Here is a 144179-nt window from a genome sequence, read left to right on the forward strand (position 1 = left end):
TATAGAGGGTCTATTTTGAAAAAAGAGGGGGGAATCTTTCCACATGGGAGTTGAATTTTTTTCCAAGCATTTGAGGCAACATGACAGCAGTCACTGAATTTCAAAGAAAACTCAAAAAAAGGGAAAAAGCAGCTTCAATGATACTGAAAAATTAATGCAAGTAAGTTATATTGACCTGTAGTACAAAATAGATTGATTAATCTGCTTCTACTAAGTGTTTTTAATTTCTGAGTTGAGGTCTGAAGAGAGAGTGTCTTTTTGGTGTTTTTTTTTCTTCTAGATCATGGAGCTACAAGAACCAAAAAAAAGCAGCAGGCACAATATAAATTAAAAAAAATAGGGTTAAAGAGACATATATACATTTTATTTTATTGTGAAATGACTAATTACCAACACTCAGGATAACAATCTCATCAGCAATGAATGAACTGCCAAGCCTGCTAATTTTACAAGCCAGTAGAGATATTTGGTGCGAAAGAGATCTGACACCCCTAGGGAAAATGGACACAGATGGAAAGGGTAGGAGTAAGATCAGGTTCTGATGATTACTGAAAACAATACTCTGAATCATTGGTGATGAGGATCTCATACTAAAAGAAGACAATGCAGTGATCAGGAAGTATCACCAGACCTTCACAGCTGGGAATACGGACCATATGAGCAATTTCTCTTAGCCATAATACCTCGGCTCACTGAGCTGCAAACTTATCACTCACAAACTTGACTGGAGACCATAGCTTATTGTTAAGTTTTCCTTCCAGTGTTGTCTCTTTCATCAAACAGGCCCCCTGATCAAGAGGAGCGGGTCGATAGTGCATTTTATAAGCAGTTGGAAGTAGCCTTAAGATCCCAGGCGCTGGTCCTTATGGGGGACTTCAATTACCCAGATATTTGCTGGGCAAGCAATACAGCCAGTCGTATGCAGTCCAGACAATTTCTGCGGTATGTGGAAGACAAATTCCTGATACAGATGGTGCATGAACCCACGAGGGGAGGGCGGGTGCTTGACCTTGTTTTTACTAACAAGGACGGACTCGTTAGGGAAGTGAAGGTCGGGGGCAGCTTGGGACAAAGCGACCATGAAATGGTCGAGTTCAAGATCCTGAGTGGAAGAGGGAAGCCAAAAAGTAGGATAGCAACCCTGAATTTTGGAAGAGCTAACTTTGATCTCCTCCGAAATCTAATAGGGGCTATCCCGTGGGCTACTCTGTTTGAAGGAATGGGAGCCTGTGAGAGCTGGGTAGCATTCAAACAGCACTTCTTCCAAGCACAGAATAGGTGCATCCCTATGAGTAAGAAATCAGGAAAGAGAGGCAGAAGACCTGCGTGGATAAGCAGGGAGCTTATGAGTAAACTCAAAGGGAAGCAGAAGACCTATAAACTGTGGAAACAGGGTTTGAGTTCCTGGGATGAATATAAGGATGTTGCCAGGGCCTGTAGGGATGCAACTAGGAGGGCTAAAGCCTGCTTAGAAATGAAGCTGGCAAGTGACATAAAGGATAATAAGAGTTTTTTCAGATATGTGAATAATAAAAGGATGACCAGGGATAATGTAGGTCCCTTGCTGAATGAGGCGGGTGTCCTGATAACAGGAGATGATGAGAAGGTGGAGATACTGAATGCCTTCTTTGCCTCAGTCTTTACTCCAAAGTCTACTCGGGACCTACAGGTCCTGGACGAAAGTAGGAGTGGTTGGGGAACGAAGGGCTTCCCTCTAGTTGAGGTAGGGGTGGTCCAGGAACGACTCAAATGGATTGGTGCACACAAATCCATGGGCCCGGATGGGTTACATCCGCACGTGCTGAGAGAGCTGGCGGAGGTGATTGCAGAGCCGCTCTCTATCATCTTCGATAGGTCCTGGACTACAGGAGAAGTGCCTGAAGATTGGAGAATAGCCAATGTAACTCCAGTCTTTAAAAAAGGCAAGAAGGAGGATCCCAGTAACTATAGGCCAGTCAGAGTCACTTCTGTCCCTGGAAAGGTGATGGAACAGCTTGTTTTGGATGCCATCTCCAAACAACTGGAAGAGAAGAAGGTCATGAGGAGTAGTCAGCATGGATTCACCAAGGGGAGATCGTGCTCGACCAATCTCATAGCCTTTGATGATCTTATCACCGGCTGGGTGGATGGAGGGAGAGCAGTGGATGTCATCTACCTTGACTTTAGCAAAGCTTTTGACACTGTCTCCCACAACATTCTGATAGAAAAACTCAGAGAACAAGGGGTAGATGAGTGGACAGTGAGGTGGGTTGAGAACTGGCTGTCGAACCGGGCTCAGAGGGTTGTGATCAGTGGAGTAGAATCTGACTGGAGGCCTGTTACTAGCGGTGTTCCCCAGGACTCGGTGTTGGGTCCAGTCCTGTTTAATATCTTCATTGGCGACCTTGATGAGGGAATAGCATCCACCCTCAGCAAGTGCCTGATGATACAAAGCAGGGAGGTGTGGCCGACACGCAGGAACACTGCGCTGCCATCCAGAGAGACCTGGACAGGCTGGAGAGCTGGGCAGGGAGAAACCTAATGAAATTCAACAAGCGCAAGTGTAAAGTCTTCCACCTGGGGAGGAATAACCCACTGTATCAGTACAGGCTCGGAGATGACCTGCTGGAGAAGAGCTCTGTGGAGAAGGACCTGGGGGTCCTGGTTGATGACAGGTTGGCCATGAGCCAGCAGTGTGCACTGGTGGCTAAGAGAGCCAATGGGATCCTGGGTTGCATTAGGAAGAGTGTGGCCAGCAGGTCAAAGGAGGTGATCCTCCCCCTCTACTCTGCCTTGGTCAGGCCGCACCTGGAGTATTGTGTCCAGTTCTGGGCTCCCTAGTATAAAAAATGACAGGGACCTTCTGGAGAGAGTCCAGAGAAGGGCTACGAAGATGATTAGGGGCCTGGAACATCTCCCCTATGAAGACAGGCTGAGTGAACTGGGACTGTTTAGTCTCGAGAAAAGAAGACTTAGAGGGGACCTAATTAGTGTTTATAAATGTCTTAGACATGGGATGCAGGGGGAATTGGCCAGCCCCTTTTCAGTGGTCTGTGGGGACAGGACTAGGGGCAATGGCTGTAAACTGGAGCACAGGAAATTCCGCACCGACATGCGGAAGAACTTTTTCACAGTGAGGGTGACAGAGCCCTGGGACAGGCTGCCCAGGGAGGTGGTGGAGTCTCCATCTCTGGAGATATTCAAGACCCATCTGGATGCCTATCTGAGTGATATGTCCTAGGGAGCTGCTTTGGCAGGGGGGCTGGACCCGATGATCTCTTGAGGTCCCTTCCAACCCCTACGATTCTGTGATTCTGTGATTCCGTGATATTTTCCCAAAATGCAAGGATTATGGCATCATTATCATCGCCTACAGATTGTTTGACAGTGCAGTTACAGACACAGAATGGGAAAAAATACAAATTCCTTTCTTCAGTAACTATCAGGGAAGATAATCTGGAGCTGGCTAGTGAAAACTTTTCATTTTTTTCTCTGCTGCCTCTATAAAAGCAGTACTCCATTTTTATATTAATGGCCAAATACTCTGTTACTGTAAATTGGCTTTGTTCCACTGAAATCACTGACACTGTACAAAACCACTGTCCGCTATATATAGATGATGCCAAAGAATCTGGCAGTGTTGTTTGGTTGTATTAGGTTGTTTGCTTTTGATGAGTGATATACATATACATCTCCCTGGCTCCCGAGGCGGTAAACAGTGAACCTACACATACCATCCAGCCCCTGAAGGCACAACCATTGAGACCAGAACTGGGAATCAGGACCTGACTACATGATTGTTTGAATCACTTGCAAAGTGGTGTTTATTGCTTGACCTGGCTTTTGAATTTCTCAGGTGCTCTTTCATCAGTCTCAATTTGAGATAATTACACTCTGAGGAGTGGTTTAAATTTATCAGATTTTATTTATATGTTTCAATAGCTTTTCTGGGGTTTTTTTTGTTGTTTGTTTCTATTTCATAAATTACATAATATAATCTGTAATGTTCATTAATTTACTTAAAAGGATTCATTTTTAGATGCTATTATATTCTGTTTGCCAGATCATTCTGTAACTTGACTAGATATAAAATTGCTAATTTAAAGTAGCAAAAATAAAATTTATCATCTGTGATAGAGTCGCAAGACATCTTCATAAAACATTAGAACCTCATGCAGGTGCTTTAAATCCCGCCAAATCTGAAGGTTGGAAGAGTTGCTATAGAAATGCAAGCATCTCAATTAAAAACTTCTGAAGCACAAACTGGAAAAACTTCAAATGAACTTCCTCTTCCTCTAGTAAGCTCCAAACTAAATACGATTTTATTAGGTGTGGTGGCTTAACCCTGGCCAGAGGCCAGATGCTCACCAAGGTCACTTTTCAGGTGTCCAAGGAGAAAATATATATTGAGAGGCTCATGAGTCAAGATAAGGACAGGGAGAGATCATTCCGCAATCAGCGTCATGGGTAGAACAGACTCAACATGGTATAAAAAACCATCCAATACAAAACACACACACACACCCCTCCACAGAGTTGGATAATGAGAAATAAATCAAATCTTAAAACATCTCCCCTCACATGTTCCTTCTTCATGGACCCAATTTTATTCATGATTTCCCGCCCTTTTTACCCCCAGGTGTCACAGGGGGAGATGGGGAGTGGGGGTTTTGATCAATTCCTCATGAGTTCTCCTCCTTAGCTGATTGGGGTAGGTGGTAGGAAAGGGGCATTCCTCTCATTCTTTCCCTGCTCCAGCGTGGGGTCCCACCCACAGAAGACAATGCTCCAGGAACTTCTCCAAAGTGAGTCCTTACCCACAGCACTTCGGCTCTTCATCAGCTGCCCCAGTGTGGGTCCCTTCTGTGCGACACAGACCTTCAGGACAAGCCTGCTCCAGCCTGGTCCCCCACAGAGTCACAAGTCCCACCAGCAAACCTGCTCTGGCGTGGACCACCTCTATCCATGGGCTGCAGGTCCTGCCAGGAGCTTGCTCCTGTGTGGGCTTCCCACCAGGTCACAGAGTCCTTCATATGTCTCTACCTCTCCAGCATGGGGTAAAGTGGAATGTTTAATCCCCATCATCTTCTATGGGCTGCAGAGGGAAAAGCTGCTTCAGCATGGGCTGCAGGGGAAATCTTTTCTTTATAGTCCCTGGAGAGCCTCTGACCTTGGTGTCTGCACAGTTCCTTACATCTTCTCACGCCCTTCTCTGGGGGCAAAAAGTGTCTTCTTGCCTTTTTTTTCTCCTAAATGTGATTCCCAGAGGTGCTGTGACCATCACTGATGGGCTCGGCCTTGGTCAGCAGTGGGTCCGGCCTAGAGCCCAGCTGGTATTTATTCTCTCAGACCTAGGGGAAGCTTCTAGCTGCTTCTTGCAGAAGCCACCCTGCATCCTCCAACCCACCCCTCTTCCTCCACCAGAACCTTGCCATGCAGACACGCAGCATTACGATATATGACTCCAATGGCATTCATGATGAAGGATGGGAGAGACTCGACCCTAACTAGTTTCAAACCAAAGATATAATAAAATGAATTAGTCAATTAGTCTTAAAGACGTTATAGAGATTCTAAACCTCCTATTAGAGCATGACTACTCCATCAACATTTTTCAAGGGAGATGTGGAAGAAAAAAAACAGCAATTAATTTACCAGGATTATAGTTATATGGAAGATTTACAGCTGTAAAATGAATCATACAGGAGAAAGTTTTAGAAAGAGAGCTTGGAAACAGACCTGTCTTCATACATTTAATGATATAATTGGATTTTTCAATAAATATCAGAAAAAGAAACTATGAAAGTAAACACTTTATTATTTACTAATACTAGAGTAACAGTAAACTGAATATTCGGAAAAAAATCTTCTGATCAAACAGATTATGAATATCTGAAATATATTCAGATATATTAAGACTATTTAGTTTGCAATAATTGAAATCATTATAAGTGTAGTTCCATAATGTTTGCTTTACTCTGCTAGCCAAATCCTATATAGCTCTATATTCAAAAATACATTTATCTCCGGAGGAAATAAAATAAAATATTGCTGAGTTAAGAGAGATTACATCATCAAAGAGTTTCAGTTTAACTCTTCCTTTCTTCATTTATTAGAATTTTTCTGTAACTTCAATAATTCATACAGCATTTTTTACTCATAGATCTTAGAGGATTAATAAAATTATCAAATATAATTAATTACATGGAAGATATGCAAATACAAATCACTGGACTTATTCTAGCAGTCTCTTTGGCCTTAAAAATCTTGGGATGTTTGTACTTAGTTTGCAAATGAAGACACAGAGGATGACAACGAGTCAGCAAAGTGAGATGCAGTAAAGCAGGGCAGAGATGACATAGCCCCTCTTTCTACATCAAACACCTCCCCAAGCCCTTGCTGAATTTTGATGGAAATCAATTTCTCCAACAAAACTTAATGGTTAGGGCCTCTGAGTGACGTAGGCAAAATCAAGAGACCTTCTTCTATTTAGTGAACTAATAACTCTGAAGCTGATAAGCAGCACTTGTTGCAGTCAATTGTGTCAAAGTCCCTTTTGACATTTGATTTGCAGATTAATAATTTAGAAGACAGTAGCCTACTCAGAAGCTACTGCAGGTAGTGGATCAGTAGAAGTGTTGTTTATGCACAGGCTATAATAGATAGGCAGGAGACCTTTTTATCTGTTGTGCTGAAGGTGATTGCATCACTGACTTATAAAGTCCTCTCAGCTGTGACGAGCTATCCGGGCAATGACAGGCAGCTGAAGCATAATTTTGCTGTTGTCCATGTATGCATGCATATTATACAGAGTAAATAGTGTTCATTTTTAAAGATAAGTCCTGGTATCATCCCATGCTCTGGACAGTCATTCACACGCAAATGGTCCCCAGTAGGGCTCTCCTTCCATTACTTTGCTGATTCTGATTGAGGAGACCATGCTGCTCTGTTGGCATCACTCAAAACTCATTCAAGATGCTTGATGACTAAAGGTGATAGTTCAGGTTTCCCAGGTGCTCCTGGTATGAAGAGTGAGTTACCAAAGTTCAGATTGTCAAATATGGTCAGGTGGTTTTATGTGTGCAGAGGACTCTCTTTTCCTCTTTGTCTTTCTGCTCTGAAAATGCACAGGAGATTTATTTAATTTAATTTTATTTAAAATTTAATTTAATTTAATTTAATTTTACTTTATTTTATTCTGTAGGTACCTAGAACAGAAACTAACAGTCTAAAATTATTGTCTTGCAGAATAATAAAAGCAACATAAATGCTGCTGGAACACTACATACTAAACCAAATTGCTTCAAGAGATCCTAAAGGGATACACAATTAAAGTAATTTCCACTTTTTATAATCCTGTAATTTGAAAATTGCTTGCTTAATAATATTGTAATTTTTTTCTTTGTTTAAGGAAAGGGTACAGAAATTTAAATATAGATTTGCCCTTTTCTAAGGTCAAAAGAAAAGATTGGTCTTCCTCAACAGTTCTTGCCCCAGTATCTGTAAAACGATGATCTCCTGAGGTACATTGAGAAGACTTTCACTGAGTTTAGATGTTAATGAAGCCTGTTAGTCAGTCTAGAAGCTAATATTTTAAGAGTAGGTCTTTTGCAGAGGATAAATAAATAACAACATCCTTTTGCATATTAATAGAAAATGAAATATCTTAAGGTACTGTCTGACCTTACTTGCATGTATGTCAATGACAGACAAGTGATCTCTTTAGACTGTCCCTAAGATTGCATAGACCAGAACTTCAATACTGAAGGAAAGAGGAAATTTGTAGCACGCACAACTAGTTGAAAAACTAATATAACTTATGCTCCTTGTAAACCCTCACCTGTTAAGCATTCAGTTCTATCCTTATTTATCTCTTAAAATGCATTCAGTGCAGAATCATCTGAAGTGATTCAGTCCAGATGTCAGAAGTATGGGGAAATGAAGGGACTCTGTAATGAGAAGAGTAGCTTACAAGAGATGCCAAGAGATATGGAAACAATTCATGCCACTTGTGGTTTGAGAAATTACCTACATCTAAGAGAATATTGTAGTGCAATCAGTCATTAATATTACCCGAAAATTATGCCTGTCAAATGTAGGACATTTTTCTGCAAACCAGTGCCATCACTATAGTCATGTTTGGCCTGTACTTCATCCCTGTTGTGCCTCCTAGTTCAGTCATGCTTAGCAAAGAGATTTTCAGCTAGCCAATTACAGCTAGTCTCTATGCTTTCTGAAGGGAGCAAAGGGTCTGTATTTCACTTGCCTGGCAGCATGACCACTGAACTTTGGTCCGTCACAGACCATTCCCAGGCAGAGATGATCCACAAGCTGCCATACAACAAACTGTATCTTTGGAGGTACTTGACTGAGAAACAAGCCATCCTGTTGATTCAGTGTAGAAGCCTGACTGTCTCAGAAGTATAATGGATAGACCATTCCTGAAGCATAGACAGAAAGGTCAGAAATGAAGCCATCCTGTCAAACCTGAGGTATAGTCAATGTCAGACTGCGATTTATGATTCTTTTATTTAAATTATCAATGGAAGCAAAACAGGAAAGGGAGGACATATACAAAATAGCCAATGAGAGAGCATTAGAATCAAGGGAAAGGGATCTTGCTGGCTAGGCAGCATCTGGAAAATAGATCCTTATCCTTTATGCAAAAGCATCTGTGTTGTCACTGTTTTTATTTGTACCTGCAAGTACCACAGCTGTTTACACAGTTACTGTTTTTATAGTTAATGTATGTATGTATGTATGTAGACACAAAAACCTAAAAAGGCAGGACTGAGGTCTCCTATACAACATATCTCAGACTTGCCTGCTGGCAAGAAGGTAAAATTGGTGGAATTTATATGCCTTTCTTTGCCTAGTAAAAGTCTTTTCCTAATACACATTCACAGCATGACTACACTTTGAACTTTAAAAGCCAATTCAAGCTGTTCAGTATTTGATCACAGAATCACGGAGTCACTAGGTTGGAAGAGACCTTTGAGATCGTTCTGTCCAGCTGTACCTGTCCTCTACTAAAACATATCCCTAAGTACCTCATCTACCTGTCTTTTAAATACCACCAGGGCTGGTGACTCTACCACCTCCCTGGGCAGACTGTTCCAATGGCTGATAACCCTTTTGTTTAAGAGTTCTTTCCTAATGTCTAAGTGAACCTGCCCTGGTGCAGCTTGAGGCCATTCCCCCTTGTCCTATCACCTGTCACTTGGGTGAAGAGATGAACACCCACCTCACTACAACCTCTGTTGCAGGCAGTGATAAGGTCTCCCCTCAGCCTCCTCTTCTCCAGGCTAAACAGCCCCAGCTCCCTCAGCTGCTCCTTGTGACATTTGTTCTCCAGCCCCTTCACCAGCCTGGTTGCCCTTCTCTGCACTTGCTCCAGGACCTCAATGTCTGTCTTGTAGTGAGTGGCCCGAAACTGAACACAATATTCAAGGTGTGGCCTCACCAATGCACAATCACTTCTCTGAACCTGCTGGCCACACTGTTTCTGATACAGACCAAGATGCCATTGGCTTTCCTGGCCACTTGGGCACACTGCTGGCTCATATTCTGTTGGCAGTCAGCCAACACCTCCAGGTCCTTCTCTGCCAGGCAGCTTTCCATCCACCATTCCCCAAGCCTGTTGCACTGCATGTGGTTGTTACGTCCCAAGTACAGGACTCTGCACTTGGCCTTGTTCAACCTCATCCCATTGGTCTCAGCCCATTGATCCAGCCTGTCCAGATCCCCCTGAAGAGCCTCCCTACCCTCAGGCAGATCAACACTTCCTCTCAGCTTAGTGTCATTTGCAAATTTACCAAGGGAACATTTGATCCCTTCATCCATGTCATTGATAAAGACATTGAACAGGACTGGACCCAGCTGGATTTTGCTCCATTTACCACAACTCCTTTTCATCCAGCTGAGGGTCCACCTGTCCAGGCCAGTGGTAGCCTGTTTCTCAATCAGAATGCTGTGAGAAATGCTGTCAAAGGCTTTACTGAAGTGCAAAAAAAAAAAAAAAAAAAGAAAAATTATGTTAAATGCCCAACATGGGGCTTCTCAGCTCTGTTAACTTATGGAGTCCACCAGATATTTTTGTTTTGTGCAGTGGATGTTGTCAAGACACTTGAGTGTTAATAGTAATCTAATTGCCAATTTTTGTTACTTATCATCTCTAGAAGAAATATTTCCATTCTCCCCCAATCCTTTCTTCTTTGCTGTGGGATTTAAGCAAGTACAGGTGAAAATTAAGGCTGTCATTTACAGCTTGTTGGTACTGTAGAAAAATAGCCTACCCCTCCCTGTGCCACAATGGGGGGAGGAGGGAGAGAAATCATGAATAAAGTTGAGTCCATGAAGAAGGGAGGGGTGGGAGAAGGTGTTTTAAGATCTGATTGTACTTCTCATCCTACTCTGGATTCATTGTGTGTGTAGTAAAGTGTAAAGTGTAAAAGCTTTTCATTTTTTTTTATTCCATGTTGAGTCTGTTTTGCCTGTGACACTGATTGTGGAATGATGTCTCCCTGTCCTTATCTCGACCCCTGAACCTCTCAGTATATATATTCTCCCCTGTCCAACAGAAAAGGGGAGTGATAGAGTGACTGTGGTGGGCATCTGTCCTCCAGCCAGGGTCAAACCACCACAAATCATAATCCAGGATTCCATTTAGCTCAGCACTTTCTCATTAAAAATATTAATTAATGAAATGTTTTCAAAACTAATTTAGATAGGGGAAATCTGATTGTTTTTATTTTATTGCAGCTATGGAAATGTTTGGAAACTTATAAGAAAATCGTCTGAGCTTGCAGGCATGTAGAGGGCAATACTATCTGAAATATAAACTGTGGAGGCTGGCTGTGGTTGTATGCTAATGAAAAGTAACAAAGAGATATGTTATTACACTCCAGAGCTCAAATCTATTCTATCAGACAAATCCTGATAGAAAATGTGTAGTTCTAGAAGCAAAGTTGGACTGGAATATTTTTCATTCCTCTGTGTTTTTCATATGTAAAGTTCTGAACAGAAACATCTACAGAGCAGACCTATGTGACAGATTCCACACAGACATGTCTTTGCCTAGAAGTCACATTCAGTATCATCTCTTCCCAGTTCCTATTACAGTCAAATCATTCATGTTTACAACACAACTCTGCGTCATGAAGTTCTAAGGCAAGGACTGGGAGAGAGATTTGAGAAGAAAGAAGAGGTACAGTCTGGTTATCCAAGCTTAAGTTAAATTTACAGCATGGGAGAACCTTAGAAGTGCTGTTCTTATCTCTTACTCAAATAGGGTTTAGGATTAGTCCCCCAAGAGATGTGACTATTCTCCCAAGACTACAAAAAGAGACTAGGAGAGGGTAATAATGGGAGTATTTAAACATCAACTGGTCCTTTAAGCAAAGGAGTTTAAATCTGCGTTACCTCTTCCTTGGGGCTACATAAAGAATTTTTGCAGATTTAAAATACTAGTTTTAAAGAGAATGGATTTCAAAATTGTACATGTATCTTTTTAAGAATTCGGTTCCTAAGTGAAAAAACAGCTGAGATTTTGTGTATTCCTGTTCCTTCTATTTGCACTTCTAGCTCATTGATTGTGTTTCCTCTGAACTGTTCTCTGGTTTGAAGTGTCGTTCAGAGAGGTACATGAACTCAAGCCTGAGCTACCTAAGCAGTCATACTAACTGCTGTGGGTCAGGCATAGGTCACCTCTGGTTGGAAACAGAAGTACTAATGTTCGCATGTGGGTCTAAGTGTTGGCTAATTTTCCTTTGCTGCTGTCTCTGCCACTGTTCTGTTACTAACATGTAATCTGTCTTGATGGCATTCTCTGCTATTCATACTGGTAATGGGACTCTTAACTACTGCAAGACTGACTTTTGGGAAGAACTGTTCTTGCATGCGACAGAATCATGTCCATATTTATAGCTAGTAAATCCTGTACCTTTTTCATTGAGTTTTCCATTCAGGTTAGAGACTACTTACACAGAAAGAATGGACAATCTCAGAAGGTCTGTACACCTTTTATGAATTAATGGTCTACTGTGTGTATCCTTACTTAGCACTCCCTAGGTGTCCAGACTATAGAAAAGCTAACATATAGTTCAGGAAAATTGAGTGCTTCAGGTTAAGAAACTGTAGAGACTATTACAGATTTCTCCTCCAAACAGACTTAAAAAATTAATAAAAAGCAGCTCATGTCAAATTTGATGAATGCAAAAGCAGCAACACTTGAAAGGGATATCTATTCTACTCTATTGGGTTATAAAAGGATTCCAATCTACTTTAACTGTCCAATACTGCACCCCAGAGGTAACAGAGCATTGCCAACTTTCTAACAAAGTAATGGTTCAGTGTAGTTTCGGCCTTCAGTGCTTACTGTAAGCATGATCTAAGACAATTATGACCTTTCATAGCCACACTGTGCTTTGCCATTGAATATCTTGGTTTTGCATTTGAGAATTAGCGTCAGTAGTGCACTCTGTCCAGGTCAAAGGACTTAGTTGCTGCAAGTGCCACTGTATTGCTAGTGAAACCATCACTAGCTGGTCCCTGATGAAGAAGTGAGAAAGAACTGAATTGAACTGAATTTGACTGAAATCTGAAAGAAGCCTGCAGCCCAGAACATAGGTCAGGTTCTTCTTTTGAGTTGCAGCAAGTTTTGCTTGTGGTGCTGGGCATAGCCTTTCAGTGACAGATGTGTTCTCCAGGCACAGCACTGCAGAGCCTTGCTTGTGCATAGTAAAGTGTGTGCAAGTTTTGTGCTAATCTGCTGAATCCTTGGAAGATGCTGAGTAGCAGATGACCCCTGTAGAAAATGACTGCGCACGTGTTGCCTCCACAAATGACTGGAACATACAGTGTGCACTTACCAACTAGTGGCTAAGCAGAACCTCCTGATGGATGTGAATTCAACTTGTCTGAAAGACATTCTTGGATCACAGAATGCAACATGTTAAACATAGCACAGCAGTATGCAAAACTCTGACTTCTCAGGGTAACTGAGAGCCCAGTAGGCACTGCTTTGAGTAGCACTGGACTCTCTCAGTGACAGGAAAATAAGACTATCAGGTGAAAACACTGCTTTTAGTTGTAAATGTTGTCTGGGGAGAAGATCAGGTGGTTGCAGTTGTGGAATTCTTTTCCTAAATGGTGTGACTTTGGTTAAAACAGATCCTGCCCTTACTTTTTTCCTAGATGTTTTCCCACCTTTGGAAAATGCTTTATTTAGACTGAAGGTAGTATCTAAAAGCAAATCATCAGCACTGCTGCAATTGTGTTGCCTTCTGAGCTCTCTTCTGATTCTCTCTGAGGGGTATACTTCCACTACACAAAGCTTGTAGCCATTTTCATTATCTGTCTGTCTTCCTTTTGATTGACAAATGATTTTCTAGAAACTCCTCTCTGTACAAAATAAGCACTTACTATATCTGATGTTTATAAAATGGTTTTTACCAGGCTTTGGGAACCCTGTAAACCCGTGAATGGAATGTGCCTTCTATCCTCATTCAAATCATACTATTCCTGTGTCTTATATTGTTCCTTTTATACTACATACTCACAAGTTTCAGTGAGGGATCCCAGCCAGATCTTTTGACTTTCTTAATTGTATTAGTATAAATGTTACCATGCTGAAACCAGAGAGTTTAATTTCTGTAATAGTTTTCATATGTGGGAAAGTAGTCAGTTCCTTTTGGAACTAAGCAGTCTCAAAATTTGAAGAACTAAGTGCAGCTTTTTTTCGTAAGGTGGTATCCCCATGATTTCAACAGAAGGAGCCTAGAACTTCCTATTGATATTGGTTTTGAGGTAAAGATCTACCTTTCCTCATTTGACCTGGATGATCTTAAATAGATGTCAAAACTGCCTAGATACTGGTTCAGCACAAAATCCTATTTTCTGGATTATGGTAATTCCGCCATTCTCAGAAGCACCCTCATACAAACACACCTCCATTTTGATCAGAAATTTAATCTGTTCCATATCAGCTTCCTTAAGTTTAAGTGAGTAGTCAGCTCTACAATCAACACAGTTTTGCATTTCTTCCTCAAGGCAGTATTTGCATGTACACAATTGGAAGAAATTGTGTATAAAATTTTCCTGCCAGCAATAGTAAAGGCATCAGTCACTGTTGTACACCAAATTAACTGGAGTTCACCCTTAGTTACAGTCAGCTGGACACCTTTTTCTGCCTGAAAATATACTAAAAGATCATAGTTGTCTTTCCTTCTAGACCCCCAGCATCCCACATCACCTCAGAGTACAAATTCAGTGAGTTGGAAGAACAGGAATCACCGCTGTTCTCTTTTTGTCATTTTCTGCAGAATGACTCCTCTCACAGGTTCTTTGGTATTTTATCTGTTGCACAATGCAGTGACCTTTCCTCCCCTGTGTAATCAGAATGATGAAAAATATGAATAAATAAGAACGTGTATTCTGAGTTTTGCAGAAGGGTTTTTAACATGCAAGGGAGTTTCACGTGGAGGCCACTGCTCCTTCCTGAAGTTCCTCGTAAAATCAACCTAATTGCATTGCCCTCTGGTGGTGTGAATCGGCAGCTTAAAATACTTTTTATGTAGCGAGGAAAGAACATTGCCCGGAGGAATTAGACTAAGCAAATTCGGTTAATGCAGCAGTGATATTACAGTCCAGTATCTATGTGAAAGTAAACAGCATTTTCTCGTCGAACACATCATCATTCCTCTGACAGAAATTAGTTTGATTGGAACAATTAAAAAAATCATTTTGAAATAAGCTGCTGTCATTTTATTGTCTTAAAAAATTCCAATATAATAATTTGCTCTAAAAGTTTTCAATATGATTATTAACAAGAGATGATTTAATTTTAAAGACCAAGATAAGCAAAGTAGTCATTCTTACTGACAGGCACAAAAAACATGCTTACAATAAAACATGAATAGAATTAATGAGGAGAGTGCTATTTGTATAAAGGGCTAGAAATTGTAATAATCTATTACAGATAGATTTCCACTGCAGAGTTCACTCTATGTTTGCATACAGAACTCACTATATAGATTATGACTACAAGGTTATTATTCTAAGTTGTTTTATTTTACCCAGAACGCTTTTTGCCCATACATACCTTTCTAGAATGCATGAAGAGAAATACATAATGAACAACCAACAATAATGTGACACATTCTTTACCAAATTATGGCCCCTTATCATGTCATGAAGCACCCCAAATACACTAAGTTCTGCACAAATGTCTAAATAACATGTATCCCTACCTTGAGCAGATTATCTGCATTAATCTGTGAGAAAACAAAGTGTAATTTTCTGCTAATTATTCAATCTGTAAAGTTTTACCTTGTAGTTGTGTTCAAATTACTTGGCATGAGTTTGCTATCATTGTCATGGGCTCTGTACCTGTTTCAGTTGGTTGCTAACTTTCTTTAAAAAAAAGGAAACAACAACAACAACAAAAAGTGTTGTGGCATAGCATGCCCACAACCCATAGCTGAATGAAACCCCTCTGCTTCTCTCTCTTTCTCCCTGCCAGCCCCCAAGAAAAAGAGATTTCATGGCATGCAGACAAAGCAGCCAGTGTAGGCCATGCTGTCTTGTCATGTGTTAGGAGAGCTAAGAGCCCCCATGAGAGCAGACCATGATTATTGTGACTCGAGTAGTTCTGGGTCTTAATGGGTACAGATACTTAGCAGTAGCAGGCCTTATTTTAAGACACGTTTCTTTTTTGCTTATGGTACTGAAGGAAAAAATTGTCACTGGCCACTGTGCAGAAATTCTCAGGAAAGACAGATGAGCCTGTCAAGCTCCTGCTCTGGATGGAGGGATGCAATTCAGTGGCTCTCACCTCTTCTCCACTTACTGTGTGGTTCTCTGCTCAGTGCTTCTCTGCTTCAGTGCCACACTGCTCTTTGTTCCCCTCCTGCTTCTGTCAGTGCTGTGAGCTGCAGACCTGTAGCCAGTACAGGGCTTCCTGCGATGAGCAGCCTCAGGGATCATAATGTCCAAAGTCAGTAGAGGTCATTGTGCCTTCTAGAGTACTTCCAGTTATGTCTTCAAAGGTCAAAAGTCTGATGTTAACAGAAATAGTCATAAAGTTGCTATATATTTTTGGAAGACAAAAAGACAAGTATGTTTACATTCCTTGTAATTGCTTCACTCTTGCAAAGCAACTTCTTTCTACATGTTTCTGCTACACTGATAGGTGTATAGCTGTCCAAAGTATAGCTGAGGTAGGCAGAGGAAACAAGCAATTTTGCATCAGATATGATGGGATAAAATATTTATCCTAGTATTTGCCACAAAGGTAATCTTTTTGGAAGACTGTTTTGAGACTGTTGGGTTCATTTGGGCCAAATCTGAAGCTTTGTTCTAGACCCTATAGCACCTTACAAGCAGGAAGCATTTAAACTCTTACTGGAAAGACCCCAGCAACTGAATTATATTATTGCACAAAAAGATCAAGTAAAGATGATTTATTTCAAGTAATAAGTTCAATAAATAGACCAAAATAAACAATTCTCCCAGTGGCAGACATTAATTTTTCTTAACATTTTCCTTCTTCTACATCTGTCTCTTTCTCCTCTGGAAGACCAGGACCACTGCTACGATTGGGTTTAAAGCCAACAGGAAATTTCCATTGTACCACAGTTCGCTTTGTTCTTCTCACCTGTCTTCTTGTCTCTCTGCTCTCCTCCCCCTGCTCTTCCTTATTTTTCGTGAGCCTTGCTTGGTCTGCTGCATGCTCAAAGCTTCACTAACTGCAGAGGAGTGGAGCCTAACCCAGGTCTACACTGAGAGTCCAAAGTTCCTAAAATGTTGCTAATGCCAGCTGACCTCCCTCTGACTCATGCAGTATGAATATATTACCCTGTGTCTTTTTTCAGCCAAAGTGTCCCAGTATTTACCACAGCATGTGGTTAGTCTTCCCTGTGTGCAGTAGAATTGTAGTTATCAGTCATAAGTGAAAGGACCCTTCAACTAGAAAGACCAATAAGGCAAGTAGATTTGCATTGCTGGTACTCCTATACCCTTGTTTTTTCTGTATGGCTCTTGCATTGGATATGGGTAAGAAAACCTTTATATACTGCTATTCACTTCAATTACCACATTTTGGCACCATGGAAGGGCATTTATTTTCATCAGCAGATGCACAAGGAAAGAACTATGTGGGCCTTTCCACAAAAGACACTGTAGATGTAGTGAGATGCAGGCACTGGGAGTGATGTTTGCCCATTTTCCTTCCTTACACCATATGAACTGTGCATGCTCAGTGCCCTGAACTTACCTCTGGAAATAAAGAGGACCCCAATCTCAGCAGACAATCCCCTGTGCAATGCAAACAGCCTTTCCTCTGTGTGGTTAAAGTTCCTGGAGTTGAGTTAGAACAGAATGACACAACAGAAGAAGGAATGACACACAACACATATGAATCCTTTTGTCTGATGAAGCACATATGCAGATTCTGTCTGGTGAGGCAGTACAAACAGTTACAGGCAAGACATTGGCTTTTTGATCATAGTGTAACTTGCACACACATTTTTTCTCTGTGCATGTTACATGGTTATTATTTATTGCTACTGGAGAGGCTAAAACTCACAGTTATGACTCTGGAATGCTTTGTGTTGAGCAACACTGTGCTCGAACATTTCACAAGTATCTCCCCATCCTCATTGGAAAACACCCTCTTCGTAGTGTTCCTCCTACTTCCATGGACTTTTCTTTGGTGCATTTTTCCTGGGAAGGATATGTGGACTTGAAAAGGAATCTGGAGAAATAGCATGTATATCAAAGTTGTTGTTTATGGTTGCTAATTAAAAAAACAGCCCCTTAGTATGATAATCTGTGTAGTTTGTATCTTCAAGATTCTCTCCCATGTGAAGCAGCTTTGCAGAATTAATCCTCCAGAGAGGTTGATGAGTTGAGACAGAATACTGCTTAAAACATTATTTGATCAAAAGAGCTGATCAAGTATCTTTCAGGGCAGAATATATACTTTAATCCCACAAAAATCAATAGATGCTGGAAATGAGCTAGACTCTGTATGAACTTGGTGTTTTCTGTTTGCAATATTCTAATCTCTTAATTAACAAGATGTACTTGTCTTCATCACTTCACTTTGTGTTGATCCCAGCTGATGGTATGTCTTCAGATTCTTTCTTTGTTTTGATAAATCACAAACCAACCAGAGTCCTTCTGATCCACTCTCTTCTACTCAGCTGATAATCCTAAAAGATAGTTTGCATGTCACCACCTGTTACAGCGCTTCTGTTCTGTGGCCTTAACTGCACTTTGCCGCAGTATTTACTTTGATGTCTCCATATAGAGGTGATTGTGTCAATTTATCATTGTCTTATATTTCCTCTTGCCCTAAAACTCCTTTTTTGGGGTTGGTTGTTTTTTTCCTCTGCACCTTGGTGGATTTTAGAGACACCAACATAGTTTTACCAGGCCTTGTGCACAATTCTGATAATAGGGTCCCCCAGCTAGAGATTTGTGGGATGCAAAACACTTGAATTCTTGGGGTGAGGCTAATTTCCAAGGATTTGGGCATTTAATTCTGAAGAGAGTAATAGGTTTCCTGTCCCTCCGAAGGCAAGAGGAAGTGTTGCTGGAACCATAGACATGCCCAGGGCTACAGGGAAGTATGCCAAAGTTATGTGTCTGCTTCCTTTGCTCATAAAACCTCCGTGCATCCTTCTGGCCCTGAATGGGCCAAGGTAGTGTCCAAGGAACTTCTTGTGGGGCCAAGGAGGGTTATATTGCAGCAACTCCCTGTCTCTGCTTCATGCTTTTGTTTTGTTGCCCCATTTGCATTTTGCTTCATACATTTACAGGGGAAGAGAACAGAATGGCTGGAATTAATCCATAATGTCCAGGAAGTATTCCAAAGATGCCAACACAGGACTGCTATTACCATTATAAAAATGCATCGTTCACCTCTGTCATACATGATATAAGCAGCAGCTGCTTGTTCTGAGGTTGCTCCTGGAAGCACTCAGGTCATCCAGGTGGCAGTGCTGAGTGGTGGCTGCCCTCTTGGGCCTGGTCCCTGAGCCATCCCTTTTTACATCTGACTCACACATTTCCATGCTGGCTGAATAATTGGTCTCCAAAATTAAAATGTCTCCAACCTATGTATGGCAGAGATTTCTTACTTCGAAGTCACATTGAATGTTGCATGCATGAGTCCTGTATAGACTGGAAAGGGAGGGGTGGGGTTGCTTTGTGGCATCCAGTTCCCACATCAGATGGTATGATATAATAAACAAGTTGGCGCCAGGAACTGGCTTTTCACAGATCAACTAGCAATGCAGCTGAACATCTTCACTGTGGGAGAACTGTGGCTGCAAACATGACTTGGGCACAATAACCTCTGACGACAGTGAGATATTTACTCGAGTGAGCTCGAAAGGCTCAGACTGAGGCAGATTTGCCGTTTCTGGCAGAAATAGATTCCCCAGGAGAATCTAGTAATTTCAAGACATCTGCCTCCAGATTCAAACAGGGGATATTCTTAGCCTAAAGAACTTTTCTCCACCTGATCTCTCCTGTTAGAAATGCCACTTCCTTCAAGCAAGAAAACAGAAGAGCTGTGAAATAAGCAAACACCCTGTTCAAATAGCTGCTTTGCTACTGCTCAAGAGGACAATAAATACTTCATTGAATATCTTAGGATCTGTGCAGAAAATTGAGCTCTCTGTGCTAGCTGAGGGAAGGATGTTGATGCATCTGGCGCAGGGGCTGTCTGGCCACATTCCTTCCCAGTTTGCTGATGTGCTTAGGCAAATGCCTAACAGTGAGCACTTGAGGAGTTCCAGTGGCCTTTGGAGACTTACAGGTAGATCCTGCAGGAACACCTATTATCCTGCATAGGTCAGAGCACAATATCCTATTGTCCAGTGAACACTTTGCAGGAGTTACTTTGTTGCTGCATCAAGATGACTTATTTCCTTTATGACGTTACCTAAATGTGAACTGAGAAGGTCCTTGATCATGTGAGGGTAATTCAGCTTAGTTCACTGCTGGCACTGACTCTGACAGAAGACAAACAAACAGAATTTGTACCTTGTTCCTTCCCATGCTGGAGAATGCATTCTCTTTCTCGCTTTCCCAACCCCATTCCCTTTCCTTCCTCTCTTTCTGCCTGATACTAAACCAGTTTTAATGAAGATGCTGCTGCCAGTAAAATGGTGGCTATATTTGTTTAATGAGCCTGTTCCAATGTGTTATTTAATTGCTCCATCATTCCACTGTCAGTGCTCTGGATAACAAAGTTATTGGTATTTGACTAATTTTTCATGCTTGAATTAAAATATATCGGTAAATACAATGTCAGCTGCAAAGAAGAACTACCAGCAAACTATGGGGATTTAGGGGCTTGGGTTTTGGGTTTTTTCCCTCTTTCCCTAAGCAGCAATTACTGAGGCAAATTAAACTTCTGAGAACTGTTATTTCAAATTGAATTTAACTTCTTGCTTCCTGGAAGGCAAGATGTCAAGCTTACTGTCTGACTGAAGCATAAACAAGAATAAATATGGAGGTACTTAGGGAAGCACTCACAGGGAAGGCTGATAGTGGGATATTTACAGTATATTTATGTCCTTCATATTTAGGCAACAAAAAATGAAGTAACTCAAGTGACTTCTACCAATATAATATTTTTGTTTGGGGCAGGGTAATCTCCTTCCCTAAGGAGACACACTCAATCAAGCATTTCATATAGTCCATATTCTTGTCTTTCCTTCCAAAGAGGGAAGGCTTTATAGGATGATCACTTGGAAATCAGAACACAAGGCTCCAAGAGAAAACATTCTGCAGTCTCTATGTTAAGTGCTCTAAGGATCCAATTGTATGACTTTGACCCCCAAAGGATACACTTCTGACCCACATCCACCATTATTTTTCCTCCTGGAAAGGAGAAGGAGAAGAGGAAAGAGAGAGAGAGTGATAAAAATAAAAGAAAGTCTGATTAAACTCCACACTGAGTTTTTCATTCCATCTGAAATGTCTGGTTGTGTAAGTTGGTAAGGCCAGAGTGTGACCCACAGTGATATCAAACCTAGCGATCATACTCAGGAAATGAGAGGATAAAAGTGCTGAAGGCTCTGTTGACTTCTTGCAAGCAGATACTGTGAAGTAGGACTACTTCTGAAATTATCTCAAGTAACAGAAATGGTTTCTACAGCCCTTTAAGCTGCAGAAGACAGAAGTTTTCCTCCTGTGCTGTGGTGCAAGCTCAGGCTTTGATTACCCCTTGAAACATCTTGTCACTGATTAGTATAGAGCATCAGAAAGCCAAAAACTTGGACAGCTACCTGGGACTGGAACACACCCTCATTACAAAACCTGTGATTGCTGCAGGACAACATCCTTTCTAGCTCATTTCACTTAAGCTGTGCAGAAGGTAGCAGAAGGTAAGATGAGAGCAAGTCACTGAAAGTTCTACTGCCAGAACAGTATAGTGGCCAGCAGAGGAGACCAGGCATGCAGATTGCAGCATTCTCTGAAACAGATAAACAGAGAAGTCCCCGATAAGAGGTAGTTAATAAGGTACAGCTGTCATGTGGGGACTGTGCCCTTGCATCAGATGTTCAGACACTTTCATCATTGTTTCTGACAGTAAGACTGGAATTCAAGCCTGTAAACTGATGCAACAGTGCTTACAGAGCTGACAGCAAAGGATTAGTTACCTCTGTAATGGAAAGATGTGAAAGAAAAAAACTTCCAAGCATAGTTTAGGCTCTGAATTAGAATACAAAGGAGGACATCCAAAATCAGTGCTGCAGGAAAAATGTGTGAGATGGATGAAATTGTATCTGCTGTCAAAATGATAAAGTAATCTTTAAAAAAGGAATACATTCTAGAAAGTGCTAGGGCTTAATCCTTATTCTTGAACATGAGCAAAGGCTTGATGGGAAAAGCCTTTGGGATCCCTTGCAGTACAGGATGGGAGATCTTGGAGCACGGCAAGGCTCAGCTTTCCAAGATAATTCTCCAAGAGGCTGTATTCTAATGATTTTGTATTACTGCCTTTACAGGCTGTATCTCCTGAACATCTCTTTTATTATCACGTATGGAATCATGGGATCAAAATACATATCTTCTTTCAGATGGACTTTGGTGAATTTGCGGGCAGGCAATGTTAAATGGCTACTCATCTACTTAAGAGAGAAAATCTCTAGATTTCAGTTTCTGCTTCAAGCTGTGTATATGAATTTGTATTAATTGACTGTTTAATATAAATATTTAAGTGTGCATTGAAGTAGAGGCCAGAACACAGCCATGTATCCGAATCACTAAACAGCAGAATGATGAAATTTCTAGCTCAGCATCTTGAGTTCTTTTACAAACAGTGGTGCAACTTTAAGCAAAGAAAGAAACTATGCTGTCCCCTTATGCCCCCATCCTGAGAGCTTTCACAGGGTCAGTTCTCACCTCTCAGGCAACTACACTGTGTAATGAAAGGTACTTTCCTTCTGCTTTATTCAAGCATCAGTGAAGGGGTAAGAAGCACCTTTTTCCTGGCAAAGTGAGTATGGGGGAGCAGCAGCCATTTACAAAACTCTGTCTCTTCCAGAGAGAGCAGGGGACTTTGTGACCAGGCACGCAGACGCTACTGGATTACACACTGATGAGTTCTTGCAGGAAGACTGGAAGTGGAAAGTTACATATTGACTAAAATTTCAATTGAATATTCTTTGAATAGTTTTGAATACTGTAAAAACAGATTTAAAAAAAAGTGCTGTTCATAAATGTAATAAGTCTATTCTTTTAGGTACTAGTTACAAAATATGGATTTATATGTGCTAATAATAATTCTTTTGAAGTGGTAATCAAAAACAGGAGGCATGAACTCTACAGAATGATTAAAGATTTTAAGCCTGTAGGATCAGGGCTTCAGATACTTGTAGGAGATGGAAAAGTTAAAATACTTCACGTGGAGGGTGTGTGCAACTATCTGACTGATACATGGCAAAACATATGTTTCACTGGCTGCCGGGCTCAGGCAGATCTCGTGTGTAGTTGCTCAGACACGTGTGTCCCTATGTGCATGTTGCACAACAACTACTCACTGTACTGGTTACCAAATTTCATTCGTGCTTGAAACAGGAATTACAGGATTGCAGGGAAGTGATGCTGCAAATTAAAATGAATAGGTTAGACTATATAATAGTTTAAGTATTAGATAACCTGGGGAAAGTTCTGGAGAGAGTGTCAAGTAATGTAAAAAGACAGATAAGACATGCTACTAAGAGAGGCTGAGAGAACGGGATTTGTTTAAACTGCAAGAAAGAAGATTGTGAAACAGCCACAGTCTATCCTTTCAGCCAGGCTATTATAAGAAGGTGATCAATAGTTTTCTGTTCTGGGTGGGAGAATAACAAGAAGAAAACATCTGTCAAAGACCATGTTGGTTACTCCTGGTCTTGCCTCTGCACAGGCACTTATGCTGTACAGATCTCTCTGAAGCCCCCATCAGTCTAGCCTGAGCTTAGTAGAGTGCAAAGATGTCAAAAAAAAAAGAAGGAAGCAAGATGTGGGGACTAAATCAAACACCATAAGATGCAATGTCGATTCGTGAAAAGCAAATCAAGCCAAAATGGACGTATTGTTTTCTTTTTAAATAAAATGAATTTTCTTGAGAAAAAAACCCTGTGTACTCTCATTTCATTGGTGTTCAACCTAGTGTTTGGTGTGATGTCTTGAAGAAAATTATTAATGGAAGAAATCTGTTTTGTGTAGAACTGTTCAGGAGTTTGAGACACTTGTTAAAAAAGAGTAGTATTATCCCTACTTGAGATAAGTCCTAATAACTCTATTAATGACTTTGATGTAAAATAAATTCAAGTACTGATTCAATTCAATGAAATTGATTTGTGCAATGTGCAAAGTCATTGTTCTTAGGGGCTAATAAAAAGATCTTTTGCTATAAAGTGGGAGATAATTAGTTGAAAATTTTTAAAGAATAACTGCATGGAGAGAGAACGAGATGATAGTAAAACAGTAAATGAGATTTTTGTAAGCATCAGTGAAATATTTGGTAGCTATTAGGAAGAATTAATGTTTTTGTGCATCCTTAATTTCATCTGAAATACAATTAGGAAATCTGATTTCTTATATGAAAGAAGGGTGAAGGCTCAAGTGTAGAAAAGGACTTCTATAGGCAAGTGGAGTCAGGGGAGCCAAGATATGTCAGAATGTGCTTGAAAAAATTTAGTCCAGCCAAAAGAAGGCTGAGAGAGAATCCTGTAACTCAACATGGCAAGTAAAAAGAACTACTTATGTGCTAGAAAGTATCTGGCATGACAACAAATGGATATAAAAAATAAGAAATTTAACGGAAATTCCTAACCATTGGATAGGTTAACAAACAGCTTCCCAGTTTTAATGATAGAGGTAAAAAGCCAAATTCTAGTTGCTTTTAAAATAGAACTTGGTAAATTCATGACAGAAGATGCATGACTTGGTATGAATGATAAGAGGGCATGTTCCTCACAAGCTCTTACTTGCTCGCCTTCCTCTTGTCCAGTAATAAATATACATGTCCTTTGCCTCCATATTCTGCTGTGTAACTGGGGACATGAGAACTGCCACACTGGATCAGACCTCCAGTTATTTTCATTTGATAACTTGTCTTTGGCAACAGCAGCAAACCAAAGCTGCAGAGAAAGTGGGAGACTGCTACAGAAGGGGTGCGATCTAGGATGCCACTCAGAGGCAGGTGGGTGTCCTGAGACATGATAATTTCTGTCCCTTTTAAAAGTTTGTGTGTGAATGTGTCTTATGTGAGTATGGATGTTCTCATTGTCTATATAAACATGGGAACTTTTCTAGATTCTGCTGAAATCTCCACCTCAATATAATCTGAAGTAACTAATTGTAATGTGCGAGTTTTCAGTGCCTCATTTCACAGATTGCCACTTTACTTCTTCATTAGAAGACAGCATAAATGGCACATCCTCTTTCCACTTAATAGACATCTTTGCCACTTAGTGTATTCTTGAGTAGCACTTGAATTAGTTCTACTCCTATGCTCCTTTCAGCTGGAAACTTTTCTATTCTATTAATCAATATGATTTCTCTTGCCTCTCTTGGAATGTCCTTTTGCTGTTGCATGGTTTTGAAATTATGTGGCCAAAGAGACACCGTGAAGCACTGCTATGCAGCCCATTGGGAAAAGAATACAACTATTTTCTGCTTTTATCCATCCTTTCTGGGCACAGAATTTTTCTGACACTGTATTTCACACCAATAGTCCTTGCGTGTCTTTGAAAATTGTAGTTGAAGGCATATTAAACCCTTAAATCAGAATAATAAAAAATTATAAGTAAAGTACATAAAAATTGTAGTTATTGAAATTAATCCAAGATTAATTTCCTCATATCACTTGTACTGACTGCTATATCTAAAGGTAACATGGTTACTCCGGACAGCCTGCGTTTTGACTTATTTTAAAACCCAGGAGGATTGTGTATCCTAGTACAGCCTTTTTTCTGGTTTGTATCAGAACTGCTCTTCCACATGCTTGTGCAAGCGGGAAAGACCCATGGCAAGAGATTCTCTTGAATGTTGATTGACAGTTCTATACTTTTGTTGATTTTTTTTTTTTTTTTGCTTCACTTGAAAGGTAAGCAGACTTCAGAAAAAAATGCTGATTTAAATAATTCTCAGGGGAAATGCTAGAAAACGCCCCAGGTCCTCCAACTGAAACAGCTCAGTCTGAGCGTGCACTGTTCAGGCAGGAAACTTGAGGAAAAAGGTGTTGAGAGCTGCTGAAAATGTTTCTGTTTAAGGCCACTAGATGTCAGGCAGAACAAATAATTCACACTGCCTGTCTGGTGTGAATTTTATCCTGGTGTACGAGATTACTGCAAGGCCTATGAATACACTTGAAGAGAGGAGGAAACAAGCTTAGAGTCCTTGGACTGGCTTTCTCTGCAGGACTGTATGCCACATCTATTGCTCCAGCTTTCTCTGAACTTCTTTGCTCTTATGAAGGTTGAAATTAGGCTTTGGAGAGACTGTGCATCTTCTGAGCAAAAGCACTCTGCTGAAAGCTCTCCAAACCTCACTGATTTACTGCAGCTTTACATTCAAAATTTCTAGTGTGTGTGAGCTAACAAATTCTGTGCTGCTTCTTGTCTCAACCCATTTCATGTCATGAGTACAGATGGCAACTACCTAGTCTTCAAGAGGGATTTCAAGGAGCCCTCTTGCTTAACAGGGAATGTAGGTAAGTTGCAAAAACTGCCAGTACTAGCTCTGAGAGCAATAGGAAGGAGGGAAAACTGGGTAAAGGAGGAGAGACACGAAAAAAAGATAAAAATTAGATGAACAGAGCTGTTATCCTTTACAGTTTGCTATAAATTTGTGCTACATTCCGTGATGTCATCTGAAAGAATGTTTAATCAGGGCAAAAATAGTTATGAATGATGGCCCCATGTTTGGGTTATAGCTGTTTACAGCTCTGAACTGTGAAGGGGAGGAAATCAGAAGTCTCTTGTTCCCTCACACTTGGTGTGCTAGTTAAAATAGAAATGTCACATTATATCTGGAGCTCCCAGGATGTTGCTACTAATGATGTTAGCATCTATCAAGAATTGTCCCAAATAGATGCACTACAGGGGTTCAGAATCAACTTGTAAGGCTGATTTTCCAAATGGTACAAACGTTTCACATGTGTTTTCTTCAGAACTGCTTTTCAACACAATGAAAGCTTGTAATACTCAGTACCTTTCAAAAGACAGAGAAAACTTAAAAACTTTATAGTATGACACTTCTAACTATTCTTATGCTGGGTTTTAAAAGTTACATGCTTTTAATAAAATGCTTTAATACATGTGCTAACCAAAGATGAAAACCCATAAAACATTTGCACAAGAACATTTAAAATAATAACTTATATTAACAAATTATTAATAATTTAATTTAATAAAACAATACTAATTTGTATCAACAAGCTTAATTAATTTTAATTAATTAAAATTAATTTTAATTGATTTGCTTTGCCTCGAAGAAATTCTAAACAGAACTCTTCAGTGATTGATAGTGACAGCAATTCATTAACAGATGGTGAATTACTGTACCAAGTTGCTGTCTGTTTTTACCCTCTCCAGTCAAAGGAGTGGGATAAATCTGGAAAATAGTCTTTTTTCCTGGAGTTTTTGTTTTGAATTCTAATAATTCACTGAGTTCTTTAAGAGAATAGTGCAAAAAGTGTCAGAAACATCAGAATAACAAAAGCAGTATTTCAGGAAAATGTATGCAGTCAGCTGAAGTCAGTCTGTGCTGCTTTGCATCAGTACATTGGTTGGAAAGCATCAGAGTGTGGCTGTACAGCTTTTTATCAATGTTTACCAGGCTGCTCTAAAAGGAGGATGGATTTGCTGAAATTGTTTAAGGAATAGAAAAAATTCACCCATCCTCTTTTCATTGGCCAAACCGCAAAATGCTACTTGCTGTAAGACCTAGGAAGCAGGTGTTGCTGCTCCAGGTCTAGTAGGGAGATCTGTGACTTGGGAAGTCAAGTCAGTTCTGTAAAAGGGAACTTTGTATCACTCTGTGAAGGAAGGTCGTACATGTGAGTACATGGAGCATTACAAGTAAGAAAGTGGAAAATAGTTCTTCCTGAACAATATTAACCATCAGCTGGCAGCTCCAAGGTGAGTGCTTTATGAGAGATGCAGAGCTGAAAGACACGAATTACTGAAGCAAAAAACCACAGAAGGAATTATGGTGCCATAGAATATTTATCATCAGACAAGAGAATGAATAGGTCATATTGTGTTGCCCAAGTGTCTACAGTTGTGGGACAGGTGGAAAAAGCAAACACACATTAGAAACGTTCCTCTTGGTCAGACCAATGTTCTGTTAAACCCTGTATTTTCTCCATTGCAGTGGAAAGCACGTGAGCTGACCACTTTGGTGGGTGACTTTCTTAACTTCCAGAGTTGTTGTAGTGAGGGTGCTGGAGGATTTGTCCTTCCTTATTCCTCTTGGTATCTGCTTTAGGCCCGTTCATGAATGCATATAAACACTTTTTGAACCTGTTGATGCTTTTGCCTCCACTGTGACGCCATCTGCCTACATGTCTTGTGACAATCATGTTCCAAATTCAACTATCTGCTTTGTAAAGCTGTTCTCTCTTTTAACTAGTTTAAAATCTCTATTTTAAAACGCTCTCCTGGTAGTGTCATCAAGTTACCCCTGTGTCTAATGGTGTTGGATATGGTGAATAGCAACTGTACATTCTCATAGGCAAGTTCAGGACATGTGTGTTGGGTGAGTGGACAGGGAGGCAGGTTGAGAACTGGCCAGATCTCAGGGCTCAGAGGCTTGTGATCAGTATCGCAGTCTAGTTTGAGGCCTGTAGCCAGTGGTGTCCCCAGGGGTCAGTGCTGGGTTTTGTCGTATTTAACATATTCATCAGTGACTGGATGAATGGACAGAGTGTACCCTCACTGAGTTTGGTGATGATACAAAACTGGGAGGAGTGGCCAACACACCAGAAGGCTGTGCTGCCATTCAGTGAGACCTGGGCAGGCTGCAGAATAGGGTAAAGAGGGACCAAATGAAATTCAGTAAGGGCAAGTGTAGGGTACAGTACAGGCTGACCTGCTGGAAAGTAGATCTGAGGACAAGGACCTGGGAGTGCTGGTGGACAACAGGTTAACCCCCAGCAATGTGTCTTCATGGCCAAGAAGACCAATGTTATCCCAGGATGCAGTAAGAAGACCATGGCCAGCAGGTGGAAGGAGGTTCTCTTACCCTTCTACTCTGCCCCAGTGAAGCAGTATCGGAATTCTGTGTTCATTTCTGGGCTCCCCAGTTCAAAACAGACAGAGAACTACTGCAGAGAGTCCAATGGAGGGCTACAAAGGTGATGAGGGGACTGTGAGCATCTCTCATACAAGGAAAGGCTGAAAATAGTCTGTTAAGTTTAGAGAAGATCGAGAGGACATGTCATTGATACAAATATCTAAAGGGCAGATGTAAAGAGGATGAGGCCAGACTCTATTCAGTAATGCCCAGTGACAGGACAAGGGGAAATAGGTACAACCCAGAACACAGGGAGTTCCAACTGAATATGGGAAAAAACTTCTTCACTGAGAGGGTGACAGAGCGTTGGGATACACTGCTCAGAGAGGCTGTGGAGTCTCCTTCTCTGGAGAGATTCAAAACCTTCCTGGATGTGACTCTGTGCAACATGCTCCAGGTGATCCTGCGTTAGCAGGGGATTGAACCAGATGAAATCCAGAGGTCACTTCAAACCTCTACCATTCCAAGATTCTGGGATTCTGTGATTTACTTTAACCATTGCCTTTTTAATTTTGTTATTCTTCACCATACAACCGCTTCAAGTAAGAGGTTCTAGCCTTTTACATCAGTTCATAAGGTACCTGTATTTCAGTGCTTATTTCTCTGTACCTCTCTTTAATTCACAAATTCATAGGGGTTGAAATGGACAATTCCTGTCCAAAGCCTTTACACAGCAGCAAATTATGTCTTAGAATTATAGAATTGTCTTGGTTGGAAGGCACCTTTCAGACTGTGGTGGTTTGACCCTGGCTACAGGCCAGACACCCACCAAAGTCACTCTATCACTCCCTTTTCAGCTGGGCAGAGGAGAAAATAAATATTGAGAGTCTTACGAGTCGATATAAGGACAGGGAGAGATCATTCCACAACCAGTGTCATGGGCAAAACAGACTCAACACAGTCTGAAAAAACCCTGAACTTCTAATTCATTACACTACACTGCACATACACAGAGAGTGAAACCAGTGTAGAATAATAAGTAATACCAAATCTTAAAATCCCTCCCCCTACCCATTCCTTCTTCACAGACTTAACTTTATTCAAGATTTCTTTCCCTTCTTGCCCCTCAGGATGGCATAGAGGAGAGATAGTAAATGGGGTTTCTGTCAGTTCCTCACGAGATGTTCTCCTTCTTACCTGGCGCAGGGGGTCATTCCTCACACCCTTCCCTTGCTCCAGTGTGGGGTCTCACCCATGGGAGACAGTCGTCCATGAACTTCTCCAACATGAATCCTTTCCCATGGGACTTCAGCTCCTCACCAACTGCACCAGTGTAGGTTACTTTTATGGGGTGCAGTGTCGTGGTTTTACCCCAGCTGAGAGCTGAGATCCATGCAGCTGCCTGCTCCTTAAAGGAAAAGAGCAGGGAAAGAGGGAAGGGAAAAGGAAGGGGCAAATAACCCCAAAACCAAGAAACCAAGAGGCCCATGGGTTGGGATAAGGATAGTTTACTAAGATAACAGAAAGATACAATATAACAATGCTAACAGGACTTTAGAGCAAAAATCTATGAAGCTGTTGATACACAATGCAGTTTCTCACCGAACCCACAACTCAGGCCGTGCCACCCAGAGCCGTCCTGGAACCCAACTGTCCCCCAAGAACCGCGCGTCCCAGAGCCGCCCCTGTTCTTCCTCCCATCAGCCCCCCCGATATCCTGGGCAGGACGTAATTGGCATGGAATACTCTCTTTGGCCAGTTTGGGTCACCTGTCCTGGCTTCTCCCCTCCTTTCTCATCAATAGAGAAATATGAAGAGCTGAGAAAGTCCTTGACTGTCTGACAGCAACTAAAACCATCAGGGTGTTATCAGCACTGCTTTCATTTTAACTCTCAAACACAGCATTCCATCCGCTGCTACAAAAGAAGTTAGCTCCATCCTGACCAAAACCAGGACAGTGCAGTCTCTCAGGCCCAGACTGCTCCCCCATGGGAGCCTGGCCCCCTGTGGGGTCACAAGTCCCACCCAGCAAGCTTGCTCTGGCATGGGCCTCTGTCTCCACAGGCTGCAGGTCCCACCCAGAGCTTGCTCCTACACAGGTCACAGTGTCTACTGTATGTCTCCACCCACTCCAGCGTGGGGAATTCCATTGACTACAGGTGGGATTTCTGCTCCCCATCATATTCCGTGGGCTGCAGGGGGACAACCTGCTCCACAATGTTCTTCTCCAGAGGTTACAGGGGAATTTTTTTCTCTGGTACCTAGAGCATATCCTTCTTCCCTTCTTCACTAACCTTGGTGCTTGCACAATTTCTTACATCTTCTCACTCCCTTCTCTGGTGGCAAAAAGCAGCTGCTTGCATTTTTTTTTCTCTTAAATAGGACTCACAGAGGTGCTATGACCATTGGTGATGGGCTTGGCCTTGGTCAGCAGTGGATCTGGCCTTGAGCCCAGATGATATTTACTCTTTTAGGCCTAGGGGAAGCTTCTAGTTGCTTCTTGCAGACATCACCCCTGCAGCCCCCACCCCCCTCCACCAGAACTCAGCCATGCAAAACTGCAACACAGATCATCAAGTCCAAACATCAGTTCACCATGTCTCTAAGCACCGCATTGGTTTAAATAACTCCAGGGATGGCAAATCCACCACCTCCCTGGGCAGCCCGTTCCAATGCCTAGCAACCCTCTCTGTGAAGACATTTCTCCTAATATCCAATGTAAACACTGGTGCAACTTGGGGCAATTTTCTCTTGTCATATTGCTTGGTGCTAGGGACAAGGGGTCATCCCCCACCTCTCCACACCCTCCCTTCAGGCAGTTGTAGAGAGCAATTAGATCTTCCCTCAGTCTCCTTCAGAATAAGCAAACCCAGTTCCCTCAGACACTCCTCCTGACATTTGTCTTCCAGTCCCCTTACCAGTCTCTTGTCTTTGTCTCAACATGCTCAAGCACCTCAATGTTCTTCTTGTAACAAAGGGCACAGACCTGATCCCAGCACTCTGCAGGAAGGCTTCATCAGTGCCTAGTTCAGAGGACAATCCCTGCCTTGGCCCTGCTGGTCGCACTATTCCTGATACAAGTCAGGATGCCATTAGCCTTCTCAGCCACCTGGGCACACTGTGGACTCATGTTCAGCCAGCTGTTGACCAGCACCCCAAGGTCCTTTTCTACCAGGCAACATTCCACTCTTCCCAAGCCTGTAATGTTGCCTGGGGTTGTTGTGACTAAAGTGTAGGACCCAACACTTGGCCTTGTTGAACCTCATACCATTGACCTCAGACCACTGATCCCATGCTCACCAAGGTTAAGAGATATCAGCCCTTACTGAAAGGGAAGGAACTGAGTCCAGCAGGCATTTGAGGTTCTATTATTCTTGTTCTGTCTTTGCTGATGACATCCAGCATCTTGCTGCCTTATTTGGCCTGTGCATTGATCCAGTGATTTCAGGAAACTGACACTGACAATCCTTAAGATACTTTTCTGGGGTCATAGCTGCTAGTTTTGAGTACAGCATCTTGCAGTCATGGTTTATATTTTTTTCAATGGGTGCACTACATTATATTTGTCTTAAGGGATGTGTACCTGGCAGCCTTTCACCCACTAATTTTTGTGAACTTCTCCTGGAATTTGGTGCCATTGGCAAGGAATTTAACTACTTGAAAGGAAAAAATGTCCTCTGCACATTTAAAAACATTTCACTGCAGACTTCCTTCTCCAGGAGATTGATAAAGGTTTTCAACAAAATAATGTATTTTAAGACTGCATAAGCAGAATTCTTCTAATTCTGACTCTAGGAGTTTGCAATACAATACTTAGTACTACAAGAATTGGTAGCACTGCTTGTTTTCATATGAAAAGCTCAGGCCCTGACCAGGTGCTACATAGCAAGGAGACAGCAGCTGCATCACTTCTCCGTGTGACCCTGGAAGATCTTACCTGCCTCATCTGAATTTTGAAGTAGTTCAGAGATTGTGAGCATCATCCCACCAGGAGGAAACATAAAGAAGAAAAGAACAATATTCATGCTTTGTATTCTGAGGGGCTCTGTAACTTCTTGTCCGGTCAGAGCAGTTAGCTGTGTAACTGGCCTGGGCCAGACTCTGTTTTATGAGAAAGGAAACTTGAAAAGTTTTGTATGTTCTTCTCATCATCAGATATATCAAATGCTCTTTGGCTGACTGCTGACAGCCCAAATTATACTTTTTCAGTTAGGTGTTAATCATTGGTTCCTGGGGAAATACTAGCGTTTGGCCTGACTCCAAAGTCTCTTCAAAACACATTATGTAAATGTACTGTTTAGGTGTGGTAAATAGGGACAAGGTGTGGCAGGTATCGATTCCAAGAGTGAAAATCTAGAATTTTGAGTGAATTTTGCTAAGAGAAAGCCCCTATAAAGAGAAGCAGTTGGCACTGGAAGAGAGATTAATAACTGTGATTCTGTGAAAATCTACCCTGTTAGCAATTAGTGTTAGCAAATTAGTCCATACTTCACAGTTTCCCCAACATCTAAAAGAATGTTTCAGGATCTATGGCACACATTTTCCCCAAAGCATCTTCATCTTGCCTGAGAGATGCTCAGGTAAAAGTACAAACAAATGAACATATGAACGAATCAACGTAAGGATGAAAGTAGTCGTAGATTAACTTCTTTAAAGGTTTGCTAAACAAAGAACTAGATGAATGAGTATATTCTTATGTGAATACATGTATTAATAACAAGAACAATATTCTTCAGCTGAAGCAAATGTTAAGTGTTGTGGTCATGTGTTCATCAGAGGATTTAACTTAATTCTTTTAATTAGAGGGAAACTATTACTTGTAAAAAACCATTTGCCACACGATGGCAGCATAATACAATGAGACAAAAGTTTTGGCTGACATTGCTGGGAAACACTTGGTAGGTTTTAGGAGGCTGATTGTTGCAGAGCCACAGTACATCTAAAAATGAAGCGTTGGCAGCATCTGAATAGCTCTTTTGCACTGTGGAGGCTAAGTGGCACAGTGGGTTAGTACCATAGTTTTTTTCTCCTGGAGACTCGGTCTTACATCCTGGCTTAGCCTGTAAATGAAAGCAAGTTGGGTGGTCTCATCCCAGTCCCCATTTGTGCATATCACAAAACCACCAGGCAATTTGGCATGGCTAGGAGTTGCTGCCTGGGAGAGGAGTGGGATTTGAATAGGAGGAGAGGAACTGCAGGTCGTGAGCATGGTGAACTGGCAGATCTGTGAAGGGGTGTGTAGCACCCACTCAGACCAAATGGCAATCACCATGTCATCAGAAATAATTTTATTCTGAATGTATTTGCACTGTAGCTTATTCCCCCTGCATGACATCCAAGTCAGATATTTATTTTATCTATCTGCCTTTTTGCTATTAATGGAAGTTTTATGAGTGAAAGGAAACAGAAAGCACCACAGAATCTGGTCTGTTTTTATGTACGGTTACAATGAACACATGCACTTAAGTTTTTAAGAGAAGGTAATATTCTTACATGCACCTTAAGTATGTGTAGCAGAGGAGACAATAGTACAAATAATGGTAATGCATTACAGATAAATGCTCAGGGTTCAGATGGTGCACAAAACATGACCCTGCTGGGGTCTGTAAGCTCCTTTGAATGGGCTCCCCACAACTTTAATTTCTCTGGAAGTACCCCTGGTGTGAGGGCAATGCTACTGCCCTGATTTTATTAGTTGGGAACCAAAACATGGAAAGGCTGAGTCATGTCTCGATTTATGAAGGAGACCATGGATACTATTGAGATGGGAGTCTGGGTTTATGAAGACCTGCTGCAGTGGAGTTCCTGGAGGACACACAGTAAAAAACGAACAAACAAACAAAAAAAAAACCCAGCAAAAAAAACCCCAGTAAAATGATGTTACAGTTCATTTTACAGCTGAGTTTATTTTAATTTAAAATAGAGTAAAAGTGAGATGAATTTCAAGAAGTGGAGAAAGAAAGATTTCATTATACCTGAAAAAAAATTTTTTTTTTAATAAAATATAAAAAACAATGTTTCATGATGCCCCGGAAGAATTATTCTCTTCAGTTTTTCAGTTCTGTCACTGAAGTGAAAAATCAATTATTTGTGCAGCCCTAGTTGTGTAATGAGGCATGTTGAAGAAAAACTTTAGTTAGAGATGCAAGTATTTCTGTACTAAAATTTGGCATTTTAGATATCTCTGTGTATCTTAGAGACACCTGAGGAGCCAGGTGGGAAAAGAGGAGAAGGGAAAGAGCTCGCCATACATGATTATGTCATCTGACTACAGCTCTCTGTTATCAGAAGGAATCTTGCTGCCTCATTGATGTTGCAAGTCTGGAGTTTCAGTTTGGCAGAGACGTACTGATATTTCTCCATCTTCCAAAACCCTTTCTCCATCTTACTCCAAGATTTCAGGGTAAGACAGTCTTTTAAAACAGATGACAGAGAAATCCAGACAGGGAGTGATCAGGTCATCTCAAATTTTTTATCTTGCTCTGGGAAATGGTTGATCACACCAGAAGCATGTTGACCACACACTCTTGATTGTACCTAGCACAACTAACACACTGTTAATCACATTAGAAGCAAGATAACACTCTTCTGTACCACTTCATTTTAACTTTACTGAACTATGTACCTGATACAGGGTTAGTTGAAAAAAAAAATGTCTTAAATTTCTTGTCATTTGTGCCTGTATAGGAACACAAATTTCATTTGTACACATTTAGTCTTTCAGAAGGAAAGGCAGAAATCCTTTTCTGTGCCAATATTTGATTTTCCACATGCATGATCACTTTGCTTTGCACTGGCCACACACTGTTAGAGAGACATAAATTCCTGCCTGAGAATGGCATGGCTGTTTTGTACCCCAACTTCCAAATGAAAACACTGCTGAAAAATTATGGAATGCCAGAGACCTTTATTCTTCATGGGGGCAGAGAAGGGTAAGCAAGGCCACTCTGACAGTAATGTCCCCAAGTGATACAATATTCTTTCTTTAGCTCTTCCACCATGATAGATTCTAGAAACATGAAGTTACTTACCTGGCTTGAGTGAATGAATGTATAGGGAACTTGAAAAAATTTGGGAAATGTTTTGCTCATTCACTTCAGAACACCATGTCTTCCCATATTTTTTTTTTTTTTTACAAAACCGGTTCTCACTCAAAATACTTCAGACAAATTAATACCGTTCACTGTCCAGTGGTTTGTTGGTCTATGTTCAGGATGGCAGGACTTCTCTTTGACTCCTCCATCTGCTCTAATCAACACAACTTTCCAGGTACAAGTGATTCAGCTCATGTCTTTCATACCTTCCCAGTCCTTCTGACACATGTAATTCCATTAGATGATACCTGAGCTGAGGTTGTTGCTGACTAACCCCAACACTATCACAAACCACTTCTGAGAGAAAACAGTAGATTTTCTAGGATGGTTGTAATGTTATTATGCTGAAATAGCCTGGCCAGTGGAAACTTTGAACCACCTAATTATACATCCAAAATGAACTGGCAGCTCTGCAGTAGCTGAAATAATGAAAATGTAAGTAACTGTTATGAATTTATATACTTGTATTTTTATAAGCATAAGTAGAATGAGCATTGGTTCCTTTAATTTTAATTGGTGTCCTGTTCCACTGTCCCCCCCCCCCGTTTGTTTTTTATTATGAAACAGTAAGCAGATATTTTAAGTGAAGAAACACTGCTATACCAAGACCCTGCTGTATAAAATGGCTTGGAATTCTTGAAATCCCATATTATGAGTTTGTCAGCACTGACTGTGTGTGAAACTTCTATTACAGAACCTTTGAAAGAAATTCTAAATCACAAGAAAGCAGTAATGTAAAACTATTTTTATTGAAAATACATCTACAAAGTAATGTTTCTCAGTCCACACTGGGTGCATACCTATGCAGAACCAATGAGGGGTGAGGAAGGTAATCTTTCTATAATACCTGATTTCTGTAAGAAACAAAGTTAGTATAAAAAAAAGATCACATTCTTTGTGACACAATTCTTTTTTCTCAGCTGATGTCATAGAAAGACAGCCATTTACATTGTCTTTGCAATGTATTTCCAAACAAAATCTTAACAAAAAAATTAAATTGTTATGCCATAATTTCTACAGTTAATGTTTTTACACACATTCTGAATACAGTATCTATATAAAAATATCTCTAATTACATATCAGAAAATGCCTGTCTGTATCCTAGATTTGCATTTTGTTAGCAAAAAAAATCCCCCATATGTGTTTTCTTTCAGAGATTATTTTAGAGCTTTGTTGGTTTGACTGCTCAACACTCTGTATGAAACCCTGCTCACTTCATTCACTGGAGAGTAGCTGCTAATATTGTTTGGGTTACTCAGCTGAAGAAGGTGGGCAGGAGTTTTCAGTCCTAGAAAAAATCTTGCTTGGGCAAAGATTTGCCTTCAACCAGCATGCTGACATATTCACTACAGTTACTTGTATACCTTATTTATGTTCTTCTAGTGGCAGAAGCAGCACACTGAGTGTTTTTTTGACTGGTAACTGGGACGTTGCAAGGTAATCCTTCATTTTCTATCAGAATTTTTGGGAGAGGAAGGGAGAAAGAAAACAACTGAACATTCTTGATAAAAATAACTCTGCAGAATTGTGCCTGTCAGTATTTTTTCATTCCCCCAATTGTAACTGTATGATAAAACTTTCCCGTTTCACCTCTATAATAATAAAAGGTAAAAAGGGGAAAAAAAAGTTGGATTTCCAGAAAAGGACTTCATCAGGAAATAATCTTGAATTGAACAGAAACAGTCACAGGATTACAAGTGCACCATGTCCCCATTTTCATACTTTCCTTATCCCCTGAAAGAAACTTGCAATATTGTGCTTTAAAATAATTTCTAATTAAATTTTTGAAATTTATTATTCTATTCACTATTTTGCAATTTATGTATGTTTCCTAAAATGCACACATTAATTTTACTTTTTAAAGGGTCTTTTTTTTCTTTTTGAGATGCTACTGATAAACCCACCAAAATTTTGATATTTCACATTGAGATAGGGAGTCTTCTTCTCCAGATGGAAAAATATAAATCCACCTAGCAGCTCTATAGTTTATCAGTAGGATGACCAAGTATTAGGGAGGTTTAAAATCAGAAAACCTCCCTTTGATCTCAGTGATTCAGATTTAGAATCCAGTCCCTTTATGATGTGAGCATCTCACCCTTCTGCACCTTCTGCAGAAGGCTGGCACTGACTTCTATTCTTATTATTGCCTATTAAGTTTATAATTGGCATGCCAAGGGCATACTATTTATTTTTTTCCTAAACAGAGATGAAGACACATTTTCTGTCCCAGTCAGTACAGCCTGGGACCTTGCACCTACAAACACACACACAGATTGTTCAACTGGGCTGTTGGAATTAAGGGGTCAAATGTGGACTGGAGGTACAAACATACATACACACATACATACGTAAATGTTTGCAATTCAGTGGAAGCTGACTAGGCTAAGTTTTTGTCAAGATCAGCTGATGCTAATGCAAAAACCTGTATCTAAATAAAATAACTTTCTCAGAAATACTTTAACTCAGCTGATAAAAGTGCTGATTTGGGATAATATTTTTTATATATATCTTCCCCCTTTTCTCCTTTCAATTAATGTCCTTTTTATTGTCCTGCTAGTATCTGCACAAAAATATAACTTGAGAAAAAATCTTACCAAAAAAAGCAAAAATCCTGTTAATTTGCTTGTTTGGGTGCAGTTATCAAGTTAGAAACATTGATTGTGTGTTTTATATATCTTAGGAATTTTGCAACAGGTGCTTAAAGAAATAAAACCATTTTCAGCCTCTGTTATCTGTTTTTACTTCCCAGTTCACAAAAAAAAAATTAAAAAAAAATAGGTTCACAGGACTGAGTAGCATGTACACTGATTTTTGTTTCTATTTAATTGAGAATCTCTCTTTTTTATCCTCAGTTAGCACACAGCTAGCAGGACCAGTGTTGTTTCCTGTTATTTTTTTAAGTGTAAAGCCAACATATACCATGATCACTGCTAATTTGGAATATATTTTCATTAATTCTTTCCAGTGCTAGCATTATGGGAGAAAACAAGGAATAAATGAACTTGGTGAATTCAAGATATAGATGTCTGGGAAATGTGTGTGCTTTCCACACTTGTAGTGTTGGCGTCATCCATTCTTTACCCTACATCTTGGTTTCGCTATCTAGCGGTTTCTCACTCTCATTTTCCTGTGAGATCAGTTGGTATGGTTTCTTCATTTCATTCTCCTCTATCACAGAATTTCCCATTTCAGCATCCCTGTTCTTCAGCTCGTGCCGTGATAAATGTTCAACAATTCCTGCTCCAATGGAGTCTCCCAAGACATTGGTAGTGGTACGGAGACGATCCCTAAGGAGAGATAGTATGTTAGTCTTGATTTCACCACTTGTTCAGGAAAGCCCAGTGGCTAACTGTTAAAATGGCCTTTAAATAAGTACTTGATGATTCAGCTATTTCACGTGTATTCATTGATCTGAACTGTTAATGCCATTATTTCTTCTACAGAAATTAATGACATATATAGGATTTGGAGTCACAGAATATGTTAGCACACTTGGCAACTTCACAGCAAGAAACACTTGTGTGATGAGGCTGACAGAGGGACCATATGGCAGATACTTCATGGAGGAGTTTCTGTACTCCGGTGGTTTCAGTTTGTCCTCTGAACCGTGTAAGTCAATAAGAACCTACCTTGTTAGGGTCATTTCCCTCTTGACTATTAACCATGATCAGTAATTTAGAGTGAAATTCTGATGAACTTATTCAAATTAAACAAGTCAGTCGTCTTAGAAAGCAATAGATGTAGGAGGCAGGTTGATGAGTGACTAGGACTGTTACTCTATAAGCATCCACCTACAAAAGGCTGTGGGTGTGTGGTTAGATAATCACATGAAGACACTGTGTTCTGATAACAACAAAGATAACTTCTGGCAGGGATGACTTGAGAAGAATGAAGGGTAGAAGCTTCTGGAAGCTATAACCAATAGGGGTTAGATGAAATAGAGCTGAGAGGAAACCTTCTGCCTCTTATTTAGTTCCTGGACCTGCATGATTTCCCTGTATACATTCAGGTATCACTCTTCTACATGGAAAAGGAATGGAAAAACTAAGGTAACATACATTGTGGTGGCTGGATGAGAGCTATGTAACCGTTTTCCATTTCTGTGTCCATGGAACAGATACATGAACCTTTCCTAGATTAGATAGTATGTAATAACAGTATGTCTGAAAGGTTTTTAGTACCCTAAGGATCCAGGCTCTTTTCTATAGCAAAATAATTACACTACTCATCATGGTATTACCAGAATGGCCCTGGGTACTGCACATTTAAATTTGGTCTAAGCCCTTACTCAGTCCATAAATATACTTACAAGAACCAGTCCACTGCAATGATAAGAGTGATATCATCTGTAGGCAAACCTACTGATGTAAGCACAATGACCATGGTGACCAGCCCAGCTTGAGGAATGCCTGCAGCCCCAATACTGGCAGCTGTAGCTGTAATGCTGTGCAAAGAGATGGCAAAAACAATTAATTTACTTCCATAATAAACTCTCCTTATCATCTGCCAAACAACAAAAAAAGAACAGATATGAAAGCATTTGTTCAGTAGTAAAAAGATGAACCCAGTCCTTTATCTGAACAGTGCATAACTGCAGGGGATTATGTATCTTAATCCAAAATGTTTACATTAAACCTTTATCCTGAAACCCTGAAACATGATTTTGTTAGGTGGTAAATCCCCTGCTGGATGCCAGACAAAACCATTACAGCTACATGTTCCCACATATTGAATAAATTCACTCCACAAGCTCAAACCTGTTAAAAGGAAAGCCGAGGGAGTAATTTTGTCCTGGCAGATCTAATGCAAGCTCTTTTATTCTCTGTCCATCTCACTATAACTTCATGCCAGGTGAAGTATCTGTCCTCCAGCAGTTGGCATTCTGCCACTAGAAAACTGAAAGCTGACAGAAACCTTGAATCATACAGTCTAGCAACTTGATAGATACATACTTGTTCAATTTGTTTTGTCACATCATTTGGCAAGGGACAGCCCTGGTACTAACGAATGTGGAACTACTGCCTTGGAGTGTGAAAGTAGAGTTGTGCCTTCTGTTGATGAATATTGAATTAAGCTGATGGGTTTTATGGAGAGAGCACTTCTGCTTGAAAATCTGCTTTCCCAGTTCACCATATCTGACCTCGGTGTTCCTAAGCGATAAATATGTGTCTGTTTCTCCTACAGTGTGCCTCTCTCCCTTGCTGACATTTCTTTCTTCTATCCATCACCCTTTTCTCTTAAACTGTTTGTGTAACATAATGAAATTAATGCAGATCAGTTATGATTGAGTACTACTTACTGATCCTTACACAGCTTACTCATATCCCGAGACCATGAGCACTAGGAAAACACTACCTCCCCTAGTATTAGCATTGTCACACTTCTACTGCTTTACACTTGGATTATAAACTGCCCGTTAGTGACTGTGGGTCTAAAGCTCCCAATATCTGCATGTGTTCTCAAGAAAGAAAATGTAAAAGTCATTAAAAACCATTTTTGTTGACTCTACTAAATGCAATGATAGGTGTATCATGTTGCAGTTAAATGGAGAATATGTGCTGGGGAACCTCTTCCATGCAGAAAATTTAAATCACCACAGCTAGTCAGCTACTGTAGCAGTTCTTGGGTTTAGATCTAGATGCTTTAGCTTAATTCCACACATAACAGTCAACACAAGATGCTTTTATTAGATATAGGTAATAATGGCTTCTGTACCTGATTGTGATAATCTGCCCAAAGTTCAGATCAAAGTTGTTAACCTGTGCAATGAAAATTGCAGCCAAAGCCTCATATAAAGCTGTTCCATCCATATTAATTGTAGCACCAACTGGGAGTACAAATCTTGTAACTCTTTTGTCTACTCCATTTATTTCTTCTAGACACTTAAATGTAACAGGTAGTGTTGCAGAACTGAAACAACAACGACAAGAAAAGGAAAACATGACATAAATTCAACAAAGAGGTAAGGAAGAGTGCCAGATGTTGTGACAACAAGAGAGATTGTCATAGCTCTCTTAATTTTTATGTGATTTACCAGAATTATTTTTTTTAATGTAAAGGCTGAATTTAAAGAATTCTAAAAGATTCTCCTAATTCTCTTGGAAAGTCTTTTTGATGGTTAATTACTGTCCCTCTCTATGTGGTCCCTAGTATAAATGTGTCTAATTTTGGTTTTTGGTAGATAGATAGATAGATAGATAGATAGATAGATAGATAGATAGATAGATAGATGGATGCATCTGTTCAAAAAATTGCTGATTCTGATTTTTTATGGCATGGAGTTAGGACTGAATCATCCCCAAACATTGTTTTCCTGAAGTCATAGAAATTGAGCCTTTCAAGCATTCAGTAAACAGCATGTTTTATTTATTGGCTGGCTCCCCTGGAAAGGGTCTTTTGATGCATCATTCCATTACCTTACCACTTGTGGATTAACAGCAGTAGGCAGCTCAGCACCACAACCACTCACTTATTTGCCATCACACCCTGAGCAGGGCAGGCAAAGAAGAAAGGGCCAGTAAAAGCAAGGAAACACAGGGATTGATATCAAAAAAAATGTTTGTTAAGGATAAGTGGAAGAAGAGAGAAAGAACACAAAGTGAAACGTGAAAAGACAAACACTCACCACCTTCCAAAGGTAGACCAATGCCCAGATCATTCCCATGTAAAAGACATCTAACCTCCCTAAACTCCCTTCTTTTCCCTTTCTATTGCTGAGCATGATGTTGTGTGGAATGTTGGTTTGTTTGGGTCATCTGCCTGGTTGTGTACCCTCCTAATCTATCCCACACCCCTCAATCTACTCACTGCGGAGGCAGAGTGATAAACAGAGAACTAAATGCAGTTCAAACGCTGTTTGTACTGAAAATAGCTAGAACTGTGTGTGACCAGTGTTGTTTTGGTCACAAATTTAAAACATGTGAGCAAGTTAACTCTATCCCAGCCAGGCCCTGTATACCACTAAAACCTCTTCCCCTGCTGCTTCATCTAAATAGGATATAAATGATAATTTTGTTTAAAGATCAGTGCAACTGAACTTTTTGCCTTCATATGCTACAGGAGTGCCCATTAGGCCCACATGATACCAAGTTCCTACTTCAGAAGGATGGATAGGGTGGCTGTTTCATAACATCTACCTTGGCTCTTTGCCCTTAAAGTTTTGTCTCTACATCTGATTACAACAAAGTAAAGAGATTTTTCAAGCCCCAACAATTAAGGTTACTCTGTCTCAGAGACCTCTTCAGTGCTAACTACTTAACAGACTTTTGTGCCTTTGAAAACTTTATCAATATTGATATAACAAAATACTGATGGAATGTAAAGAAGGGCTGTGGAAGTTTGTGCTACAAAATAGCTTTTATGACAGCCATCTTACAGTTGAATTACAGTTTTTAAATCCACTCACAATATAGTATACTCTCTGGCATCAATATAGGGTCTCACTCAGAATCTTGAGCAGTGCCAACTGGAATGTCTTGTACAGAACCTGGAACATATCCTCTTAATCCTATTACTGTTACCCACCAAAGTTGTAGTTTTTTTATTTTCTTTACAACTATGTTGACAGATATTTGTTTTATTATTTGCTATTTAAACAGTCATTATTAATCAATTTTCCTTTTAGGCATAATTCTTGAAGGATTGACATCAATATCTCAAATATGAAATTAGTAATTGTCTCTCTCTACCCATTAACATACTGTCATAATGTTAAGTCCTCAAAAGGTTTTCCAGTGATACAAAACTTCAACAGATTCTACATTAAAGGCTACAATAACTTCTCATCCATGTATTCAGAATAATCTCAAAAACTTTTAAAACATCTGTCTTTAGGAGATAATTTAAAAATCTGATTAAATTAAAGGTATTTTATGAAAGGTCACAGTGTGTAGGAATGTACAGTTGATTACAGTAATGATTCCTTTCCTCATAGACACAAATAATAAAAGTATATTTTACCTGGAAGACGTTCCCAAAGCTGTGACTAGTGCCTGGATTAAGCCTCCAATAAATACCCAGGGGTTCTTACGAGTGATCAGGAAGTAGAGAAGAGGTAGGACAATGACAGCATGAATTAGCAAACCGATGATAACTGTTACAGTGTACATGGCAAGCTGACCACCGATCACACCCATATCTTCCATCTCAACAATTTTTCCAGCAATCAAGAAGAGGATTCCGAGTGGAGCATACCTACAAAGAAGACATCAAATCAGTACTGTGCTGAATGCAGTAGACATTCACTCGCCCTTCCATACCTTTTGTGTTCATATGCATATATGAACATAGGTTTTCACTGTTAGGATGACTGCAATTATTCAGAAGCAGTTCTGGAGTTTAACTTTTAACAGATTAAACCACAGCAGCGAATGTTTCTGACATTCTGCTGGATTCAGGGTCTGATGAATATTTCAAGATGTATGGTACACTTTTCAGCCCTGTAGATACTTGAGCTCCCTTTGGAATTCAAATGTCATTTAAAAGCTACTTTATCCAACTTGGGTTTAATGCTGTCTGTCTGAATGAGGGCTTACATGACATAACTATAGGTTGTGCCAAGTGTCTGTTACCTTGTCACTGCAGTTTCCCATGCTGTTGGGGAAGGAACCCTCACAGAAGGCTGATAACTCCCAATGATTTCTAGCTGCTTCTGGCCATGTCTCATTTTATCCAGTGAAGCACTAGACAAATACTTTAGCATGTAGCCATCTGTATGGCCAAGGTTAGCTGCATGGTGGGGCATCAACAAAGCTTGTATGATCTGTTTCTTCCTATCAGTAAGCGCAGTTACAGGTGAAGAAAGAGCTAGTGCTGAGTATAAAACTCTAACATAATTCTGCCACAGCTGGACTTTTGGTATAGCTTGATTTCTATAAATGCCCATTTGTCTTCTCACACTAAGTTACCACAGAACAAAATTTATCCAGCATATGTCAATTGCACTTTAAGCCATCAAATTAATGTAGAAATTTCTCAGTAGTAACAATTCTCATCCATTTCTTTATCACCTCATATGTGCTTGTAAAGAAGGACAAAAATATGTTGCTTTCTGTACACATCTCCTGGCAGAACAGAATTCTAGTTACTGAAAAGAATATACTTATTTTTATACCTAGTACTGCAAAGTATATCTGTGTGTGCTCTTGGATAGACTTTTGTAGTTCCTTTTTTGTTTTCTGTAGTAAAGAAGGCGACAAAACCTAATTTCTTTCAATGAATATTCATTGTTGAAAAGGCTTCATACCTAATGTTTGAGTGAAAAAGCATTGGCTTTATTTACCTATTGAATACATTAAAGAAAGTAGGAAAAATTAGGCGTATGTGTAAGCACAGCAGCAACAACACGAGGACATGTGTCCGCTAGACAACTGCAGGAGCCAGTTCTGTGGGAAACTAATGATAACCAGGTCTTGCTGGAATAGGTTTGTCAGCTTCCTTTAGTGACGTCAGATTAGGATATAAGGAAATTTTGATAGCATACTGATGTGATTGCTATCTTTATAAAGACACAGAATGTCTCTGTATAAGCTTAGCGAGTTCTGCTGTAGACTCTGTTTTTTCTCATGTCAAAAGGTAAACACAATGAAAGAGTAGGTGTGTCTGGGCAAGTTGTTGACATAAAAAATTTCATTTTTGGTGTTCATTAATGAAAAAGCTACAAGGTAGTTAAGAGCTTACTGTTTGACTTCCTGCCAAACAGAGACTTGCAGTCCAGTGCTTGACTGTGATGAAAAAATATTGTTAGTAACTTAAAATGGAATTTATCAGAGGCACTTACCACATGATTAAGGCTACCAATCGCATGATAGCCTCATTAAGGCTATCAAAGAAGTCTTTTAACGCCTGACCTTGCTCCTTCATGCTTCCAATCACCAGGCCAAAGCTTATTGAGAAAACCACCAAGCCAAGAGCGTTAACTCCATTTACAGAACCTGGAACAGGAACTATTTCCTCTTTCATTCGAGTGAGGGTTTCCATTGCTTCGGACACATTGCTTATTATGGAAGCCACAGTGGATGTGTCATTGGATGGAATATCTACTTTGAACATTCTCTTTTCATAGTTAGTTTTGAACTGTTAAAACAAAAATAAAAGACATAAATTCTGTGAATTATAGGAAACAAAGGTAAAAATCACACATTAAATTATTAATTACTATTTCAGACATCTTAATTCTTTGCCTAATATTTCTTGGTAAAATGTACTGTGACGAAAACCTGGCTTCCCTGAAGCAAGTAAAAATCTGTATTAACTTCAAAGCTAAATATTTACCTTTAGCTTCCAGAACTCATTTTCTCATAAGTATATCAAAATCAAAGATGCAGATTTGTCATACTCCTGAGTTTTCTGACAAAACTATTCTTACATGGCATTTTTATAAATTGTTGTTTTTCCCAATAATATTTTTCCTAATGTTAAATAAATAGGTCTTTTTTGGCTAGTTAAAATATTTTCATGTGCTCTGATCTTTTGTTTTTAATCTTATTGAATTACAAAAAAATTATAATGACAGTAACTTAAATCCTTTGCTATGGCCATGTTAAAATTCTGCCTAAAATTCTGCCATTTTAAAATTCTACACTGTACGTCAGACACTTCTATTTTATTTTTTAAAGTGTACAGGTATGATAATTTTATTTCATGTATTTTTTTATTACTGCTTTTCAGCAGAAAACCCTTAGATAAAAATTCCTTAATGCAAGTGTGTGAGTAGTGTAATTATGCTGAATTTGGCAAATATAACAAAGTAAGCTGCTTAATGAGGACTGGAATTAAAAACTAATTTCCTACCAAATCTCCTATTAACTTTTTCCTTCCTTAACTGTCTTTGTCCTGATTATCCTCCACTACTCTCAGGTCCTTGTGCTCCTACCTACTTGATCAGGTCAAAAGCAACAAGTGACATATGTGGTTGGCTGTTTCTGTTGCACAGGCCACAAGCTAAGTCATGGGTTTTTTTAGTTGCAGCAGCAGGTAGGATTTGGCCATTGGGCTCAAAATTTATGACAGGGGACTGAGGAGTTGGGCAGCTATAGAGGAGCAAGCACAGTCATGTGAAGTTTCTTACCTTTAAAAAACAAGTTAAAAATAATTTTAGCTTGTAATGTGCTTTTGTGCTTTGATTTTGTAACTCTGTCCCAGATAAAGGATGCCTTTAATTCATATTAGTCAGTTTTTTTAGGAGTGTATTACAGATTTTAGGACCTCACTTAGCAAAATGTGTTTCCGTTTCAGCTGCTAGACTGGTACATGGATTTGTAGAGCCTGTCTGTTGACTCACACTGTTGGCCAAGCTTAAGTATTCAGTAAGTATTAAATTATACTAAGGAGAATATTCTTTCCAGAACCCCCCTTCAGGGCAGTGGAAAAATTGGTTTATTTAGAGGTTGAAAATGGGCGTCTGAGAAAGAGGATTCAGAGCAAATGTATTTGCTCTGGGACAGCCACTTGAGTTAAGGGTTACTGTGGATGTGTCTGTCTTCTTCAGCCCAAAGCTGTCTTTTGAAAGTCCTGAGTCTTGGTTCAGCAAAAACAATTAAGGAAAACCAAATGTAGAAAATGCAAACAGTGTGACAGGATGAAAGGCCACCTTTAAGATGACTGAATGGTTTTGAAATAAATCAAGTAGGGGGAGAATTGACTATTACTGCTCTGCGGAGAAACTGGTGACAAGATATCCTCTTGTGAGCTTTTATGAGATTCATACTTTCAGGCAGATCTCTGTCAGTGGAAATCAGAGTTATCAGCTGTTCAGTCCATACACCTACACTAATAATTTGTGATGAGCTGGACAACATCACTAATTTATGAGGATGCTTAGTGTATTTTATCTCCAAGAAGAGTTGGGGTTTTTTTGCCTGGTAATGTTTTACATGCAAAATGCTCATAATTTTTCCTTAAATTCATGTACAGACAACAAATTAGGAGCAAGGTAAATATTATTTAGATCTTACTAATACTAATAAGATATTCATTAACAACTTTAACTTCAAGTAAAATATGAAAAATAATGGCATTTCTGGACTTCTTACATGACACTGCATTTATGAACAACTTTAAAGTGAAGCCTATTTGTTATCTCATTATGAGATACACAACATCATTGCTTTATTACATAATACAATGAATTTGTTGTTTACACTTTTATTACCATTATCTTTCATTAATGGTACAAGATACCCATAGGCATTTGATTTGAATGTATCGCATAACTTTTTAGAAAGCATCATTATAACACAGCAGTAGCCATTCCAGTGGTTAACTTGTAGACAAAGTAACTGCATGGGCAAGTTCTGTGAGAGCTCATAATTTACTGTCAATATTCTGAGTGGGTATAATTAGCACTGTCTGTATGATGATGTAGATTTTAGTGAAGGGTAGTTTTAAAAGCAACAGGTTCACTTAAATACAAACCTAAAAATGGAAAGACATAAAACTAAGACAGTGATATTCCATCTTCCGAATTATTTTTTTCTTTTATTTCCATATGGACATTTAAGAAATCATTCTATATTGTCTGCAGAACAACTGATGACAGAGGTTAAAATATATCTTAACTAGCCAAAATTAATTTGAGGAGCAGACAGTATATATTAGTATTCATATCTCCTCTTGATGAGAATGTGTTCAGGAAAAAAAATATTTAATTAAAAACAGCAGTTATGACATGCACCTTTCCAGTTCTTTAAGCTTCAGCTGGCATCAAATTCCACCTATTTACAACAGAATGACCCTCCCCAAATTATTAGACTGGTTCTGTTTCTCTTGTTGTACCAAGTCCACTTGTGTTTCTTTTGCCTTTTGATAGACCACAGCACAAAGAACAACCAGTTAGAAGGCAGTATCTGCTTATCAAGCAGAGTGCTTATGACTGCTTAGCCCCAGGCTAGACAGCATTTTTTTTAATTTAGAAAAGAAAAAGAAATTAAGAGATAATAGGCAGAGCTGAAAGATAAATTGAAAGATTTCTGTAGATATCACAAAACCACAGAAGCCCCCAAATGATCAGTGCATAGTGAAACCACAATCTGTGGTTTCCAGTGATCCTTATTTGACACTGATGTAATTGGAAGGTATTCTGTTAGAAACAGGGTGCCTACAAGACTTTAGTCTTTCACAGGGAGGGAGTAACTCATGAGGAACAGAATGAAGTTAAACCCCAACAGAACAGTAGAAAATTTAGGAAGATTCTTCCTAAATATATCCTAAGCTTCCACTTTGCCTTTATGACTCTTCTTCTCCCAGCACCAGTCCTGTGAAGGCTTTCCAAACTCCACCTAGAAGAACTCTCCCCACCTTGGTTACCTTCTCCACACAGCCCCTTTTCATTTTGAAGGAGAGAAATTACACATCCAGAAAACTAACTTTGCTTCTCTAAAATTAATTATGCAAAAGAAAGTAAAATTTCGATGTCATTATTTGAGTTATAGTTGATCTTTTGGGTTTAAAAGATTTTGAAAATACAGTCCTGTGTGTTAGTAGACCTGCTCTGGGAAGTGCTTGATGTTGCCTATGAGTAGTGATCTGTGTTGTGTTTAGGCCAGCAAACACAGTGTTACAGAACCAGGTTAGTGGCAGGGGGATCATCCTTCTTCAGAAATCTTGTGAGAAACTTATGAAAAACTTGATGTAAACTTTTGAAAAGAAAGTTACAGAGTCAGATGTTCAAGGTCATATGGATACCTATGAGTCTTACACATAATTGTTTCTCCTGTATAATGTTTTTTAGTTTAACAAATCTGCTGCAACGAAGTAACTTATACTTAGGGCTTGGTACATGATTCAAAAGGCAATAGTATCAGGATTACATGCTCCAGTAAGTATAGTTGATGATTAAAATAAACAAACCTCAAAAACCACGAACAAAAAGTTTCCTGGTTTTTGAACCTTTTGTTGGAGGTCCCTTTAAGCTGTAAAGCTCCTCAGAAATACAGTATATGTAATGTAAACAGAATCTTTAATTCTGTTAAATCATTAGAGATATAAACAGGACATATTTAATCAGGAATGCAGATTTAGGACTGAGTCAAGTTTCCTGTTCATGTAGGATACTTTATTGAAAGAATTTTTCAAGCTGCATCTTAAAACTGATGAAGATTCTTCCAGGACCTCACCTTTTAAATAATGCCAGTTCAAAATCTTTCTAATTCTCACTTGAAATTCAGTCACAGTGATCTCCAGTTCTTCTTGTATAAACATTTGTCTTTATTTTATGTTGTTCTGCTCACTATTTGTATTTTGTATGTAAGTAGTTTTTAATTCAAGTGTCTTTTTGCTTTATATGCTGTGCTTTTTTCACAATCCCAGCAGCTCCTCTCTCCATTGTGCTCATTTTCAATGAAACTTCCTCTGAAGATAATGACCAGAGTCAGTATTCTGGATAGTCACATTGCACTGGTTTTATTTCCTCTCTTGGAGTTATGTCACTGAATTTGTCCTAGTGTTGTGGGTTTGTGTGGCAAAGTTTGGGAGGGGACTGGGGGGAGGGACAGGCAGGGAAGGGGGCTGCAGAGGCAGCTTCTGCAAGAAGCTGCTAGAAGTTTCCCCTAGATCTGACAGAGTGAACACCAATTGGACTCAAGATTGGTCCAGCTGCTGACCAAGGCCGAGCCCATCAGCAATAGTCATAGCACTTCTGTGATAACGTGTTTAAGAAGGAAAAAAAAACCTGCAAGCAGATGCTTTTTGCCACCAGAGAAGGGAGTGAGAAGATGTAAGAAACTTTGCAGGAACCACAGTCAGTGAACAAGGAGAGGGATGAGAAAATCCAGGTGCTGGAGCAGAGATTCCCCAGCAGCCCATGGAGAAGACCATGGTGAAGCAGGCTGACCCTCTGCAGCCCATGACAGATCACAGGGAGGAGAGATTCCAACTGCAGCCCATGGAGGATCCCACACAGAAGCAGGTGGAGACACATGAATGAGACTGTGACCTAGGGGGAAGCCTGCACTGGTGCAAGATCCTGGCAGGACCTGTGACTTTCTGGGGGAACATGCTGGAGCAGTCTGTTCCTGAAGGTCTGCACCCCATCGAAGCCATTCTGGAGCAGTTGGTGAAGAGCTCAAGCCCCGTGGAAAGGACTTACGCTGGAGAAGTTAATGAAGGACTGTCTCCTGTGGGTGGGACTCCACACTGGAGTAGGGGAAGAGTGTGAGGAATTCTTCCTCTGAGAAGGAAGGTTCACGATGAACTGACTGAAACCCTCATTTCCCATCTCTTGGGGTTGGGAGGAGGGAAAGAAATCATGAATAAAGTTGGGCTTGTGAACACGGGAGGGCCGGGGGGAGTTGTTTTAAGATTTGGTTTTACTTCCCACTATCCTACTCTGTTTTCATTAGATAATAAATTAGATGTGTTTTTTTCCATGGTGTGTCTGGACTTGCCTGTGACTTTAATTGCTGAATAATCTCTCCCTATTTTTATCTTGACCTGTGAATTTTTCATTCTTCTCTCCCCTGTTGTAATGAGAAGGGGGAGTGACAGGGCCGCTTTGGTGGCCACCTGACCTCCAGCCAGGGTTAGCACACCACACCTGGAGAGGAATTAGGGGCGAGTGTTAATACTGTCTTTTTTTCTTTCTGATGATGAATTCTCATCTCAAAGCAGAAATTAATGTTAATTTCTACACTTTAGTTTCACATGTGATGAAGAGCTACAAGGGGGTAACCGAACATGCCAGTTTGAAGAGCCAATTCTGTTGCTGTGACTTTATAATATTACAGTGCGCCAGGGACATACTACTTTCTTTATCATGTTATACATCTTGACACAAATTGCTCAGACTTTATTGACAAGTGTAAATTTCATTGTGTCTTTCATAGAAATATCCATTAAGGTACTCCCAATCCTTCATCAAGTTCTATTACTATCTCCACAAATTCTACTATTTTTTACCACAATCTTATCCCCTTATTCTGTACTCAACTATTTCACTTTCCTTGAATTAATTTTTTTTTTACGGAAGTGTAATTCTATGGCACAAAAAACAACCAGCCAACCAATCAACCAATAGAAAAAAGACAGTCTTGTGGAAGAGAGACAGAAGGTTATTCTGGTACAATCTATGTTTCAGAATCCTGTGTTATCATATATCTTTTTTCCTCCACATGTATTTCATTTTCATTTATTATGAAGTCTACACTCTTTCCTTCAAGCTACTTGTATCCTGAGTACACTCCAGATCAAACAAATAGGTTATTATCTGCTCAAAGCAATTCCCAAATCCATTTGAAACTGACAATGAAAGGCACAATGATTACTTTCACCAGTTATAGATTATAACTTCCCTAATTGAGAGATTTATTAAAAATATTTCCTTTTCTGTAAATTTATGCCCTCATTCTTTCACTATTTTGAGATAAAGATGATATAATTCTCTGACTTATTACATTAAATTCTTTGAATTTGCTTCTAGATTAGGTATAGACTTTAGTATTTCCATGCTGCTATTCTGCATTGCCCTGAGTTCATCATCATCCATACCAAAAGCAGAGGCATAGGATTTGTTGATTTTTGGACCTAGGTCTAGTTTATCTTTAATCATGACCAAATCTTCAATCTAGAAAATCACTGCTTTTTATTGGTCTCTGTTTATATAAATAAAGAAAATGTTACTGTTTCTTTTCAATTCTTCTGCAAGATGTAACTCAGATGGACTTTGGAAAATTTCTACTTTATCCTCTTGTTTCTTGACCTCCACAGTTCAGCTTTTTTTATTGCCATGGCAATAAATGGTAAATAATATCAGTTCAAGATTTTCTATGGGATGGATAGGAAGCAATTAGATTATGGAAAGACACACTACAGATTTCACTGAATCTATAATGTTCTTTTTAAAAATGAGTGTAAGTAGTTGCTATTATTTTCTCTGCAGAAGAGTTAAGATGAAGATCAGGCCAATGATAGAGGAATTTGGAAGCAATATAGAAAGAGCCTTCCTATGCACTCCTGCCATAGGTGACATGAAGTCTGATAGTTTGATTTGGTTACTGATACCTGGAAAATTATTACCACTGTTTCAAACCTATTCAACTTTCTTGCATGACATGTTTGAACATCTTCCAGTCTTCATACAGATGGTGCATATCTCAGTAGCTCGCAAGTTAACATAACACTGTTTTTGAAAACAAAATTCTGGATTGACTTTAATGAAGCTTGCTGTAGACTTATGAATTCGACATTTTGAAAAAAACCCCTTATTTTTCTATTTGTTGTGACAGGTTTGTTTTCTTCAGTTCTCATAACAAATACAGAGACAATATGATTGCAAACAAAGCCCAGATTTGGTTGGTTTGGGATTCTTTGGCAGCTGGCATCTTACATAAGATTTGTTTCTTCTGTAAGTACAAGTATGTGACATTTCTAAGGAAAATGCTGGTACATTTCAATTTCTTGTTTTTTTATAGTTGGAAATAACTGAACATTTTTACCTGTTTAAAACAAGCTTCCACCAGATTTGGAGGGAACATATTTCTGTGAAAAAGAAAGAAAATAACATGAGAATTAATAAAAGTCTAGTAATATCTTAAGTAGGGGTACAGCTAATACAAGAATTGATGAGCTAATTTTCAAAGGAGTCCTAAGATAAATATGTAATTATGTATACAGTGAATAGAGCTTTGCATATATCATTGGTCTGGTTAGCTTTGTAAGGATGAAATGCAGTGGGGCTGGGTGCTGGATATATCCCAGCAATTGCAGTCTCTGTATCCAATATTGTATAACAGGTTTGATTATGGAACAGAATATTAGCTAAATTACCAAATAAACAAAGCTCTGTGGGTCAGTACTATCTTTAAATTTTATATTGTATTTATACTTATTGCATTTCTACTTCTCAGACAGTTTTTGCAGTCACGTAGCCTAGCACATAATGACACATAAAATTTAATTCAGAGTCTTGTTGTGATTAAGAAAAAAATATTTCTTAAGTTTGAGTAACTATTCTTTAATAATAACACATACACATATAATTATATATATGTGTTTGTATACTTGTTACATATGGGGGTGTGTTTGTTTGCTTTCCAGAATGGTGACATTTCTGAGGGAATTAGAAGCAGCCTAACTGAATAAATCTTGAGGAATCTGAGTGCAAACCTCTTCATGGGTCTTTCTGAAGTCCCCCTTCCTGGCAGCATGACTCTTGGAGGCCTTTCTCCATGTCTCTGGCTTCTCCAAATGGGTTAGTGGAACACAAAATTTTGGTGGCTTTACCTGTGAAAAAGCTCCCGAGTTCAAAACCTCAGCTTCCCTACTCCCTGGAATACATCTGTGACATATTAGCTCTATAAAAGAGGCATTGCAGAATCTCTGAGCAAGGACAAAACAAGTTTTTATATTTGTGCCCCTCTATTTCAAGCACTGCACTTGCCTGTTGTTGGAATTTATTTCCCATCCATACAATTTAACAAGTTGAGTAGATGCACCCCGATTGGTGGCTACAGTTCAAAATTAAGATCAATAGCTAAATCAGGGACTTGAGTGAAGTGAGAAAACTGGCAGAAGTTGGAAGTAAAGGAAAGCAGAGGAATTTGGTAATAAGGCTTGGCTATGGAAGGAGGGGAAAAGACCCATGCAGATAGCAGAACAGAAGTATTTCTTTTGTGCATGAAAGAAATAATCTTTCTTTGGATATTAAAACCAATTTCTTCCCTTGCAACAGCTTGATTTGAAAATAAATCAAGGTATTTTCTGTATTGTTGTAGGGGTTAGAGATGATGGTATCACATAAGTGAAAGAAGTTTGGGTAGTTTATGCAGTCACTGTCTAAAATTCTTGACTTATGTTGTTGTGTGAATCTAAATATTATTGTTGTTGATTGGTACAGAAAACGTGAAACATCATAGCCATACCTGATTAAATCAAGAAAGGCATCTGCTGCTGTCACTTGCACAATTTTGCCTTCTCTGTGCATGTTTTCTTTAGTACCTTTCCCAGGGTGGATGATGACCACAATGATTATACCAATCAGTACAGCAATGATTGTAGTACTCATGTAGTAAACTACTGCTCGGACTCCCATCTTCCCCGATGCTTTACTATCCAGGGCAGCAATTCCTAATAAATTTAAACACAAGGACATTCACCATACACAGCTGTGAGAAAGGAATATAAACTCAGCATGATGAAAATAGTTTTGTGCAAAGAGTTTTGATGACCTGAAAGTTTAAAACCACTCAAGGTAAATTTGCCCTCTTGCAGCTCATGCTGCCCCTGTCTTCCCACTCCACCCCTATTGCTTGTTATTAAATATTTCACTGTTACAAGAGTTGCAGCTCTTTGTGCTTTGTTAACACTTTGTTAAAAGCAAAGATAATTGGTCTGATGTGGTGTGACACTCCCAGTATTCCAGTGAGCCAATTCATGGGTTTTCATTAACATTGTTACCATAGTCTCAAAAATATGACTTAAAATATGCTGAACCATATCTGCAAGAGTCAGAAAGAAAACAGAATACTCTCAGGTAATGTTGATAATGTTTTCTGCAATATGAAATTTTCTTCAATCCCCAATGGAATGACCTCAGTTTCACTCTGTCCCAGTCTGAGTGTTTAAAGCAGATTAAAAACTGTTAACCTGTTTCAGAAAATCCTTACTATTGTACAAACAAGCATTTAGAGTCTTTCATAATCTTTGCAAAACTTGCGATATTAATCCTAATTGCTCGTCTTAATGCATCTGATCTAATGAGAATACTAGGGTGCTCACTATGGCATCTCCCAAAATGTTGTTCATCAGATTGCATCAGTGGGGCTACACTGTGTTTTTTAAATGAAGGTGCAATTCTGCCAGGGAAAGAGCTCTGAACCTCTGAGAAGCAGGGTCTTGTGGGGTCTGTTAGAAAGGGAAATGTTTTTTTCCCTTTCCAAGCAGGTGCAGTTAGGGCTCTTCCCTACAAAATGCCCCTTTGTTCCTTCTCAAAATTTCAATTAGTCAATAACTTCCCCATATTTCATCTGGAGAGCTACACCATCTGTCTCAAAACAGTGCTGATTCTTCTTGTTGGAATCAAGTTTTCAAAGTGCAAAATGAAGAAAGACATCAGGAAAGGATCTCTTTGCTTTGTTATCTCCTCCTACGGACTCCTACATGACCTTGTCTAAACCTGATGCCAAATTTGAACATACAGAAGATAATGAAATGTGACTACCTTGTGCTCTGGGTACCTGTCTCAGAGGAGAAAGCATTTAAAATAAGACAACAAGACTGCATGAATACAAGTAACACAGAAACATAAAACTAGAATAATGACCTGGCAAAACTAAATGTTTTCTCAAATCATTGTTGATATATTGTACTCCTGTCTGTCTTCTAAAGGAAGAAATATGTGCTACTGGAGTTACCATGAAAGTACGCTAGTCACTGCTGTAACTGAGATCAAGGCTGTGTTCCGGGCTCTGATCAGCTCTTCAAAGTATAAACCAAATGCATGCTCCAAACTTACCCTTTTGTTTCAGCTAACATTTCCTGTCTTTTCAGCAAAAGTCATTAGAGCCAGTAATTTTTGTACCCACAGGATGAATTGCAAAGAGTTGATTCACACCCTGATTTTGATTTACATGTGCCATTGCAGTAGAAGAATGAAGTGTTATTTGAACAGTAAGAAAATGAAAATCCAACATTTGAAGCACTCGATCCTTCATTCCTTTGATTAGCTTTTCCATCCATAATGCTTGTGGTAAGTTACATTTATGATTTGAAATTCTGAGAGGAAAATGGTTAATACAACCAAGTAATAAATAGTTTTCTTATCGTTACAAGCAGGAAACAAGTCCTATAGCCCTCTTGCCAGTGGATGGAGGATTAAATTTTTTTTTAGACCCCTCAAAATAATACAAATGAACAATATTGCAAATATAATTGAGCAATGCATAAAGTCAGCATTGTTTTTTTAAATTTAAGATCTGCTACTGAATTGCACAATGTTTACATCGGCATTTGGTACAAATACTATTTTTGAAGTATTGTTATGTAGTTGAAAACTGTGATTTAAAAAAGGGAGAAAATGCATGCATACTAGTTTAGTTTCTAAAGTATCAGTAATGGGATGTGCATTTTTTCATTTTAGCTAAGATCAGTTTTAAACTTGGTTTACAGCCTAAGCATGAAAAAATTAATATACATAGTTTGGTAAGAACGTTTGGAAATGCTCAGATGTTAAATCACTCAGTTCCCAGTATTCTGCCCTTGCCACCGCATAGCTTCGTAACCAGATCTTGAGCACTGTCAGTCTAGAGGATTCTCAGGCATGCATGCTTACTGCTTTAACCAAACTTAATCTTTCTTTGTACTCAACACTTGATGCTAAGCTGAGTCTCTTAGACTCCAAAAATCTCTAGGAGTCAGTGTAGGGCATATTTTACCACTAAAGATTGTTGTGTTGAAGGATTAGAGCTTGTGATCCTATTCTTTCTTGGACCAGTTCTGAGATTGAGTGGTGAACCATGTGCAAGTGATATGTCAGGAAGCAGGAGTCATGCTCTTCTCTTTATAAGCTGCTTTTGAACTTGGTTTCCCATTATGCAGTCTGGCTGTGAATACATGGTCCCTTATTTTAGGTTGCTCAGTCTCATTCCTGCTCTTGCTTATCATATAAATGACTTCTCAGCTTGAAAGTAGGTAACAGCAATTCCTCTCTTCTTGAGCTCTAACTCCTTGTGGCATGTATAGCAGCAAGCACTCAAAGCAGAGAGATGACAGGCCTAAATATGAACAAAAGCAATATGAGGAGGAGGCAAGTTCTCACCTCAGTGAGCCCTTACTGGGGAGCTGCTGGGCAGCCTCCCCTCCTACCAAAGTTAATCGGATCTCAGGGGACTCAGAAGAGGGACACTTGGTACCATTGAGGGCTGAAACTGCAAAATCTTCCCGTGTACTACCAACAACTCTTAAAAAATATTTAAAATCTGTTTTTAAAATATGACAAAATAAAGGGGTTTTTTTTCATTACATTTTAAGTGTTGACAAGATTTCTTAGAGCTGAATGGGATTCTGGAAGGGTCCTTAATGGAGAAGCAATAAAGTTCGCTCCAAAGCTTTCATGTGTCACGGACCATTGTATCCTCAGTGTGTCCTTTCACAGCCAGCCAGCAAAACTCTCATTGTGCCGCGGGAGATGTATGTGCCCCTTTCATCCTGCTCGCTGCTCTCTCCCCTCCACACGGCTGCTGGCTCCAGCACCTCTGCCTCCTCTCTTCCTCTCCCCTCCTCTTCCCAGGGGGCCTGGGAAACTTTGCTGTGCCACCGGTCCTCACTCACAGATGCCTTGAAGTTGTCAAGGCAACCTGGAGCAGAGTCCCTGTAATTTCTCCCAGCGTGTGCGTGCACACAACGTGAATGGGAATGATGTTTTTATGTATTGATGGGGAGGGAGGGAGGGAGGGAGGGAGGGAGGGAGGAAGGGAGGGAGAGAGGAAGGGAAGAAAGAAGCGGGCAGGCATAAGTCTGTACAACTGCAAATAAACCCAAGCCCTTAGTCCCTGTCCTCTCTCTTCCCTCGCTCTCTTGAGAATTGAGGAATCCACCACGCTGTGGGTGAAATAAAGACATGACAAGGAGGTCTCCAGAGTAGCAGGGCAAAAAGCAATGCACCACGTCATTCTTTACCAAAGGTGTTAGAAATTAAATTAAAATATTTTAGGTTGTCAGAAAAGCAACAAGCAAGTAAGTAAGGAAATTGCAAGAGAAGGAGAAAGAGAGAAAGCAGGCAGGAAAAAAGAGGGAAAAGTTTAATTAGGAAAACTTGATAAATTCTGAATTCATAATCTGATAGTTCTGATTGTTTTCTTGACTTGATCATGGTTTTGCAAATTAGCATGAACAGATGGTGCAGCAATGTTCTTGAATAGCTTCTAGGCTATGACTGGTCTTGTGTCAATTATTTTTGTATTACATTTATGCAGAATTCTAGGGTTTACAAATTCAGTATTGCTTCTATTGTTTTTAATTGTCTTGACACTGAATGCACACTGTACAGTACACAATCTTGGATTGTAATAGGGTACTAGCACTAGGAACAGTACTGTACTCCTCAATACAACAAAGATAAAATGTTCTGATTGCATTCTCTTTAGGTAACTTTTAAGCCAATAAAACCCTTGGATCTGCTTGCTCAAAAAAAGAAGTCCAAGGAGTTATTTTAAAAGCCAAAACGTCCCACAACTTCAGAACAATTTTTCCCTTTAATTAGTGCAAGTGCCAACTGATTTCTTGCAGAGGAGTCCAATGCCTTGAAGTCATAAGTTACAAGCTATTTCAGTCTGAGGTTTAAGTTTAAACACATCCGTAATTTTCCTGTCACAGTACGTAAGAGTTTTGCCAGTGGCAGTTTCTTTAGAAAGAAGAATTATACATATTTACACAATTAATAATAAAATCCTAGAATATTTGGGGTTGGAAGGGTCCTTGAGGATCACCTAGTATCCCTCCACCAGACCAGTTGCCCAAAGCTCCATCCAACCAGGCCTTGAACACTGACAGGGAGGGGGCAGCCACAGCTTCTCTGGGCAGCCTGTGCCAGGGTCTCACCACCTAACAGGGAAGAATTTCTACCTAATGTGTAATTTTAATGTACCCTCCTTCAGCTTGATTATGTGGAATATGTGTATTTATCACAACAGTAGTTGATTGGCAGCTGGTATGACTGAGGCCCTATTTCTACATGCAAACCTTTGATCATCAGAGCATTTTTGGGCTTATATTTGTCTTTAAAGTTAACCACTAACATTATTTGCTGAATCAGGGACCAGAACTAGCAGTTTTGAAATGGGATCTTTTTTTTACACCCCATGGTAAGTTGTATGTCACAAAAAATACCCAGGCAAATAGCAACATTTGCTTTTTTTTTGGCTTTTCCTAAAAAAACCCCAACAAACCAACAACCCAAACAGACACTACTTAGAACTGATGCTAGTACTTTCAGTGATTTTATCATTTGTCAGAGCAAGGACACTATCACTGGGGAGAGAGCAGGTGCACATGAGCGTATGCATATATGCATGTATATAATTTCAGTTTGAAAACAGATAAAGTCCTCCACTACTGCTTTTCATGTTGAAAGTTCCCATTTCTGAAGTTCTGGGGGAAAAAAGTATGCATTTTCTTTCCTACACTAAAATTCTTGAATTTCTAACAGAAGACTCTAACATTTTGCCCACAATATTTTTATTTTGTGGTGTCTTTAAAATTATTTTTGCTGCATAATGACAAAAATTTTAGATACAGAGTGTTTCAGTTGGAGTAGACCTACACCCATCTGTGGGAATGTGACTGAATGCTTTCAAGCTAAACTCCAGCTGAGACTTCGTGATATCTTGTTGCAAATACAAAACCAGTTTCAAATAGGTGTGTACAACAAACTGTGCATTCCAGTCCTCATACATATTGACTACTGGAAATAAAGAAGAGAGGGCTTCTATGATCATTGTTAATACCTTCCCTATTCAGTGTGTTAGAACTGAATTGGTGGTACTTCCTAATGTTGATTTTTATATATGTTTTCTTTCCTATGACCAGAGCATCTTTTTACTGACAATTATTTTCCTTTTTATTTTTTAAAGTGTCTTCACTAGGCAACTACAGTTGCTTCTTAAGGACTCCTGTGGTGGAACAGCAATAATGGCAACTGTTGACTCAGGAGTGTTGCCCTAAATTTGTTTCTTTAAGGTTGTCTCTCATTCTCCTAATGAAGCAGTCTTCAATGTGCTACCCTGACCCCCTACATCCACTAAGCACTGTGTGATGGGTAAACTCTCAGTGTGAGACCATGAGAACAATCCCTTTTGTGTATATTGATGAGGATTTGTGGAAGTGGATAACACTGTGCAAGGCCATGGCAAAATATGCTGACTGAAAAATTCTAAGGAAACACAATAGTTCGGTAAAGACAGTCAAGTATTGCCTTGACAACATGATTAAACCCTAGAGCTTTATTCTAATAGCTTCTGAGCGTGTCCTGAATGGTGCTGAGCATTTCCACAAAACAAAAGTTAAATAATTTTTAAAGCTTTGACAATTAAACCCTTCACAAGGTGAAGTCCAAGTTCTAGATTAATATTTTAATAGCTGTATAGCAGTTAAATAATTTGTAAAGAATAACATTTTCAAAGAACTATAAGCATTGATAAAGTTAATTAAGTCAGTAGAGCAAATGACTTCCTGAAGCTGTAAAAAATATGGCTGAAATATAGATCTGTATACATTTTTGCATTAACTGATGAGAGAAGCTATCTCCAAATCTCAGTTTAACTTATCCTTACTTGAATATAAAAATTTAAATAATGGAATTAGATGCTTTAATAATTTTTCCAGGTCCATTAAGAACATTGGGAAAATATCTCACAGAAAAATTAGCAATTGTATTTGATACAAAATTATGTGACCTTGATTAAGCCAAGCTGACTAATGAAACCCATGGCTGAGATGTAGTAATGCAACTCAATGAGCCAACTAATTGGCTAAGAGTTGTTCCTAAAGGACTAGACCTGCCTCACATCTTTGTAGTCCTGTCTGATCCCTTGTCACCAGAAAAATACTAAATTTGGGGTTTGTAGGGTTAATTTTTCTATCAGTTTGTTATTCTGAATCATCTCAGAATTGTGTCATGTGAACAGCAGAACAAGATAAGCAGAAGAAGAGCATGTCTGGGAGCAGAAAACTAGCATTCTGGCAGCAGTTTGCTGTTACTTCAAGTTGGCTGTATTGTTAAAATTCATCCTTTGCTCTTTGGTGCCAGTGCTGCTAAAGAAAGTTAAGCATTCCTTACTTCCTCCTGCTTGTTTTTCAACTCTGTTCTCATCATGTAGCTGAGCAAACACCATCCACCATTTGATGACAAGGGTGTATGAAAGAGCACCTGGGTCACAAGAGCTCTGGAGGGCCGTGGCAACTCAAACCAGCACTACCTTCAAAAAACATCAGCATAAAAATATACCCTTATGAAGACACACACATGTACCTGTTACATATAAGAGAAGAATCTCATTGGATGAGTGAATCAGAGAAATTGCAGGTTTGAACAGAAAAATGACCCTACATAAACAGATAAAGTGATGTGTATTTCTTTGTGGATTCTCCACTACTACAGTGAGTAGAAAGGCTGTATATGATGGAAAAATACCTTTCCTAGAGGACCCTAATCTAACCCTGTCTTACATACTTATTTCTGTTATTCATAGAGTGCTTGTTTTGAAATATACCTGAACGCGTATGGATAACTCTCAGTGATTCTGTGAAAGTGATGCAAACTGAACATTGTACACTTCCTGTTGGTCCCACATTTCCCAATTGAAACAACATTAAAATATGCCAGCAATTTGGTGTAATGTATGCTATCTTCAAATATATTTCCTCCATGCCTTTCTAACGCTTGCTAAGTGAAAATATTTCACAACTGACCTTGTTATTTCATCCTTCATCCTCTTGGCTGCAAACACATGCTTTTCTAGCCACAGTTTCATCATTAGAAGGAAAAGGTTTGTGAAACCATGGTTAGAAAACATCAGACCATCACTGACTGGCACATATGGTAGAAACCCAAATAATCTCTAGTGGCTTTACAGTAATTTTTACCTTTCAGTTAATCATGAATAATGAAAGACCATTTTGTTATTCATTACTGATACTGCACTTTCAGTGGAATAACTGAACTTTATGAAACTCTGCTTGGTTTCAGTGCACCAAAGTTAGTGGTTATCTTACAAAAAAATAAGGTAATCTATACTGGAAACTATTTCCTAGGCTATCAAATATAGCATTCTGACAGCAGCAAAATATATTATACAGTCCTGTTTATAAATCTATTGAACTTGATGTTAAATACAGTTGTTACTTTCACCCTATCTATTTTCATGGTAGGGTATTCCACAGCCTGGCTCACTTATTTATTTCCTTGTTTATAGGCACAAATAACTTGATTTTTCTTCCCTTAAAATTCTGCTCTATCAGGACAGTTTCAGTCAGTGAGGGCAGGGAAGGATTCCATAAATGTCCCCAGTCTGTACTTGTTGCTAAATGATTTATAAACACTAAAGTATTACATGTCCCATAAAATGAAGTATGTAAACATGGTACACTTAGACGCTGCATTTGCTGACTGTTAGTGATACTTGCATTACTACAGGAAACTTCTGGCATAAATATTCTCTAATATTCTGAATAGTATATTTAATTTATTTTTTTGATTTGTAAGAAGACAGAATACATTTGGAGAAACAGTAGGAAAGTACGTTTCCTGAAACTCACATCTGCCTGAGAAGGACCCTGCTGTGGGGCTGTTTAGATACCCATTTAACTCTTCGCATTATTCCATCTTTTGCTCACAGTATTGGAATGTGCCAAACAATATGCTTTTTGAAGGGAAACTAGGGAGTAATTTATCTTCTTTATGTGTGCTAAGCAGAGCAGGAGGGAGAGGCAAGCAGGGATTCACAGCAAGCCATGGAGCAGTGATTAGTAACAGCTGACAGTCTCAAACCAAGAGTCTCTTTCTTTGGTTACCTCATTGTAATAACAGAGCACAAAGGACCGACTGTCTTCAAGCCAAGAATCAGAGACCCAGGAACACAGAAAATAGCAGCTCACAATTTTTTTGGTAACAAAACACTGCAGCTACCTGCACAGTGCAATTTTAAAAAGACATCCTTTTATGTCCAGACATTTGGACAAAGCTTTCCTGGAAATGAGGTTCATCTGTTGGGCATAAAGCTGCTTGTTTTCTGCATCAGGAGTGAAAAAATGAGCACATTTTCTTAAGAAAAAGCATGATGCAGAATGATAAATTATTTCAGTTTAATTAGGAAAAAAGTTCATTGTGGTAGGTGATAAGCCAAAGCACATTAAGTTAGCTTCAATCCTACAGGACATGTTGTTACCGGACTGAAATAAATCTGCTAGTAGTTGTAAAACTTCTACTGAAACCTCTATCCCCTAAGGACTGAAATACTAATTTTCACCTATTCTGAACATACTGCCAAAAATGTCTACTTTTAACATGAAACTTGCTGCATCCTGGCAAGGTACTACTGCTAAAGATACCTTTGCCTTCCAGATGGTGTTAAGCAATTTACTTAGTGCTCCATAAAAATCCGTAACACAATTTTTTAAAATACACCTGGAATGTTTTAATCTCTTAAACCACTGGTCTGAGTTTTGGCAGACTGTGCCTGGAGTCTTTCAAAGACATGTTTTTGTATGTACAGTGATTATTAAACATTCCACAAATGTACAGTGCTTCTGTTGTCTGGCTGTATATCGTGTGATGAAGCTGTAAAGTAGTTACTATGCTATGTCACGCCAGATATACTAGCTGCTACTGAAAAAACAATATGATGTGTTTGAGAATACAGATGTGATATTCCAGGTACTCATAAAGGAACAGTAGCTAGTAATGCAATTTAATTTAAAAATGCATTTGCTACATCTTCAGGATGTAACTGATATCTGAAGAGACGCTTCTGTTGAATTGATAGAAAAACAAAGTGAATATAATTCTAGTCAGAGAGGGTCAAGATTAACAGCACTGAAAATTAACGTTTCCTGTCTAAAAAAAAGATAGAGACATATGCATGTGCAAAATGACATTGGATTTGGTGTATGAGATTGTACTGACCTGTAATTTGTCACAACCCTGCAGTGGAGGCATCACCTTTTCATTTGAAATGTGATCCTGTATTGCTAGCCAGAGGGTTCTTGGTTTCCTCACTAAAACTTCCAATAAGAATCCATCACAGTGATAATGTTTTTTATTTGGATGATTGTATTCTGGGATCTGACACTAGTTAAGTTAATTTTGTAGAGTTTATCCAGCAGCAATTATTTGCAAAGAAGCTTCACCCTGTTGGATATAACTCAACTAAGATTTGAACTAATGGTAGTGTGTTACTGCTACATCTGGGAACAACCTGGCCTTTGGATTTCTACTTGGAATTTCAATTTTCTCACAATTTTTAAAACCCTGAGATCATCTTTCTTTGCTAATTCAGCAATATAAAGGCTTTTTGGAAAAGAACAGCATGACATTGCCTGTAGATATGTTTAAGAAGACTTGAATTTTTTGAGTAATCTGAAGTTAACCTAGTAACTTGCCCACACACTAAAGAATTCCGTGTATTTGTTGTTGTTGTTGCAGTAGCTACTATCTATCTTGCACCAAGTTTATGAATAATCAAATTGTTCTGTTTTGAGGTTTCTTTTAGAAATCTTTCCAGTGACACGATATTTATTGGTTACTTAAATCTTAACTTAACCGAACTAAATAGTCATATATTTTTATTTTACTTTTAAGATAGCAGGTCATTTTTCTGCTGCTGTTTTACCCATTGATCTTCCAGAAAATTTATCTGAGCTGCACACGGAGTTGTCACTTTCCTTTCTGCCTGTTACACACACGCTGCTGGTGTTTACATGTTCTTGCAATCCTTTTAGTTTATTACATTCCTTCCCTTCCTGTGTGCCAGGACTTTATTTTATTTTATTTTATAGTTTGTACTATTTTACAACAGTACATATGCTTCCATGGGCTGTTTTTGATGGATTCACACTTTGTTCATTGACCTTTCTCCTCTCATTCCTCAAGGATAATATTAATTTCCACCAAGTTGTAGTTCTATATGCAGTCATACGAAGCAACATAAATCACTTTGAAAGGAGCTCCTTTCTGCTATTGCTATCCCACTCCCCATATTGATATAAGATTATCTCGAGTATCTTTCCACAACAACAAAGTCAGGATTGATGACATAACATTTTCTCAGTCTGGGGAAGTTTGTCCTGAACAACATTAATCCCAATACTGTGGTGCACGCCATAGTATGATGTGGCCCCTGTCTCTCCAGTATTTCATTTGCAAACAAGATGCACATGTACACAGTATTATCTATCCATGTCAAAAAGACTATCTCATGTCCCTATGTCATACTTTGCATCAGAAGTTACAGAACAGTTTGCCAATACAGAGTACTTTTCAATTCTTGTTTTTCAAAGAATCTCATTAACTTGGATTTGAATAGAAAAAAAGTTTCATATAAAGTTTTATAGTTTTGCATGGCATTAAAAAATGAATCTTGTACTAATAAAAATCTATCTAGAAATCTAGAAACAACCTGAGACTTGCTTTATTAAATATAGTAATGTCTACCTAAAGAGTACGGCTTTTTTTTTTTTTTGCATAGATATTTTTAAATTTGCAAACTAACTAAATTGATGAAAACAGCCCTCATAGTCCATAAATTCGCATCTTAAAAACAAATAAGAACATCCTAACATCCTAATGCATAACACCATAAACATTTTTCCATTTTTTTCATGTACTGTGGCGGTAAATTTTAGTTTAATTATACAGTAAATCTGCCGGTGCTATCCCCCCTTGCCCTTTAAAGGGTAAGAAATTAGGTTTAAAAAACCCACAAACCTACTTTTTGTGAATTTAAGGTTCCCTCATAATATATCATAAGAACACTAAGGAGTCATTACTTTAGCTGCAATTAGTCTATTATATTTTAAATTGTCGTTATAATTTAGTGGGGTTTTTTTACAATTCAGTAACGATGTTAAGGCTGTTCTGAGAACTCATTATGAAAGTGTGGAATTGGAGCTTCATATGAAGAGGCTTTTGTTTTCCTTCTTTCCTCTTCTTTGTTTCAATGACCTCTTGAACTTTGGGTCACTGATTCAGTTACAGCCTTCCAACATCAAAGCTGTACATTTTTTGCTTTGTCTTTCTCCACCTTACAGACTTGTAGGAGGCAATGGAAAGTAGTTCAGACTTCCTCTGGAATGCCTGACAGTAGCAATCAGTGCTTTTTAATAATATTATTCAGCTCTTTTACGGGATGTTACAATGTTAAGTGTAGCCAAAAAATAGGTTTTACCTTCCACAGTTCAAGTGTTATACAGCTGCCATCTGGGCATCATTTATTTGCAGGCAGGATTTAGGACATGAATTTCTATAGCAGTTCTGAGGTACCAGAGAAAGTATCAGCTGATTTTAAACTAAACAGATGATAGAGAAGAGAATGAGGGATTTTTGGTTTATTTTCTTTTTTTTTTTTTTTAATAACTGCTGTTATTGAACTGTGATCTTCTGCAGAACAGAAAAGAAACCTATTGACTTTCTTAATGAGTTATTAAACATCCTATCTTGGGATGCTTTATGTTCTGTATGGATGTGGGCCCTTTGCACAGCTTCATTAGCTTTGAGACAGATGTTGGTAAGGCTTAGTGAGCTAATGTTCTAAAGCTTTGTTTTCAGAGTTTGAGGAGGTAAAGACATCCTGCAATTGGAAATACTGGACAAAGCTGGTTTTTAGTGCAAGAATTTGTTCCTTACTAAAACAGCCATTCATTAGGTGAACTCTTGACCAAAAACTGTTTTTTCTCTAGCTCAGAGAAGGAACTATATTCAATGGAAAATCTCTGATATTATCTAAGTATTCAGATCTAAGTTAGAAGTGGGTGGTAAAATGTCAGAACAAAGTAAGTATCTAGCTTTGCATATGAGTAGAGAGAAAATAAGAGAGCTGTTTATGGTGGAAAGAATCAGCATCAGTATGTTAATTACAGTGTAAATAGTGTAGTTCTAGTAGAGTCCTTATCTAACACCTCTAAGGAGCTGCAGTATAGTTGTCTGAGGATGAAAAGGTGTCATTATCTGAAAAGAAAATTTAATTCTGTTTAAATATATAACTATTACAAACTGAAGCCTGATCCTGAAAATGTGCTTAACCAAGGCATCTAAATAAATGTTTGTGCTAATGTACTTAGTCCAAAAGAATCTCTACAATTTGTGATGCACTTGAAGCCCTCCAAACTCGTCAGTGGAGAAGATGAATACTGCCTAAAGATTAATACCAGATCTGATAACTCTAGCTACTCAGGAATGACAAGCCAAGCTCTCCAAATACTGGAACACCCTAGAGCTCAGCATTTTTTCAAATAAGTGCTCTTTCTTTTTGTGACTCTGAAATTTTCATAATATAGTCAGGATCTACTTTTGAACTTTTCTTCACAACCAAGGGGGCAGGACTATAATTTACTTTGATACTTGTCTTCCAGAGATGATGGCTTTTCAAGAACAATGTTACAATCTGAAAGCTTCTGGTGGCATGAGAGTTGAGCACTCAACTGTTTTCTTTATTTGCGTGTTTCTTAGAATTAGAACTGAATTGCTGTTCAGTTCCCTGAAAATGTAAACAATGTTTTCTTTTCACTTCCTACGTGATATTACTCCATAAATAATGCGACTCTGTTTTTTTGGCACAGGTCTTGCTGTATCCTAATAGCTTTTACTTCTTTTTGTAGATGCATACTGGTGCATCTGGTTTTGATAAACTATTGCAGAGAAAAAGGTCCTTCCAAGATACTATCAATGGAATACATGGAACTTTTGTAACTATTGGTGCTCTTCTTGCTGTTTTTCTAGATATAATTATCTTTACAACAGCAGAAGCTGAAAGTTTGTGGGGCCCTGTTTTGCTACGTGTACAAACCTCTGAGGAGCCTATGTTTGTACTGATTGCACGTGTCCCTCTTTCAGATGGAAATGCTTTACAATCGTGAACCTTCGGTCAAGATCAGAAACACTGGATATACAACCTTTGCTGACCGGAGAAACATTGAGGTGACTGGAGGAAGGCCATTCTTGAGAACAGCTAGGGGCCTGTAGTAATTTCTTTTTGCACATTTCTGAAATTCATATGGCAATTGCTACCTTCCAGGGACACATAGGTGGGATTTTCCATAAAATGAACTAACTTTTTTGTAGTTTGTATCAGTGGCATCACTCAGTCAAACCTGAAAAGTCATAAAAGAATCAAAGGGAAAAGGCATTGTGTATATGTGGAAAAGTGTAATCGAGGCGATGCAAGTGAAATATCTGAGGCAGTGGATAGAAGTGGCAGAGTATGCCCAGACCTAGGCAAAATGGATGTGTTCTGGAATAAGCTTTCACCAAAAAATGCAGTAATTCTGGGGACTGGTTGTATGTTGCAAGAGTTTTGCATTAAACCTCAGCAATGTAGCAGCAGTCTGGACAGGTGTGAAGAAAATTATATGAGATTGTGAGGCTTGTTCACATTGAGAGAATTTCCACCCAATTTAAAAAGGTTGGCAATTCTGTAAGGATATTCTAGGTTTCAGCAAACATTTTGCTGAGTTCACAGCTGCCTTGGGCACTCATCTGGAGACAACATTGCAACAAATAAATAAGGAAAAGGTATTTTACCCTGTGCCAGCCACATCTATACAGAAGTTACCAACTACAGAAAGGAACTATGAAACAACTGGAAAGCAATTCCTGGCAACCAGGCAAGCTCATAAGTATTTGTAGTCATGTCTTTGGAGACATTCTTTGTGCCCTATGCAACAACACTATTTACATTTTGTTGCATTAATTTCTCAAGGTCTGAACTGGAAGATATAGAATATATTCAGAAAAAGCTGAAAGAGAAAATAAAGAAAAAACATGTGCCCTAATAAAGTGTCTGAATAAAAGGAATTTTAGCTAATGTTGGATCTACTTTGCGACTCTCTAATATGCAGCTCAAATTCTAGATGTTACTCTTCCTTAGTTATATCTGTAATCTCAATAAAATGTTAAGAGATTTCTGTCCCAAACATCTGTTTTCTCCTTATCCTCCATCACCAGTGAAAGCTGTGTCATACAGTCAAATGCCAGGATGAGCAACTATCTGGGCAGCCTTCCTCATCTTCCAGACAATGCAATATTTCACTGGAACTCCGACCCAGAGATTCAGTCCTGTAACTTCTGTCTTGCACAGTGATTTCCCTCATTCTCCATTGCTCCAAACTCAGGTGGGTCATCCAGTAGTATTATTGAGAGACAACTATTCAATGTCTTTACTTCCAGTAATAATGATAATGGTGGGTCTGCTTTATAGAAGTTATAATCCAAATAGATGGTTGAAGGGGAGTATGCAGCAGATCCAGCAATCAATTTTGAGAATTATATGGAAATAATATATTATAGGTCAACAACTGGTAGAAAACAAGGATAGAGGTTGTGATGACAGCATTATATTCTCCTGTTTCTGAAAGATGACTACCTTCTGTGTGTTGTTTGGTCTGTACTTGGTCCTTCTGCAGTAATCTGTGCAGCTGAAATGATGATTCAGAAGTATTTTGTTTCTGTTAGTTTTTGCAGACAGGTAGACATGGTGCTTAGACAGGTTAGAGTTGTTCTGAAAGGTCCCTTCCAACCAAGACAATTCTGTGATTCTATGATGAAAGGATGATATGTGTTACTTCTGCTGGCGTGCAAGTACTCCCAGTAATGTTCCTCATGTTCTCACAGTGCAGCCTTGGGAACATTCTTAATTAGATTCTTGTGGTCTTCATGAGCAGTTATAGGAAAGACAAAATGAGATGGAAGGAAATATGATGGAATTGTGCTACAATCACATGTAGATACAATTCCATCATATTTGAGTACATATGGGGATACAGACCACAACATTCACTCTAGAAGTGAAGGGGTGAAAGAAGTAGCAAAGTGAAGTTTGATTAGCCTAAATGAAACCCCTGCACAGCTAGCTGTCTCTAGGTAAAACTCATCTCTCCACAAGTTTTCAAGCTGTTTCTTTGTATCTGGTGTTGATTTTTCTTTATATACTTTGTATAGCTGCATTTTGATACAGCTCTTACACTGTTGCTATTTTTCAGCTTCTGAAGAGTGTAACTTCTAAGAGCTGCTGATACTGTGCATCTTCCTTGAAACATGGTTTGCCTTTCTTTTTTGCTGTTTTCAGTCATTACTGCTGGCAGAGACGAAAACACCAAAACCCACACTGCCACACACTTTCTGCTTTTGGATTCTCCGTAAGATGCTTAGGTTTTCTTTTTTAGGGCACAATATATTTTTTATACAGATTGTCATTAATGCAGGAACTTCATCTTTGTTTCTACTGAATTTAAATTTTTAGTGGGATCTGGGTTCACTTAGAATTGTTCTCTAAGACTCTTGTGAAGATTGATTGCTGTGCATTTCCCATTGCAAAATTGTTTCAGAAGCGAGTTATATTTTAATTTTGTGATCCTTTCATAGATCCTTTCTTTTAGTATTTGCATAGATTAAGATTCATAACACTTATGAGTAAGAGGTAGGACCCAAAGCTGTATTTAGTCTATGAATATGTATGACTTTTCATTATGATTTTCTAACATCCATGGCTTGCACACTGGCTTCCGACTTCCAACTGGGTATAGTTTGTTTCCTTCTGGAGCAGTTTCTTGTTTAGGAAACATATTCAGGAAAGCACAGTCAAACTGATGGCCAACACATACTGAATTTGCACAGTTATTTTTGTGTTTTGACTTGAAAATTGATGTTTCTGGGTGCTGAATAGTTTCCAGCCTATCTCTTTTATCTTATAGTTTTGTTTTGTTTTGTTTTCTTAAATGTAGCTTCCTGCTACGTAAGCACATTTTAAAAGTTTTTATCCAAAAATACTTTAAAATTACATGACATAATTTTTAAACTTATACTGCCCACATTCACTTAAAGACTGTGGAGGGGAACAATATAAGAAAAGTCCAATTTTTTAATCTTTCAGTGCCTGTCTAGTGATTATTAGTGGCTATATGCTGGATTTGATAGAGAATTTTTTTAAACAATAATATGAGTACTGAAAAACAAGTCTTTAAAGTAACTATATGCATAAAGTTTCATGTTTGTATACTTCTAGCTGCTGTTGGCTTGAATCTACCATAAAGATGCTAGCTTGAAATGAAATTGTTACACAACATGGATATTTCTTCAATTGTTTCCTTATCCCTACATAAGATCCCACTTACAAGATGACTGGATTTTTCCAAACTTAATAACTTCTGCCCACATTTTTAGCACTCCTTTGGTAGCTGAAATCCAAAGCATCATATATACATCCAAGGTAAGTTAAGAGGCATCCATACATGGAAATTTCAGGTTTCCACACTTTATCAACACTTTCTATGGTTTTTTGTAGTGGTAAATACTATGAAGATGTTGAAAAAGTCTGGGAATGAAATCTTGTGTGTCTGCCTGCCCAAAGGAAAGTCACTTGTATTTCCTGTATTTGTCAGTATTGTACCTGGTTACTGAAAGGCTGCATCAGAGGCAGGGAAGTTTCTGTATCTTCAAGAATCCATGAAAAACAATCACACTGTTATTCAAATTACAAAAACAAAAACAAAACCGAAAACATAACAAAAAACCCCAAACAACATACTACAAAACCGTACTACAGACTACGTACTAAGATGTTTTATTTCTTTGAGGTAAACCTTCCATACTCACTCTTTTGAACTATATTATTATATAGCCTTCTTTTGTGTAAGAAGGTTCACAGTCTTTTTATATAGAATCTTGCACTCAAATTCCTCGTGTGTGATTAAGATTCATTTGTATCATGCTAGCTTTACTCCCATTAGCAGTTTGGACAAGCATTATCTTCTAAGGCACAGTGAGTTGTACCAGTGTTTGTTATTGGGATCTTCACTTGATTTTTTATTATTGCTGATCTGCTGTGTAATCTTTAGCAAGCCAGTGGACATCACCATTTCATTGTTCCTACCTTCCCTTTCTCTTTCCCCAGCTTGATTTATAGCAAATAAACAATTTTCTTACTGCTTCTGCAGCAAAAAGAATAGTCTCAGATCTTGACTGGGTTTTTTATGTTTGTCTATATTTTATCAGACAAAGATATTTGAAAGAAACGCACAGAATTTAATCCTGGTTCACTTGCCTTTAAAAATGGTGGTCCATGTACAGTTAAATTCCAAGCTTCCAAAAATTTTGGGGAAGGATAAGCAGCCTGACTATTCAACAGGCTGATGACCAGAATTGAGAAAATATTTGAAAATAACCCCCATAAAACCTCACTTTAATATCTGCCACAAATGATATGTTCCAACTACACTTTCCATTAAATTTTTGTGAATGTGATTTCAGCACCTTATTCTGACACCCTTACATTCAGTCAATAACTGAAACATGTGGATAAGACTTGAAGGCCAATTTTAATGGCTGGAATTTCAATACCATTATCATCTTGCTGTAACATCTCATGCAAATCTTGCAATCCGTGCCTATGCATGACAAGTTGTATTGTCATATGTGTATACATTTATTTTATAAAACTTCTAGGGAAATGCATATTTTAAAATAATTATGTCAAGCAATTTATGTCAAATGCTTCAATTTATAAGGAAATTAAAAGTTTTAGAATATTTTGAACTTCTATAACTGCAGAAAACAGAAATGGAGCAAAATTGTCAGCCCTGTCTTTGCATAAGAATTTGGGCCAGATTTGGCCATAAAATAATGCAAATAGAAATTTCTTCTATTTCTTTGATTGTTTATGCTTCCCGTATACTGCATTTCAATTTTGCCTTTGCCTTTGTAAGACATTCAATTAGGAATGTTAACGTAGGAGTCCTCCCATTTGAAAGACTATAGAGACTAAAGACCAGTATAGAGTATTCAGCTGGGTTTGTGCCTAATCCACAAAAGATGAATACAAATATTTGTATAATCATATTTTCCCATAAACAGTAAAAGACAGTGAACACTATGCAAATAACCCCCATTTTCTCTTAACTGATGTTAGTACATGCCTGTTAACATACTCATCGGATGATAGAATCTAATGGAGAAAACTACAAACATGCTGGAGCCATGTGCAATAATGGCAAGTCATAAAGGAAACGTGAATAAAAACCTCTGAATGTGATTGTTTCTTTCATGAAAGTACCAAAAAAAGCTATAGAGAAATATGATTGTGTTGTCTTAATCTTTTATAGTTTATTTTTCCAAGACTCTGTGATTAACCATCAGACCTGTTTCCTGTATAACAGAAGTCTTCAGTTTCTGAATTTATCATTCCCTTACATAACAGCCCATAGCTCCTATGATTATTACTTTGGTTTTATTGTTCTAATTTCTTTGACATTCACAAAATTGTAATAATGTAATAATTCCCAGTTTATTTCTAATACCTCAGAGACCACATGTTCTGATATTGTCATAACCGGCTATATTGAACAGACATAAACACAAATGGAAACCCAGAACATCATATCTGGGAGACAGCCATGCCTGCAAACAGCAAAAGTATTTATTTAAATAATTTACAATAGGAAGAAGCAATTATATTATCAGCATGTAAGACCCAGGAGGAATTCTTTGAGGTTAGTTAAGAGGCATTCACTTTGTTTTGCCAAAAAAAAATACTGGAAATAACATTTGGCTCATGGATGGCTTAGTAATGACTTGAGAAGTGTAACACTTATCCAATAAATTATCCTATAATGTAAAAAAAACCCAAAAACAGCATCTATAAAATTGCACACAGTTCACCTGTAAAAATCACAGTTAATTATTATGTAGATATTCAGTAATACCTGTATATTTACTTGAGTATGAATTCTGCGGCAAGTATATAACAGCACCTTTTTTAAAAAAAACATACAAATAAAAACCCCCAATACCTAAATTATTGTTTCATTGTGGAAACCACTTCTTTCACAGTTTCTAGCAGCAAGAAAGACATTGTCCTGTTCTATATAAAGATTTCTTTAAAAGAGAATGAAATATGTAATTTATGAATTGTATTGAGTTTTCTCTGAATATTACCACCTCTACTTCAAAGGTAAATGCTAAATAAATATTGCAAGGCACTTGCATGATAATAAGCAAAACCTTATAGATAGGTAATATTACATAGAGGCTTATGTCAAAGAGTATTTATCTACAGATGTCTCCTCTATCTATAAGAATTCTCTTTGCAAAGAGTCTTTGTATAATAAAGGAAATGAGTGTTATGAAAAAGGACAAAAATGGAGGATAAAAGGCTCCAAAGAATTTAAAATAAAATAAAAAAAGGTATTGTTTGAATCTAGAGGTGCATGATTTTTTTACAGAATATATTTAATTAGAAATTCATTGTTCTGGTATTTCACAAAATCTTTACTGAGACAGCAAATGAACTTGTTTTATCACAAGTCCAACTCCCTGTGACATTTGTGTCACTCTGAGGTGTATTTGCTGATCATTACCTGAGCGAAGCGTTTCTACTTAGAATTTTGAAAGCAAATTCAAATCCTTGTACAGGATGATCTTCCTCATTTCCTGTTTCACAATGAGCTCTCTCACAGAGCCAGTACTATGGGGAGCAATTTCTCCTGCAGTAACTCATTTTACAAAATGGAGATCCAGTGACAGATTCAGCTGGCACTAAAGAAGGGTAAATGTGTCTCATTTTCTACTTGTAATGGTTCTTCTATCAGTGTTCAGACAACCTAGGGAGTTCTGCAGGTGAAAGGGACAAGAAGACGTCAAGGAAATATGGCATATAACAGAATTATACACTTGGAGAATAAAACATAGTCATTTACCCTACAGGATTTAGAAATTTCTCACTACTTTCTGTGTGCATTAAATTTTCAGTATGTATATAATATGTGTGTATAGAAACAAACTTTGCTTTCTCCTTAAAATATGTGAAGTCAAATGATTTTGTAACTGAACACCCTAGTTTTCTGCTGTGGTATTAACAACTTGTATACATACATATTATCTTTGGTATCTGTGAAGATGGGGGCCTATGCTTATTTGCATTTGTAAGAGGAGATCTTGACATTAAAATATTAGAAAAATCAATTAAATAGAGAACAACTTATAGTCCCTGCATCCTCTGACAATTAAAGTAGTGTATTAGGTGTTTAAATCCTAGGACTGCACAGTGGGAGGTTTTTATTAAGTTCTCCAAGCCATGCCATTGAATTGCTGATAGACGAAAGTCCACGCTATAAGTAAATCATATGTGCATCCTTTGGTGGAATGACAAAGCATATATTATCCTAAAAAATTAATTATTAGATCTCAGGATCAAGGAACAAGTTGAAGACTGCTTGAAGAGTTACTGGTTAGAAGACCAGAAACCAGAATGGTGGAATGAATTTTCTAATCTATCCCATCTATCACTTTTTCTTTTTTTCTTCCTTGCTCTGCAGCTAAATGATTAAGAGATATACAGATGTTTTACAGATCTGGGTTTACAGGCATAGGCTTTTTCCCATGATCAGTAGTTTAAGCTTTCTTGGGTCTTCAAACTATTTTTCTGAGATACATTATTGTTGATAAAAGTAGGACATTGTGAAGGAAATATCACTTTAAACACTATAGAACGTCAGAGAAGAAAGAGGAGTACAGAATCAGCCTCATAGCGGCTAGATGTAGTAACTTGCACAGTTAGGTTGCTCTGGAATTGGGAAAAGCATCTCTTAGATTCTTTGTATATTGATTCAAAACTTTTATTCATGTCTCTAAACAGTAATAGCAAAGGTATTGCTTTCTGCAGGTTATAACACTTCTACAACATGGAACGTTCATTTTTAACGATTTTCATTATTTTTATGATGTTGTGTGCATCTTTATCAAGTTATTTAAATGACCAGGAAAACTGTCTCTTTATTTACCTGTGACTAAACTGGATACAATTAGTGGCAGGACCAGCATTTGCAGCATCCTCATGAGTAGTTCTCCTGGAAATGAAAAGTACTTGACTTCCCGGTAGCTCATCTTGTATGATCGGAGAGAAAATCCAAGGATTACACCTGTAGAGAGGGAAAAGATACCATGACTCACTCTTCTAAAGTAATAGTAACATCTGAATGTCAATATATGTATAGTACTTGAGAGATCTGATTGTAACATTCTGGTTTAATTATGCCCCAGATTAGTTTTCTGATTTGCTCTCTCAAATGTCAGTTACGAGTATACGTGGTCCTACTGAAGCCATTATTTTTCACTGTAACAGATTGAAAAGGTGTTGATATTTTTAAAAATCTGGATTAGTGTAAAAGGTATAACTTGAGTGTAATGAAAGGGAAACAGTCCCTGCTACTGCAGCCAAGTGCTGTGACTTCTGGGATTTTGAGTGTACCCATATATGCAAAGCATGTAATATATGTATTATATATAACATAATATATAGTCAATATAATATATGTAATAATGTATGCGATGTATATAGTATACATATGTATGCATATATAAATACGTATACTAGCTACCAACATTTGGAAGCCTTGCCTGTGCTTGTTTACTCTGTGGGGCCTGACCCTGTAGATGTGCTTCAGACTGGATGAGCTACCACGACAGACCATTTGGAAGATGCCCTTGAGGTTAGGTCTTTACACAGCAAATCAGCATCGGGAGGTAAGTAGCATACCACCCAAAACACAGGCACTGGCAAAGCAGCAGCTAATTGAGGCTGGAAGGTCTTGCTGGGTAATGGGTTTCAATGCCTGAAGGAGCGGGGTAAAGGAGTCCATGGATCCATTTATCTCACTGGGAACAGACAAATGGTGCTTGAGATACATTTGCAAATGGAAACTATAGATGGGTTGCCATGTGGCAACCTCAACTGCTCAGTTGGAACTTGGCGACTTTTATCCTGTACTTGACACCAACTGCTTTATTTGCTTTTTTAGTTATCTGTATGATTGACACAGCTATTTGCAATTTACTGAATGTTAAATGTTTTGGTGCCTGTCTGATTTGGGTTTTCTATTCCCAATCAGGATTGGGAACACTCCTTAACCATACAGATAGGGAAATGCAAATATCCCTCCTTCCTATTCCTGACTTCATGCCTTTCCTTACTGTCTAGTACTGGTATTGTGACAATTCTGTTTGTATAGAAAGTTAGATCACAGGACTGACCCTGATGCAAAAGAAAAAAATTGACTGGGTTAATTTTCAGCCAGGCCAATTCCCTGAGATAATTTGTTTGCAGGGCTACATAAGTGTAGGTATTTTCAGAAGGGAATAGGTAGAAATGTGCCTTGGAGAAGAGTGGGACTGACCTTTTTTGGATGATAGGAAGTCTTAAATTTCTTAAAAGTTAGTGGAACTGCTTCCACACAGAGCACTCAAGCCCACTTAGATCAATATAAGAACTTTGGTAAGTCCTGAGAAAGCATTGAACACTTCTGGAAACTGCTACTTTGTGAGGGTTTTTGGGTTTTTGTTTGTTTGTTTGTTTGTTTTTTCATTTGAAATTGGATTTTAGATTAGTACATCCTTATAGCAGGTCATATCTTCATTCCCACTTTTACTAGCTGAAATATGCCATTATTCTTACTACACTAGCTTACTGCTCCCTGCTGATGTAAGGTAACAGCTAACTTTTGTTAGTGACCTCTGTCTGATGATGCTTTTAGGAACTTGGTTGGTTATGTTAGCGGAGTCCAGAAATGTCTTGTGTAGGACAGAAAATCTCAGTGTTACAAGGATAGAAGAAAGGTGATCAGAGTACAGCTGGAGTCAAGCATGGAGTTCATGGTAAGGAACAGAACCCTGGGACTAGGTGATCTCCAGAGGTCCTTTCCATTCTTTCTATCATTCTGTGATTCTGTGACTAGAAGCCATTTCTTTTAGTCTCATTCGTGGTAGTCAAAAGGCATTTTGCATAAATTAATTAATTTTTTTTTTAGGTAAAAGAACGTCATAAACTGCATAGTGAAAGGACCTCTGAATACTTGATTAACAGACTTGCTTTAGAGTTTCCCTTCTTTTCAATAGGGTTTAAAATTCCACTGCAGCGTTACCGAGTGTTTTCTTTTTATATGGGAAACACAGTTCTCAGATATAAAGAATCCATCTGAACCCTTTGTTTCTGTACTTAATGAGCACTACATTTTGACAACTGGATAACAAGCAAATAGAGCTAGACCAGTTTCTTACTTAGGCCACAGTCCTGCAATTAGTTCTGCATGAATTAATCTCTACACTAGTACAAAGCCTCACTGAGGTTTGTAAGGGTTTCTGAGGCTGCTATAAGAACTAGTCCTTATGCTAAGCTATAAGGGCTTGATTATCTGGTTCACTACTGTCCAGGCAGTACAAAGTGGCCCAGGAAAAAATCAGGGCCCATGGAAGATGACTGAATTAATATTTCTGCTAGTAAGGTTCTGAAGCTCCAAGCAAACCTGTTGAGCCAAAAATGACTGCATTTTTTTTGTCCTAAAGCACTCTGTGTATAATTACAGGGTTGCCCAGTACTGCAGTTTACAAAAAGAATTTCTGCGATGTGGAAAAAATGTGCCCTGGTAGTGTATTCTGGTGAACTGGGTCAACACCCAACAGTTACTAAATCTTCAACCATCATTCTTAACACTGCTATTAATTTGCATGCAGTCACACTTAAGCCATACGAATCTTTCCTTGACTCAGTTTCCCTACTTGTAAAATAGGTGTAGCAGTAGTTACTTCACAGATGTTTCTGAAAATTAGCTTTGCTCACATAGTGATCTTAGCGTTGCAAAAAGGAATTGAAGCACATGATTTCCTCATTGTAGTGTGTTGTAATAACAGCAGAACAAAGTGATTTTGCTAGTCTCTGTTGATTGTAGAATATATGGACATGCAGCTTTATTTCCATTCTGAATTTAAATACACATATCCTGGGTATTATATCCCATCTAACGAAGTTTAATTAACAAAAATTATGAACTCGAAACAGAAAAGTCAAACTTGGCAAGTTAGTTTTGACTTCTTTCAATTCACTTCTCAGAACCGCATTCACAGGTTTTATATAGTCACATAAAATCATACAGTGATAGACAAAATGAGAAAATATCAAATTTAAATTGGAAAGTCACTCCTGGTAGGAGACACTAAGCCTTTGGAAGGTGTGCTGTGTTTCAACATCCGTGTGCGTGTGGTAAGACTTGTAGTGCTTAGCACCCTAGACAGTCAAGATTGAGAAGATTAAATATCAGAGCTTTCTCAGTAAAAGTTTCAGGTTTCTGATTGATTCTGAAAATTGCAATGAAACAAAGCCTTGTGTGAAACAAGCTCCCACAACCTGTTGTGCAGGTTTCTGTCTACCCTTTGTAACAGAAGAGCTACTAATCGTTATCAGAGCCCGATTTCTCAAACAGTAAATGGCATGCCATTTCTGCACTGCAGGGAAGAGTTGATTTTCTGGAGAAAAAAAATCAGCAGTGCTTGTTTAAGAGAAGGAGATGAATTCTATACATGCTTATGGTTGTATAACAGAGTCAATTTGTTAAATAATATACGCCGTTCATAATGAAGCAGCAAATCATATTAGAGTTATATTATGACAGTCATAACAATCCTTGAAGAACAGCAGCATTTTTGTTAATTGAATGAAGTCTCAATTTTTAAAATGAGTCCTTATGAGCTTCAAATCTTTGTACTGAAGCCTCAAAAAGCTGTGATCAAAACTCAGTATTTCAGAAACATAAATTAGGACCATACTAATATTTGGAGTTTGTAAGTTTTGAATGTTCAGTCTCTCCCCTGTTTTCATGCAGAAAGTAGGAAATCTAACAATTTTACTTTTTAACTGACCAGAAATGATGCAAGCGTAGTTCAAGAGGAAATTACTAGGTGGTATATTCATGACATCGCAGGAGCTGCTTTTTCCCTATTAGTGCTTGCCAGTTCAAACAGAACACACCAGTAAGAGCTACATACAATTCTGCTTCTTACCATTAAATCTCAAAACACTGTTAAATGAGGTCTTTACCAACAACCTTTACTTCTTCTTTTCCAGCAAGAAATAGAAAACTTTGTAATAACTGGGAAAACGACAGTTTTCTTAGGTAGAGCGGTGCTCTGAAGTAACAGCTGTTAGTAGTGCTTTTCCAGAAAACCTTGTAACCAGCAAGCAAACAACACTTTGTTCTGTAACAGAAGTTGGGCTAGAGCCAGTAAGAAATTCGGGCTCCTACCAGTTTAATGGGACATTGTATGTTTTTGTTTGCTGCGCAGCCGTTTCATTCTTATGTTCCTGCAGAGCTCTGGAATTAATGTTTTTTGTTCTTTGGGTCATTTGTTTCTGCTTAATTTACCATTTTGTTCTGACACCTCTTCTTCTAACAACCAGTTTCAGATAAGGCCGTAACTGTTATTTACTTGAGGCAGGTAAATAACTCCTCTGCTGATAAGAAATACTTCAAGTTGCCGACAAAATCACAATTGTTCTTGATCTCTTTGCTTGCCACAAGAACAACTGACTCACCAATTTACTTGCATGCTTTTGATTTTCTTCATCTTTTTTTTTCCCATAATTTTACACTCAACCTTCTCCCCACCCTCACCCCCCTTGCATATTACCTGCTGCTTTCTTACTTTCTAGTTTTCCTTATCTAGGTACAAGGTATGTTCCCTCTGAAACCAGTTTGTTGAACCTAAATGCTAGGTACTTAAATAAAATATTCAGTACCTAAATACTACAGCAGATTTTTTTTTCTGATTGTTTAATTTCTTTTATTAATTTTGTCTTAAAGATTAGTTATCATATGCTAATTACTGTTTAATAACTAACTAGTTTTTTTTTTTCTTAAGTAATTTAATTTAGAACTGCAGCAGAGTTACTGATTTTAGGCATTTGAGAACTACTTCTTGTATTATACGGTCATAACAGTTGCACTATTAGACCTTTGACCTTTTTTATCCTAAAGGTGTAAGATTCTGAGATTCTTTAAAGATCCTTCACACAAGCTATATCTGATAGGTTAACCTAAAAAGTGCTTTATGAGTCTTCATTCAAATAAAGAAGAAATTACCTTCAATCAGGAGCACTTTTGCCCAAGAGCAGTGGTAGGCAAATAGCTAAGTTAACGAAGGCTAGCTGAGGGGAATAATGTTGTGGAGAGCCACAAAATGCTACAGACTAAAATTTCAACTAATCTTTTTTATAGAGTAGAATAGAATAGAATGGAAGTTTTCCATTGGAAGGGATCTAGTGCAACTGTCTTGACCACTTCAGCGCTGACCAAGGGTTAAACATTGTTAAGGGTATTGTCCAAATGCACCAAACACTGATGGTCTTGGGCCATCAACAACCTCTCTGGGAAGCCTGTTCTGATGAGTGACCCCCTCTTGGTAAAGAAATGCTTCGTCATGTCCAGTCTGAACCTCTTCTGGGTAGCTTGGAGACATTCCTTTGGGTCCTATCTGTGAATCCTAGGGAGAAGAACTCAGCACCTCCAGAAACGCTGCAGAGAGGCATGAGGTTACCTCAGTCTCCTTTTCTCCAACCTAAGCAAACCCAAAGTCTGTTATTTCAATGCACTTGTACTTGTCAGATACTGAGATAGCTCATTTTTGGGTTAAAACAAGGACGAGCCATTTTTAGTTAGTTTTTCAGCTGGTTTAGCTCCTTGGACACATTTACTGGTGTGCTAGATGAGCATGGTGCTGTTGTGATGGCAAGGGAGGAAAATGAACTGTTGTGAGTGGAAATATGCTGTAGGCACAGGGTAAAACTGGCTTAATCACAAAAACATAACCTTAAGCAACCAGATACTCTTCTTCTGGCAATCCAGAGTAAGAGCTCATAGGTAGCTTAAATGTCCTTTAATTCTCTTCTGAGTCTGAATTTAGAGCAAATATTTACCCGTTTAACTTGCTTCTCTATTTCGGCCTTGAAGAACATTAAGTACCAATTGGCTTAATGTATACTCGTTATTCCCCTACAGATCTCAAATCTCACATGTGCAAGGGTATACTTTTTTGTGTTATATATTCCTTCTCTTTTAACTGAATGATGCTACTGCAGTAGAGAGTTTAAGGACCCCGTGCTGTTACAGGTTGCTATATAAAAATGAAATATGGGTTAATTTGGTCATAAATAGCACAGCTACCTCTCTTTTTCTTGAGAGATATCATGGAGGGAATCATGGGAGAGGTACCATAGAAGAGATATATACCCTAGGTATGACTGGATTCCAGAAGATCCCCAGTAACAGGTCTACACTTTCTGGGAAAGCTAAAGTTATTGCCTGAAGGCTGCAGAGTCTGCAGTGCATGCACAATGCATTTCCCAAGACTTTCAGACACCAAGCAATTTAGTTGAAACTCCTGCCTTGGTTAAGCTGTGAAAGATCAGAAAATATCAGGTGAGAAACCTCCCAGTTCCCCAGGACAGAATTCTCAGTCTGAAAAGAGACAGCTCCAGAGATAAGCACATACATGGTGAAGTAGGAGTTACATGATGGTCACGAGTTGTTTCCTTTATCAGAAGAGAAGCCACTGTGTTACCTTAGTTCAGGGGCCACAAGCGTGCCATGGTGCTCTCAGCTATACAGCGGAGTCAGAGCCACTGTGCAACAGCCAGTAGCATCCTGAGCCTGACCCTGGAGATGTGCTTTACCCATTGACAGCTGTTGCCTTCCCAAAACAAATCACACCAGAAGAGTTTTCAATGCTGGCACTGAAGCAGGCTGTTCTTTATGGAATGGGGACTGCTTTCATCTTCAGACAAAAGACTATTGAAAGACAAACTACTCCTAGTTTATGTATTCTTATTAGTCTCTGAGCTGTAGAAAAAATACTTTTGATGAAAAAAAAACCAACCTCAAATAACTCAATCAAACTTCAGGAATTCAGTGTCACTATGCATAAGAAAAAGATCAGGCATTCACGAGATATGAAAGTTTATAATTTGTGAAATATTTTTTAGAATTATGGTACTACTCAGTGCCTTACAAAGTAACTGTAATAACTGTTCCTTTCATGCCTGCATTTACTTTGTTTCTTAACCTTCTTGACTAAAGTTAATGTTTTTATTCACATAAAGAATAGTTCCCTACAGATAATAAAGCTACTCTACTAAAGGTTACATAGTTCCTTTCTTACCTTTAAATTTCTCTCCTACCTGTTTTTCCTCAACTGGAAGCTGACATAGTCCTTAACAATAGCAAATTCTGCTTTCTTCTACTATTGCTTCAGCTGCATGTCTGCATTATTTTGGCTTTTTTACCCTGAAGAGTCACAGTCAATGGGAAGGAAATACCATAGTGCCAAGAATTTTGTGCAAACTTGCTCAGAAAACAGAGCTTTACTCTCAAGAACCTGTAGTCTAGTTTAACAAAGAGCCTGAAGTTATTACTTTATAGTTGCCTTTTATTTTATTTTATTTTATTTTATTTTATTTTATTTTATTTTATTTTATTTTATTTTATTTTATTTTATTTTATTTTTTTTTATTTTATTTTTTTATTTTATTTTATTTTTTTTATTTTATTTTATTCCACCTTTGACATACACTATAATCCAGTTCATCATACAGTTGGCTTGCTTGAGATGCAGTTCTACACCAATATTTCTGGGATATTAAAATTCATATCTATGGATCTAGCCCAAATTTAATTCCTACAAAACCATATGTTAATTTAGGTTAGTGCTGGTAGTCCAAATCTGGAAAGGAGATGTTTGCCATTGAGGATTAAGATATATCTATGCCAGAAGTATCTGGTTCATGGAACACATCTCATGTGGCAGACTGTTAAAAGCAAAGATATAACCTCTATGTAGGTTATGATACCTCTCACTGTTAGGTGTTTGTGAGAATGATAGAATTTCCCTATCTTAAAGGTCACAAAATGGCAAAGGGAAACCGGCACCTGGAACGATACTTAATTATATAGTAAGTACCCAAGTCCAAATTGTGACCTTCAAAGTTGCTCCAGATAAAAATTAAAAAAAAAAAAAAATTAGTTCTGGAAATCTATAAAGTTAATGGGCACTTCCCTGTGTGTTTTGGAAGACTCCTCAGTTCTTACTGTTCTGCTTGTGTTTTTCTCAGAATTGCCATGACCTAAATATGTGCCCAGTTCCAGGCTCAGTTCTGGGGATCTAGAAAGTGAACATGACTGAAACGTGTATGCAGAGAACACTGATTTCAGATGTCCTGTGTTTCTGTTCTTGCTCAAAGGATTACTTCACAATCTGTGTGTCTCTGGTGGAGATGAATGTTTTAGCATTAGGTTAAAACATCATGCTGTCTTTTGCTCTCTTGGCATACGTATTTGACCTCAGAAGGCTTGCATTCCTGTCTGCTTGATGAAACAACTTTGAAAGGAATGGTGGAATCACATTCTCCTATAACTTTCCTTTTGAAAGGAAAAGGGTAAGCCAGCTCCACAAGCACTGCTGATACCATTCCTAAGGTGAGGGTTCTTGTGCTTCTGCATCTTGACTGGGTGAAAATATACATGGCATGGTCCTGACTCACTCAGAAAGGAGTGAGCAGGAATGTAAACCTGTTAGTTTGTTGTGGTATTTTTTATTTCTGGCAAGTTTAGGCAGCAATATAGTTTAGCTTGTGGAATTGTGAGGTTACCCATTTATGTCTCCTAGCTCTGTCTTATGCACTAAAAAGATACCCACCTCTGAGATTCTACATACTGCTCCCTTTGCTTCAGTTTTAGGCTCCGAAGAACTATATTGTACATCCATGGTTGTTTAATGTATGTATCCACTAAGGCAGTAAAAAGGACATGACAGAACAACCACAATATATGACTAACAGTAACACTTTGCTATCCTACTGATTTTGCTGTTATCCTTTTGGTTTTCATTCCCTCTTTCCTGCTTTTAACTCTTTCCATTTTCTGTTACACACAGTTCACCAGACCTATTATTTTCCTTTTTTGCTAAAGTACAAGTGATATTAGTACAACTTCAAGCCTGATGAGCTGACATAGCAAAGAGAATAATCCAGCTCTTACTAAATTTCCTCTAGAAAAAATTTGTATTTTTCTTTCCCCATTCTCCATAGTTTCTTCCCTATTCCATATCCTCTATTTTAAAACTAAATTTTCTAATATTCATTGTAGACACCACAGCATATTCTGAAAATAATGTAGTTGGAGAAAATTTTATGGGTGGAAGAAACCTCTTAGATCTTCACCATTTTTTTAATTTATCACATGCATTGCCTTATTGCTCCAAAGCTCTAGATTGAACTGAGCTGCAATATGCTGGGAAACAAATGCCTGACAGAATATGCAAAATCCCAAGAAGTGAAGTTGTAATCTGAAACTGAACGACACAGATAAACTGAACGGAATGCACAGTAAATGAAAGGAATTGGGAGAAGGGACAGAGGATATACACAACTAACGTGACTGCATGGTCTACTTTATGTAGCTGGTTGTTCTAGAAAATCCAATTTTTTAACGAGGTGTGAAAAAAAAGTCAGTATATCTCAGCTGCTAATCTGGAAGTCAATGCTACAGTACAAATTATCACAATGCATGCAGTTATATTTAACTTTTCCAGCAGTCTTATTTTCATCTTTATTTCCTTCTTTAGTATTTCATTTCTTTACTTTATAAAAAATACTTTTTCCAGAAAATCTCTGGAAACTTCTATACACCTGCTCATGTCACGAAATTACGTGAGAAATTTAAGCCACATGAATGAAAGTTTCAGGAATTCATAAATAACTGAGCATTTCACTTCCAGCTACACCTTTGTGTTGGCAAACTCCACAGCATTCCAGTGCAGATGACAACTCATTCTAACTTTACAATACCGAGGGTGCTAGAAAGGGTCTAACAATGTTAAACATTTACACAGCATACAAATCATTGGCACCTTGCTGATGAGCTAATGCTACTTTGCAGTCACCATAGTGACAACAGTGCATGCCTGCTGAAAAGTGGAAAGGACTGGCAAGCCCTAATAGTAGTTCATTTGAAATGTCTTTTTGGCCCTCTTTGATGGTCAACACGATTCCTTTTTTTCACAGTCTGTGGGATGACCACCATTTCTGTTGTAGGATATCTTTTGATAGCATGTTGGCCATATTCTACTGGCAGTCAGGGAATTTTCTTGTAAAATCTCTGAGAAACCGCGTAAACATCCTAAATGTTGCATGTGGTTACTGTCTTGCATTCCACTATATATCCTTGAAATCTGCTTTCTAAGCAGTATTATATAAATAAATTCAAATTTAATTTCTAGAGAGAGTTTTGAAAAGCTCACATTCCTTTGCTCAAGGTGTATGCAGAGCGCAGTGAATGAACGTGTATTTCTCTGGATTGTTTCATGACCGCTCAGGCACATTAATTTTGAGCACCATTGTCCAAATCCACTGCTTTGACACTGTCTTCACCGTGCATATATGCACAGCTGCTGTCCTCAGAATGCACAATTGTGATTCACAAAGTAGCCAAGTTTATTGTTGTTACTCCGTGCCACATATGGCAGTTCCAGTTTCATTTCAGTAACACCAGCGTGTATGCTAAGAAATTAAGTTTGTCTTTCAAATAGCTGCTAAACTAGCATACTTTGCAGTCTGAGTTTCATTACAGGATACTAACAAAAGAGATTTTGGGTCTATACTTTTTTTTCTTTTTTTGAAAAGGATCACTTCATATGAATTTTTAAGTGTGACCAAATCTTACAGCATTTGTTATGTTTTTTTTTTCCCCAAAATATTAACTACTTCTTAATTTCAAAATGACTTAAGTCTTTGCTTAGTAATTTCTTCAGAATATTACTTAGGCGGGTTTTCATCACTGTGATGAAACAATTGTGCTGGGCAGATTCTTTAGGAGAGCACTGGGATAGAGGCAGCCTCTGAGTTCAGCATAAATAGAATTAATTTCTCCTTAGCTGTCTCCAAACTGACTTGATTTTCTTGTATACATCTTAACCTTTTGTCTGGTATCACATTTCTCTCCCTGTGTTTTAACATATTCTCTCACCTAGGACTCCTCTCCCACAACTGTTTCTCCTGTTATGATGGATCTTTGCTTTGTTCTCATGTAAATTTTACCAAGGCTGCCTTAGGCACTGTTATCATGTTCATTTGTCAGTGTGTAATGGGGTCAAACACCCTTCTCTGGGTATGTCAGTCTTGGTCTTCAGTGGATACAGAGGATCTGCCAGTAGCAGAAAAGACTTCACTTCAACACACTGTCCTTTCTGTGGGCATTTTCCTGGATTCTGCCTACCTGTGAATTACAGACTTGTACTCTTGTGACTCTGTTTAAACCACTGTTCAGATCAGGAGCTTTTTGAAATAGGAGAATCTACTACTCTGCACATCCTTCCACAATTCAGATAATTTAGGGGGTTTTGTGGAGTTTCCACGTCCTGGATTGTGAAGGATCTTCTGCAGGCTTTATTTAACTCGTTTTTTTTCAGGGACCTTGGCAATGCCTTTGTCTCTCCTGTCCTCTTCCTGTACTTTTAACTAGGAGTTTTAATAAGGATGCTGGAAAGCTTTGAGATCTTATACGTGGTGCATGCTGTTGTAGAACAAATGTTGCATAGCCTATTGACATTTTACATCTAACTGTGAGATTGCCCATAATTACAGAAGGCTGGGTTCAATGATGCATCCAGTTCTGTTCTCTCTTCAGTGGACATGTAGCCAGAAAACAGAACTGGATCCATCTCTGTCTGCCTTGAATGTCCCACTGGACATCCTCAGCATATAACTTCAGCAGTGTGAAGAGATTTGGAGCTATAATGGCTTCATAAAGATGCAGAAACTGTGTTTTATAGTACTTGGTCCACAGTATTCTACTTCACTGATCCCATCAATTAAAACAGCTCTGTGAACTGCTTCTCAAGATCTCTGCTCAGCAGCTTTCAGTGGCTGGATCTTTCCTTCAGCACAAATTGAGAATCTGCAGGAGGTTCTTTGGCATTCAGAAGTCTTGACAGAATAAAGTCTGAACTCCTGTTGCATTTTTGTAAAAAGGGAGGTAAGTTGCAGAGAACCAAGATGGTCTGCTGAAGGAAGAGTGTTTAAAAGGAAGGCATTTTGGGGACAGGATGATGAAGCTAAGTAGCGTGGGAGAGAGGGCACTGCCTGAGATTTTGCCAGTAATTTGGCTCACACTTCAAAGTTTTTAAGACTTCCTGCAGATTTTCTATGAGCCACCATGATTCCTAGCCTACCTTAAATTGCTCCTGGCCACTGTGACACTCTGAATGTACTAGTGGTCAGTTTCCCAAATGCTATTCACATAATTTTTCTCATCTATTGGATATTATGAAGATTCCCTGCAGAAAACTAATTTAATATTTCTAGGTGTACCAGAAGAATCTGAAAAACTGCATCATAACTTGCTTACTGACCATGCTTTTTTCAGTTTTTGAGAAGGACTCAAAAGCAGTTTAAATTTCACTAAAAATAGCAACAACAATGGTAATGACAATGTGGTAGACAGACCCTACCTATGCAGAATGTAAGTCAGAAGGACCATTTGTGACATTTTCAGGAAACGGAGAATAGTGCTAAGTAATTCTTGGCATGAATTATAACTTCTCACATCTTCATCATTAGGTTTTTAAAGATTAATCTGTTTTGGGTTGTAGCAGCTCGTGAATTTGGCTTAGAATTCTATTCAGAATCTGAGTCCCATGAGAAATTAGGGTAAATGGCTGTATTTCTCCTTATGTGAATGCCAGAAAATCTTTACACTGCAAAATATCAGTATGCTACACAAAAAAAATTTCATGATACAGCTACCCAGTTCATAACAAAATGCATGTTTCCACAGGCATGAACTCAAGTGCCTGTTATAAACTACAGTCCTGAAACTGGGCTAAACCATATGATCCTATCCACTTAACCTCTACCTCTATCAATCCTGTTCAGCAAAGACATCTGAAATGCTCTATTAAAAAGGCTTTTGCACATCAGGCCGTGGACAGAAGAGGACTGGAAAAAATGGTTTTGAGTAAATGTTGCTGTCTTTAAAGCTAAAATCTTGCTTTTCCTGAGTTTAGTCTTTATAAAAATTGCTGGACAGCCAGCCCTAAAAACTGATGTAATCTATCTGTGTAGATTACAGAGAGCATTAAGCATCTCTTTTGTAAATGATTCAACCCTGGCCTGAGCATAATTTCCACCTACACTCATATCCAAGCATCTCTGATGAGGCAGCCTGTGGCACTAATTGGTGGGTTAATTTCGCAATGTTGATTACTGTCTGCTAGGAAAGGGATCAAGCCCACCATCTGATTTTCCACAGATCACCAAACAGCTAAGAGATTATAACAATTGCCAAACTAGACAGGCAGAGTTCAACCACTGAGTGTTTACCAAACTCTTTAGCCAACTGTGCCCTAGTTATGAATATTTCCACAACAGCAAAAATCCTCAATATACCCAAATCTTACCTTTCTATGAGCTATGAAGTGAGACCATACTGCTCTAATAATATATATATTGATATATATTATTTTGCACCATAAAAAACAAATGTGAGAAAAATTTCGAATATCCCATCATGGTAACAGGAAGATACTTTCCACATACTGCACCAGATACGTCTATAGGTTCATGAGAAGAACTGGAGCAGCCGGCTTATCCTGGGCGGCATGCTTTCATCAGTTCCCCAACCTGTGTTCCAGCCTTGCTGGCACTCAGCCATTGCTGTAGGTGGTAGTGGAGCTGTGGGCACATATTTGTCACTAGTCCTCTAAAGCTAATTGGAATATGTGACAACAGTAAAAAACACTTGTCCAGCCTACATTTCTGTTCCCACATGCCCAAATTTATGGGATGACAATGGAAAAATTTCAGGAGCACATTGGTGTTGTGCAGTATAGCAGGTGATAATCTAAGAAACCTACTGAATTTTATTCTAATTTTAGATAAAATGGCTAAACTTTTTACACCTGTTATAATGGGAGCTTTGCATTCAACAAATTCATATTTAGGAAGCAAAAGCACTTTTGAACAAATGCTGATGATAAATATGAGAGGTAGATATTTCTGTTGTAGCAAGAAAATACTTTATTTTACCAATATGCAAATTAATGTAACTGTCTCCCCAAAAAAAGCTATCAAACCTGAATTTATTATAAAATAGTCCTGTAGATGTGCCAGCAAACAGCAATGATGATAAAGCCCTAACCTTTCAGTTCCCAAAAGAATAGTAGAAACACAAACAGGAGATTTATACAGTACAGCATTATCAAGGACATTAAGGCCTATATGGGTGTATGTTATATTTTGCTTTACATTAAAGTACTAACACGGGTTTCCATGAGCAGATTCAATTTTATATTTTAAACTAATGAGAAAATAAAACTAAAAGTAGTGCAGTAAAGCCATAATGTACTTGCTCACACTATGGAGAACCGTATTTCATTAAACATATGGTGTCATTTAGAAAATCTGTAGTTAAAGGAAAGTTGTCAAAAGTGATCATAATTATATAAAGGAATAGTTAAGAAAATTAGGTTTTTCTCAGAAGATTCTTTCAAATGGAAACTCAAAGTTTACAATATTTTAAATTTACATTTTGGCGCATTCCAAATCTAAATGCTTTTTGATGTTCTGGATTCCTCTCCATGCACTCTAAAAAGGCATTTAATCAGGTGCTATCTTGCAGTCCTTTGAATAAGCAAGCACTGCCATTGTTGCCCCAACTGCATCTGAAGATACATGTGCAAGATTGTGAGTGACTGAGGGGGAGTGAACATGTATTTAAGTGTGATTGTTTTGTATTTTTCTAGGAAAAACTGCAAAGATTGAGGATCTAAAATACACCTGTTCTTAGAAATGTAACTTCATTTAATTCATTAATGATATCTGTTTGTCATTGCAAGGTGCTATTTTTTTGATAGACAAAGTAAATAGAAGTTGCATCCTAAGTATTTTGCTGCAGCTGCCTTTGGTAGTAAAAGATTTCATTAAAAACATTCAACTCGGTTATTGCATCTGATTCTTTAAGAGAAGAATCCATGAAACAGCTGGGGTTTTTCACCAAAATTCTCCTAGGAAAACTATAAAAATTAAAATAGCTGTTCCCTAAACTCCAACATGCAGTTGTCAAATCCAAATCTCTTCAAGTCAGAACATTCTTACCAGTGCAGAAGAATTTGGGATCTCATTTGTAATGCAAATCACCCAGGCAAATTGTCATTGTCAAATGCATTGGGGAACAGAGTATTCCTATTGAAGAAATTACTCACCAAGAATCACAGCAACAACGGTGAAGAGCACAAAGGCATTCCTCAATAAATAACTTTTAACATCATCCTTTGTTATGCTCTGCACTTTTTTTTTTGCCAAAAGTGTACGTTTCCAGACTCCTTGTTGAATGCGTTCCATCCTACTTCCAGTTTTTGGGTCTTCTCCGTTACCTTTAGTCATTTATCTTGCGTAAAGTTTTCTTTTACAATTAACTTCTATCAGTATCCCTTCAGAAAGGTGGAAGAGTCTTGTGAAAGTACTGAAGAAACCTGCAAGTCAAGAAATATCAAATATTGTAGTAAGATTTTAGAGGAATCATTAGCCATATGTTTACATAGAAGCAATTACCTTTCATGTTTCCATAAAACTTGTTATATTATTTGCATTATCTACCTTGTTGATTGCAGTTTTTGATAAATAGCTTCAGTGACTGTTAAAGAACTCTTTGAAAGAAGGATTTCATGGACTGATTAGATATGTGTCCCTTGTCTTCAGAAGTTAATGAGAATTGCTCTGAGGCTGTAAAATGCAGGAATATCTTTTTTCTGCAGTTGCTAGAGAGATTCTAGTATCAAATTAGTATAATCTATAGAAGTGTGAGGTGCTATAACATTTAAAACTATCTGCCAGCCTTGCTTGTCATCTGTTTAGCAGGCCAATATTATCTGAAAAATATCCTGCCTTGCCTCCACCTTAACCATGGGAGAGAGAAATTCTGCTTGAACTGATACGTTTAAAGTGTTCTGCATTTCAGATGTTTCTTAATGGTTGAATGTATTGGCTGAATTCCTGCTTTTCACGTGGCAAGAAGCAGCAGGAATAGTTTATTTATCCCTCAACCGCTATTTGAAAGATATGCCTTTGACAGTTTTATGCTGATAACATTCATCTTTGAAGTGTACAAACTATTCAGAGCACATCTGTAAAATATCAGAAGTTGTATCCCACTTAGCTTGATGTTTCAGACTGTAATATAAATTCACATTGAAAAGTAATGCTTAGCTTGGCCTGAGAGCAGTTATGAGGATATATCCTGATTTTAAGAAATCATGCACTGAATCAACCTTAAAATATTTCCATATTAAAAATCCTTCATTAGGACATATTTTTTCATTTTAACATTAGGTTTTTATGACTGCCACTTGGTATTAATTTATTTAGTAATGGAGTCACGGGGAAGTATTTTCCATACTGATAATCCTATTTTCTTAAGTCTTAGTTAATATACTGGGGTGTTTTTATGAAGAATTTAGAAATAGATCGATAGACTCAGTTGCTTCCACTGAAATGACTCTCCATTTATACACACTCCAATTCTAACATCTTATTTTTAACAAATCTAGTGCCTAAATACCCCTTTTTGAGGAAGCACTGAGAAGGCAAATATACAGGGTTCCCAAACAGTATGTTTTAGAGAAAATACCATGTTGTAAAAATTTTGTTTTGATGGGATATGATACTGCTACTACCATATGTTTCAAGATTGGCACCTTAGCCCAGTATCCTTTCTGAATTTTAACAGAATGCTATATATGCTTTGCTTCTTAGAAAGTGGAAACATTCTGAGTCTGAGCCAGATATTTAAATTAGTAAGTGTTCCAGCTTGGACAAGACTACTGGGTTTTTTTTGTTTTTTTTTTCAGAACAATCAATTTTAGTCTTTTGTAAAAAAAAACCATCTACCAACCACCCAAAAACATTTAGAACAGAAAAAATTCACAGCGCCTTTCCTTTCCAAGATGATTAATGCAGTATTTTTTTCCTCTAGAATTTACATTAGCACCAAGAAAAAACACGAATACATACGAAAAGATCATTGCATTGAGTAACGTAAGAGGCAGAGAGTGAAAAAGTAAGACTTTGTCCGCAGAACCCCACCAAATGAAGCACTCGGCTCACCTTTTCAGATCTTCAGCACTCTTAAGAGTGCGATGGCGGCAGGTAAGGTAGAGGATTCCCAGCAAAAACGACAGAGCTGCCGAGCTGAGCGAGCGGGAGGCAGAGGAAACTGACAATCTGCATGTGCTCTGGCATACAGCGACTTACTATCCCGGCAACTTAAGGAAAGGGGAGGAGACTGCTCGCCCAACTCGAAAAAAAAAAAAAAACCCAAGCAAAACCCAACCCGAATCAGGAGAGAGGGGAAAGCCGAGCTTCTGGAATATTGATTAGCCCTGGCACAGTGAAAGCAGGGTCGCTTTCTTTGTTTTTCCTTTTAGAGCGTTTTCACGCTCTGTCAGTTCGCCTTCGTTAGAAATGCAAAATCAGAGCCCAGGAAGAAGCGGAGGATCGCACACACGCACGCACACACGCACGCACACGGAGAGAGGGAGGCTGGAGCACTTCTCCATCAGAAATGCCAGGCTGCAAACCCAAAAAGTCTGAACTTAATCACATATCAGTATTTCCATACCTCTAAAAATAAACGGCAAATATTTGAGCGTGGTAGTTTGCTCTAAAAAGCCATGCAGTGCGAGGCTGTCACATATTTTCTAAGTCATACAGTTATTTATGATCTACTTTTCCCAGGGCAGGGAACCAGACAAATCTTTCAGAAGCAGCCGGAGCATCATCAAGAACAGAGAAAAGCATAATCAGCTAGAATTCTTTGTATGTTTCTTGTAGATGTTCAAAACACATGATGAGACTTGCCTCTTGTTTAGGAATTTAAACTCACTGGTACTAAGCCCCATTCAGCCTGTTTCAATAGCATCGAATGAATGATGCTGGGAAAAGCATAAAACCTCCCCTTCTGAGACATAAGTGGCCTTCAGGGTTTTTTTTATCATTTAGAAGTTTGTGCTATTGAAAAGATATTTGCAATGGAGAGTCAGGGGAATTCATAATAATGTTCTTTCACTTTTCAAAGGAACACTTCCATTTTACCTGTTGGTAAAGTCAGTTTAAAATATTCTATAACTGTATTCCAGTGTATCTTTCATGAGATTTTTAAGTGCATTTTTTTATTAGATGGACAAGTACTGTATATGGATATTTATACTAAACATATAATTTAAGAAGTTTGTTTTTAATCATGTGACCTTCAGTGTTTTTTTCCTGGAAAGTTATTTTAAATACACAGAAATAATCTTATGTAGTAGACACACACTGAAAAAAAGGTACAATATAAAATCAAGAGTGGTGTCACTTCTGCAGAGTCACGGTAATGGTTTTGCTTCAAATATTCTTCAAATAATGATGTATGATGTAGAGAACAATAATTTTATGGTATAATGCAAACTTGCTTATGATTAGTGTAGGTTCGAGGTTGAATTGTGTACTGCAGAATCTTGATCTCAGATACATAACTTAAGAAAGAAAGCATCTAAATTAACTTAGTGACTTTTAAAGAGCAAGAAAATAAAACAACAGCTCGTGTCTCACAGATAGGAAAAGCATGCTGTATTTTCTCGTACCTGGCAGCTTAAATGTCTATCTCATTTATTTTTTCTGCTGCAGTTTTAAAATATTTTCACCAATTTTCTAGGAGATGGGAACCGACCTCTTAACTGACCTTTAGGCTTTAGTAATCTGCTTGTTTGATCTTTCTTTCTGGAGTACAGCATGCTTTCTGTGAAACCGCCCAGATAAGGACTTTATTCGTCCCTCTGTTCATATGAATAGTAATGTTCCAGTTGCCTTAATGGGACAGAGGTCAGGCCTAAAATGAGATGATCCAAAAGTATGTTATCATTTAATGCTTTCATTAATAATGGAGTCTATGAAAAATGAGGATAATACTGTGAGAGAATTAGCAATTCAATGAGACAAAATGAAAATAGACTATAAGCTTAGCTTAACTTCAGCAGTGATTACTTTTATTAGCTCTCAGTGAGCAGCAGACATTATAACACAGTGCTTGGAAAAACTAATATTAGCTTTTTGGCAACATGTTCACATTTTTCTTACTGTTTTCTTTTCCTCTCTCCTTCCTTTCCTGACATCTATTTCTTCTATTGATTTTAACTTTGATTGTGAAATAAGGAAACTATAATATACAAAGGGTATTATCCTTTAAATCACAATAAACATGTATTTTAGATATCCCTGGATAGCAATAAATGAGTCACAGTTCACAGTGCAGTGTCACCCTGTAATACACGAGATTACAATTTCCTTTCACATATACAATAGATGCAACAGATTTAGTACACAGTATTTAATACTAGGGCCAGGAAAAATCGAAATGTTGTGGTTTAAAGTGCTCCTGTCTGTAATTTTCAGTCATATTATTGGTTTCTAGTAAGAGCAACATAAACATAAAAGTTATTAGAAGTACTGTAGACTTTAGATTTGATCACCCAACACTAAGAATAAAAACATTGCTATGTTTTGCAGAGTAACATGGAGCATCAGTCACTGGTGTTACCACCAACTCACTGACAAAATAATTTCTAGATGCTTCAGGGCTTTGTTTTTTTTTTCATAAAAATCAATAAAGAATGACCTGTGGCATTGATTCGCCTGTCTGTGTTGTCATATTGTTGTGGTTTACCTCCAGTTGGCAGCTAAGCACCACGCAGCCGCTCGCTTAATCTCCACGTGGCAGGATGGGGAAAGAGTTACGAGAATGAAAGTTAGAGAACTCATGGGTTGGGGTTGAAACAGTTCAATAGGTAAAGTGAAAGCTGCACACACAAGCAAAGCAAGACAAGGACTCATTTCCCACTTCCCATGGGCAGGCAGGTGTTCAGCCATCCCCAGGAAGCAGGGCTCCATCACGCCTAATGGTGTCTTGGGAAGACAAATGCCATTACTCCAAACATCATGTCCATTCTTCTTTCCAGTCTATATGCTGAGCATGACAACATATGATATGGGATATTCCTTGGTTTAGTTCGGGTCAGCAGTCCAGGCTGTGTTCCTTCCCAGCTCCTCATGCATTCTCAGTCTCCTTGCTGGTGGGGTGGTGGGAGGAGCAGAAACGGCCTTGGCTCTGTGTGAGCACTGCTCAGCAGTAAGTAAAACATCTCTGAGTTATCAACACTGTGTTCAGCTCAATCACAAAACACAGCCCTGTACTAGATACTATGAAGAAAACAATGAATTCTTCCCACCCAAAAATAGAATACGTATTAGCTCAGCACTCTAATTTGTGCTTTGGGTTTCAGTTGCGGCCCTTCTTTGATAATGCACCAGATGGCTTACAAAGCAGGGGAATGCAAGTGCAGGGTAAGGACTGGCTTTAAATGAACCTCATCCTCACAGGCAGTGTGCATTCAGCCAGCTGAAATAATGTGTCATGGTAAACTGAAGCTCTTTTTGGTTGTGGCTAACAAAATCAGTCTAGTAAAAGTGCTTTGCATGTCAGCAAAGTGTGGGACTGCTTTTGTAAAATAAGTAAAGGTATTAGAGTGGAAGCTGCTGTTTAAACATATTGTTGTTTTCAGCTGACTTGAGCTATCAAACAAAAAACTAGGGATGTCAGTTGTAGCAAATGCAAGAAGTGGAAATAAAGCAACAAATTGTGCAAACCTTTCATTTTCCAGATAGCAATAAATCTCGTATGAGAGGGCACGGACCCCAGCTGAAATAAGCTTTATAACATTCCAAGTAACACAGTCATCATATTAATAAATCATCACTATAAATCAATACTGGCTGAATTGTTGAAATTTCAGAGTTTTAGGTAGAAGCTCAATGAAGTATTGTTGAAACCACAATGGCAAAACTGGAATAAAATTCTTGTGAATTAATGCATTTGTATGTTTCCAGTCTTCAATTAAATTGGACAAAATAGGATATATATGAGTCCCTTGCAAATTTGAATCCAGCTTACATTTTAAAATTCCCATTATACCCTGTTATACCAGTGAAGAAACCGAATCTCCAGGAGGTCAAATTTAATCCACACAAGTTAGAAAATAGTTGGCAGAGGTAAGAGACAGCCTTAGGCTCCTGAATATTTCCACAGGATCATGGTATTTTTTCTTCTACTGAGATACTGATTGCCTCTTGATTCTTTGAGCATGCTGAAATGAGTATGAGAAATTAGTTTGGTGTTTGTTTCTTTTGAAATCTGTTTGTCAGAGTGGGATTTGATAAATACTTCAGTTTAGCCAGGCAAATGTGAAAAATAAAATTTATTTTTAATAAGACCTGATTCAATAAAAGTTAACACATTATTGTAGACAGTGAGAAGAGATAGTGTGCTGTAATTCATGTAATTGTATGTGGTCTACGTATGAAAAAAGATATTTTATATAAGAGATTCAGAAAAAGACTGGTAGGTCTGTAGCTGGCATTGAGGACGCAGCATTTGTAGTGAACGTACTACATGAGAGCTACTTTGGATTAGTTCCAACGTTGTTTGGTGGCCCAAAGACCCATTAATGCTTGGACTGTATGATCTGGTTCTGTTTCTCATGAAGGAATCCAGTTCACACATTCTAAATCCACTCCATGACATGAATCAAAGCATGTTGCTCTTGGTCACTTTTAGTAGAAAACTTCCTGTACCAGTTATACACAAGTAGAGCTTATCTTTGATACTTTGCAGGTCATCAGTCAAGCTCTTTTGTCAATAAGTTATGTTGTAAAATGTTCTGTTGATGGTAAAGATTAAATGATTATTATAAAATAATCATTTTATTCCATCAAAAGAACATTTCAAAAGGAAAGTACTTTGAATGAGATTAGGCAGAACAATTAGTAGTAATGGCCAATCTGACTCAGATTTTCAATGATCTGTTTACACATTTCTGCATAGTGTCCCATTACAGTCCTAACCTTGCTCACTCACACCAGTTAACAAATCCTCTTGGTCATTATTTTTCCCTACATTTTGAGGTCTTGTACCATGAGAATAATTGAGGTTTTTATGCTTTCGAGCTCTGTCAGTTGTCACTCAGGAGCTGTACAAGAAAAATGCGGCACTCCTTTTCTGCTCTGTGAAAATTCCCAGGGGAGAAACACGAACCTCTACTATCTCCATTCAGCATCACAGGCTGTCTGGGCCTTAACACATACTGTATGTCTGACTGCAGCTGAATAGACAACCTTGTTTCCTTTCAACACAAGGAGTCAGATCACCCACTCACTCTTGGGAGAAGGGGGAAGGGAAATGAAGGGGATGTGGCTCATGAACTTTTCCCCTGACTGTCTTATCAAGAATGTGAATTTCTGCATGCACAATGGAGTGATTCTCACCAAAAAACAGGCAAGGTTGTCTAGGAAGGATGGGAGATAGGTTGGGATTGTGTCATTGTAAGAAATCTAATGGGATCACATTGATAGCTGATAGTGTTTCAGATTTAAACCACTGTATCTTATAGCATCACTGGTTTTCCCACAGCTAGTGGCAACCACTTAAATGGGTGCCAAGGGACAGAAGGTTTATTTGAAAAGTTAATACAGCTTTGTGGTTAGTTACAAAAGAAGGTGGCACTGGAGCCAGGAACTTGCTACACCCTTTCTCTCAGGTGTCTCTCTGTTTCTTTTTGTGATTTCTTTTTGTTTAAACCTTTTCTCTGATCAGCTGTAAACTTCAGTAGCTTGTGAATCGACTGAGTTACTGAGATTTCCCTGGGGAAGCTCTGGCTGGAAGTACACACTCACTCCACTATTCTAAATTATGACCTCCGATCCCGGCTGGTCGTGGTGGCAACTGATCAGTGATCCCACATGGGTCCTGTTTTGGGATAACAGCACCATTGGTGGGTGTCCCATTGCCTGAACTGTTCTCTGCCTTTATTTCCTACCAGACAGGTTGTTGAAGAAGCCTGTTTCCTGCATCTTGTGATGGTCTTTCTACTGGGTGTTCTTTACACAGGGTACATGTGCTAGCTTGTACAACTGACACGCATTCAGATTCCTTTTTCCTTTCTCATCACTTTGTTTTCTTGACATGATCCCTTTAAACAAAACAAGGGCAGATAGGTTAGAAACAAAACTGAGAAGTGCATTACTGATTTAGAGTCTGGTATTAGCTGTGTGAAACACATTTCATATAAATATTGCTGTTCACTTGACATCTTTGTCCATAGTTATTTTTATAATGAAGCTGGATAATGCATCCTAGTGTGGACAGCAAGTAAGATAAATACAAAGAAAGTTGCTTATCTGTATTAAGTTCATTTAAGGAAATTCATTTATTTGGAGCAGTAAGCTAACATGATTTTTTAAAATACACATTTACTACTATGGAATCATAATTACTGCAATCAAGACACATAAAAATCTTTTGTAAAAATAATTACAATTTAAAAGCACACAGCTCAAAGTTGCTGTTATAATAACGACTATAATAACAACTGTTTAGCATTTGGACATTTTTTTGGCAGGAGGGCTTTGCATTGTTTATTGTGAGAAAGAAACAGGCTCTGAGAAAACATGCAAATTTTCAGCAAGAGAAAAGGCAGCATCAGGTTTAGAAAACAGAATGGCAAAAAGTCTTCTTCGCTTCTATCTTTTTCAGTTAAAGTAGGCTGAGATGATTTAAAGTCGTTATGTTCTTCTGAATCATCTCTGCTTAACATACCGTGGAAAATCTCAAAATATATCTGTTTCATAGTATCCCTGGCATTCAGACACTCAGGCTGTGTCATAGTCAGCATTTATTTTCTTGCTGTGTTTTTCTTTCTGACATTCTGTTCTCTGTTGGTATCCAGGGCCCACTGAATTAATTGGTGATCTGTGATTTACTTAAAAGACAATAGGAACAATCCTTTAATATTTATTACTCATTGTTCCTCTTCAAATGTGATCAAATGCCCATCATCACATCTATAGAAAAATTAAGCATTAGATAGCAGGGTGAACAAGTATGTTTCAAAGGAAAGATGACATATTACTTGTGTGATCTATTAGCGCAACTCTTTCTGTCCAGAAAGACTAGGTTCTTCACTTAGTGTCCATGAGGACATGAGTATTACTGTTGTACAAAAGAAATTCAGAAAATTATGACTAAAAATTTAGAAGAAACAAAATACAAAGTATTTTGAGCCCACATTTGAAAACTGTCTTTTCTGTAACAACACAAAGGATTGACACTCTATATAATGTTTTTATTTGGATTTATTTGGTATGCAATGAAACCTCTCTTGACATATGTTATAAATGCATCTATAGAAAGAAGGGTAATAGTAATCGTTAACAGCTATAGTATAGTATCCTATCCTTCATTTACAAATTCACTATAGCATACATATTGTGTTTGATTTTTCATGCAGTTAGTTAGTCCATCCCTTCTGCTACCTTCTGAATGTCTCCCAGGAGAGCGCTACCTTCCCCACCTTGTCCTCTTCCTTGGTAGGACAACTACTCTCATGTTTTTGCAGGTTCATTGATCTCATTCTCCCTTTACTTCCATTAAGTCTATCTCCCTTTTTACTCCTCAGCTCACCACTGTTTTTCTTAAGTCAGAGAAAAATGATATAAGGACAAGTTTTAGTTTAATCTATATAAATGAATACAGGTTTTAAGGGGAGCTTTGATCTTGATTCTATTTGGTTCTTAGAAACCTATTCCAAACCATCCCCTATTTTATGTGCCTTCTGTGTCTAGTCTTTAACTCCTTTTCTCTTTGTTCTGTCATGTTCTCTTTTCCCTGTAGGCATTCTTGTCCTGCTATTTTGTTCTTTTTCTTCACTTCACTATCCCCTTTTTCTCCTTTAGCTTTTCCGTGTGTTCTGCTTATGCTGACTCTCAGTTGGGTTGGGAGATGGAATTGCAGGTCTTACTCATACTGATGTTTTCACAGACAAGTTTGTATCACAAATGTGTAGCGAGGAGTGTCTCTATAGGTCAGTGGGTTTGTACTTACATGGCAGCATGCTGAGAACTGTTAGTTAGTAGTCTCTTCCTCCACCAACTAAACGACAGAGGGTATTGACAGTGGAACAGATTTCTGTTTCCAACTGCAAGGATGTCACCTCTTCCCCTCCAAACACGGATGTCTCTTCCGCCTACAGACTGCGTGCAAAAAGGAAATTATTTTAATTAATTTGTTAAACCAAAGGGCATGTCAGAACAAACAGCCAGTTACCTTTCAAAACAAAAATGTTTAGTCCAAAATAGGGGGAAATAAGAGACAATACATTTGAAGTGCTGCTTTATACAAGCCTTTCACATTGCTCCAAAAATGTCTGTATTTCTTCCAGTTATGTCTACCACCTAGTGTTAACTTCAAAATGGTGATGCATTGGGTGCTTTACTTAGCTACTCTGTGAATGGCTCCCATTCACCACAAGTCCCTGCTCACTCCATATGCAGGCAAAACTCCCAGCAAAGACAATGGGAGTCCAGGTCTTCTGACTCACATTTTGCTCAGGCAAAACCCCCTTTGTCCAGTGATTGCTTTGCTCAATGAGCAGTGATTCAGAAGTGCTGAATAGGAACCCAGTCAGCTGTGCTTTGATATTAATTTCCTGATGATTCATTAATTTTGTAAAATCACTATAAAATTCTTTGTAAAATTAGCCAGGAATTTTGATTTAGCTTAAACATTAAAAACACATTACCTTTGCGAATGTATCATCTTGGGTAAAGTATCCCTAAAGCAGTATTTTCGCTGAGATCTGAATACTTCTTGAAAATTATTTGCTATTCTTGACTTCCTCTAAGCAAAAGAATACAAAAGCATTTAATTCTTTGGTTGGGGTTCCTGATAAGTTATTGAAGAGAGAATTTCAGTAACTCATGGACTCAAAATTGGAGAATAATATGAGATGAATGAAAAGAGCTGATCAAATTCAGCCGCTTTTGTCATGGTGTATTCTAACAGTTTAAAGTAAGTTATGTGAACTTTGTATAATCATAAGATTATATGATAAGGCTCAAATAGTGCAACAACAAACGAAACTCAGAATTCCTGTTTGCAAACAAAATGTCATTAGAACAGTTGAAATCTTGTTTGAACTGTAGGAAAAATATTTTACATTGATGGACCTACCTGAATACCATGAAAATCAACTGTGCTTTGCCTCATATTAAATTTTTTTTGTTAGTATTTCCCCCATTTTATTAGTGAAATGTGAGCAGATTCGTTCTTTTTTTTCCTCCAATATCTACATGTTCTCTAAATGTAGTGCAAAAGAAGTGTAAGACGCTACTGATTTCATTTCCCACTAATTCCACTGGTGTGAATGCTTGTATAGGTTTTGTGTATTTAGTATTTATTCTGTAAATATTTTGAATAGAGGCTGTGCAATAAGAATGTAGTACAAAACTATACCTTAAACTGATATGAAGCAGAAGCCTTAATATATTTCATTTGCATTGCTGGAAAATCCAGGATCCTTTTGTAACAATGAGTCCTGTATTCCACAGGTAACTCACTGCTCTGTAGGATGTGCCAGCAGTGATCCAGAAATTCAGCTCTCTGCCTAACTGCAGAACTTTCCTGAATTACACTGAAAATGTAGACACTTAGTACAAGCCCTTCAAAGTCTCAAAAAAGACAGTTTATAGTAGGAGTCAGAAAGAAGTTGTTTGTATATCATCAGATTAATGCATTAGTGAGGAATTTATTAAACAGGAATTTTCAGATAATCCTGTAAAGGCACTTTCCTTAGTATTAAGGGATGGAGGACAGTTAGGTATCAGATTTCCATTACCAGTAATCAATCAGCATTTAACTTCCATTTGGATTCTGGTTCTTTCCTTTTCCTCATTAGATATCTTATCATCCTCTTGAATAAGATCACAAAATCACAGAATCACAGAATTGTAGGGGTTGGAAGGGACCTTGAGTGATCATCAGGTCCAACCCCCCTGCCAAAGCAGCTCCCCAGCTCAGATTGCACAGGTCGGCATCCAGACGGGTCTTGAATATCTCCAGAGAAGGAGACTCCACCACCTCCCTGGGCAGCCTGTCCCAGAGCTCTGTCACCCTCACTGTGAAAAAGTTCTGCATGTTGGTGTGGCACTTCCTGTGCTCCAACTTGCAGCCATTGCCCCTTGTCCTGTCTCCACAGAGCACTGAAAAGGGACTGGCTAATTCCCCCTGCATTCCATGCTTAAGATACTTATAGACATTAATCAGATCCCCCCTTAGTCTTCTCTTCTCAAGACTGAACAGCCCCAACTTATTCAGCCTCTCCTCATAGGGGAGATGCTCTAGGCCATTAATCATCTTCGTAGCCCTTCTCTGGACTCTCTCCAGGAGATCCCTGTCCTTTTTATACCACAATACTCCAGGTGGGGCCTGTCCAGGGCAGAGTAGAGGTTGAGAATCCCCTCCTTTGACCTGCTGGCCACACTCCTCCAGATGCACCCCAGGATCCCATTGGCTCTCTTAGCCACCAGGGCACACTGCTGGCTCATGGCCAACCTGTCATCTACCAGGACCCCCAGGTCCTTCTCCATAGAGCTCTTCTCCAGCAGGTCATCCCCCAGCCTGTACTGATACTGATGGTTGTTCCTTCCCAGATAATAAAAAGATAATTTTTTGATTTGTCACTCATACAGAATATTCCAAAACTTTTATCCTTCAAGAGAAGGCTCTCTGCTGATGGTTCTTGTAGGGTTTTTACTTTACTTTTAATGGATTTTTGAAAAGATTTTTTTTGTGCGTTTGATTTTGCTTTTTTATTTGTTATTTTTTTTCCTCCTTTTTCCTACAGAGGTAACCTTGTCCTGTCAGACTATAATGTTGGCTATTGTGGTTGATAAAGGGTAATCACAGGCCTTCTTCCCATCCTAGACACTGGTTTCCTCAAGTTTCTTCCAGTAAACATCACAAACTAATCTTCATAGAAGCCCAAATTTCCACATAATCTTGAAAGGTAAATATAAACCCCACCCATTTTTTTCCTTCCTTATTAGACTGTTTCCTGAACAGTTTCCATCTGAAATCACATTAGTATATGTAAAATGGCCATCTTTTCAAAAGTTGTCAGTTTGTTCTAACCTTTAAATTATTATATTTTGTCCTTTTGATCATGTAGTTTATTGTAAGAAATCTGCTTGAAAAGGCATACAAGATATCTTTCAGCTTCCTCTTGATTTTTTATTTTTCTAAAAATTTATTACTAAATTGTCTTAAAGAGCACAGAGAATTCAAAGTGCTGCTACACCGATCACGCTTCTATTCACTTTGTGAGTGCTTCAAAGAGGCCTCGAGAAGGGACATATTTCCCACAGTAGTGCATTAGTACATGATAAAGCCTCTCCCAGTCTCAAGATTTCAGAACTATTCTCTTTAATCTGGTACTTTTAACACAGTACAATATAATTGGATTTTCATACTTAACATCCATCTGAAGTCTCAGCACCCAGGGTGCATAGCAAGCTCCAAATAGCAAGATATTTTCTATTGCGATCTGTCTTTATTTTTTGAGTTGTGTGTCGTGTTCTGTCCATTGTCCCACCCCCCTCCTTTTTTTTTTTAGTTGCACATTTCACTTCTGATTCAGCAGAATAGCTCTGTTAGTAAGTGTGGTATATTTGTTTGATTTCCTTGGAATACTTGCTTGTAAGTCAGAGTAAGAATGTGTATAGAATATGTGAAAAATACAACCCCCGCAGTCATTCTGTAACTGGGGACAAATATTAATGTACACTATGGTACATCAGACTATAGCAAAGTGATCATAATTTTTTTGATTTTTTACATAATTCTTAATTTTATTTACTACAGACATTAAAAGCAATAGTAGTGCTGTTTCACTAAGTTATTTCTTCATTTTAAAAAATTAAATCGTCATTTAGGGCACTTTCTGAAATTCTTTACTCTTAGCAAAACAGCATGTACCCTTCACAGCTATCCATCATACAGTTGTCTATAAAACATTTTGACATAGCAGATCATTCTTGAAGACAGAGTAACATTCAGTAGGTTTTAGTGCTTGTAATACCTGTAAGTAAATATTAGTGCCACAAAAGCACCCCAACATAGAAAAATGGGTTTTGTTTTGTTTGATGTTTTGTTAGGTAAAACTGTTAATGTGCTATTAATTACTGTGGAATATTAGCCATGATATTCTATAGATGATGCAACTTCTGTTCTTTACATGAAAAATCTGTGAACCAACCACAAAGGTGTAATTCTGTGTGAATAGTTGTGCCCAGTTGGAAAAGTAACTTATCCATTCAGGCCAGTATTTTCCCAAGTTTCTGAACAAGAAGACACAAGACATATTCAACCAAGGGCTAACTACTGAAACTATTTAAACTATTTGAATATATATATTCTTCAATCCTTACACATTAACTATGAGTGTCAGAAAGCTTTTGGGGTGATTTTAAAGCATAATAAAAAAACCCAGAAACTGTATGTTCTTCCCTGGTATAGATGAATCAGCATCTTCCTACACTGTAGTTAAGACACCTTGCAGATAAAAGTTTATGGGTTTAGTTGGTGTTACTGTAAGACAGAATCTTGGATTCTGTTGAAACCTAGATGTTTTGAAAAGGTGTCACTGTGGAGGATCCTGTGAAATGTCTGTTTAGTAGTTGGTTTTTATCTCGCTCAGAAGATACTCCTCTGAGATAACATGTTAAGTTAGCCACCAATTGCCTTGGATATTTCTTAAGATTTTTTAAAAGACCATTACCCTCATGAATATTCTGTAGGTGACCATTTGATCACATTACTTGTTAGGAACAGTCCACAGAAAAGAAGACTTTTCTGATGTCTGTATTTGCCTCTTATGAACTTGCAACGTTTGCAGGTTTTGTATTAAGAACTGTATGTGGCTTTTTGAATGAATTCTTGATCAATAAGTGAGATTACTGGAATATAACATGGGCTAAAACATAATCTACAGATTGCTTAGGTACTTTCCTAGCTCAAAACTTACCCTTTTGCAGCTCGAATCAAACCACAAATTTATCCAACAAGCCTCAGAGCCAGGTAAGAATAAAAGACAGGAGAGTTCCACTGGGAGAAGAAGGTTGGGCAGAGTTAAGAGAAGATGACCTTTTGGAAGAAGTATGCTCTTTGATGTTCTCACCTATCTTATGAAATTAACTGGCAGAGGACATGCAAACATTTCCAAGGTAGCAAAGGAGCATGTTGAAGTAAATATTGTATTTACTGAAACTCACAGTAGTACTTTGCCGTTGTTTATTCAGTGATTATTTATGTATCAATCCTTGGCTGTTATACTAAATACTTTCAGGTCAAAGGCTATGTCTTAACAGTTCTCAAAGATCATTTATGTAGTTGTAAAAATTTCTTTTGTAAGAACTTAATTTGACACAAAGATTTGGTTTCATATTAAGTTCTTAATTTTTAGAATTTGGGCTGAAACTATAATATTTGTAAATATCAAATGCGGATGTTTTTACATTTTTTTTTTGTCATTGACAAGATAATGCCTGTGTTTGCTATGATAACAATAGAATATTTGAATGTCATAGATTTTGTTTGTAAAAAATATGGTTAATGAAGGAATAGTCAGATTTTCCTTTATGAACCAACAGGAACTGCAGCGCAAAGTGGACTGAGGTGGAAAAGCCAATGAGAATCTACATCAAACAAGTGGGCACATTACAAACACGAGGCTGTAGGATTGACAGGCTGTAGTTGTTGACATGAGTCCTTGCCAGAAGCAGAGAGAAAGAGAAAACACAAACACCAGTGGTGCGCACAATCCTACTAGGCCATTGAGAGTCAGACATTCTTTGGAAAACTGTTGTCAGTAGAAATGTATGCTTTTCTGAACTTGGAAATGACCTATTAGCTCATATGCTTAACCCTTAGTGAAACAGGATCTTGAGTGTATTCTTGAAAATAAAGAGGTACCTGGCTGTCATCCTTCTAGTCAACAATCTGCATCTGCTACTTTACATCTTTGCTTGCTTCTTTACTATTATCAACAGGCCAAGTAACTCTTGAGAGAAACACTCAGTGAAATCTGGATGCTGCCGTAGAGTGAGCACTAAAGTTGTGATTGAATATTTAAATAAGCTATATGTGTTAGCCTAAGAAGTATTGTTCTCATGCTAAGATCTTTGAAGCCTTCCACTCTCTGAACAGGAATGTTAGTTCTACCACAGGGCAGAGAAAGTAGACACAGTTTTACTTGGAATTACAGAGAGCAGCCGGTCCCAAGTAGTTTACAACTTGCCTACTTTACTATCCTAATAATACACTTCCCTTCATGCATTTCATCACAAACAGCCTGGCCTTTCCCAAACAAACATTCAAAAAGAACCAAAAATGCTTTCTCCTTTGCTAACAACTTATATAAGAAAATTGCCTGGATTTTTTCTGTACGTGTACATGTCAAATACAGCATGTGCACTGACTTTCAAATCACAGAAGTTCTGTGCAAACTGCACCACTGATCAGAAAATACATAAATAGAAAAGTCCTGGACTGATGCAGTCAGGACAGAAAAGTCTTAAAAGAGATCCTCAAACAGTAAATGCATTAGAAGCACCTTTAAATATTATTTCTCTAATTTTACTGCCACTACAGCTTATTCTGTTAAACTGACTTGGTCATGTCATTTGGAAAATGTTTTCTACAGTATTTTGGTGCCATCCATGTAGCATTCTGTGAGGTATTTAAAAAAGAGTCTTGCAGATAGGAAGACATTTACTTCCTTCTCCCCATTGGTACTGTACCATTTTCTCATTTTAAAATCTACCAGGATTAAAACAAGAATGTTGTTTTAAAAGCTACAGTTAAACCAGGTCTTCTGGGTTCAGAAAAGCTTCCAAACCTCTCACTTTCCCCATGTTTATCCATCACTGATTATATTACACATGTATGAATCCTGAGGGACAAATCTCTCAGCTACATTTTTGCAAACTCATTAATGTCCTTCTGCCTTTCCTTTTCATGGCTGCCTTTCCCTTTTGATCAGAAATGTGGTAATGAGCGAAATGGTATGGATGTACAATGACTTTGTATAGTTAAAAAGGATTTGTCTCCCAAGCATATGAGAAAGCTAGAATTGTGATTCAGATGAAGTATCAGAATTTTTCTGTTTTGTTTTCAGAGAAACAAGCAGTCTCTGGGCAAACTCAGAGAAGAAAAAATTACATTTCGCAAGGCTTACAGTAAGAGCTATGAATTCCTTGCCAGGGCCTATGTGAAGAAATTTCTTATAGAACTTACATCTAATGTAACAGAAAGAGTAAAACTGGATTGAAATGGTTATCCCATTTTTTCCCATCGCTACAATATCCTCTATCAAAATTAAAAATGGAACAATCAAAACAACTTTAGAAATCTATTTCTTTTCCTTGGATCTGTTTCAAATTAAAGTTCAAATTAAATTGTAACTGTGTAAAGAGACAATTCAAACCAGTACAATTTCTTCTGTCACAGACAGTTGATGTGAAATTCTGTTCCTACAGCCTCTACCTTCTTTGTAACCTGCTGAACAGCAGCACACTGGTTACTGAAAAGGCTGGGAGAACTGTTGCCCTCAAGCACTGCATTGCGAGGGTCCCCTTTGGATACAGTTCATTGACTGACTGTGATTTGAAATGCACCATAGTGAGAAAAAAAGAACCGAAAAGGCTGTAAGAAAAATATAGACATTCTTAAACTACATTTCTCTACATAGGATCTTTTTCAGCATGCAAAATATTCTCATCAGCTGTTGTGCAATGCTTAATTTTGAGGGAGAATGGCAGAGGAAACCCCACAAAGATCTTCTTTATTCAGAGCATCTGCACTAAAATAATAAATATGGCAATCACAGCTGGCATGATATAGTCTTGCAGCTTATTTTTCATTTCATATTTGTGTTTACAAAGGTTGATACATTGGCACAGTGGGAATCTTATGTTTGCCCTCCAGCCATATACAGTTCTGTGTGATACAGGCAGCCACACTGGGAGATCCCTGGTACCCTGCCAAAAACCTCAACCCTGTGATCAAAAGAAATATTTTCTTCATGGACAAGAGGTAATTCAGTCTCTGTGCCTGTTCGGTTTGGGCCTAGCCTGATGAGCAGTTTAGAAAACACCTTTTGTATCTGCATGGTGATTTCATAAGTCCATAAGGACAGCAGACTCCAAACTCTCAAAGGGATTTGTGTTCCATGTACTTACTATGACTGCTATATCTGCAATTTTTTGTGCAATTAGAAATCTGTATTTGAATGTGTGTATTGGGAGATTTGGTTTCTGAATATCAGGCCCGTTTATATTAGGCTGCACACAACTAGAAGGTCCCATGAGCCATAAATTGTGAGCAGGGGTTCAGAGACTGTAAAAGACGGATCCACTGTGCTTGGGCTGACATACAGGGAGGGTGACAAGGAACCTTTCTGGTGGAAGAAGAAACATACATTTGTTTGTGTATGGATTTAGTGTCTGATGACAAATGTAGAACCTCAGCAGTCTGAGCCTCATGTCTTGTAGGGATGGCCTGATAATCGAGGGAGATCAAAGCAACTGTTACAATCCAGATAGCATCCCTGTCCCCAGCCAGGGTTGGGTCTTTTGTATCCTTTAACCACAGAAAAGAGACAGACTGTGCCCTGAAGGGCTTTCTGTCTGGAGACACAGAATAAGGATGGGTTGTACCCAAAAAATCAATTTGTTTGGGAGCTGGCCCTGCTATCAGAGTTGTGTGGAAGGTACTCTGTTTCTTTTGTTTTTCTTCTGACACTGGGAAGGAAGGAGCATTAAAAGGAGTACAGGGATGGGAAACAGCCACGAAATCATCATAGCTGGAAATTTGCCAGGAGCTTGAGGCCTTACAGAGGGATTTGGTGGAAATTAAGTAACTTACAATTATTGGATTTTTAAGGGGGAAGTTTTCAAAAGCATGATATCATCACAGAAGGAATTTTAATTGTGTTTAGGATTTTAGTGATGAAAGGGAAAAAGAAGAGAATGTAAGGTTTTTATAACAGGTCACAAAATTGTGCATTTTATTTACTATAAATTAGCCTGGACCATTCTGCTTAGAACTGTTTGGATTTATTTAGGAATTAGGCATACAGGTAAGACTCCCACTAAATTCTGTAGATTTGACTCATTTTAATTGAAATGTATTAGAAGCCTGCAGAGAAGCTTTGCTGGCAGGACAGAAAGTGTGGTAAACAACACATGGGCTTTTGCAGTGCAAAGTCATTGCCAAGAGGGTGCTAGAATTTGTCAAGAGCACAGACTACTATCCACTGTTACTCTTTCATGTGGGCATGAATGACACAGAAGCCAGATCCTGGGCAGGATCAAGGAAAACTATAAAACCCGGGGGTGCAAGTGAAAAATATTTGTGACCATGTTACCTTTTTGTCCATCTTTTCCAGTTGGAGGACATGGGACAGTCAGAAATAGACATATGAAACAAATTAACTTCTGGCTTTGTGGCTGGTGCCATCATGAAGGTTTTGGCAGGATGCTAAAGAGGGGTGGTAGCCACTTGTCCAGAAGAGGCAAGGGAATCTTTGGCATCCCGATGCTAATTTGGTGAGTCAGGCTTTAAACTGGAGGACTCAGGGGCAGGGTCTGAAGTGTCAATGCTCATGCCATTGCATTCAACCAAGGAATAAGCCAGGCCAACCCGAGCAGCAAGAAATGTTGCTAAAGCTGCCTCCCAAGTTGAGAACCAGAAGCCCAGCCAACTCAAGGGTATGTATGGCTACAGTGGATCCCCCTGCACAGCTCCAAGGAAACCTGCATGCTCAATTACCTCTCAAAAATGTCTGTATTCAAATGCACACTGCATGGACAATAAAGAAGAACTAGAGATCTGTGTGCAGTTGCAGGCCCATGATCTCATTGGAATTGCAGAAACATGGTGGGATAGCTTCCATGATTGGAATGCTGTCACGGACAGCTGTGTACTTTTTAAGACAGCCCAGCAACGCAAGGTGGTGGAGTTGCATTTTATGTGAGAGAGCAACTGGAATGTATCAAGCACTGGAATAAGCTGCCCAGAGAAATTGTGGAGATACTCAAAACCTGCCTAAACACAGTCTTGTGCAACCTACTCCAGGTGATTCTGCTTTAGCAGAGGGATTGGTCTAGATGATCTCCAGAGGTGTCTTCGATTCCCTACCATTCTGGGATTCTGTGGGTGCACCTGGGAGTAGCTAGGGGTGGATAGGAGTTATAGCTGTTTGAGCTGGCAGAGCTGCAACCACAAAGGATGCATACTCTATGTGTGGCCTAAAATACTCACATTCTGCTTCAGTACAAGTAGGTACCTCCACCCAAACGTGCCAGGTCAGCAGGGAATGCTAGGAAAAACCAAAAGAGCAGAAGACTCTTATCACTTCCCCAGTAATATGGATGATGTAATTAATCTCAGCTGTAAACTGATCCTGTCTGTACGCCTTTCAGAGAAAGTTCAATATTTTCTTGTAGTTGACTGAAAATCTGGGAGGATCTGGATGGCGTTTGTACTGTCTGAGAATTTAAGATCATGTGAATATACTGCTGGAATTCAATATTACTCCATTCTCTGCATTCTGCTATGTTAAACAAATACAATAACGGGCACCACGCAGGCCACCAGCTGTTTTTTTTCAGATACAATTTACTACTAATGGCTGCATAAGAGACTCCACAGGGTTGGAGATAATTGGAGTGCCAGTAATTACTTTTTTTTTAGTTCTCTGAAATGTAGGTGTCCTTTTCATGCTACAGAAAATTTACTTTGCTACAGTACTTTTGATATTGACTTATTTTAGTAGTAAAGATAATCTGATTTCCTTTTGCTTGTTTCTTGCCATATAATCACAGTAACAGTAACATGACTGTAGTAGTGACTCTGACAGATGAATGTAAACCATTCTCATCTTTGCTAAGCAGTTACAGTTGAGTGAAATGATTCTTTCGTCTTCTCACACTGTTGTGACTTTTAGACAGTGGCAGAGTATTTTTTGGTTCCATTGATAGCTTTGCACAGCATTTCCACCTGTGTTAGCCTTCAGAGCTGACTGCAATAATACTTGCATACAACAATGAGGCAGACAAGGCATGGAAAAGCCTTGATAATAAACTCTGCTGACCTTTCTGGACAGTACATCTTTGATCATTTTATCTTGATTTTTCTCAACAGCTCTTTTTCTCTGAGTTGTTTTTTCTTGGCTCTTCTCTTGGCAGAACAGCTGCTTCTCTCTGGCCACTGGGTATAGCCTTATTTTATTTATTCTTGTCTTTAACTTTTGTCGAGCAGCCAGATACATGGGGATGGGTGTTATATAACAAATACAATAAATAAATAAAGCCCTATTTGCAACGTTCTTGCTGTCCACAGAGAAAGCTGTGGTCATGGAGAAAGGAGTTCATTACACAAAAATGCCCTGTTTGATCCTGTTGGGGCAAATGGCTAAAAAATAGGAGGGTTATTTTGAACACAAAGTTTGAAAGCTGACAAGTGAAATTAACAGAAAATCAGCTGGTTTAGGGACAACTGCTAGACTTGTTGAGTGTTTTTGTTAAAAAATAAAATTGAAGCATAAAATGTGCCTTCAGGCCAAACAATTAACTCAATTTAGATTTAAATTCTTAATCCTTCCAAATTTAAAATGGTTGAAACTCAGGTTGCTGCTGGCACTGGCCACAGAGAAGCAATGCCAGAGTCTCAGTGTACTGCGGAAAGTTGATTATGCAGAGCCAAAAGACTGATCAAGGATTCACGCACTGCAAGCAGTCACTGAGTTTATTTGAAACACTAGGATAGATTTTATAGTGGTTGGAACTTTAAAAGAATTTGAAAGAGGAGGTCAGCAGGGTCTGTTTTTGCAGTAGGCTCTGGAGCTTGAGAACAGGCCTTTGCTATGCTGCCAGACTTTCCAGATGCTTTGAAATACTAAAGAAGTTTTCTTCCCTACCTTTCACCTCTACAATAATTCTCTTGCCCTTTCCCCCACCTATTCCCATTTTGTCCTTTCATTAGTCCCTCTTCCTTTCTTCCCATGCCATTACTCCTCTTTGCGGCTGCTCATTGCATCTCTCCTCTAGAACCGTTTCTTCCTACGGTATTGGGATAACATACTCCATATATTATTTTCCTGTTAGGGGCAAAGGAGTAAGTTGCCATCTGGAATGAAGAATGTCTCCTAAGCTGGACAGTAAAGTATAAGAGATGCATAATTGTTTTGTTTGAAATTTGAATGAGAAAGGCCTGGTGATACATTTAAGCATAGAACGAAAAGAGAAGCTTTGTTTTTAATAGGTTTACAAGTCAGTGTAACATGTATGTGTCTTCATCTCTGTTAAGAGTAATGTATTTTCACAGATATGTTAGTAAGTCCTTAAAGAAGGCCAACTATATTAACAAGATGACTTTTAGAGTGTATCCAGTAGGTCAGGGTAACTGTTTTCTCCTCTGCTTGGCACTAGTGATAACTTAATCAGACTACTGCAGTACAAGTTCTACTGGGTCCTCAGTACAAGATAGACATGGACATGCTTGAATGAGGACCACAGAGATGTGTGAAGAGGGTCGTGAGGTTTGTGCATGTGACATATGAGGATAGCAATGGGATTCTACCGTATTTGAGAAAGAAGACAAAAGGAGGCGGGTCTAAATGCTGTCTTCAAATATTTTGAAGGGTGTGGAGCAGATGAGTAAAGACTCTTCCTAGAGATGCTCCATGGAGCAACAAGAGGGCAAGTTGGAACAAGGAGAATTCTTACTTCACAAGGGGGTATCTTTTTTTTACCACAGAGATGATAGACTTTGGAACACGAGACCAGAGAGTCTTGTGGACTCTCCATCAGCAGAAATATTAAAAATCAAACTAGACAAAGTTCTGAGCAGCAAGACGTTAAATCACACACATCTGTTGTGTTGACATGCTGTGGACCTTGCACAGTGTCATTGTGTTGAAGACATTAGCTTGAAATACACAGTAGGATGTAATTTGGGCACCAGCATACAACAGAAAAATATCATAAGCCAGCTCAAGAGCAGGATAAGATCTGTCTTGAGCTACTGAATTTATTTATATTTTGTGGGTAATGGTATTTAAACTTGGCCTGAGATGTGCAATGCCATAAAACAGATCCAAAGTGTCCTTCCCTTCTCTTGCTCTTGCAATTCCTGCAGGGCAGACTGAGGTGTGTATCTGGGTGTAACCTACAAGAAAGTGCTTTTTTCATACAGCCATGGAGTCCATCTGGAAAATGTGGATAGTGATATACAAGGAATACAGAAAGCAAAGCCCTCATTATTAACACAGGAAGAAAAAACAAATGCTCAGAACTTGCATTGGTGCTTTTCTTCTTGCATTCCAGATGTGCATCTCTCAATCAATGTAACTATCTCAGTCACTGTAACAGTATTTATTCACAGTGCTAGTAAAAGTAGATCTATATAAATATGTGAAAAAGAAAAAAAGTGAGTCAATTTGTTTCTGAAATAACAACAAAAATTTAATAGCAGAGATACAATATATCCAGAGAAACCTGCCTTTAGCCATCATTCCAGTTGCACAGATGTAAATTGAGCTGGAAAGGTTTTCTCAATATGAATCTAGTAGAAAGTTAAACTGAAGCACAAGGTGAGAATTGAAGTGGGTCCTTACAGAGGTTTCTCTCTGTTTGCTTATAGAGAATATTGCAGAAGCACTACATGTGCAAGAAAATTTCCCCAGTACTGGTTGTGATGTCATCATGAATGGCATTAGTAATTTTTTTACAAATTTCTGTTGTTTTCTAAAAAGGAAGAAAATCCAAATGCTCTTTTTCATCTTGTTTATTGCCACAGTGCAACAGAGGCTGCTGAAATTTGCCTCCGTAGCTGATGTGGTAAAAGGTTTTCCTTCTTGTTACACTAAATCAATACAATATGTATACAGTCTTTAAGTATTAGGAATATGTTCCCCAAATTTGGGTTTCTATTTTGGTCAGAACTTAATAACTTAAATTATTGCATTGGTATCACAGTGTCTGTATTAATAAATGGAGCAGCGCCAAGGTACAAGTTGCAGCACTGATCTGTAGTGTTCATTCTGCTTTCCTGAAACATGCTACCTGGTGGTGTTTTGGCTATGGACCAGGTAATATTTTTCTGTATATTGTGGTTGAGGATAGATCAGGATGCAAAGCTTGCCAGGGACTATTATACTGCCTTGTTTTAGGAAGGATTAGTCACATAGTGCTTGGGCACTATATGGATTTTATGCCTTATTTCCCCTTCTTTCTATTCCTCATGTCTCTATGCAGCCTTTCAGAGCTTTTTTATTATCATAAGCTCTGGAATAATAAAATAAAATAAAATCAGGGCAAAACTTTAGGATGGTCACTGTCACTGTGTGTTTCCTAAGGATCCTCATTTTGACCATTACTGGAAACAGAATACTGCACTAGAGACTTCTTCAGCCTGATCCAGGAAAGCCATTGTTATATTCTAGTGTCCTGATTTCAGTCAGGATGGAGTTAACTTCTTTTGTAGCAGGGGATGGAATGCTGTGTTTGAGAGTTGTAATGAAAGCAGGGCTGATAACACCCTGATGTTTTTAGTTGTGGTCAAGCAGTCAAGGACTTTCTCAGTTTTTCGTATTTCTCTGTTCATGAGAAAGGAGGAACGAAGCCAGGACATCTAGCAATGAATTAGAATTAAAGGAAGGGAGGATTTTTCAGCTGTTACGTGAAAGACAGTGGAAAATGAGTCATATGTGAAATACCTCTTGCAGTTTTGTGCCTTTTTCATTGTCACTTTCAAGATTTAGGAAAATACCTATTCAGTGTTTAATATTCACAAGGACTTCACTCCTTGCTTCAGTCTTCTTCCCTAAATTATAGTGTTTTCTTTGTTATTTGTGCATATTTCTTTTCACGGTCAACTGGTAAAGCAGTCTAAAAATATTGATCTTTCTCAGATGACATGTCCCTATTGTTCTCAAACTCATAGATCTTACTTTTTAAAACTACTACAAACATCTTGGGTTTTTGCTCTGTTCTTCCATGTTGCACACATCTGTCAGATCACAACTACTAAATGCCAACAACTTGGTTGGTTGTTGACTTCTTTCAGTGTGTTAGGTGGCTGGGTCCTTTTCAGCCATTTGTGTATGAAGGTTTGGAGTAGTACATGTAATTCATAAACATCAGAACAGGGCTTGCACAATTTATAGAAATAAAATTTTAAAATCTGTACATAGATCAAAATATATACAAAATTGATGCGCTGAACAAGCCAAGTTTCAATAGGATTCAATTAGAAAACTTTCACCACTATTTTTCCTTTAAGGTTTCTTGAGAATTTTAGGAGACTGAATTAGAGAGTATTCTATTCTGTCACTGTATTTTTGTAAACTTCTATTTTATCATGGATCAACTCAGGAAAAGACTGATCTTGTGAATAAAAGAGGCAAGTCATGCCAGCTACTGTAATAATTTAGTGCTAGTTCAGTGGTCTAGAAGGAATTCAAATTACTGGGGCAAATTGGAAAAGATAAGAATGATATACTTTACACCTACTTCTGTGCTGCATAAACCCTCAGGACAAATTCCTTTCTTTACTCCTTTCGTCAAATATTACCTTCATTCTCTGTACTGCAGAGCATGCTTTTTTTCTTCCCTTTCTTTCGCTGAGGACATAGACACAGGTGGGTTCCAGGTGGCCTCAGGTGAGGGCTGGATAGCTGACAGAGCATCTGGAATGCAGAGTATGTCAAGTTTAGACAGGTAAAATGTTTTGGCTTCAAACATTTTATACTGCAGATGCTGCTTGTCACAAACATATGCTTTTAAATTCTGCACAAGTTACAATTTGAGTGCCTGTATTCCGTTTTTGATTTTGCCAAAGATGGGGTTTAAATATGTTTTACTAGTACTCCCTAGTATTGTTAATGCTATAATTATTTTCTTGCAACCACACTTAGGCTCATGAGAGAGGCAAGAAAGAAAAGTGGATTTATTTAATTCATGTTTGAAATATATTCCTTCTCTGTTTCTTCTGAAGTGGTAAAATAAAAAAGCATAGAAGATGTGACTTTTGTATCCGCATAAAAGATTGAAAACATTAGTAATAAAATACAATTTTACTTACACATAAATAATTTCCATTGAGTGTTGTGTGTGAAAATGCGGAAAAACTTTTTCACAGTGAGGGTGACAGAGCCCTGGGACAGGCTGCCCAGGGGGGTGGTGGAGTCTCCTTCTCTGGAGAGATTCAAGACCCGTCTGGACACCTATCTGAGTGATATGTCCTAGGGAGCTGCTTTGGCAGGGGGGTTGGATCCGATGAACTCTCAAAGTCCCTTCCAACCCCTACAATTCTATGATTCTATGATTCTATGATTCTATGAAATGCCATTACTAGAAGTCAATTACTAGAACTCATAGACTCAATAAAGTTTATAAGACAGTCCTGAACAAATATTTCTTCTCATGATTTTCCTTTCATCTGAAGTTTGTCTCTGGCAACATGAAAAACAGTTTCTTTTATTGTGCATTTGGATGACTCCTAACAAGTAAGCAATGGGTTGATTGAGTTACAAAACTGAAAGAAGAGGTGCTATTTTGTACGCACTACTTAGGGATTTGTGCATCTAAACTAAAGCAATAACATAAAGAACAGGAAGAAAAGCTCACAGAGGTACTGCATGGAGTGGACAAAAAAAAAAAAGTGTTTAAATGCATCTGTTCTTGTATTGGGAAAGACTACTTCTAGAGAAAAAAACATTAAAACATTATAGAAAGCCCATTTCTAAGTGAATTCATTATATAGAGGGAGTTTGATCCTTACAGAATTAACTGCATATACATTTCAAAGATCCTATTTCTGGTTCCTGCATGATTCTGTAGTTACCTCATTTTCATTCTGCTGTTTTACTCAGATATCTTTACTGACACTAGAAGACCAAAATACTCCAAAATAAACATTTCATGTATTGTTTCACATGTTCTTGTTTCACATTTGTCTTTCATGTGTGATGTAAGACCATAATTAAAAATCCTGCAATCACTCACACTCCACCCAAAAAAACCCCCACCCAAAAAATCCCCCCCCCCCCCCCCAGGGGGAGATTGAACACAGCCAATGCTTTCTAATGACAGAGGAAATGCCCAAATCACTCGACTCCCTTTTTAAAGGCAAAACTACCTGTCCCTACTTACATTCTTTTACATAGTTAGGAGAAAACAATGATCTGTGTGCTAGTACTGAAATGCATAACTTTGCTTTTTGCTGCTAGCAGCTGAAGTGATCTAACATCTCCATTGTTACATTACACTATTACAATTACACATTACTAACTCAAGCACTTAGTCCCATCCCTGTTCCCTGTGCATCTGGCCCTCACCTTATGTCTCTGACCCCCCTCTCAATCAGTGTTTTGTGTGGTATCTTAGTGGGTGCAGACACAGAGGTGAGACCTAATGGAAATGCAACTTTTTTCCCTCCATGATGTTGGTTTAAGTCCGTTTAGCTTTCTCATCCAGATCACCAAATCTCAAAGAAGCACCATTGCTAATGCAAGGGAGTAAGTAGAAAAACATCAACAGGGACCAAGGGGAGAGCTGCTCTCCCTGTTAGCAGCATTCAGCAATTAGATGTATTTGGCTGTACCATCATACCACATACTTAAGCTGCAGTTCCTTAATTTCTTTAAGCTTTTGCTCAAGCTGCTGCCCAGTCTTATTTGCCAGGATGAATTCCAGCCAAGCTAAACAGTTGGGAGATCAGTTTGGGGACTGATCTGGTTGAGAATTAACTTTGTGGCATCAGAAACAAAATAGCAAGTTTTCAGCACAATCACGCCTTCAATTTGGAGGTGGCTCCCCAGGTAAATCTGTGAGTGCCAGGAGTAAGGTGTCAAGGGGTCTGAGTTCAGAAATGAAGTTCCACAACCGCAGCTTTCAGACAGGCTAGGAACAGCATTCCAGACCACCTTTTTTTCCTTAGCATTTCCTGCCACCCAGATTAGCTATTGCCTCCTGTTAACACTGGCTGATGTCTAGATGTCTAACCCCCACCAAGTCACTATATAGGGAATTACCAGCACCTCGGATTTTAACTTTTAAGGACTGAAGTATTAAGCATCTCAATACCATACAAATTTTTTGCAATGAATGTCATACAATGCATGAGAAAGCAGACAGCTCAGGTATACCTTAGAAAGTATTCCAAAGCTTTAGTGACTCATTTAATTAGCAGGAAAAGGTTAAGTGTTGCAAAAAGGAATGGGATATTTCTGTATTGTTACTTTTGTCTGTAAAGAAGTTTAGATAATTTGTATCATTCCAGGTAAGACCTGACAGCACTTAAAAACTTTCTTCAGAGAATAGTTCTTGAAATAAGTCTATGCTTTGGAACAATACTTATACCATTATGTGGCATCAACTGATATAATAACGTAATTATATATTACATATAACAACTATAACGTTATCTGATTTTCCTTACTGAATATATTACTTTTTCAGCTAGGTTTTGTTTTGTTTGTTTGTTTGTTTGCTAACAGTGTATTATAAATGTATGTGGAATAAATGGCTTCCAGCTATCTTACACATAAATCCTGGGTTTAGGCTACTAGTATAAAGATGTTAAAATTAACCTCTTGGTCATGATGCTTTAAAAAAAAAAAAAAAAAACAACAAAGAAAATGTTAATGTAACGTAACTAGTTAACTTGTAGCTGCATTGTATGTAAATTAAACATTCTGATAATTCAGACATAAAGAGCTGGATTTCTCTCTCATACCAGTACTCCTTGGAAAGATCTATTTTTGATGTGAAGATTAAAGATTTGCTATTTTTTCACATTAATATGAAATCAGATAGGCATAACAGGTGTTCAGAAGCAGAAGGTGCACAGTAATAGCTGTCTTTGCATCTTATACTGTCTTCGAATCAATTCTGCACAGGCACTTTTCCAATTTCAGTTACTGTTTTCCCCCCTGATATGTTGTCTTCCTGGGGACAATGACAAGTAATACCTAACAATATGTCTTTTTATGAGACCTTCTAAAAGGCAGAAAGTACCTGACATTATGCTGGAAAGATGTATGCTTTCCTTTGAGAATGCTGGAATGTGTGTGTTTAGTGGCAGTGGCTATCCTATTAATGCAGCTAGGATATATGCAATTAGCATGTTTGTGTTGAAGAAAGCAATGAACACAAACCATTTAAAGCATTTGATAGGAGCCAGCTATGAACTAAGGCACAGTGAGCAAGCAGGGGAGAACAGTTAGAAATAACTCTAAAAGATGAGATGGAGAGAGACATTTTCCCTAAATGACTCCCTTAGCAAAAGAAGATGGAAGAGAGACTGAGGGGAGCCATCTTTATTTTAGGACTGTAGAGGAGGGGTGGTCCCCAGCAGAAAATATTGAGACCAGTGCGTATTCCCCAAACATGGAAGATATCGAAGTACAGACAGAAGACTGAATGGACATTGCAGACCCTGGTTTCCACACCTCCGGTTGGGTTCTACAGAGCAAAACAGGTGGAGCAGTCATTTGGGTTAGCAGGTCTGCTCCACAAAGAACCCCCATTTTTACAGCTTTGGATGAAAAAGATGGAAAAAGATGGTATGGATCTATTGCTCTTTATTCTGCCCTTTTACTGCTTTCTCCTATATACTGAGTAGGCAGGGGGAAAGTTCCAGATCAGTATCCTACAGTGTATTATGTAGTATTTTGTTTCAGCTAGTTTCAGATGTTTTCTACAAGAGGCTTTGACAGTAGCAAAGTTACTTTCATGAAGCTTTTTCGCAACTTGAAAATAATCTTATTATCCTTCACAGTTCTGTGTTTCATATCTGTCCTATATCATCATCCAGCAGTTACTTAGCCATCATTCAGGCTGTATATTTCGTCCTGCCTCTCACATGAACATCTTCTTCTGTTGGTCTTGTCTAACTAGATTCTTTTGAGTGTTGAGTAGGTATTAGTGACAGTAAAATTGTTTCATGTTCAGACAGGTGTTTATTTACATGATTCATGTGCCACTAGAATCTATATTCAGGGATTTAAAATACTGCATAAAGAAAGCTTCTTTTTAGACTCTGTATGGCATCTTCTTCTCTCAGGATTAGCTCCTTTACATAAAATAATGAAGGAAGTATCTGTTTGGGCAGTGTGATTTGACATCCTGGAGTAATACTGGGGAACTCCAAGTGTACTGCACAGGCAGGCAGTTCTCTGACTGCTTATATTTTATAATTCCATTGCTAAGTATTGTTAATTGCAGTTGTGAGTTGTAAAATTGCTTCCTTTCTTTAGTATCTTCTTTCCAAGAATGATGGCTGAGACATACTAAATAATACAGTAACAAACAGGTATTCTTAACAGTGGCATACACTACTTCTAGAAGTATCTTTCTGTGATGCTCCTGTGCTGCTTGTTCTGTAAGCCAGACAAAGATTTATTGGAAATGGTTATGAGAAGAAAACAAGATCATAATCTTGGGGTTTTCTGTTTGGCAGACTAAAAATCGAAGAGAGATAATACCTTGCAAACTCTGGGAGACACTTTTAGAGTTTAAGTTTTTTCCCTGATATTACACCAATGTCAAAGAACCTCTGGTCTATTCACATAAAGATCTCATTTTCATGTATTAGAGCCTCCAGACTTGCCCATGCAGTAGCTGAAGTATCCTCTTGCTTCCTGAACACCCTTAGGTTTTCATCGAGATACTGGGTGCTCTCAGAGGGATCCTGCCTTACAGTTTTCAAACCTTGTAAGAATGTGGTGCCCAGTCCTCAAATTGCCTTCTTACTCAGACTTCATCTGTACCCTTGTCTTCTTCAGTTAGGATTTCTGTGAATATAACTTAATAAGGATGTTGACCGTTTTTTGGGAAGATTTACCACTTCTACATAATGTATAAAAAACCCTAAAGTCAGCAGTGCCTATTTAGGTTGAAAAGTTTTCTGTCCAAGCAACAGACACAACCTGCTAAGAACTACCAATTTTTTAAAAATGAGACTAGCCTTTCTCCCCTTCACCATGAGCTGGATTTTAACTTGAAACAAAGTTTAACTTTAAACTTAGAACTTTTATAAATATGGCCGGCTGGTAATTATTTATTCTATGAGAAAAAATAGCATATACAGTTTGTTTTAAAATTCTGATGCTGAACAAGGTAGTGGTGAAGTATTCCTGTAACAGAATTAGGTTGCATGGCACTTCTGAGCTATGAGGTATGTACATTTAATTCACATTTGCCATGGTTAGGAGTATGTTTAAAGTGGTATCATGTAATTCATTACACTGTAAGCACTCAGCCAAGTCTGACACTTTTCTCTTAGTGTATCTCAGTCTTCCCCTGCAAAATGCTTACCTAGCTTGCTGGAGTGCATGTACTAGAGTTTTGTGAAACTAAGTACACTAAGAATTGTCTCATAGTTATGTATGATCCATGTAACTTGTGAAAACAGGGATAATGACTGATTTTAAACTAAGATCTAATAAAAGAAGCCTTTTTCAGTCAGCAGCATAGTGAACTTGAAAAGAACTCCACAGAAGTGGGAAACTTCAACTTATGGGGTGAATTCATATAAAGAATTCACGTTCTTTCTGCTAATTTTTTTCTCAATAATCAGTCATGCACCTTAACTCACTGACTGAGAAAGGGGATGGAATCTGGTCTGCAGCAAGTAAGCTAAAGACAAAAAATTTATTTTCTTGCAAGTTATTGCAATATGTGCTTTCTTCAATCCCTTTCCCCTTCTCTTCCCTACCCTTCTCTTCCTTCTCTTCCCTTCCTTCCCTTTTTCCTTTTTTGTGGTGGCAGTTTATTAAGAGTTGCCATAGCAGTTGTCGTTGCCACAGTAATTGTAAACAAATGAATTATGTGACCAAAACTTGGAAGTGGTAGAGCACACAAACAACAGAGCTGTGGGCAGTTCTTGTCACTACTGTAGAGTGAAGAAAGCATTTTTTAAAAAAAATGAGTACTCAACATCCTTAAGTGGCACATAATCATGAATAAGGTTTTCCTGGGGCGTTATAACAGAATCCAGTTGCAGGTGATGGGGCTGATTTTATTGCAGTATAGTCAAAATTGCAGTCAATGTAGAACAAACCCACACTTCCTGCTACTGCATTTTTTTTTAATTACTATTTGGGCCGCTTTGTAATGTACCAGTGCAAAGAGAAATATAATGATTTTGCTTTTCTTTTTTGCTGTGTGACACGGTAGCATATGCCCATGTACTTTCATTAATATTCCTTTCATTGTTTCCTCTTCCTAGGGATTCTGAAGTTCACATTCAGAAGTTGCAATTTTTACTGATGCAAAACAAGCTACAAATCAAGCATTTCCCTGCTAATTTAGCTGCATTCCATGCCCAGGGTTTTATTATATCAAAGATGTTATGTGGTAGAGTAGCTTTCAGTATGAAGCAATCAGCATTCAGTTGACTCTGAAAAAAAAAATAATTAATTACAAGGGATTGAACACACCCAGACATAAGGCATGCTCCCTCAGCTTCCTGATTTGCTGTGGAGCTGCTCAGTTTTAATAGCTTCTGTGGAATGGAAGAGATCTGTGAAACAGGCACTTTATGTCCTCTTTGTAGATTTTTGTGCTTTCTTTACCAGCAAAATACAGACAAGTATGTCGGCATGGAAATGCATTCTGCAAGAAACAACAAATCACTACAGTATGCCAGGAACAAGAGCCACCACTCTCAGAATTAAACTCCACTGCCAAAAAGGGAAGCTGATCCTACCTTTTCCACTAATCTGAATATTAATTTTGAGTGTTAGCCTTGCATATGGTGGTTCATTCTGCCCCAGGTGTTTTTTCTGCTGCTGCGATTAAAATCTTACATACAAAATTATTAAGGAAATAAATCGCAAGGCTGACATTGCTCAGAAATTTGCAGAATACGGCAATGAAATTACAACTGAAAAAGTCAAAACATAGACGAGAGACATGCTCAGACTTGTCAGTACTAACAGTTTTATAAAGAGAAACCTGGAAGATTCAATCATGAGCAAAACTTACCACAAGTCTTATTCTATGTGAGATACTTTTGGAACCTCAATTAATTGAATTTTGAAACCAAGGACCAGCTATTTAAAAGAGAAAATGACAGGGAAAATAAATTTAGTAGGGTGAAAGAGATACAGCTCAAGAAATTTAAAATAAATACAAAGTAACAAAATAACTTTAAAATAAGGATAACATTTATCTGTTTTTTCCAAGTTTATTGGTTGTTCCAATAAAGAGTTAATCGCATCTTCCTACATACCTTGTCTGCCCAATACTGCACCTACCCATTTATATCCATTGCTCAAGGCCACATACAAAAATGTAAAATTCCATAAAACTTTACCATAAATATACTTAATGTAACACATAAAAATTTAACCTCTGACTACTTGGATAACTAATAGGCAATAGATGTAAATTATTGATTTTGTATTGCTGGAGGAAACGAATTCTTCTAACACTATTGTGCACTTACTCTAAAGTTAGTACATTAAAGTTTACCAGAGGACCCCCACCCTTTCCTCATATTGGTTGTACTTGGGAGAACATGAAGACGTGACATACCTGTCTCATTTTCCTCTTTAATGCTGCCTACCTTTTATGGGTTTTCAGTCATGTTTATAAGCTGCAGGCAACCCATCTTCATTTGCCGAATACCTGCAGTAACTTTACTTGTTGGTCTGCAATAGGGCAGCTTCAGTCAATATATTGCTGTATTCTGTTTGTTTCCGTCCTTTACTCGCACAGCCTGCTAGTGAACTATTTCTGTGAAGCCTAGCATGAAGTAAATGCCACAAAATACGCAGCAGATTATTTATTGAAGTTAGTTTTTGATATCTTTGATACTGTCTCCCATGACATCCTGATAGCAAAGCTGAGAGAGCACGGGATAGATGAGTGGACAGTGAGGTGGGTTGAGAATTGGCTGTCGGACCGAGCCCAGAGGGTTGTCATTCGAGGAGCAGAATCTGACTGGAGGCCTGTTACTAGCGGTGTTCCCCAGGGCTCGGTGTTGGGTCCAGTTCTGTTTAATATCTTCATTGATGACCTTGATGAGGGAATTGCATCCACCCTCAGCAAGTGCCCGATGATACAAAGCTGGGAGGAGTGGCTGACACGCAGGAACACTGCGCTGCCATCCAGAGAGACCTGGACAGGCTGGAGAGCTGGGCAGGGAGAAACCAGATGAGATTCAACAAAAGCAAGTGTAAAGTCTTGCACCTGGGAAGGAACAACTGTTTGTATCAGTACAAGCTGGGGGATGACCTGCTGGAGAAGAGCTCAATGGAGAAGGACCTGGGGGTCCTGGTTGATGACAGGTTGGCCATGAACCAGCAGTGTGCCCTGGTGGCTAAGAGAGCCAATGGGATCCTGGGGTGCATCCGGAGGAGTGTAGCCAGCAGGTCAAAGGAGGTGATCGTCCCCCTCTACTCTGCCCTGGTCAGGCCCCACCTGGAGTATTGTGTCCAGTTCTGGGCTCCTTGGTATAAAAAGGACAGGGATCTCCTGGAGAGAGTCCAAAGAAGGGCTACGAAGATGATTAGGGGCCTGGAGCATCTCCCCTATGAGGAAAGGCTGAGTGAGCTGGGGCTGTTCAGCCTTGAGAAGAGAAGACTAATTAAAGTCTATAATTAACTTAAGCAGGGGATGCAGGAGGAATCAGCCAGCCCCTTTTCAGTGGTCTGTGAGGATGGGACAAGGGGCAATGGCTGCAAGTTGGAACACAGGCAGTTCTGCACCAACATGCAGAAAAACTTTTTCACAGTGAGGGTGAGGGAGCCCTGGGACTGGCTGCCCAGGGAGGTGGTGGAGTCTCCTTCTCTGGAGATATTCAAGACCCGTCTGTACGCCTATCTGAGTGATATGTCCTAGGGAGCTGCTTTGGCAGGCGGGTTGGACCTGATGAACTCTCAAGGTCCCTTCCAACCCCTACAATTCTATGATTTTATGATCTATCAGGAAATACCACTTACTTGGACAGGCATGTGAAATACATGTTTGCTTTGCTCATCAGAAAATTTCTGAAAAAAAGATATTAATGAGAAGATTCATAGCAATTTATTTTTTTCCCCACTCTAAGTCGCAGAATATTCAGGAAGCTTACTAAAAGCATTGTGTAGAATAGATATACAACCAAAAATTATTCCATGTGTTTGTATACAAGGCAATAATGAGAAATGTTCTAGTGAAGCAGTATTAGAAGATTGTGGAAAATAATTTTAAAATCTGTTGTTTTATGAATAACTGCGCAGTTAATATCAGAAACAACAAACAAATCCATTAATATCTTATCATTCACAGATAATTCTTATCAGGAAATGTTTGAATTGCATTGTATATTTTACTGTAGGTTCTTCACATAGCTAGTCAGAAATATTGCCTTCTCAAATAGAAACAAAAATCTTGATTTTTCAGAAAGAAAAAAGCATGAACTGTTACATTAATCGAAAGCAACTCACGAAATATATCTAAATTTAACCACAATCTGAATTTGTAATTGAATGTGAATCTGGGATGTGGTGCATGCTATTTATAGTTTCTCATTTAATTTAGAGAGAAGAGTTAATGTGCACTCAAACAAAAGTATGTTCAATAAATTTATAGAATGGTAGATAAAGAGCTTAAGCAAAGGTAGTGGCCTTGCCATCTTTACAAAGGTGGAATGGAGGAAACATATTGATCGAATCACAGAATTTTGATTCATATTTTGGTTTCATATCTGTTTCTGAGGCAGCATACCTGCACGGTAGGCAGCTACTTGAAACTTGTAACAAAGTCACAGTTAAGTCTTAGCATAATTTATAGTTTCCATTTCCAGTAAAGGGTGTGGATTGGTTTCTGGTTTGTACACTAACTCGATAGGCTGCAATTTCATGTGTGATGTCTATGGGTTAATGTCAACCTGATGGAAAGAGTTAGGCAAGAGAATGGACTGCAAATTACTTATGATCACAGATTGCTGTATTTCTTTTGTCCATATATGAAAAAGCAAGATACAAAAGCAAAAGAAATCAACCCCTCTGCGAAAATGTATTATGGATTATGCTCATAACTTGAAGAATGTCACTATTTTAAAATTAATGAATATTCTTAAATTAACATTCAGATGAAGACATATTACAGTTTTGTTTTATATTCTGCTGTATGGGTCAGTATTACACATTTCACCTCCTCAGCATGCAGCATTTTATTCTGTAGGTCAGACATGAAAACACACATTGCTTGTAGTGAAAAGTAGGTTGGTCTAAATAAGGCAATTTGACATCTGGAGAAAGGAAAAAGATGTAAAAAGAGTTTTCCTGGAATGTTCTAAGTTAAACTCACATCTGTTGGAAGGCAGCATGATCTATGGAAATCTGGAAACTTTTATTATGTGTTCATTTTCAATCCTTAAGGCAAAGGGTGATGTCAGGGGACACGTGTACAGTGAAAAAGTGTATGTGTATCGCACATATTATTCAGGTTATTGTATACAGTTTCCTAAGGTTTCAAATTGTCAGGCATGTCTTTTCAGCCTGTCTAAAGTATTTCATCACACAACCAGAACCTTGTCTCCTATTAGAGTTAGAAAGAACGTTGCTGTAAGCTCGGTTTGCCAAACACTCCCTTACTGTATAGCTGCTCAGGTGACAATGTGAAAAGGGGCATTAAAGTAAAAGTATCTTTACATTTACTTGTCTCTCTGTAGTGTTTCTAAATCAGCAAAACCTCTGTGTGTAAGCTAGTGCCCCAAAATGTAGATTTTACTCAGTATTACTAACAACAGTTATAATGAGCAATAATACTTAATTCTCGTGTAATGCCCCATCTGCATAACTGAAAGTATTTCACAAAGTAACTCAGTATCTTTCAGTCATTTCACAGATGGACAAACCATAGTGAAGAGATGGCAAATTAATTGGAATTGATTATTTCTTAGCATTTCTTGATGTTCTCTGGTGTAGCTGGCTTCCTTTATTTTATGTCACACTGTTCTTGCTGTGTTAATGGAAGAAGTTTTAATTTAGCAAATAGCTTATCACAAATAGTAGTTATGTAGAGGAAACAATTACAGAAACGAAGCAATTCCATTTGAAAATTATTACTTCAATAAATAGAGAGCAACAAGAGTGTATGCTTACAGTGCTGGTGCTATATTGAATCAAAACTTAGATGTATGTATAAGGTAGTGAATGGGTGGGATTGAGATAGTGATCTCTAGAGAGCTTAGCTGCCTTCCTGTTTCCTTGTAACTCTTATCTGAGTTACACTGCAAACATTTTTGGGATTTCTGGACTGAGCATGAACTGAAGTTGAATCCCATCACAGCAGATTTCCAATATATGGTCTGACTAAAATAAAATTTATAAATTTTAGTTAAATAAAGATGGTTTTCTTGAATTGCAGCCATTTGAACAGATTAATCACCTATATACTGAAGGGATTAGGTATCTGCAACTTTTTTAGTTCCTACAGCTGTTGCAACCCAGAACATAATTGACTTTTTGGAGTTAATCTTCTTTAATTGTTCCCCCCAAGTAAAGACACATTTCAGAGTTGTAGTTCTGAGGTGCAGGCTTCTAAATAAGAGAAACTGAGTATTTCAGAGCATTTAAAAAATAAACTTCTTGCATGTCTATAAGCAGCTTAGTTTGTTCTGAAACAGAACCTATAGCTATAATACAAATAAGTATATAGCTAAGGATCCAACAAGACCCTAATAAACTTAGATTTCATCTCTGCAGTCTTCATTTCTCATTTGTTTAGCAATTACATAAATCTATTCCTCACTCTATTGCTCTATTTGGATGACCAGTATTAGTATAGTCCTTTATACTTAAATAGATAGAGTCAGCATTTGTGTTTCTGTGTTTTCTTTTCTATTTCTCCTCTGGATGAGGATGAATGCAACATTCCCATTGAAATCTACCAGTGTTGGTTGGGTAAACTAAAGAATAGATTTTTCATTGTAAAATTCTCTTACTCAATGAGAATCTTTTAAATTTTTTCTATGACATATGGACCAACCCCAACCACATTGGGGTGCATTGTACTTCTTGTTGACCAGCAAAGACTAAATTCAGAAGCTCTTTGGGACCAATGAGCAAGCAGTATAGGAGAATTCTGGGCTGAAATCATGCTCAGAAGAGTTACGTTCTGATCCTGAATATTTCACAGAACTGCTGTGTATTTTTTGAGATAGTCTGTAGCTCAATATTTTCAAAAGTGCCCACCTTTTTTATAGATCATTTGAGAGATCTGTTTCTTTGTTTTGGTTTTTTTTTTTTTTTTTTTGAAAGGACTAGGCATCTACTATTACCACTCAAACAAAACAATGAGACAGAGGCTCAGCAACACTGTGAATATTTCCTGTGAGTTTTCAGAAAAACAGCTATTTGGGAAAGTTTTGGAAATACTTTCTGTGCCATATTATTTAACAAAATAAAAGTGAAAAGTCTTCCTCAGACCACACATCTTTGAAAAGCACTTAGTTGTCCTCCAATGGGAAGTGTCACACAAACGTATATTACTCTAGATTATAAAGACAGAAATATCTTCCACATCATTTAGACTCATGAATCATTAGTAAATAGTACAAATGTTAGCTGAGTTGCCTTTAAGGTTTTCAGAATGAAAGTTAGAAGCACAGAGCAGGAAAAGTGACAAAACTATCAAAATATAACTATGTCTATGTATAACTGCCAGAGTGACAATCTAACCTCTTTTTTTGCCCCAAATCCATAGAACAGGCTGACTAAGTGTACAGTTCTTGACATATGATGTACAGGTATGATATATGGATAGGACCTGCGAGATTAAGCAATCTTGAAATAAATGTATCTTTCAATTTTAGCAAGTTGAATCACTATATCCTTGTTTAGGGCTTTTTTCCTCATCTCTATTTACACACAATACACTTTAAACATATGGGAAAGAATCATAGGTCAGTGTTTACAACTTAATTCATGTCTAGATACTAACAAAAGAATGACTGTGCACGGAGTAGAGCTCTGCCAAGCCTCTGTCACATGACAGTATCAAATTTCCAAAGACAAATAATCAAGAATCTTGAAAACTTAAAGTTCAGTAACGTTTCAGTACGCTGTTTACATTTGTCAGGGTATATAAATAATGCTGGCTTAATTTTTCTTGCTTTGAATCATAGCAGAATTTATGATTAATAACGTTTTTCAGGCCTCACACTGACCTTTAAATAACACAATTTAATGTGTCACCTTTTAGCTGCTCAAGCCTTTCTCATTGGAGAAAATATTATAGATGCTAAATAGATTAACCAAATCCTGACTCAGCCAGTAATCTAAACAAGTCTCTCAATTTATTCTGGTAGGTTCACTAGTTGTATGTCATAACTTGGGAAAAGTGTTGCTGCTATTGTACCACGTTAGCATTTCAGCTTGTAGTAATTTCTCTGCACTCGATATTATCTTACATACCACCTCAGCAATGTTATAGCATGCATGTTGTAGCTGCTGGTACCACTTGAATGAAGTATGAAATCAAGCTCTTGCCCTCATCTGAAGAGTGAAAATATTTACAGCACTGTTCTTAAAAGTAGGGTTATTACCTTTGTGCCTTTGCCAAGGTTAAAAGGAAAAAAACCTGCCAACCTGGTTACTATCTATTGAAGTAACTGTACTTTATTTCCCCCACTCTTTGCTGAGTTACTGCACAACATGAAACAACCACCGTGTGCCTCTTCACAGGGCAGAGGGGCGGGCGGGGAGGTCTGCGTTTCAGCAGTGGGTGCGTTCATTCAAGTGAATTACAGAGATTCCAATGCATTTGAGGAGGATTTCAGTTCTGGGTGTTAAAAAGCAGAGCATACTTGATCTTACATATTCCTCAGAGAATTTTAAATCTACTGTTTATTACATATTAGAACCCATCAAATGTTTACATATTTCAATCCAGGTTTAATGTTTTTAATAATTTCATTAAAATATCATTCTAAAGTATTTTGTAATGAATATATAATTTTACAAGTGGCAACCAGGATTTTACTTTTATGATGTGAGTTTGAGATACCTTTTCATTGTAGCATTCTCTTTCTTGAAGTTAAATTTTATTTTTATATTTTGGTTTTGTTCATTCTTTTATTCCAAGCGCTTCAAACCTTTTTATCACTGGTAGAAGCACCATGGTCTATTCCATGGCTGGCAACATGAGGACTGTGTTTCACAGGACAGAAACACAACTGTTTGAGATTCTGACAGCAGAACAACTCAAGCTTGCTTGACAAGGTTGAGTACAGAACAGCACAGTGAACTACTCATGCATAACTAGAGTTGACCATATGGCTGCCATAGTTCTCTTTGCATTTTTATGACCTTACAGTACCATAAAATTAGAAATTATATTTTCAACTTGGGCAACTGCACATCTGGAAAACATAGAGAAATATAAAAACTCTCTCAACTCTGGCTGCACAGTGGAAAAATGAAGCCAGTCCTTGGAGGAGCAGACACGCAATTTTGCAGTTTGTAGAGTGGATCTTGTTTCTGAATTATGTGCTCAGTTTTGTGTTTCTGGCTTTTCTGTAAGTCAGGATGATTCTCAGTTTTTACTGAAAAATTATGATCTTCTTACTGGATCACAGGATAGAAATGAGGGATTGAGCGTCTGCCTCCAGTATTGCATAGGCGTGCTTACTGTGACCCAGGATAAGTTACTTAAAACCCTTAAACCTTATGGGTTTTTATCTACAAAAAAGAGTTAATAAGAGACATCTCTTTCTAAATCTGTAAAGTACTCTGAGCCCCAGGCAGAGAAGCTAGCTATTACTATTTCATGGTGTCTTTCAGCAAGACAGATCCCCAAATATTTGGCAAGCCACATAGTTAAATTCACTTCCTCCAAGTGGAAATCACTCCTTAGAAGATCCGGACTAGACTGTATCAAAATAACATCCAGATCTGCAATCAGGCATGGTGGACTCTATGTTCCCAGCCTGCCCTCAGCTCTGTCCCACAGCCACCAGTACAAGATACACTTTAAAATACAAACCGAAGTCATGTGGTAACTTTTGATAAGACAGATTTTCCAAAATGGAATTTGTCAGAATACTTGGGCCTGGTTGTGCAAGAAGTGCTAAGAGGGGAGATTCTCCAATGCCTGAGGCTTCATTTTGCAATGACACAGATCTGCCTGCGATTAAATTATTTCAATTTTTGAAAATGCCTTCTTACACCATCACCTCATTTCTAGTACATGCTATAAAGCTTTCCTAAGAAAATAACGATAAGCTCCAGCAATTAACATAAGTGAAATACCACAAGGTAATTTTATGTGAGCAGGCCTTAAGATTCTGAATATAAATCTAATTCTCTGACAAAATAAACAGTTTTTAAAAATAACTGCACTTAATGAAAGTGCGTGTTTAGAGTGCCAATTGCTGTTTGATTTTGTACTAGCATTTTAAAGTACAATTAGCAGTAAAATAGCCAGTTGTTAAGGACACCAATAAATTAAAACCAGAAAACAATGGTGACTTATGCTTAGTATGCAGATCATACAAATCCCAACTGCAGAGCTGAGCATTAAGATTCCGGACACCTGGTCTGCTCTGGCGGTGAATAAAGAGCAGGGCTGAATGTTGGGCTTCAGTCGTACACTTCTAGTAGTTAATCCTCTTTGTAACGGTCGATTTACATGTTAGAAGATCTAAAAGACAGGAAGTACAGTGTCTGGCTTTGAGTCTTGGTCCAAGAGCTTTCTGTTCACTTTCTTATGGCAGGAATTGCAATTTATTACCCGCTATTTTGCAGCTTGCTTTGAAAGATATTCATATGCTATACAGAGATACAGCAATCAAAAATCATACATACAGTTCAGACTCAGTAAGTTGTATTTTCTACAGATGAATATAAGGTTGTTTGTAATTTAGATGCTAAATACTATATCAAAAGTGTAGAAGCATTATTGAATATGACTCAAATATGGAAAAATCCCTTCAGGTGGATCTCAGGCTGCATCATCCATAATACACTGCATACAGTATCACAGAATCACAGAAACACTAGGTTGGGAAAGACCTTTGAGATCATTGAGTCCAACCATACCTGTCATCTACTAAACCATATCCCTAAGCACCTCATCTACCCATTTTTTAAATACATCCAGGGTTGTTGACTCAACTGCCTCCCTGGGCAGCCTGTTTCAATGCCTGATAAACCTTTTGGTGAAGAATTTTTTCCTAATGCCTAATCTGAACTTGCCCTGGCACAGCTTGAGTCCATCCCCCCTCATCCTATCACCTGTTGCTTGGGTGAAGGGACCAACACCAACCTTTCAGGTAATTGTAGGTGGTGATAAGGTCTCCCCTCAGCCTCCTCTTCTCCAGGCTAAACACTCCCAGTTCTCTCAGATGCTCCTCACAAGGTTTGCTCTCCAGCCCCTTCATCAGCCTGGTTGCCCTTCTCTGGACACACTTCAGGACCTCAAGGTCATTCTTGCAGTGAGGGGCCCATAACTGAACTCAGTACTTGAGATACAGCCTCACCAATACAGCCGAGTACAGGGGCAGCTGTTCTGGTTTTTTAATTGTGGCAAACATTACTAAACCAGTTGTAAAATAAACTGAAACGTAGTGGTCAGTCACCAGAGGTCAGACAAGAGGCAGCAATTTAGTAAGCTAACCCAAACCCATGCAGGTACTCCCTGTGTCACAGAGGGTCCATGCTCCTTAAATGAAGCCTGTGAGAGCACAAACTCTCCTGGCCATGAGCCCTCAGACAGACCCTCCATCTGGGATGCCCCTGGCTGAGGCCTTGCCCGCATGTGGGGAACCTTCCAGAAGGGCAGGCTGTGAGCATGGCAACAGCCAATCGGCAGGAAAGTCATGAATTTGAGCCAATCAGAGCCAGGCATTCAACACCCCATCTGTGGTTGAGGGGGAGATCCCTGGAAGACTTGTGGATCACCTGAGGACTAATGGCAGTGGGGAGGCACTGCAGCCCCATCACCGCCAGCTGAGACCACTGCGCTGGCCTGCCTGGACTTTTTCTGGATCACACTGTTCCCTGCTAAAGGACAGGGAGGTTGTGTGGGAAACCATTATGCTGCGCAGCCCAGCTTCTCACAGGCTGTGGCTTCTGCCCAACAGGCAAGTTGTGGCACTTGTTAACAGTCAACAACATGTCTACAGCTGCACACGCTGTGGTATCCCAGCCCATTTCATCTCCATAATGTTAGTTCAGTCTCAAACATGATTTTAGTTCTGGACTGAAACAGACTGGTGCTACTTGTTTCCTCCCCCAGACATTCTGTGCCCCTGTGGGTCCCCCTGGCTCACAGCAAGTTCTTTTGGCCAGGCAAGCATTTTAATTACTTTAACATCGGCTTTAGTCTGCATTGTTGTCAGGTATTTCCTGTGACTTTTACCTTTTCCAACACGGTCAAATATGCAAATGGGATGTTACTTGTAGCTCATTAGTGAAAAAATAGGACGTGTTATGCTAGATGTTGAATGGTTGCTAGTAAGAGTTTCTTTGATCTAGGGAAGTTTCAGACTGTACTTAGGCTGGTAAGTATGTTAGCTGCCTCCCACTTACTCAAAATGTGGAAACAAGCGTATTTATTGCTCTTTGGTGGCTAAAACAGAGCAAGCCATCATCCAAATACAAACCCTGGGAAATTATTTGGATTCATTTGTAAACAAGGTCACTCTGATTTTTCCAATTAGGAAAGAAAAGGCTGCCAGAAATTTTTGAAGCATAAATGCTGCTAACTTAGGGTAGAGACCTAAGCTTCCATTGCTGTTTCTCAGTGATGCTGAGCTTTGCAATCTGAGCTATTTTTTGGGCAGGTGAAGGATGATGACTGAGTGCTCTTTTAGTATCAAAGGGCTAAGCTGTTTGTAGATCACCATCTGAGATTTTGGGTACTTGCTGTGTCTTGTACAATACAAAAGGGAAGGTGAGGACAAAGGGGTGTGTGTGTGTGTGTATTAAAAAAAATCTAAAGAGAAGACGGGTGGTGAAAACCTACACATACTTGAGATGAGCAAGCAGAGAGCTTATGACTTTTTTTCTGTGTGCTGGCTGGAAAGATGGTCTTGGACTTGAGAGGAAAGGGTTGCTTGATGTATCTTGATCTTACCACATTCAATAAAATGGGACATCTTATAAATTCTGTTTAAAAAACAAACCAGAATAAAAACAACCCACCCACCAACATTAGAAGTGTCTCATTCCATTGTGGGTTTTTTCAATAGGAATTCAAAAGAATTCAGACAGTGTTTATACTCTGGCCAATATTTTGTCTGTTAATGGAGTGTATGCACATTAACACTTCTGTGAGTTTCACAGGAAAACGATTAGACTAGCCTAGATCACATTTTACTTTTTGATGAAGTTCACAACCAACACCATTAGAGTGATACAGCTTTTGTTTCTGCAATTAAAAAAATTAAGTTCAGCCATATTGTACTGACTATGTTTTCAGAATCAGTGTCTACTGCTATTTATCTTTGTTAGCTTTCTTCATTCACCACAGAATGAAGTTAATCAATGTAACAAAGTTTTAAAAATAATATGGTATGTTTGGGGATTTTTTGTTTTCTTTTGCTGTACTGGATTGCATCTATTACATTTATCACTGCTTACAGATGAACCAAAATTCTTAAAACTGTGAAAGAAATTACTGCATAACATTTTTTCCAAAGAGAATTCATTATAAACTGTAAGTTTTCAAATAATCACAGTCAGCTTGTGATCAACTTAAGTGAACAAATGGATAGAAGTAGAGGAAAATTAGAATACAAGTGTCATCTGAAAAAGGAATCTCAAGTGAAACTTATCCAACTCAGCAAGTCATTTTACGGATTTTGAAAACAAAATACAGATTTTGTAAAGCGTATTATGCATTTATTATTCTTTTGAAATGACACACTTTTCTACTTTTAATTAAAAAAAAAAACTAAAAAAATACCTGAAAGCAAGGGATAGCATTTTATTTTAACCAACAAATAATTCTGATCAGAACCAGAATGGGTTTTTTTTCTGTTTGTTCAGTGAACCAGAGTATGAGATCTTCACTCATTTCCACAGATCAAATTTCTGCCATGCTGGTGTAAAGATCTGTCAGGCTTGTAAAGGAAAAACAATTGCAGGAGTGAAAACAATTTGGCAAATATTTTCAAAATCAGTCACTTTGGCCCTACCTTACTTTGCTTCCACCCATGTCATTCAAAGATTTAGAGATCTGTCAGTGGAATCCTCCCTTCATTTATGACTATATAAAAACATTTTCATGGTCTAAATGTAAAATTCTTCTTGTTTTAGTATGCTATATAAATGTCTCTAAGCTAGATTCCTTTAACAGTAAAATAAAACTTTTGAGTACACACCCTATAAACCTCTACAACTTTCAAAGCAATTAATGAAAACTTTCTAATTTGCTGTCTGAGTGCATCATTTACCTTTTGGAATAATGTCATTTGCTAACTTCTGCTTATCATCTACAGTTCTTGTATTTCAGGCCCTTCATAATTCATAATTATGAAAAGTCACTGTTTATATTCTTATACCCTATTGTCCCATTACTGATGTTGATATTCTTGATTTCTACTGTGAATTTGACTGCTTTTTAAAATTAATGATATTTGGTTTTCTGTCATTTGTGTGAATGCACTGCCTAAACTAATTCCTGTGGAATTATTTACTCCTACCAGATAATTCCACAAGGCCCACTTCCTTGAACTTGCGAGAAATAGGCTGTAGCTTGTATGAACTTGCAGGAAAACCCATGACCTTGTAACTGTAATGTTTACAACAATAATTATAAGTAGGGCTGGTAGCATTTTTATGAAAGCTGACTGACATTTTTAGGAATCTGCCATTAGTTGCTTAGAACTTTTTCAAGCTTTTAGTCACATTTCAGACAATGTTTGTCAGTAATTGAATATTTGGAGAGATGTTTTTAAAGATATTGTTTCCATTCAGAGGGATGAAACCTTTTCTTTATCAAACTGGATAAATGTCTGTCAATCTTTTCTTTGAAAAGCCCTGCCACCTCTTTACTCTTATATTTGCAGTTTGGCAATGTGTACTCACAGCTATCCCCATGGAGCTCCACCCACACATGGGAGATTACACTTTAAGTAATCTCCCTTGCACTATGCTCCAAGACTTACGAGTTCAGCACCTTAACTGAAGATTGATGGAGACTGCCTTTCTCAGTTCTCAGTACTGGCCAGCCCGCACACATCATTCCAGAAACGCAGCTGTGCATGCTGCATAGTAGCTAAGGCACAACACTTTTCTTGGCATAGTTAGTCCCAGGAGCTTGTGGGCCAGGACAGTTCCAAGCAAGCAAATACTAGAGGCAGTGGGGTCTCTCCTGCACTCATTTGTGCAGACACCTAACTGGAGTGCAGTGGAGACAAGGAATAAACTAGGGGCACTATGGAGACCTGAGTCCTGACTTGTCAGGAGTGGATGAGCAAGGGGAATGAAATGCTGAATTGGGACAGGGGTATTGGACAGACACATGACATAACATCATGGGCAGGGAATAAGAAATCTCTGAGTAAGTCTCCCTTTTCATGGCTGTTTAGTTCATTGAACTTAGGTCACAGAGGGCACTGATGTGTGTCCAAAAATGACATATCAAAGGTATGGGTAATTTTGGAGGTATGGCCTACAGGTTAAGGGAGAGAAATCTGACAAGATTTAATATGGAAGCAAGATGGGTTTGGCTGGAAGAAAATAAAAGAATGATAAGGTCTGAAAAGGCAATGGGATTTGACTGATACATCATAATTTTACTGGTAATGGCAATGTGAATGAGCATGAATTTACTTTTTGTGTTTATCACTGTGTACTTAGAATCATAGAATCATAGAATCATAGAATCATAGAATGGCGTGGTTTGGAAGGGACCCCAAGGATCATAGAGCTCCAACCCCCCTGCCACAGGCAGGGACACCAACCTCCAGCCGGGATCTACACAAGGCTGCCCAGGACTGTAAGTCAAAACATGAAGAAAATGAAAAGGGGAGAACAAAAGATAACCCCATTCAGCTGGTGGTAGACTGGGTAGGAAAGGGGGATGGTACTGAAATTAAGAAGACAGCCATCTGTCTTTAAAACTGTTTTCCTCCAAAGAATGGATGCAATAAAAATTGATTAATGATTTTGGGAAGACCTGTGAGTGTGAATACATGACATACTCTTCATAGCCTTCATTTAGCACTATAGCATAATTCAGTATGGAGAAACTGGGAGAAGATGTGTAAAATAGTACATTGAAGCACATTTATGTCCACATTTTCTGTGTTTCACTGTTCCTCTCTCAACAAGTATCTGCATCTGACCACGTAACAGTTTGTCTTAGTACCTCTCAGGGGCCTATTAAGGACAGTAACTGCTAATGATGTGATTTAATCCTTTAGCACAGTTGCCATGACATAACTCTAAAATTCTTGCTCTCTTAATTTAAAAAAACAGAAAAGAACACACAAGAAGAAACTCACTTAAAGAAATTAATCAGAAGACAGAAGAAAAAAAGGAGGGAAACCCCATGATGAAACTTCGGGGCATTTTGTTTTTTCTTTCTTTCTTATTCGCTTTCAGGGAAAGCCTGGGAAATAATACATGCCTCACAGTAATTACCTAGAATTACTAAGTATATACGCAATTACTGTGTTGTATCTGTAAAGTCATACATCCCCACTCCATTTCACATGAGTGAAATTAAATTCACATGAGTGTTAAATTAACAAGAATGAAAAACTTACACATTATATTAATAAATGCCAGAGAAACCCACATGAAGAAAGTAATAATTCTTCTTGTCAAACAGGATTTTAGTAGTATGTGCTAAATAACTTTTAGAACTACTAAGTGAGCAACATTCCCATTATTATGAGAATGAGCAGCAAAAATATTTGTGAAATGTAAATAATGCAAGACAATGCTTACATGTTACAAATGTTTATTCCAAATAAAATTCTTACATTGTCATCATTAAGAGGAAGAAAAAAATACCAGGTTTTTCATGTCGGTGATGGTGGTAGGGTTGTCTAGACTTATTCTCATCCACAAAGCACTGTTTAAATCTTGGTCTGAGACCCTGGTGATCTGGGATCATGTCTTGGCTTAGGCACAGGCATGGTGTGTGGCACTACAGTTAACTCACATAAACTCAGTTTATAGTTTTTCAGCCTTAGTTTTTCATCTAATTTCTTGTATAATTTATTTTCTCTCTCTTACATAACAATTTCAGACTGTAAACTCAAGTTGAGAACCTCTATAATGCCTGTATGTACTGCCAGAATATTGGGAGGTATCTAATATTAACTGTGGTCATACAGAAAGATTTCAATGACCTTGAGACTGGAGTAAGGTATGGTAATATATTTCCAGATCATTGAAAACATTTCTGGGACAGACAATTGTGAAGAAGTTTCCACAAATTAAAAAAGGTTCTAATGTGTTACTCAGGCAAGTATGGCAAATCCAGTATTACAAGCATGGTTGCAATAGAACTGTACATAGTGTAGGTAGCCCTTATTTGTTTAATCACAGCTTACTTGGGTATTAGCACTTCATAAAGTGTTTGGTTTTTACCCATATTTTTTGCACACTCACAGCTTATTTTCTGATATTTGGTTTGGCTCTGTTGCCATATACCTCTTTAGGTATATGTTGCATTCATACTTTGTGTCTATATCATGTGTTTACAAGTGTTTCTGTGTGTTTGTATAGAAGGTATGTCACAGTGCATGTGTGCGAGATGCTGAATCACATCTGTGGTGGATTAGCTTGTATTTTCCCCCAATAGATCTTGTTTTGTTATTTTTTGTCGATACTTCTGTTTCATCAATGTCCCTCTCCTTCCTTTCTTTGTGCCTCTGGTATTTGTGTTGGTTTCTTTTTGTGTGAAGCACAGTATCTCGGTCGGTTCTCTGCCTCTGTAGGGTAGTAACCTTTGGTAAGGTGCACTGTGCTCTCCTCTTCGCATGAGACTGAGTGGGCATTTAAGTGTCAGCATATTAGTTTTATACTTCAGGGATGTCTTTCTACTCTAGCTTTCAACACAAATAACTACATTGCCGTTCAGCAAAAACGGGATGAATATGTTGAACTTGAAAATGCAGAAATAATAATGATTTTCCAATGTCATTGACATAGTTTTAATAAATATACACATTCAAGTATGTATAAGTACAAATAATGCTCAAATGCAGTCTATTGATATATCAGTTACTAAATTAGCCACCCCTCAGTAGTTAAAACTCCTTGTGTTCTATATCGGTTTTTCACTCTGCAATGTTGTAAAAGGCTAATACTTTCATTACCATAGCAACCACAGAAACATATGATACTGTGTATATGAAACATATTTTAAGAAAGTACACATGTATTGAAGCAATTCAAGTACATCATTCAAACAAACGTGGAAAGTCTCGTACTAGTGATGCAAGACAAAGTCTGAGGTTCTGTGCTACTGTAGCACCCTTCAGATATTGCCTCTTACTGCTTGTGGTCTGGAAGTTTTAGGTACATGAGTCAGGAGGTGGAATGCTATGCTCCTTTTCCACTGGAAAATATTTTCCTAAACCCACTAGTAATCCAGACATTGTGAGTATATTCCTTTCCCAATACCTAAAGCTTTCTAAAGCTTCCAGTAGTGTTCTGTTTCCAACACTATGCCTTTATTTTATGTTTGTTAAACACCTCTGTTTTGAACAGAGTTTAATACATTTTATGTCTAAAGATGCATCTTAACTTTGTTCCAGTGACTATGTGAATGAATGGAGCAAATATTTCAGAGTCTTTTTGGAAAAAGGTGGTTAAGTAAAACATGCGTTTGGGAGCTTTTCAGTTCTTTGTTCTGTTTACTTTGGATTAATTTATAATTCTCCTGTTTTTAATTATCACTGTTTTTCTACCTTATGCTTAGTTGTGGAGCAAAAGCATATTGTTAAAGTGGCATCACAAGGATCAGATACAAAAAATCAACAGTCTTCTGTGTAGTACAAACTTCTTTACTTCTAAGATGTGTTCTGTAAGCTCATGTTTCTGTAGCAAGTTAAGTTTAATACAAGGAATTACAGTAGAAGCAACCACTAGCTGGACCTCTGTTTGTATGATAATCCCATGAATTTACTTAAACCTCCCAGACACATAATCTGCATTTTTATAGACGAGGATTTGAGAGTATCATAGAGTGTCCTGGATTGAGAGGGGACACATAAGGATCATTGAGTCTAACTCCTGGCTCCACACAGGGACAACGAAGTCAGAGCATGAGACTGAGCGCATCGTCCAGAAGCTTCTCGAACTCAGCCAAACTCAGTGCTGTGACCACTTCCCTGGGGACCCTGTGCCAGTGCACAACCACCCTCTCAGTAAAGAACCTCTTCCTAATATCCAACTAAACCTCCCCTGTCACAGCTTCCTGCCATTCCTTGAGGTCACCAAAGATCAGTGCCTGCCCCTTCGTTCTCCCTTGTCAGGAAGCCATAGACCACAATGAGGTCTCCCCTCAGCCTCCTCTTCTCCAGGCTGAACAAACCAAGGGAGTTCAACCTCTCCTTATCAGACTTCCTCTCCAGACCTTTCCCCATCCTCATGCCCTCCTCTGGGCACTCTCCAATAGTTTCACGTTTCTCTTGTACTGTGGCACCTAAAACTCAAGATGAGGCCCCACCAGTGCAGTGCAGAGTGGGACAATCCCATCTCTGGACCAGCTGGCAATGCCATGCTTGATGCACCCCAGGATATGCTTGGTCCTCCTGGCTGCCCAGGCACACTTCAGGCACATGGTGAACTTACTGTTGACCAAGACTCCCAAATCCCTCTCAGCATTGCTGGCCTTCAGCATCTGATCCCCAGGCTGGATGTGCAGTCAGTGTTGCTCCTTTCTGAGGTGCAGTGTAAATTAACACAGCTAAGCCAACATCAACTGTACTGAATCAAAGAACAGCCTGTTGCAGTGCAGTCTCCGTCTCCTAAACTACACATAATTGCATCAGTCACCCTTTGTTCCTGAACAGGAAGGATCACCAGAACATAATATGATAATGGCCATTCTGTGCCACAGCAAAAGTGACCAAACTCTTGTATACAGCAGTGGTGGTAAATGAAAACCCGAGCAGGAAAATGCACCCTCTAGCACCACCCTATTCTTTCTCAGCTCAGAAACTTGCTGTGCTTTTGTGGTATTATGTGCACGGTTGAGGAGAAATGTTAGTATACAAGAATCCTTTTTGATAAAGTGAAATGTTTCTTTTCTTCAAAAATGTGCTTAGTGATTAAAGTAAGACTTGTGGTCCAACAGAAAAGTGTGTGTATTCATTCATCAAAATGGGGAGATACTAAATAATAGAATATAAACTTCAACTGTATTTCTTCAATCTATATATGCACAGTAGAGATACCTTTACAAACGGGTTACAATACCAGAATTAACAGGTGGTCTCACTGAGTCGATTTCACAGAAACTGTGATTTGACTTCAAAAAAGCTATTTGCTTCCTTTACAAGACAAATTACTTGAATTGACTCTTTTCATTGACAGCCTTATCATCTGATGTAAGACCTTTTCAACTATGAGGCATAGAAATGTAACACTGCAGCATCCCAGTTACCTGTAAATAAATCTTACATCTATTATTTAATCCTTCTAGCTTCCTGCAGGTGGATTAAGGGGTGTCCATCCTCAGGGAACAGCCTGTATTGATGCTGAGACAGAGAATAGGAGCCTGTAGGGTCACTCTGAGGACAGAAACATAACCGGCACGCTGGAACTAGTGTTTTTGCTGTGATCTACTTGGATTAAACTTCAAATGAGCCCGGTTATTCTCTTCAATTGCTGCTGACTAGAAATGGCTACAGCCTATTCTCATGTGTAAAGGAAACAAGTTCTTATTTTATCTGGACCTGCTTAGTAGCAGGTATGTGATTTTACCCTTTTCTTAGGCAATCAGTAAACATGTCCTTAGAAAAATCACTTGAGCATACAGTACTTGTCATCCATTTTGCACCAAATGCAAATTGAGAACCCAAAATGAGGGAGAGAGCATAAAACTTCTGATTAGTTAAAAATGCAGCATTGCTAGTTTACTTGAAAGTGATTCACCATGAAAGGCATAACAGCACTCTGAGAGAGAAAGCACATTGAAATTAAGAAGAAAAGACAGTATAATACCCACAAAAGAATGCAAAGAATGCATTACACAGATGGCTGCATGATGAAGTTACCACTGGGCTAAACTGACAAAAAAAAAGGTCATATCATATCGTATCCAGTACCTGAAGGGAGCATATAAACAGGAGGGGATTCAACTTTTTAAAAGGGTAGACAGTGGCAGGACAAGGGGGAATGGATTAAAGCTAAAGGAGGGAAGGTTTAGATTAGATATTAGGGGGAAGTTTTTTACAGAAAGAGTGGTGAGGGGCTGGGACAGGCTGCCCAGAGAGGTGATGGATGCCCCGTCCCTGGAGGTGTTCCAGGCCAGGTTGGATGGGGCCCTGGGGCAACCTTATGTAGATCCAGGCCTGGAGGTTGGTGTCCCTGCCTGTGGCAGGGGGGTTGGAGCTCTGTGATCCTTTGGGTCCGTTCCAACCCAGACCATTCTGTGATTCTATGATGATTCTATAACAAAACACAGTATAAGTGTCACAGAATCACAGAATCACAGAATCACAGAATCTTAGGGGTTGGAAGGGACCTCAAGAGATCATCGGGTCCAACCCCCCTGCCAAAGCAGGCTCCCTATCTCATATTACACAGATAGGCATCCAGACGAGACTTGAATATCTCCAGAGAAGGAGACTCAACCACCTCCCTGGGCAGCCTATTCCACTGCTCCGTCACCCTCACTGTGAAA

General features: G+C 38.4%; 1 protein-coding gene across 4 annotated transcripts; it reads right to left on the minus strand.

The window, feature by feature from the left end:
• Positions 1 to 38902: 38902 nt before the first annotated feature.
• Positions 38903 to 91766, minus strand: SLC1A3 (solute carrier family 1 member 3; the record flags this gene model as incomplete). 4 transcript variants are annotated; one of them, XM_084278735.1, is made up of 9 exons in its annotated part: positions 38903 to 39107; positions 40130 to 40264; positions 41536 to 41730; positions 43780 to 44013; positions 45599 to 45894; positions 53250 to 53292; positions 54675 to 54879; positions 76291 to 76428; positions 91586 to 91766. In XM_084278735.1, 9 exons carry the CDS (start codon positions 91764 to 91766, stop codon positions 38903 to 38905), a joined length of 1632 nt encoding a protein of 543 aa, XP_084134861.1. The 4 variants fall into 4 exon arrangements, with proteins under 4 accessions (XP_084134861.1, XP_084134863.1, XP_084134862.1 ...); XM_084278737.1 differs by lacking the exon at positions 76291 to 76428; XM_084278736.1 differs by lacking the exon at positions 40130 to 40264.
• Between the last annotated feature and the right edge of the window lie 52413 nt (positions 91767 to 144179).

Source organism: Gallinula chloropus, assembly GCF_964237585.1.
Source record: "Gallinula chloropus genome assembly, chromosome: Z".
NCBI lineage: Eukaryota > Metazoa > Chordata > Aves > Gruiformes > Rallidae > Gallinula > Gallinula chloropus.